This window comes from Paroedura picta, chromosome 9, assembly GCF_049243985.1.
Source record: "Paroedura picta isolate Pp20150507F chromosome 9, Ppicta_v3.0, whole genome shotgun sequence".
NCBI classification, from domain to species: Eukaryota; Metazoa; Chordata; class Lepidosauria; order Squamata; family Gekkonidae; genus Paroedura; species Paroedura picta.
In genome coordinates, this window is record NC_135377.1 from 20,270,072 (window position 1) to 20,382,294 (window position 112,223).

The 112,223-nt window shown below is 43.8% G+C and overlaps 3 protein-coding genes and 1 long non-coding RNA gene across 16 annotated transcripts; 3 read left to right on the plus strand and 1 right to left on the minus strand.

Moving 5' to 3' along the window:
* The first annotated feature begins 1,759 nt into the window (after window positions 1–1,759).
* Window positions 1,760–13,396, plus strand: FBXO43 (F-box protein 43). Of its 10 annotated transcripts, none has more exons than XM_077351804.1 (8): window positions 1,760–1,872; window positions 2,592–2,666; window positions 5,003–5,074; window positions 7,901–8,039; window positions 8,929–10,454; window positions 10,964–11,066; window positions 11,960–12,145; window positions 12,905–13,396. In XM_077351804.1, exons 5-8 carry the CDS (start codon window positions 8,953–8,955, stop codon window positions 13,151–13,153), a joined length of 2,040 nt encoding a protein of 679 aa, XP_077207919.1. In that variant the 5' UTR covers window positions 1,760–1,872; window positions 2,592–2,666; window positions 5,003–5,074; window positions 7,901–8,039; window positions 8,929–8,952; the 3' UTR covers window positions 13,154–13,396. The 10 variants fall into 10 exon arrangements, with proteins under 10 accessions (XP_077207919.1, XP_077207923.1, XP_077207916.1 ...); XM_077351799.1 differs by lacking the exon at window positions 1,760–1,872 and adding an exon at window positions 2,090–2,445; XM_077351800.1 differs by lacking the exon at window positions 1,760–1,872 and adding an exon at window positions 2,090–2,378.
* Window positions 13,397–19,177: 5,781 nt separating this feature from the next.
* RGS22 (regulator of G protein signaling 22) lies at window positions 19,178–95,360 on the plus strand. Its single transcript, XM_077351811.1, has 28 exons — window positions 19,178–20,022; window positions 22,933–22,961; window positions 24,663–24,725; window positions 27,741–27,962; window positions 29,078–29,163; window positions 30,070–30,235; window positions 32,071–32,212; window positions 33,246–33,326; window positions 33,866–34,505; window positions 36,137–36,298; window positions 38,893–39,067; window positions 43,618–43,781; window positions 45,951–46,059; window positions 46,827–46,952; window positions 50,474–50,575; window positions 60,261–60,455; window positions 62,095–62,187; window positions 65,147–65,313; window positions 67,480–67,642; window positions 71,673–71,831; window positions 73,248–73,316; window positions 77,817–77,978; window positions 81,131–81,310; window positions 84,949–85,101; window positions 87,384–87,494; window positions 89,107–89,218; window positions 90,906–91,016; window positions 95,084–95,360. The coding sequence occupies exons 1-27, from the start codon at window positions 19,998–20,000 to the stop codon at window positions 91,004–91,006; spliced, it is 3,957 nt and encodes a 1,318-aa protein (XP_077207926.1). The 5' UTR covers window positions 19,178–19,997; the 3' UTR covers window positions 91,007–91,016; window positions 95,084–95,360.
* On the minus strand, window positions 84,692–105,124 carry LOC143844544 (uncharacterized). Of its 2 annotated transcripts, XR_013234024.1 has the most exons (4): window positions 104,714–105,124; window positions 103,989–104,127; window positions 95,354–95,593; window positions 84,692–85,059 (listed from the first exon to the last, which is right to left on the minus strand). It is a non-coding gene; the product is annotated as an uncharacterized LOC143844544 (long non-coding RNA). The 2 variants fall into 2 exon arrangements; XR_013234025.1 differs by lacking the exon at window positions 103,989–104,127 and having other exon boundaries at window positions 104,714–105,120.
* COX6C (cytochrome c oxidase subunit 6C) lies at window positions 105,096–110,855 on the plus strand. Of its 3 annotated transcripts, none has more exons than XM_077351813.1 (4): window positions 105,096–105,302; window positions 108,405–108,533; window positions 109,576–109,719; window positions 110,756–110,855. In XM_077351813.1, the coding sequence occupies exons 2-3, from the start codon at window positions 108,420–108,422 to the stop codon at window positions 109,693–109,695; spliced, it is 234 nt and encodes a 77-aa protein (XP_077207928.1). In that variant the 5' UTR covers window positions 105,096–105,302; window positions 108,405–108,419; the 3' UTR covers window positions 109,696–109,719; window positions 110,756–110,855. The 3 variants fall into 3 exon arrangements, with proteins under 3 accessions (XP_077207928.1, XP_077207927.1, XP_077207929.1); XM_077351812.1 differs by having other exon boundaries at window positions 105,195–105,307; XM_077351814.1 differs by lacking the exon at window positions 105,096–105,302 and adding an exon at window positions 105,437–105,488.
* Window positions 110,856–112,223: the final 1,368 nt, after the last annotated feature.

Here is a 112,223-nt window from a genome sequence, read left to right on the forward strand (position 1 = left end):
TTACAGAGCCCTCTGGGGCTTTAAATTAGATAGGACCGTGAATTGACTTAACCATTTATAAACCGCAATTGTTTACAATTAAAGGGTATGAAACAGCATATATATAGAATTCACACATATATAATTTCTTAAAGCAGACTGTATTATTGGTTCACTGATTGAAAGGTATATTGTATTCCATCATAGCCCTGCAAAAGAAAAGTATCAGCTAAGGGAGCAATCGTCTTTTACTCAGTGGTCCCATATTATTTCAGGTTTATTGCTTGGAAGGTGTCATTAGGATTGCAGCGTGAAAGTGAGATTAGCAAGTTTTGAATGCTGGAGCTGTCATTTAAGGCACTGATATGCTGAGCAATTTATTCAGTTTAAAGTTGTGTTATTTCAATACATTGAACTTGTGAATTAGTGGGAAAAGGCAGGACCAGATGCAAGAGTGCAATTTGAACTGGAGGTCATTAAAATCTAGCACCAAGTTCCTAACTCAGGATAAATTTACACTTGTAGTGAAGAAAAGTGGGTTTGATGAGCAGTGTGCACCCCCCTCCCCAATTATACAGCCAGTCCCAACAACTCAAGGACAATGGAGTATATAGTTAGGAGATACAGCCTTCAGCCATGCTTCTTCTTTGTATTCTGACTCACATAAGATAACTTGAGGTTAAAGTGTGGTACTAGAACCTTGGATACTTGGGTTCAGGCCCCACCTTCGGCCAATTATACTCCCAGCCTAGCCTACCTCACAGGACTGTTGTGAGCATAAAATCCAAGCAGTCTACCTGAGCTTCATATGGGAAGGATGGGATAACAATGTACTAGGTTAAGTAGTAATTCTTGACAGTATCCATGCGCACACTTAACTGAGAATAAGTCCCATTGAACAAAGTGAACAGACATGCATAGACTTGGGTGGCATAAGTCTTTAATCATGCCATGTACTGATAGCAATACAACAGCCAAAAACTAATTGTGCAGTTCTAATGTGGGTTTATTCCAGTCATAAATGCTTTGAAATAACTGAAATGCCACATATGATAGGATCACAAGGCCTTTCTGTACCTAAATCCTTATTTGACAACAGTATTAAAGGATTAGTCAGTATTATGAGACCCAACTGAAGATACTAAACAACCTAAGTTACAGACAGGGCAAAAATCTTTAAGCAGGGGCATCCTGGTACTGACTCACCAGTTCTCTGTACTGGCAGAGTAGTTTCAGGCAGATAGCCCTGTGGGCCAGGGTTTTTGTCCAGTGGGGATCTTTAAGACCAGCAAAGTTTAATTCTGGATATAAGCTTTTGTGTGCAGGTACACCTCTTCAGGTGACATATATAATTCCCCCATCACTGGGTGGAGCAGGGATTCTAGCCCACTACAACATTATCAATTATAGAATCAGGGTGACAGCCTCACTTTCGGTGGAACTGACACACTGACAGATTGGGGCCATGTTGGTCTGAAGCAGAACAGAACAAATGTAGAGACCTGTGGCACCTTTAAGACCAACAAAGTTTTATTCAAGGCAGGAGCTTTTGTGTGCACACACACTCCCTCAGATACAAAATTGTACCTGAGGAAATGTGCATGCACATGAAAGCTCCTAACTTGAATAAAACCTTGTTGCTCTTAAAGGTGCCCCTGGACTCTACATTCATTCTGACACATACTGTAAACCGCCCTCCAAAAAAAGGAGGGAAGAAATGGAGTCCTCTCTGTCACCCGCCTTGGAAACAACCTGAGGAGATGACCAGAAAGCCGGGGGGGCGGGGGAGGGCGGTGGCCGGCTGAAGCGAAGCGGGGTCGCGAGGGGAAGCGTGCGCTCGGAAATGACCAGAAGAAAAGTTGGCCTTCGACTTCACACCCCAAATGACAAGAGGTTTGCTCGAGACGAGGAAGCCCCGCAGCAGAGAGCTCTACAAAGAGCTGCTTGAGCGGCTCCGCACCCGCCGCGTCTCCTCCTCCTCCTCCTCCCGGGCTCTGTTGGTGCGCGTGGCGTTGCCCCGGCCTCCTCTCCCAGGGAGCCGGGCCGAAGGGGGAGGAGGCGAAGCCGCAGCAGTTGGGAAAGGCGGGTAGTTCAAAACCGAGCGAGGGAAACCTCCCAGCCGGCGCACGCGGACAGCCGCGGCTTGGCCAGGGGGAGGCGGCTCTCCCTCCGCACTCGGGCAACGCTCTGGGGCTGAGGCGGCGGCCGCTGTTCTCCCCTTCGCCCAGAGCTCGCCTCAGCTCTCGTCAGTTTGGGGGGTGGGCTGACAGTCATTCCCCCACCCCACCCCCTTTTTTTTTTAATTTGCTTCTCTGACGCAAATTTACTCCCCGACTGGGGGCAATCTGTTTCCATCTCTCTGTCTCTCCCCTCCCTTGCAAGAGGATATTTCAAGCCAGGTGACTGACTGAACTCCTCAAGGGCTGGTTAAGTCCAGCCCCCTAAGAATGGGGTTTCGTTGAATAAGTAAGAGACGAGTTGATTGTATTGGAGCATTCTTTTGACGATGTTCTCCATGCTAGCTAAATGATACTCTAATGTAAGGTATGTTGCTGGGCTTCTTAAATCTTGGATGTCTCCTCCCCTCCCTGCATTTTATCCCGACCCTCTAGGTTAAAAGGGGCATTTTGACTTTAGCTGTATGGAAAGCTTCATGTGAAACATCTCCTGGCCTTCAATTTCAACAGGTAAGTAGGTAGGGTCACACCTCCCTTCCAGAGGGAAGAGAACTGTAGCCCAGCATTCTGTCTCTCACTAGCTCAGGCTATGCTAATTGGAGGGGAGTAATTGAGATATCTGCCTTGAAAAAAGTTGAGGGAGAACTATATTCTTAGCACAAAGCAAATCCAGCAAAGGGACTTTGTTTAAAAGGGAAAAGGGTTAAAGGGAAGGTTTTGGAGTAAGCAGTTTTAATAGGCACAGTTTAAATAGCCAATGCCTAAAGGTGTTCATCTCCTTAAAAAAAAATAGTAAAGCAATTTTACCATTTTTTAAAATACCCCATGACCTAGTATGTTTTCTCTTAGTATAATAAACTCTGGTGTACAAGTCTATTTAAACAAGACAGGAAGGCTGATGATTGTATTAAATACTGATTATTTTCCAAGGGATTCTGGGAAATGGAATTTGGCACAGTTACATCTATAGAAGTGATCATTTTCAATTTTGATTTTGAAATCTACTGTTTTGCAAAGAACTTATTTTTCTTGGTGCTCTTACTATATAATCCATGGCTATACAGTTCTTCTTTACTATAAAGTTAAAAAGATGCTCTATCTTTTATTCAGGATAGATAATTCAGTTATTTGCTGTACTCCAGGAAATTAGAATTTCAAGTGGATATCTGAATAGGAACACAATATAGATCTGAAGAAGTTTGCATGCACATGAAAATTTATACCCAGGATTAAACGTTGTTGGTATTAAGGGTACTACTGGACTCAAACTTTGTTCTATAGATTTATATAAATATGGTAAAGGTAAAGGTATCCCCTGTGCAAGCACCGAGTCATGTCTGACCCTTGGGGTGACGCCCTCTAGCGTTTTCATGGCAGACTCAATACGGGGTGGTTTGCCAGTGCCTTCCCCAGTCGTGACCGTTTACCCCCCAGCAAGCTGGGTACTCATTTTACCGACCTTGGAAGGATGGAAGGCTGAGTCAACCTTGAGCCGGCTGCTGGGATTGAACTCCCAACCTCATGGGCAAAGCTTTCAGACAGCTGCCTTACCACTCTGCGCCAAAAGAGGCTCATTAAATATGGTAAAGGCAAGTATAATTTTCCTTCCTTTTCAATCCCCTGTCCAATTCATATAAAATAGTCATATCTCTGTGCCCTCATTGGAAGATATAATGTACAGGGGGTTGCATAAACATGATGAACTCTTGCCATACAAAACATGATAGGGCAGAGAACATGATGCGGCAGAGGTGAGAGTGAACTCCCTTACTTTAATGAAATCTGCAGGGGCCATGGTGTCATGAAGTTCAATCCAGATGGCTGGAAGAGCCACTGCTTTTTCATTCTACTGCTGATGGTGTATAGCTTTCACTGACTGTGTTAAGTGTTTGGGCGTCTTGCTGGGTCCTGGTCTCCAATTGGAACAAAAGATGTCAATGACAGCAGAAAATGCTTTTTGTCAGTTACATGTAGGTGGGAAACTGGTTCCTTGTTTGTAGACATATAATCTAGCCACATTACTCCATAAATGGGACTAGATTGCTGTAACATATTCTATGTAGGGTTTCCTTTGAGGATGATCCAGAAGCTGCAGCCGGTGCAGTAAGTGGTAGCTGGTTTGTTATCTGAAGCTAGATGACAGGCTCATTACTCCTACTCTGAGGTTCCATCCCTTGTTGCAAATTAGTTCCCTGGTCCAATGCAATGTCTTGGTACTCACTTTTAAACTTCTTCAGGACTTGGGGCCCATATATTTGGCTATCACCCTTCATCTTCCCATGTGTTCACTCCATTCAACTCACCAATGTCTGTGAGTTCTTCCACTGTGTAAAACATGTTTTCACACAGTCCAGACTCAGGCTTTGTTATTAGCTGTCCCATGTGTCTGGAACAGTCTCCCCGAAGAGGAGGGCTTCTGCTGTCCTGATTTGCTGGTGATGATGTAAACTGAGTGGCTCCGGAGAGCTTTGGGGGCAGCTTGAGCCTATTAGTAGGGGTAGTTATTTTTAATTTTGTTTTTAATGTTTCTTTTATGAAGCTGTTTTGTGTTGTTTTTACATTTATTTATTTATATTTAGATTTATTTAGATTTATTTATTTAGATTTATATAGATTTACAGACTAATTGATGTAACCCTCTCTGAATGCCTGGGAGAAAGGCAGTATATAACTTCAAAATAAACATAGGAATGAATTTTTGCCAACTTGTCCTTTTTCTGTGGTTCTGTGCACCTGCAACCAGTCTGGAAGACGGTGCTCATCACTGAAGTATAATCTCAGGTTTCAAAGTAATAATGCAGCTTTACATGCTTAACTTTTGTATGTTGTATGTTTCTGTCCCTCAGCATCTTGGGCAATGTTCACGCAGTAGTGGAATGTTTCGTATTTAACTGCAGTCTTCTTGTAAATCCACCAAGGTAAATATAAAGTTAGGACTCATTAAAGATGCTGGCTAGGATTCAAAGAACAGTTTAACTAATTCTGTGGCATCATGTGACTATTTTCCCCTCTCTCCCAAAAAACTGTTGTTAGTAGTACTGCCACCCATCCACCAATATTGAATGGCAAACGATGAGTGGGAGTTTCAAAAACAAGGTGCAATGTGGAACTAGTCAATATCTTTTAAAGTAAAAATTTCCTTTGGATAACGAGCTTAAAGCAGGATTTATTTAAGTTACCCAGGAAAAAAAGATCATTTTGAAATACTATTTTAAAGCAAGTTTTCTGTTTTGAAATTCATACAGTGAAAGGGAAAGTGATGTTGTACATGTCTTTGGGTCCCCATTTAAAAGTGAGATATAAATATCTTAAGTATACTTTTGTTATGAAATAGAACCTTCAACCAATCTAGGAGCATAATCAAAAATCTTTAGTCATGCACCTCATGTGCTTTTTGTAGTGCCAGATTTTGCCTACTTGGAGAGAAAACATTGTTATGTATGATTACTAAGCAAGTTTGCTTAGTTAAAGGCTCAGGTTGCAATCTTATGCATGCTTATTTCAAAGTTAATCCTAAATAGGGCACATTTCTTGCCAACTATGCATACAATTAGTCTGTAAATATCCAGAGATTTGAATGTTGGTAGTTACAGAACCCTCCCAGAAAGTAAAGCTGTATTTAATAGAATCACAATTTGAAAACTATATTATGGATCTTAACTAGTTGGGAGCATAAAATAACTCAATGGATATTCCAGTTCTTCGTGAACTAGCACATACACCCTCTCCAGTGGGGTCCAGCTCTTCTACCTGACATGTAATTTACAGCTTGGTAGATCTCATGCCATTGGGAGGACAGTGAAAGATGGATCCTTAAACAGGTTTGGAAAAGTTTAAGATCACTGGTCTGAAGTAGGATATGGTTTCAGACAACAGTCTTGTTGAAGCTGAGCAGTTGTGGATCTGGTTGGCATATGCATGCAAAGGTGTAAACTGGCGGAGGCAGCAGGGCTCAAAGCCCTCTTCCTTGGACTGTCAGGTTGTCTGGGATTTCCCAGCAGGAGCAATGTTCTCCCTGCCTTGGTGTCAGGTAGCATCATTAAGTTAATTGGGCTGTCAGGTTCTCAAGTTCAGTCAGTCTTGTTTGTCTTTCTGGCAACTTAACAAGTGGATAGGAGGCAATAGGCTGGTTTTGTTTGGTTAGAGGAGGAGATGGAGGTGTCCTTCAGTGGATAATACTATCTGTAAAGAAACAATAGAAAGATAAACCATAGAAGAAGGAAGGGAAAGATCAATCCATCTAGCAATTAGGAGGCCTCAGTGGCTGGACTGAAGAATGTCGTTCCTGTAGCCTGCAACACAAACTCTGGTGTAAATACAGCTAGATTTGAGTCCATTAGCACCTTTAAAGACCAACAAGATTTTGGGGGTATTAGCTTTCATGAGTCAAAGTCTCCTTTGTTGATATCTGATGAAGGAATCATTGACTCTCAAAATCTTGCTCCCCAAAAATCTTGATGATCTGTAAGGTGCTACTGGACTGAAAACTAGGCAGTTCTACTGCAGGCTACCCTCTCTGACCCTATCTAAGTAATGTATCAAGAGAATGATGGTTTGCCTTCACAGATGGGATACTAATAATTGCATTATTCCTGTGTCCTGCTGGCCCTGCCTTAGAGAAAGAAATAGTCCCATCTCCATTTTATCTTTAGCTATGGGTATGCGGGAATGTTACCAAAGATCCCCTTCCTACCTTGGGATATGCTGTCTGCCCTGATTCCATTCTGGCTAAATTAGCCTTGGCAGCCATGTTAGGAGATAGCAATGCCTTGTATTGGAGAAGGTGAGGTCAGGATTGTCTTTTGGCTATGCTAATGAGTGGCCAAATCCTTGGGCGGGGAGAATGGACTGGTTCACTGATAGGACTGGTTCACTGACATTTGCATGCTTACATATTGCCACAGGGGCTTGCAAAGCCAAGCACCTACCTTGCTCTATCAAGGTAATTTCATCAGCAAACGCAAGTCTTTCTGGTGCAAAATCTAATTACTATCTATCAGCCAGATGACCTTCCCTGAATGTCTCCTTACCAGCCTGGTCCAGGCATGGGGGAAGCCTCCACCCTACCAGTCCTTTTGTCCACCCTACATGCATGCAATCTCCTTTGTATCTTTCTGGGAAACTCCTCCCTCCTTAACTCAGAGCCATGAAATCCATAGATTCTCATCCTGGACTCACCTTGAATTCCTAGACCTTAGGTCTTTAAAAGTCTTTTGTGCTGTTCTGCCAGTCAAAACTGCCGTCTCATCTGCTCCACTTGCACAAAGGTTTCCAATTCCACTTTTCATTCCTTGGGTCTTTGGGAAGTTCTGCTAAAAGCCCCTACTCTCAACCTGTGGATCATCCAAGTGGATAAGTCCTGGAGGTTAAGGTGATTTTGATATTGTGAGGCTTGCAGTTTTAGAGAAAATGGAGGAAATGGGAATATTTCTGTCTTTAGCAATGTGTGTTTGCAGGCGGGCAGAGGTCTGCAACTCAAATGGTGAAAGTTAACGTGATTTTGGTAGCCTAGGGCTTGCAGCATTAGAGAAAAAGAAATGAAAGAGACAGGCATATTTATCTTTAGCCATTTTTTTCCTATGGAAGGAGTGAGATAAAGCTGGTTCCTTAAATATGGAAAGGGAGGTGATTCTGCTGTTTTTGACTCTACTTTGACTGCAAAAAAAAAATGCTCCCATATATTCAGGCCAGCGTATGGCCTAATCAGCCTATTGTCAAAACCAGCCTGTTTATCTCCAATCCAGGCTAAAACTTGATCCGGACTTCAACTGGCAACCAAAGCAGCTGTTGGAGGGTTGGTCGTATATGGGCCCTCCAAGGTGTCCTAGTAAGGACCAGCTGCTGTTTACAAGTCAAGGCTAAGGCTAGGCTGCCTAGAGCGAGGTACAGTAATCTAATTTGGAGATGACCATTGCATGGATGACTGTGGCTAGTTTTTCTTGGGTCAGAAGGGGGGCTAGTAGCTTTGCCTGGCAAAGATGGAAAAACGCCTGGTGCACTAACTTTGTGATCTGAGCCTCCACTGCAGGCTTTCTCAACCAGGGTTTCATGACAGCCCTGGAAGGGTTTCCGGAATGGGTGGGAGTTAATTAATTTTTAATATATTTTAAAAATTTGTTAAACCTTTATCGAGTGATATGAACATATATGACCATGTTGACCTATCTCCCCCTCCCAAAATGGCCAAAGATGGGCCTGGATAAAGTTGAGAAATGCTGCTCCACTCTAAGGGAGGTGTTGAAGATGACCCCCAAACTCCTGATGAAGTTTGTGTTTTAAAATTGTATATTTAAAACCATATGATTAATTGTTGATGGCATATGTCTTTTGGAAATATAAATAATTTCATACTGAAATAATTTAATATAGACTTCTGAATATGGACCTGGACCAAGTTCAGCCCGTCCTCCCCCTCCCCCCCTGGAAACTGAGAAGTTCACTTCCCTGATGGTGAGGTGTAACCAGAGTGACATCTTGTTAGGAACATGGTTAAGTTTCTACCATGCACCTTTATGAAAAGTATATAACATTAGTTTAAGAACTGGTTAAACAGTGGTGAGTACAGGGGGTATTGGGGACTGGATTTTAAATGCCTTAAATTGTTATTTGTAAGCTCCTTGAGTCACAAGGGAAGGTAAGATAAGAATGCTAAATTCTGAAATAATCTTTATAAACTTGTATAGTAGTTTTGTTTATCAAAGGATACTGGGTTCCAAAAGTAAAAAAAAAAAGACATTCATTTCTAACATAAAATGCTGTCTTTATTTTACAGAACGTAACAGGCTCCACACACAAGATGTCAGAAAGTCACTCGGTTCTCTCTAATATTCTTAAAAGAGGCAGATTGATCTCTCCTGGCAACAGTACAAGATATTGCAGCTTTAAAGAGTCTTCCTCCCCTTCCATATTTCATGACAGTGGATACAATGAATCATTAAAAGACCCCAGCTTTAATTATTCCAGTGTAGAACATAAGGGAGAACAGAGTGAAAGAGGCCTACCTGAGCATTCAAAATACTCACATTCTAGTTCATGCACTTCAGTATTATCTCCTGCTGAACATGAAAATGTTATCTTTTTATCAGAAAGAAGGGATGCCGATGCACGTACAGACTTCGTTGAAACACCCAAAGTTGCTAAAAAAGACTTGTCACTCCGCAGAAGACTGCTTGTGTCTAAAGCCGCTTCTGTTGGTGCCGTGGGATGGTCTGAGAGACAAGCTTGTTTGGGGAGCAGCCAGAAAAAAATATCTGCACCTCACTTCCTTAGTTTTGATGAAAGAGTTTCAAAATGTGCCTTGGATTCACCAAGGCTGACAAACTACAAGCCCTTGGCAACCAGTACTTTAAAAATTGCGGATCCGTCTCCTAGTTGTCAGAAACTAAGGCATGTATTTTCACAGCAGAGGACTTCCACAATAGACGATTCAAACTCTCAGGGCAGCCCACTGTCAGAACCAGCCTGTTTATCTCCAATCCAGCCTAAATCTTCCACAAACTCTTTTGCTGCAAACACACCTAGTAGCTTTGCTGACAGTGCTCTTACCAGTTTTAACTTTCAAAGCTCTTACTCAGAGTTACTTAGGACTCCTAAATGTGCATTGTCTGAGATCAACGTGGATGGATTTGTCACACCCATTAATAGGCTTATAGAAGGCTTTCACTTTAATACATCTGAGATAAACACTTCCCCAGCTAAAGACTTGGGCCTCTTAACTTCTGATAGTAGCAGCTGTAGTTCACTTGGCTTAGATAAATCAGAAGATTCCATGACAGATCAGGAAGGATCTTTCCAAGAACTACTTCAAAAACATCACGAATCACCTGTTTTGAACTCTAGAAGAAAGGTAAGAATAAGAAAGCTGCAGCGTTCAAGAAGACTATCAACTCTTTCAGAATGTGGCTCACAATCGGAAAAAGAAGAGGACTATTCTATTGCTCTTGCTAATCCAAAATGCAAGCAGGAAACAGATGATTCTATCAATGAAGACAGTAAATTGTTTTTTAACGAGGAAGACAAACACATGGTTTTGAATCTGGGAGATCTAACAAGAACCCCTGCTTTGCAAATGATTCACGAGGTCTTTACGCAAAGTAGAAGTAAAAGTACAAAGAAAAATGACCTGTCTAGGAACATAGATGGAAATGACATTTCTGTTCTGAAGTGTATTGTTGCTAGGCTTATTGGCAAGAAAATGGGCCTCGAAAAACTAGATATATTAACAGAATTAAAAGAAAGAGACTTAAAACATGTTCTTGGTATGATTTTAGGTATCATGACTGCAGAAGGCCTATGCAGGTAAGAGAAAACTACATTATACATAGTCCTTAGATATCTCACCCCCCACCCCCCGTTGGTATAAACAAATTGAAACTTAATACATTGCTTTTCTCGACCTAATTTTTTTAAATTGATATTCTCCAAACTCATATAAGTAATGTTTGGGAATTTGGCCAGTAACTATGACAATAATATTGTTTCATTTGTTTGTCATATAAATTGAAAAAGGTGGTACGTCAACGTTTGTATGAGAAACTGCTAGAGCTGGCTCTTAAAACACTCATAAATATTGGTGTCTATCCTGGCAGATGGTAGGCATCATTCAAAATGGATGCTTTTAGTATGTTTAGACTCACATGCTTTGCTGCTTAGCAGCTCCAAAGCATGGGGTCTAATGTTACAGAAATATCAAGTCCAGGATTGCTGCTATTGGTGGTGTGGCCAGTACAGCTGGAGCCAAAGCAGTCCCATCCCTTGAACTTTGGTATTATGTCTAAATAGTGTCTGACAGTCGTTCTTTATTTCAGTATGTGGGAAGTAAGCAAAAACTGGCGAGAAATTGTTGTACAAGATAAGCATGCAAATCAGCGAAGGAAGCTATACATAAAGCAGTTGAGAACAGAAGCTAAGGTAACAAACCCTGCCTGGGCAATTAATTGAGTGCTGTTCTGAACAGCAGGAATAAAGCTCCAGATTTACAATGGAAAGCTTCCATCAAATAATAAATTTGTCTCTATATATGTCTACTGATTGAAACATACCATCTTGAGAGTCCACCCATATTCAAGTTCATGCTAAAATTGTTTTTGGTGCAATCTAACCATCTGGCAGGTCATGTCCCTTCAGTTTCTTTTACTTGCCACATGCCACACACATATTTGTCTCATTTTTTTCGCTGTAGAAGTCTTCCACATGTCTTCTTGAGGGTCCTTCTCACTGAGAACTCCCTCTATAATATCCTGAAAATCAATAACTTCAGGCAAACCTCCCTGAAATGACCTGCACTGAACTCCTGTAATATGCAGCCTTAAATGAATATTTGGTCAGCACATACTTGACAGAGTACTGTGAAGCACTCAAAGGCCCGGACACTGTTCTGGATCAGATTCAGGCTACGATGGCAGGAAATCCAAACACAGATCTGCAACTCTTAACATTTCTATTAATAGCAGCTATGGGGATGGGGGTTCATTAGGGCTAGCGTTTTTGTTGAAAAAAATATCCCCATATACTGTTTTTCTGAAGACTATTGCTCTCCTTCCTTGTGTTGCTATTTGCTCTAATAGGAAAAAAAACATATGGAATGCAAGGTAGAATCTCCTCAAAAATCTTCCACATTGTTTTGTGGTTCCATGGCAAATGGATGCATTCTTGTCACTGCTTATGTGATCTCACTATAGATTTTCTGGATGAGGGGAGGATTTAAGTAGAAAGTTTAAATAACATGGCTGACATAAAATAGGACACTGAACCTTAAGTAGATGTTTGAAATAAAGTAACTTCTGACATTGGCAACTTAACAGGGATGCATGCCAGATGCTGAAGATGCTGCCACAAGGCTTATGATGGCTAGATTTGCACTAAGACCAGTCCAGGCTCAAGCAAAGTCTGCAGTATTACAGATGGAGTCCACTTGGCTTGAGATTCTGACACCCATGGGATGCAGTCCTCTTCATCAATCTACTAGTAAGCAAGAAGCATATGTAAAGGTAGGAATCTACATCCAACAACTTACAACAGAGGAAGTTGTAAAGCACTGCGAACAAATATTGGGCAATTAATTTTATTGCAATATAAATAAGGATAGTAGTATGTCTTACGGGAGAGTGATAGACTCCCCCCACTGTCCAATAGTTGCCTCTTGCTTTTATTTCTTCTGCAAATACAAATGTTTTGATTATTCCTTCTTACTGGGCTGGACCCAGACTAAGTATTCCATTAATGGAAGGGCATTTTCTTGCCTCCCCTCTCCTACCGATAAAAATGATGCTCCTGGGTAACAAGGGACTTTGAGAAAGGGCATGAAGCAGAAGGAGAGAATGGGTGGAAATTGCCTATTGTCAAGATCCAACTCATTCATTTTTATTGTAAAAATGTATTATGTTAATTCCCTCACAAATCTCTAGAAAGTATAATATGAAATTGAGGAGGAAACCCTACAAAATGTTTGTGTAGCATAGTGGTTAAGAGTGGCAGCCTCTAATCTGGAGAGCCGGGATTGATTCTCCACTCCTCCGCATGTATCCACCTGGGTGACCTTGGGCTAGTCACAGTCCTGATAGTGCTGTTCTCACAGAGCAGTTCTGTCAGAGCTTTCTCAGTCCCACCTACCTCATGGAGTGTCTGTTGTGGGGAGAGGAAGGTGATTGTAAGCCGCTTTGAGACTCCTTTGGGTATTGAAAAGCTGGGTATAAAAACCAACTCTTCTTCTGTATGGCCAGATCCTATTGTCTGTTCTTCTGCTATAGGTTGCTAAGAGTCTTTTGAATGATGAAGCTTTAAAGCCCTGTCCTAGATGTCAGTGTCCAGCTAAATACCAACCATTAAAGAAACGTGGACTCTGTAGCCGAGAAGACTGTGCATTTGACTTCTGCATTTCATGTTTGTGCGCTTTCCATGGATCAAAAGATTGCTACAATTCATTTGCTAAATGGAAAAACAGAAAAGATGCTCTGCCAGGAAGTGCCAAAAGCAAAAGAAATTTAAAACGTCTCTAAACATATTGGAATCAATGGAACGTATTCTCCTATCCTTATTCCCAAAGCTGTATGATAGCATTTTAAAAATTATGCATTTTGAAAGTATTAAGTTATTGTGCCCATAAATCAAGCAGATAATTTCCCATATAAATATCCTAAATAACTTTTGATACATTTTTGAAAAAAGTGAAAAAATTTTAAACTTTGCCTTGTGTTTGTCACTTTGCTAGATGCACTCAGTGATATTTCAATAAAGTACTTTCAATACAGTTTTCTTTGTCTTCCAATCTTGTTTGGGACTTTTAATTACACTGGCAAAGATGTTGTGATACCTTGTAATACTTTAAAAATATTTAAACCTTATTTTAACAGTAATGCATATTGTGTCATTCAAATGACTGCTTCAGTAGATCAAATACAGGAATCTGAAAACTACCCTAAGATAAACAACACAGAATAAACACAATATAATTCTTCATTGCTTATCAAGTTGTCTAACAAATGATCTTAGTAACAAATAACTGGATTTGATTATGCAGTGAAGACTGCCTTGTGATGAGTGCTTTAGGATGCTTAGGGCTGATGCTTCGGGCTGATCCTGCGTTGAGCAGGGGGTTGGACTAGATGGCCTGTGTGGCCCCTTCCAACTCTATGAGTCAGATCACTAGATCATGTGTTTTTTCCTCTCTGTTTATGCACTGGGACCCTCACTGCCCCACCCCCCTGTCAGGAGCACAGAGCGGGGGTGGACGAGGTGCACCAGGCCAAATGCTCCCCCATGTGGGAGCAAGAAGCCACAACTAAAACTCCAGCCTGCAGCCCAGCATGAAACCTCCAGGGCATAAACGGTCTAACTGGCAATAGATCTCTGGGGTCTTGGGAAGAGATCCTACCAGAGAATCTTTAAGTGGAAATACCAAGGACGGAACCTGGGATGGTCTGCAAGCAAGGCTTGTCTTACCACTGAACCATAACTCCAAATCTGATAGGCTCTAACTCTTACTCATTCCGCACACATTGGATAGTGCACTTTCAATACACTAGAAGTAGATTTTCCTTAAGTGAATTATTTGCACGATAACCTTTTATCATAAAAAGAAGAGAATGTTATTTTCAGGCTTTAGTTTCCTTCAGTGTCACTAGGCTTGATCAGAGGGCCCCACCTTGACCATGTTGCTTTTCTACAGATGAAGATGTATTGATATGTCACAATCAAGCTTTATATTGGATGCTGCTGTACTATGGGAGTCTAATGTGCATTCCAGGAACTTGAATGGTTTTGTTTTCTTTTGATTGTCTGCACCTCTCCAAAAAAATACTACTTACCATTTGCACATTTTAATTTGTTGAGAAAAAGCAGCAAGTAGAATAGATCAGCACAACATTTTTAAAAGCTTTTATTTATATTCAACCTTTCTCAAGGCAGCATGCACAAGACTTTCAAAAGGTCTCCTGTCAAGGGCTTAAGCTGACCCCAAAATGCTTAGCTTCAGCCGTGTTGCTGTAGGATGTGCCTTCTAGTAGCGCCTGAGACTTCTCATTGAAAGGAAAAACTTCTAAAACATGTAAGGGGTTTTATCTCACGTTTTACTTAGAGTTTTCTTTTTGCTTCCTGCGAAGCTAAGAATTCTCCACAGAATGTAATTCTGGTATCCCAGCTGTGTGGAAAAATCCAGAATACTTCATACTTTTTTGTTGTTTTATTGAATTTGCCTTGTAGAGCAGCTGTCAACATCCTTGATCTGTTTAAGATGCAGGAAGCTGAAAGGGTTCAATACTTTCTAATCCCTTTTTAGCCTACAGGAACAGGAGAGCTCACAGAAGACTGTCCAAGTCATAAATTATATCTGCTTCTAGTATGGCACTCCTTCGGGATGGCTTGTAACTCTAAATGACAGAATGTGGCAACGCTATTGAAGAACTCCTTGTCAGGTTGGCTTTATTCCAGCAGTATGCTAGTCAGGCTTCTAGATACTAGATGTTCCAATGAATTTATTCAAGGTATTTTTGTGTAAGAGGGGGGAATTAAAGGAAATCAAATGTGAAAGAGCAATCATCAATTTCTTTTTCTAAAAAATGAAGCATATTAAGTTAAGCAAATTAAGCATATTATAGAATATGATGATAGAATAAACAGCAGAGCTGGAGGTAGTTTTGACGGGGAGGTGCTCTGAGCAGCTCCAAGACACCACCATAATTGTGGCCAGGCTGCAGGGGAGGGGGGGTGAAGCTGTTTATTATTAACAGTGCAGTAGGAGTATAATCACAGGACAGGACACAATGCAAAAAACTGAACTACCTGTTTAAGGCATAACATAGAAAACAGAATGTGGGTAACAAAGGGAGAAGACAGCATTCACAAGAAGGCTAACTACTAAAACATTGCAGATGGCCTCTCCCTCCTCCCAGGACCTGGAAAGGCTGGAGGTCCCCAGGCAGGGAACTCACGAGCAGGGTCAGCTCTCATGCAGGAGGGATCTGCAGCCTCTGAGCCTCGGAGGGAAGTGGAAGGAGGAGGGGGTGGTCAGGGGTGGTCAGGAGTGGGGGATGGAAAGCAATTGGCTGGTCGTTGGACAGACAGGCAAGGCAGTTGGAGGAGGAGGCAGTCAGGGGTGGGACAGCCGTCCTGAGTGGGTGTTGAGCGCTGAGTGGCACTTAAGCCATGAGACACGTTCCTCCTCCAAGGCCTTACCAGAAATATATAAGGTGGAACAGATTATCAGAAGCTTGAACACACTATTAAACAAAATTCTAAGGTTCTCAGTTTGTTAGTAAAACAGCCCATGATGAATTCTAGAAAACTACACATTTCAGTTGTCCTTTTTGCCGGAGGTTTGCTAGTTCTTTTGGTTTTATGCACTGTGACTCATCATTCCCTCTGAATATGTACTACTTAGTTTGGACTGCACCAAATACGTTTTCAAGCATGTGTTTTGTGGAGTATACATGTCACACCCCTACTCACATCGGGAAACACCATAGCTCCCAGTGGATTATGTTCTTGGAGGCATACTTGGGTTTTGCTGCCCTTTAATATGTGCAATGACCTTCAAGCCATCTCACAAGTCAATTTTAAAGACTAGTAACATTTATTCTAATATCAGCTTTCATGAGTCAGAACTCACCTCAGAAAAAATAAAGTGGATTACCATTTGAATGGAGAGCTTACTTCCCAGAAATGTCTTTTACACATTTTCCCCACATCAAGATTAAAGGTAAAGGTATCCCATGTGCAAGCACCGGGTCATGTCTGACCCTTGGGGTGACGCCCTCTAGCGTTTTCATGGCAGACTCAATACGGAGTGGTTTGCCAGTGCCTTCCCCAGTCATTACCGTTTACCTCCCCAGCAAGCTGGATACTCATTTTACCGACCTCGGAAGGATGGAAGGCTGAGTCAACCTTGAGCTGGTTGCTGGGATTGAACTCCCAGTCTCATGGGCAGAGCTTCAGACTACATGTCGGCTGCCTTACCACTCTGTGCCACAAGAGGCTCAAGATTACAATCTCAGAAAACATCAAGATTACAAGCTTGTCACGTTCACTCAGCCTAAGCAGCCTCACAGGGTTGTTGTGAGGGTAAAATGGAAGAATGATGTAGGCTGCTTTGAGTCCCCATTAGGGGAAGTAACTAAAACAAGACTTGAAGTGGCAGGAGGCTGAAGAACGCTGTGCTTGTTGAACTCTGATTCTACCCTGGAAGGAGGTAGCTTCTCACTCTCGCCTTCCAGAGGCATTGATGTATTAAACCAGGCTTTCTCAACAGGGGTTTCACGGTACCCAGGGGCTTCTCGATGACCCCCAAAGGGTTTCCCTGATTTGGTGGGAGTTAATTAATTTTTAATATATTTTAAAATTAAATGTTATCGGGTGATATGACCATGCATGCTTATGTCAGCCCATCCCCCCTCCCAAAATGGCCAATGATGGGCCTGGAGGGGGAAGAAAGGGGAAGGGCTCTGGTCATAAAAATCCTTTTAACTGCATTTTGGGGTGGGAGTGGCAGGCGTGGTGGAGCAATAGATACCTGCCCTAGCCCTGTCCCCAGCCCAGCGGGGTAGGCAGCTGGACCATTTCTGGAGTTGGGCGTGGGGGTGTGTGTGACAGTGTGATGTCACATCTGGTGGCAGCTGACATCAGATCCGGGGTTTCTCGAAGCCTGAAGAATGTTTCAGGGGTTTCTCAATGGTGAAAAGGTTGCTTCAGCCAAGAGTCTCCCTACTCCTCCCCCTCACTGAACAGCTCTCTCCTGCTGCTTGGTCTATGGCAACTTTCCCAGAAGGCAGTTTTGGGGGGAAGATCTGGGTGGGGGAAGCTGGATTGCTTTACAGATTGTATTCTGCCTGCTTCTGATTTACTGTGAAAGTTGACATGGGAGTCAGCCTCAACCCTGTGTCTCCCACAAACAGAAAATCTGGAAGGGCATAGATGTTTATTCAGGATGACAGCATGTTTTACGCACGAAGTCCGTTCCAGTGATTACAAAATGCATACAAAAAGAAGACTGTTACCTTAACACTAGGTATGTTAAAATAGATTATGATAAAATTAATAGTGGATGCCAGAGCTTTGGGATGCAGAGGGAGCATGCCAGAGAAAATCCTCTCCAAAAACACTCCGTCACAGCATGGAAACCTCTTGGTTCCAATTGCTTGTGCTATTCCCTGACTAGAATGCAATTAACTACAAGAGAATCTATGCCATACAGACCAAAGTGATACAAACCAGACAACTCAACGCTCACTCTCTCCCCCTGAGTACTTTAAGCTGCTGCCAGACGATCTGGTGAGAAATTGAGGGCATTTGTTCACAGGGGAGCTCTATGCTGAGAAGCATGCATGAGGGTCTGGAGCAGAAGCACAACCATCTTTCCATTCCTGCAGTATTTGACATCCACGGCTTTGCTGTTGGCCTTGTTCATTGACGTATACTGGGTTTCACCACTAGGGGCCACTATGGCTTCATCTTCAAAATCTACTTGGCCTATCCTTGGACAAATGCATTTTTTTACTCTTAGGATCTGGAGCCAGCCTATGCAGAACATTTGGGACTTAACGTAAAACTCTTCATGCTTGTCTTCCCTGCCAGCTATATATTTAATATTGAAAACGTGTTTCATTTGACTAAGAACGGCAACAGAGAAATCTGGGTTTATTTCACTATATTTTTAAAGAGGAAAAACATTTAACCTGTCTTTCACCTCTCTAGGAAGAGATGCAAGATCTTAGGTGAACAATTCCTGGGCATAAGGATTCTGTTTCAGAATGTCTGCTCTGAATACAGAAAGACTTTAAATACCCTGAAGGAAAATCTGAAGACCCCAAGTGTTCTTGCTCTCTGCTGTTCTCAACAGGATTTCTGGAGTCTCAGCAGAAACCCAGGCTGTGACTCTCTCGTGTGAATTTAATTTCTGTCCAGAAAAGAGGTGTCTCAAAGCATAAGTGTGGCCGTTTTGTACATGTTTTTGTCACAGAACTCCTGAGGCACACCAACTCGCTCACATTTGGGTCAGCAAGGCTGGGGTAGTGACCGCTCGCTAGATTCATCCTCAGAGCAGAAAGAGCTTTGCCACACTGGTTAGATTTAATCTTGTTTTTAAAGAGGAGCAGCTGCTCCAACCCATAAAGTTAACTTCCCAGCCCAAACTCTTTGGAAACTATAAAATCAGAGGCCAGTAGCACCTTTAAGACTTTTATGTATTTATTTATTATATTTATATTTTGAATCTAGTTCAACTCTGCCCAAAGGCAGGACAAAGGTAGAGTCCAGCGGCCCCTTTCAGACCCGCAAGGGTTCATTCAAGGTAGGCGCTTTCCTGTGCACCCTTCCTCAGATGCATCATCATGGCGATTTCCACGACTTTGTCCTGCTGCTTCAAACCCACACGCCCACCCACTGGAATCTCTCTATCTGTCCATCGACACCGGGGAGGGGGCCACGTTGCTTCCAGATGAGCCTGGCCCCCACAGCCTGGTCGCCAAGGCCGCCTTAGCCGCCACTGTTACTTGGGGCGCATCACAATAGCGCCTGCCTGTAATTGAAGGGCTTGAACCGGCCCGCTCCCGGGGCAGACATAAAATCCAGCCCGCCCGGCCGCGGGGAGAGCAGCAAGAAGCGCGAACCAAGCCCCAGTGGGAACTCGCCGATGCCCCCCACGCCGATGCCCGCCGCCGCCGCCCCCCAGGACGGCTCAACCCAGGTCGTGAAGCGCGCCGAGCCGGTTCAGACGATCCCCGCCACGGGAAACCGCTCCGCCCGATAGAGGGCGCCGCCGCCTTGGCCAACCGAGGAGAGCCCTCTGGCGCCGCCTAGAGGCTGAAGGAGCCGCCAAGCCTCGCTCGCCGGGTTATCGGCGCCTATAGCGCTTTTCAAGGAGGGGGATTCTTCACCGGTTAACTCAGCTGTTGTTTTTGGGTCTTTGCGCGCCCAGCAATTTTCCAGCCAAGCCGAGAGACACCCCCCACCCCCCCACCCCGTCGGCGACGGCCGAGCCGAAGACAAATGCGCGTTCCTCCTGGAGTCAGGCGAGCCTGCACTCGCGCATCGTCTGCAGCGGCTCCCTAGCAACCCTGCTCTGCTGTGAGACCACACAAAACTGACCCGCGCCAAGTCCCCGGGCGTCCGTGCGCGCCAAAGCCCGCTCGCGGGCTTGGGGTTTGGCTCAAAAGAACATTGGCCGCCTCTCTGGCCGGGTCCCGAGGGAGGCAGCTGCCTTGCGCCGCGCAGCGGGAAATGCGCCTCTAACTCGGCGCTCGCGGGGGGACGCGCTGATTCGAAGCCCCGGGCAATCGCGGACGCCGCGGGACTCCAGCGCGCGCCCTCCTCCTCCTCCTCCTCCTCCTGCTCCTCCTCTTGCTCCTCGCCATGCGGGAAAAGAGGCTGACCACCGGTAGGTACGCGCCCGGCGGAGGGACCAGGAGGCTCGCCCGCCCCGCCCCCGCAGCCCCCCACCGCCCTCTCTCTCTCCGGGAGCGAGCCCTGTCCTCCAGGCGGGTAGGCTTGAGCCCAAATTGGAGTCCCATGGCACCTCGCAGACCAACCAAGATGCACGGGAAAGCTCACGCCTTGAATAAATCTTGGTTGGTCTGCAAGGTGCCATCGGACCCACGTTTTGTTTTCCTCCATTCTGGAACTCGGGGCGGGTGTACGTGGGAATGTTTCCCATCTGACACTAGCAGAGGACTGTGGCTTTTTACCCAGCCAGGGTTGCTGTCCACCTAGTCCAGGGGTAGTCAAACTGCGGCCCTCAAGATGTCCATGGACCACAATTCCCATGAGCCCCTGCCAGCGAATGCTGGCAGGGGCTCATGGGAATTGTAGTCCATGGACATCTGGAGGGCTGGTTTGACTACCTCTGACCTAGTCCTTAACTATTCCTGGCCAGTCTGCAGGGGGTCCCTGGCAATCTCCCAGGATTGCAACACATCTCCAAACTAGCCGGAGATCAAAAGTGACCGCTTTGGAGAATGGATTCCACCCTACTGTATCCCGCTGAGGTCAAACTCACATTGGTTAAAATAGACGTTTTGAGTTCAGGTGGGCTCTGTTCTCCTTTCAGTGCCTCATTAACAAGGTTTCCACCTGTGCACAAATAGTGCCAGAGACTAAAAGGTATTTGGGGTAAGGTCACATGTCCTAATGCTCATTAATTGGAAATATATTTTTGTGTATGCTTTTTTTTTCTTTTGCATTATAAATAAGAGGACATGTTTATATATAAATATTATATATATAGCTTGTAAACGTAGTACTTGTTGCATGCAGCATTTAAGTGGTGTTTCAAAATGTGTTTCACCTTTAGCAATTAAATACCAAGTGTGTGGATCAGTCTAGTAAGAAGAGGAGGCTGAGATGGCCTGATTCGCAGGCTGGGCCCAGGATGAACCAGACTTTGAAAATGTGAAATAATAATAAAAGAGAGTTTGGACAGAATGTTCAGCTCATCAAGTAACCACAAGCAACTCCCACATTTTTTGGGAGTGGGCCTGAATTCTAGGTACGCTTCAGGCCAACCATGTCTCTCTTTGGTGATTAAGCACAAACTGTTGAGTCAGTGCAGAACCCCCAGAAGTTACTTGAAAGATGAATCATGGAGAGTGTATCTGTGTATTGGATGTTGGAAGGGAGCAGCCTGTTTCCTTCTTAGAAATGGCAACTTGGAGCAGACCTGATTGCACATATTATCACATTAAGAGGATCACTTGTAAATGGGTGTGAGGTTCCATAGGGAAAACACCATGTTTTAAATTCATGGATCACACTATTGCCTGTTCTGGCAGGCTGAGGTCTTTCACCTCGTACCTAAACCTTTTGATTGGAGATCCTCGGATCGTCTACCTGGAATCCCCTGCATGCAAAGCAGACATTCAGCCACTCCCTCTTCCTAGATCATTGAAAGAAGTGGAGTTATATGTCACAATCCACTCCACATTTCAGTGCCCTTTATTTTGTGCCGAATCATGAAAAGAATCTTTAGCAGTTGAATCACCCCTACCCGTTTTGCAGCTTCATTAAGTATCATAAGGGAAGGCATCTAAAAAGTATCTAAAAGCGAATTGTCGTGGTTGTTCAACCCTTGAAGAGTCGTTTCCTTTTATGCCATTTGTTGCTTTCTCCTCGTTTTGCCTTGGCCCAGCCCTCGTTTCTTCTCATGGATCATATACACTAGGGGTAGTCAACCTGTGGTCCTCCAGATGTTCATGGACTACAATTCCCATGAGCCCCTGCCAGCATTTGCTGGCAGGGGCTCATGGGAATTGTAGTCCACGAACATCTGGAGGACCACAGGTTGACTACCCCTGATATACATGACATTTGCTCCTGTTTACCACTGAGCAAAACGCTTATTTTGTTCTGCTTTGCAACAGACTTTAGTTATGTCGCTTCTGACTTCACAAATGGAAAACTAAGTCTGAAAGATAGAGGCTTGCATCACATGACACCATGGCTTAATGCTACTCGTTATGTTTAGTGTCATTGTTTGAATCCAGGAGCCCACATTAACTACAGTCAGTCAGGGTACTCCAAACCGGGATCTGTGGCTTGAAGTTTATTGATCTACTGTCGTTTTATGTTAGATATATAAATAAATAAATAGAAATATGGCTTCCTGGCCTGCATTGTGAGAAGGACAGCAATAGAGATTGTACCAAGGCAGAATGAAGCCAAGATACCTGTATTTATATTATCTTGGCTTCATTCTGCCTTGTTACAGCATGTCCAATGCTGTCCTCCTCACAATGCAAGCCAGAAAGCCAGTCAGGTCTCCTGAGGAGTAGGACAAAAGTGATCAAACCATTTGTCAAGGCAAACCAGGATGTGAATGATTGTCTGTGACCTGAATCTTGGTATCCTAAACTAACATGATTCCGTGTTACGCCTGAACTGAATTACTGGCATTATACTCAAAGCCAGACATTCATTCAATGTAGGTGACATTAAAACAGCTTTTTAAAATTATATACTATAAACCAATTCATAAATAGGATTAATAAACAGTTGTATTTGGTCCTAATATGCCATAGTAGGGAGCCGACATAGGAAACAAAACATCTTAGGAAGAGCTTTAACGGTGGCACTTTTACCTTGGAATGTCTTTCTCAATGAAATTCTGCTCATTCTCTAATTTAGCATAAATAAAACAGGAATTCTGGGGTGGGGCGGGGTGTATGTGTGTGTAACGTTTTTGCATTTTTGTAACTATGCATTATTTTGAAATATGTAATGTTGCTGGTAAAATATATAATGGCTGGGAAATAGCTGAATAATTGTTCATGTTTTTTGTGTGTGTCTGTTCCAGTGCCTCCCTGTATCAGAGAAAACGAGTTTGTAAGTAACCTGTTTCCCCCCTTGTGTTCAGAAGAAGTAGGCAATCACTGAACACTTTCTTTAATCAGTATAACTGGTAATCATGTGACTGCCATCTAATTTCTTCTTCATTAAAAAAACCTACTGTTTTTAATTTTTCACTTTTAAAATAAAGGCTTATTTCACAAAGAGGATATGAACTAGACAGGCCCCAAAATTGAAAGGGATTGTTTGTATCTTTGCATTGTTTAATCGTGATAAGAACTCACTAGCTTCTGCATCTTTGCAAGGCATTGGTGGTCTCACGAGGGACCAAGTGTGAACAAATACCACACAAAAACTGTGTTGCCCCCTCCTTTGCCCCACTAGCAGAGAACAATAGCGCAGATCACTTTCAAAAAACATTGCTTTCTCAGACACAGTTCAGGGCTCAGAAAAGAATACACTGAATGATTTATGAAACTGCGGTTCACCCGCTTTGTTGATGAACTACCTCAGCTGCAAAGAGCTGAGCTGAGCTCCCTGTAGGCACTGCCAGTGCTGATCCAGAATATACTGGATGGTATATCAACAAAAGGGCCAGATCAATTAATCATAAAACTTTGGGGGCATTCCTCTCAAGGAGAGGAAAGAAACATAGATAAGTTTGAAGCAATAGGAAAGAGAAGTGGAGCGTGAGATTTCAGCTGCTGCCAAGGTAACATATATCCTAAACTGAGATTCCAAGAACTGTCTCCTTCCCTGCAATTCAAGAACTGTCTCCTTCCCTGCAATTCAAGATTTCCTCCTCTGACTTATGTTTATTGCCTCAGTAGCTTGCCTTCCAGCTGGTAATGTTCTGCATCCTTTAATTTCCAAAGAAACCCATGATTTTCAGATATATAAATGCAAAAGAACTGAAAGCTAAATTGTCTTCTCTAACTGGGCAATTTAGTTATTCCAGGTTGATTACTGATGAAAAGGTGAATTTTTTTTGCCTCCCCTTCACCACATTATTATTATTATTTCTAGGGGCCAAGCCCGTTGCATTCAGGAAAACAATGGGCACTAGATTAGGGGGGTGGAGTGGAAGAACTCTGCAGACAGCCTCCCCCTCCCCCCAGGGCCTGGAAAGGTTGCAGGCAGTTTTTAGGGAATTCACCGGCAGGGGCAGCTCTCACATGACAGGGATCTGCAGCCTCCAAGCCTCAGAGGGAAGGAGGAAGGGGTGGTCAGGGGTGGGGGATGAAAGGTGATTGGCTGGCCGCTGGACAGACAGGCAAGCTGGTTGGAGGACGAGGCACTCACGGGCGGGACAGCCACCCTGAGTGGGTATTAAGCGCTGAGTGGCACTTAAGCCATGAGACACGCTTTGCATAAGCAATTCCACCAAGTTCATCTTTAGCAACAAACATATTTCACAGCATGGTGACATTTAATTGCCAAATCAGGCAAACCAGCAAAAGATGCCATTTTGTGGACCATGTTTTGGAACTCTATTTTTTGGCGGGTATAATTGACAGCTTACAATAGAGGAATGCGTCAGTTTGGCAACCCTTATTCTGAAAAATGCAAACTTAAATGGACTCCGGGAAATGGTAGAGGACAGGAAGGCCTGGAGGATCATTGTCCATGGGGTCGCGATAGGTCGGACACGACTTCGCACATAACAACAACAACAATTCTGAAAAAGCAGTATTCTTATTCAACCTCATGACATGGCTTTGTGTGTTTTTTAACCAGGAGGAGTACCTAGCAACCGATGACATCCTTGTAGACTTCTTTAACGAATTCTTGAGCCTCCCAGTGAGTATTTTGATTCAAACTCTTTCTCCAATGCTTATTCTGAAGTTTAAGAAAATAAACTCGATTTGCAAGATTGTATGGGTTAAGATGATAACAACTGTAACCTTTAACAAAGCAGAATAGATTGTTTGTACAGCCGCTTCAGTTTGCCTCCATGTCACTGTGGATACAAAGCCACAAATCTCAGGCATTTGCCCTTGAAACGCGCACAAAACAAAAATCCAGTGTTGATTGTGTGAGGAGAATTATCTCATACGGAAGCCCCCGATGATTTTTAGGCTGAGAGAATAATGCGGAACTCCACGCCAAAGCCCCAAAATGAAGTGTCTGTTGAGAAATCCTGATCTCATCATAATTTGATTTTCTCAGGAGAATTTTCTCTCCCCAGCACCACTGCAGTCATGCGAACATTTTCTCTTTCCAGTTTGTGGCCACTTGTACAAGTTATTCAGTAAGAATGTGACACCTCTGTTAAAAACACTATTACAATTTTGGCCTTTTATTTTTTGTTTGTCCTTGTGCTGCTGTTGCCTAGGAACAGGACCCAGGTGTATGCATCGGTATGTGGGCAAGAGGTTAAATTAAAGAGTAGCCTGTGACTGGAGGTTACCGACTGCAGGAAACATGAAGGAAAGACTGTTTCTCTTTTGATTTATAGAACTCAATTTAGCTTGCGTACACTGAGGCGTTATGGAAGCCTCCGGAATGCCACCGAAAGCAGCAGCACCGGGGTCTTCCCCTCTTCTCTTCCCAGTGATGTTCAGTTAGTACCAGACATTTAACATTATAACGAATTTTAAGTCCAGTAGCACCTTTAAGTTGCTACTGGCTGCAAAATTTGTTCTGCTGCTTCGGACCAACACGGCTACCCTTTATCCTTTAGTATTAGAATACCTGCTTTCCCTACTCTGTAGGGGATTGGCTGTGTTTACCTAGCAGCCATTTTGGTATATCATGAGGCTGTAAGGGGTTCTTTCTTTATTTGCCCATAAGCTGTTCCAGTGTTTTCTTAAGGGCCTGCTCAGTGTGTTTCCCACTCTTCCTCACATTGTTCCACAGTGGTCTCTCTCGTTCATGCTGGCTCAGTTAATACACACCTCATCTGAGCTTTGTGCCCCCTGGCCTTGCTCTCCAGAAAAGTGATTTTTGTGGGAACAGGTACCTCGGCCAGGAGAATGCGTGAATTAGCAGAGGTAAAGGTAGACCCTCCCCTGCACCCCAGAAGATTTTTAATGAGAAGGTTGTATTTCACCCCAGTTTAGAGTTCCTTCCACAGGTGGTTACTTTCACCTAGCACAGGTTCTAAGGTCATGAAGGCCCATCATACTCTGGATGTCAAGCGAAAACAGAGTTACACAGTTGTTCATCAATGTCTTCTGTGCAGACACACATTCTCTCCCTCCTACACTGCTGTGACATCTCACATGGTCATCCTGTAGCAGTGCATTTTGTTCTTGGCGGCCTGGCAGGAACTGTGGGAAACGGGGGCAGCACATGATGGTTTGGGTGGGAAACGTCATTGTGTATCAGCTCCAGAATCTTGTCCATGGCTGGCCTGCACAGGCGCAGTCCCAGTATGTGTCTGCACAGAATACGCGGTTGAACAGAAGTTACAGATAAGTTTTTCTTGGAGTTGTTTCAAGTCGATAGCTTTGTCCATCTGCAGTAGAAGAGAAAGATTCACAAAAAGATTTTCAGGGTGTAAGCGTTCGAGTATCAAAGCTTCCTTTGTCAGATACAACTTGTTGGTCTCAAGTTTGCTATTGGACTCAACTCTTGCATTTCTTGGGATTGTCCTGTTGAGTAAGATCCTGAACAGACTTATTTGGGATTGCTCTTTTTGATTCATTTCCCTGCCCCAGGTCTCAAATTTGGAATCAGATCAGTTGCTCCAATCATTTGTTCATCAGCCTATGTGTGCTGCTGTGGGATGCTGGATGTGACCTTTCCTCTACTGCCCCACCATGCCTTGTTTTTTATGTCTGGAGCCCAATTTAGAAGGGTGACCTACACACAGAAGCCAGTTGGCCTGCAGCATGTGCCTTTCATTAATGTGACTAATCACTCTGGACTATTGTCATTGGTTTCCATTCCATGCCTGTATATACCTTGTAAATGACTGGTGGTCAAGCATTCAAAATGACAATACAATTTATATTTAAAACATTGTTATTGGCATCTGTTTTACTGCTTCAAAGGAGCCAGATGTTTTCAATTTAGCTAATTGGAATGCCTATTGGAAAATGGGTCCTAGAGCTCCATGGCTAGGGCTGAATTAAAAATAGATACCAGTGATTAATTAATGTTATCCTTGGTTACTTTTCTGTGTAAATATCATAGAGCTGAGCTTTTCTGGTGTCTGTCCAAATAGTTCCAGATTTTGGAATTTACGTGCTTCATTTGCATGTTCATATAAGCTAGCAAGGGTTCAGTGATTTGGAATTAGAAGTTCATTCCATACTTGTTTAAATTTGAACATGTTGCTAAAGCCGCGGTGATTTTTTTTTTCCAAATCAAGGAAAACATCAGTATTAAGAGTATGTGAACCATGCATGTATTAAGTTAAAAGGAGTACTCTGTCAGCATGTGTTACACTCAAATATCCTGCCTTAGTGAAGCATGATATGTTAGGAATGGATCAGAACATGCTGCAAGTCTTATTGGCAGAAATCATACAATTAGTCACCATTCAGTGTTTCATTAAGTAGGGTTATTGTCATTGCTGAAAAGGAATACGCATGTATTGAAGATCTGGCAAGTTTAGAAAGAAAGCACTGAATTTTGGAAAAATTAGAAAAAATACAGCCTTATGCTCTAGATGCAAAAGGTATAATTAGGGACGCCTCTCCCCAGTGATGGGAGCGTTCGTTCTCAAACGTTTACACTCCCAAAATCTTGTTGGTCTCTGCTACTTGACTAGTCTAGCCCTCCCTCATTATGAGCCAATCCCCAGAATAGATGAATCTACGACAACAAAGCAGTGTTGTAATAGTTGTTGCTCTTACTTTTTAATAGACCTTTTCAGAGCGAATTAAATTTAATCCTGATTACGGGATTTTTGAAGTTGTTAATGATGATCCTCAGCACTTGGAAGGACAGCTGAAAAGGATTCTAGTGCAGCAGAAACCTCGGAATCCCATTTACGATGTTACAAGACCAAAGTCAGAAACCCCAGTATTTAAAGACACAAGCCCTCCACCTCCTGACTTAAGTTTTGACCCAAATTACGTAGTGAAGGTAAGAGTAAATTTTCTAAGTATGTTATTTTAGTTATTCCATATTTAAGTAACATTTAAATTAATCCATATTTAAGTAGATCATCATGTGAGGTATTTTACATCAGCAGGGCCAAAACTAGATCTAATGTTAAGTATAGTTGCTGTGTTTATTTGATTAATTGGTTGCAAATTTCTAGTGAAGGCTAAAGATGACTCCAGTTAATTGGGCAGCAGATTAATACCCACTCACAAACCACTGTCACAAAAGAGACATTAATCCTTCAGTCCCACACAGTCTCACACACATATACACACAAAAATATTTTTCAGTCAGAATGATCTTATTTACTTTTTTATTGTTCCAGGAAACAGGAATTGGTTTTGTCCCTAGGCTAAACCAGTAGTTCCAATTTTCAAAAGGCTGTTTTCACAATGGTTCATGTGAAGAATCCCTTGCCTGTCTCCCAGAGAGTTACAGTGGATTTTGGGACAAATTTTAGGGGATACCCTTGGTTCATGCAGGACACAGATCAGGCCCACTGGTCATCAATATTACCCATGTGAATTTATTGCAGGATAATATATTTCAACTGTTCCAAAAGATATTCAGAGTGATATATGGCAGAACTGTGAAAATTCACAGCATTAAGAAATGTATGTAGTAAAATGTGTACACATCAAGCATAAAACACTACTAGCATTGAAAAAGCAAAACACATCATTCTAAAGCAGAGAAGGTCTGTGGTTAGATGGTAGAAGATCCCTGGTTTAGTCCCCATTAAAGGCCAGGCAATGGAAGCATGTGAAAGACCTCCGCTTGAGATTCAGGAGAGCTGCCGACCGTCTGAGTAAATAATATTGATCTCGATGGACCAGTAGTATAAGGCAACTTCATGTATGTTCAATATAGGAAGATGGCAAAAGAGAATATAACACTAGAATATCCACAAAGCTTCGTTTGCTACATAGGAGATTGGAATGAGAAGCAGTCATGACTTCTTTGCCATTACTGTTTCCTTAAAAAAACCATGGATCTTGGAAACACAAATCGAAGACCTCTGGCTCATACTTCTTTGTTAATTCATGGGCTAAATAGAAATTAAGAAGGATTAATTTGAGATTTTCTTTTCATAGTGTCTAGACCGAGAGCAGGCCATTAACTGGATTAAGAAGGAAAGATTCCCAGCTTTTCTAGAAAGTGATTGTTATTTTGAATACAGGTAACTACAGAATGTAGGTCTTAAATTTTTGAATGCTAAAAATAAATCGATTTCAGGATTCTTTTTTGCCTTTACACCATTTAAATGACTTCTGTGAATAATTACAATGAAGCTGTGCTGTTTTTATAGCCTCTCTGTAATTTTTAAAGGCAATAATAATTTATTGCCAGTACATGATGTTCCATGCTTAACCATTACTGAATTTTACTGGTATGTGCGTGTTTAATCAATTAATTTCCCCTACAGCGTTCCCATGATAGATTATTTTAGGAAAGCTAAACTTTATGCCTATATGTCTTTCTTAAAAGCAAGACTGCAATGTTTACTTTATTGATCACCATATTTGGATCCATTAAAAAGGTAACCCCAGTTAGTCAGGTAGTAGATTAGAGTTTTGGGAAAAATCAAATAATCTTTAATATTAGTTGTAACAAATCCCTGAGTGGCATCTTCCATTTTAGAAGAGGTATTTCTCCCTTCTAAGGAGAGCCTCTTGGATAGTAGTGCCTGCTGAAACACATCAGTGCATCTAAAAACAAATAAATAATTAGTTTATTCCGAAACTATTGCTTTCTTTCTATGCAGATTTAATCAGTGGGCTGTACCCTGCCAGCTTTTTAGCTTATGAAAAAAGAATGAAGGGTCCTGATCCAAGAGAATGTGGTTTTCCCTTCTCAGACCTTAGTTAAGAGGTTTGGGAGTGTTACTTCTGCACCAGTTCCAAGAGGTCCCAATGAGACTTAAATTGAACTTGGTTTAAATCAAGTGGTTATCACTACTGTAAAACCTATATTGGCTGTCATGCAGATTTGAGTTCGGCTTTCCTTTCTATCATACATTAATAGCTTTAAAGTATTTTTTTTATTTTAAGGTCACTTTATTTAATTTTTTGTCACCCAACTGTAGGTTAGCTAAAGTTATGTCGCAAGTGGAGTGGAGCAAAACTGGCGTCAATTTTATTATAGATACAGCATATTATCCTTGGTTCCGAAAAAGCCCACCACCATCTGAGGGTCATGAAGAAGATGAAGATGACTTAATCATGAAAGCGTTCTACGTCTCTCTTGGTCAGGTAAAATAAGCTTAGGTGTTTGAGAGAGCAGAAGTATACTCATATGGAATGGGATCTCCTCCTTTTCTTCTGCTTTGAAACAGTTGCAGACCAGGCGAAAACATTCGGAATAGCTTATCCTCCGTGGCAGGATACAATTATGGGGGAAAGCTTCACCTGTAGGATGGAATATGTGTGAGCAGCAATCTGCTCGCCCGGTTTATGCAAACGTCAAATGCAGCAAGTTCTTACAGTGAAATACTGTGCACAATTAATTGGCTTGAACTTAAGCCATTTCATTAATTAAATAATACTAATTACTTGTGACTTAAACATTATATCTCAGAGACAAAGAAAGGCCAGATTGGAAGAGGCCAGGCTGCTGCAGAAAACAGGAGTCCTGTATCTTATTCACTTCCTGGTGACATCTATTAACATTAAACATGTGGTAAGATGTCAGGTCCTGGGTTTCTCTTTCCCCAGAACAAGCAGCCAATGAAGCGGAACCCTAGACTACCATGATGCCACATTTCATACTTTATTACAGTGGTCCCCAACCCCCGGAACGGGGACCGGTGCTGGTCCGTGGATCAGTCGGTACCGGGCCGCGGCTCCTCCTTGTCCTCCCTGGCTGCTGCCTCAGGGGCTGCTTTGCCACTCTGCCGCTGGCTCACCATTGGTGCTCTCCAGTGGCTGCCATGGCTGGGGCTCCCCCTTGGCGCAGCACTGCACAGCTACTGCTGGCAGCGCCCCCAGCGGGCAATGGGAAGTCAGGGGCGCCAGCGGGAAAGCAAGCAGAGCAGGGGCTCAGGCAGTGGTGACGTCCCTCAGCAAAAGACTACCCCCCCACCGGGTCTCAGTAAAATTGTCAAGCATTGACCGGTCCCCGGTGATAAAAAGGTTGGGGACCACTGCTTTATTAGACATTTCTGTAGAGAGAGGAGAAGGAAGAGGCACGGGGCTGCTGCTTTGTTGCTGAAGAGTACACACGTTCCGTAGCATTTTTGTTGTAGCCATGTTCTTCTGTCATACAGGGAATACCTTTGTGGGATATTTATTTACTTATTAGGTGACTTTCATGCTGCCTTTGCAGACTTCTGCTTGAGACTGCAGCTAATTTGTTGTCAACATCAGGGTCCCTTCCAGGTTTTGGGAGCCCCTGGGCATGGAGTTCCCAGGATTCCCCCCCCCCATTGGGCCTAGGGCTTCCTCTCACCCCTCCTCCTTTTCCACCCATCTACGTTCCTCCCACTCGCTTGGTTGTCCTTCTCACTAGTGAGTCTTTCCAATGGCAATACTCATAGCTACATGCACTGGCTGTAGTCCCCTCCTCAGTGACCCTAGTCATGAAAGCATCTGGGAACATGGGGGAGGTGGAGTGATAGCAAGTTAAAAGGAGGGGGGGTGACTATAATAGGTCCTGGAAGCTGCCCCCGCTACAGGATATGCTGGCTCTGGCCCTGATCAATATAAAAACAAACAAGCCATTAGAATAAGACAAATAATGGAAAATCAATGCAACATACTGCTTTTCTACTAAGTGCCTAGATTCAGATTAATTCTGTCTGATATAAGTAGCAGTGATGGCATCAATAACTGATTATTTTTTGTATAGCTTAGGAGAAATGTAGTTTATTTACATGACTTCCCACATTTATAACTCCCATAGTGTATTGTGCTGCTGGACTCTACATTGTGGGCTCTCAGTTCTACATGTTCTCTGTTAGGATCTTCTACAACATTCCAAAGGAAAGAAGAGGGAAGACCAATCCTCTTGTAACCCAGAGCCTCAGTAAGAACATGAGCAAAAGCTTAAACCGTAAGAAACGTAAACAGCTGGATGTTTCTTTTAATAGGCTACCGTCACCCAGACAAAGGACTGGTTTACACTAGCCAAGCAAAGTCAACATATGATTACTACGGATTCCTTTACTCATCCTATATCGTCTTCCCATGTTCATTTTTCTCCGGGGCCTCCAAAGTCTTTTTCATATCTAGGTAATCTCAACAACACAGTCTTAGTATCAAGCGACACATACTGTCATACTGCTGCTAACTGTTTCTCCCGCCGTTCTCCCAGATCCTGGGGAACAGCAGGGGAGATATACAGGAGCATTGCTGTAATCTAGTGTACCTGTGGTGAGAACCAGATGTACCTGGCATAGGCAGTTAGAAGGGCCACTGGTCCAGTTTAATATCCAAAATGCACTGCAGGGGAAATTACATGTGACTGGGAGCAAATTGGAGCAAATTAAGTAAGATCCGAGATGGGAGAAAATTAAGTAAGATCTGAGATGTCTGCAAATTGGGGTTCAGTTATTCTCTGTAAGTGAAGAGAGGTTATATGCTTCTTAGTATGTACCTTTGGATATGAAAACATACAATGCCTCCCATTTCATACTTGGCCGTGATGTCAGGAGGTAACCAGCATGGGCTGTTTCCATTCCTTTTGATTGTTTTAATATTTATGATGTTCTGTGTAGGGTGGTGCTCCAATTAAAAGACTGAACACCAAACTACGCGTGACACTCTGTGAGGTCCTGATCATATCTCTAGATGTGTGGCTTAACTTTAAAAAGCAGCTGTGGGTCTCCCCCAATGTGGAATGGGGCCATGGCACTGGGGAAAGGAGGTTAGTACTTGTGCTATTGCCCTGATTGGAATGGCCCTCTGGGCTATATTTAGCTCTGGCATGGAAAAAAAGAGATAAGGATGGTATGGATCCTTGCATTTATTTTCTTTTCCTGCAATATCATGGTTTAAGGCAGCCTAGGAAAGCAATTTCTAATCATGGAAAGGCATGCAAAACCATTAACACCGTTTCTTCTCCAATGCCAAGGCCCTGATCTAGATTCCACCCCCTTCTCCTGAGCCTTTTGTGGCTCAGTTTTGAAGTTAAATTATATGTCTGAGCAATCTGACATGGCTCATCTATGTACTTTGGCACAGGTCAGGGGGAGGCACTGGATGGATGCTAATAGTTTAAGCCTTTATTTCCCAAATCTTTAACATTAAGTTTGATTAAATCCAGATTTCAAGCCTCATCCAGGACTACAAAGTCGTTCATCCATTCTTAGTGGACATCTTCATGCCATTTATGGTGGTCATCTACGTAAGTGACATTTATAGCAGAGGTGATTTCGTTGACATTTGGCATATGGGGGTGCCTAGATTTCATGCACTTTACTTCTCAAGTGGCTGGGAGTTCCACAGGCAGGCTATTACAGCATCAGCGCCCTCTTTCTTTGTAAATATACAAGATGAGATGAGGGGGGAGAGGTGAGTATGCCAGATGCATTCCTAGTGGGCTGAAGAGAACTACATCCAGCACTGTTTTGATTAGCTGTTTCAGACTGCCAGAAACATCTTAGCAATTTTCTTACAAACTAGTGCCAATGGAGTCTGTTCTCTTCTTTCTCTTTTGTCATACACATACTGCTAAAACTGTTTCTTTCAGCCCTTACCTGGACAGGTGGGATGGTGGCCGAATTCCCCTGGCTTGGAGTAAACACCAGCCATTAAAGGCTGTTAATAAACACTCTGCAAAAGTCATATATGCCCTGTCGGAAACGTTTTGTAGAGCTAGGGAGCACATTTATGCCAGTATCTTGCAGGGCTTTGGGTCACTGGTCTTGTTTGGTTTTTATGCAGAACTGCATCCTAAGTTTAAACAACATTATTCTTCTTTGGCGATTCTTGAGAAGGCCGAAACCTGGAACAGCGTAGATGAAGGCAATTCAGTGTCGCTTCCGGAGACTCCTTCACGCACGGTGCTAAGAGCATACTTGGGGCAAGACTGGAACACTGCTTCTCAGGAGGGAGACGATGCAGTCTTGCCACGTTGTGAAGAGCTTGTTGCCTTTGAGACTGTGGATGACTTTTCACTAGCCTACGTTAATTATATAGTGCGAAACGCTGTCGCGGCACTCAGAGGGGAGCTGCCTGATGCCAGGCCATCACATATAGACTTCCGGAGAATGAACAGAGTGTTTATACGGGAGATAGCAGAGAGCGAGCCTTACATTGAACAACCTCTGGAGAAACCTGCCCTCCTCGGGGATGATTTAGAACCTAAGGAAAGTGATATGAGCATCAGTCGAAAATCTGAAAAAGATAGCTCGGAAACCAGGGCCTCCTGGTGCCTCAGCCACAAAACCTACGACATTGGCAGCAGACATGAATTTGAACGGTTCAAGAAGTTCATCAAAGGAAGTGTGGGAGAAAGGTATTGGTTGCTCTGGATTGACATTGAAAGGCTGAAAGTTCTGAAGGATCCCTGGAGGCAGAAAAGGTATTCTTGCTTCTGTTACTTATCAACAAGCAGATCGGTTAGCAAATGAAGCTGTAAGATCGGTTTAAGCGGTGAGTTCTAATTTTAATGCAGCATTTATCAAGGATTTACCTTTCAGCTCAAGGCAGTTTATAGTTTTTAAAAAGCAATAAGTAGGACAGATCTGTAAAAATCACATTTTACCAGGTTATTTCAGGGAATAAAGGCAATCTTAGTATGCAGCATAGGTGAATATTTTTGCCGTTACCTTCTGAACAGTCTTATAATTCTACTAGGGGCAAAGCCCGTTCCATTCAGGAATACCACAGGTGCTAGGCTGTTGGTGTGGGAGAGTGGAGTGGAATGGAGTGGTGTTTTTTGCGGGACTTTAGATGTTAGCAGGGGCATTTTGTGGTGATTGTGGTGGCCTGGGTGTGATTTAAGGTGTGTGGGTGGACAGATGGACATCCTGCATGCACAGAGTACTGTCTTTTGTGAGGTTGGAAGGGCACACACGTTATGAATTGCTTCATGGCCACCTGTCTCCTCATTGGCTGCCACTTGGCACCACTATGACAGGGCTGTCTTAACAACATTATAGGCTCTTGGGCAAAGGAGTGTATGGGGCCCTCCCTACACAACCACTCACAGGAATAAAAATGTAAATTGCTGATAAAATTAAATATATCAGTATCTCCAACAAAATCAGTGTTTAAACATTACAAAACATACTATATAGCAAAGATTAGTCAACACGAATGTTTGGACAATATAGCATGAGCTTTGAATTTGAAAAACGAAAATGTCAACATATGAATGGTACTCATTTGGTAAATCATACAGGCAGAGATGGCACAGTGTGAAATTACGATGAATTATTTGTTATTTATCAAGTGTTCAACACAAACATCTATGAAGTTTCTTTGCAGGTAATTGCTTCATAAGATAATCTTACATTAATAGCTTGTCCACATATCATAAACTATCACTACATTCATAGATTAGCATAGGGCCTCTATGCTCATGGGGCCCCTGGGCAGCTGCCTAATGTGCCTGTGCATTAAGACCCCTCCCGGCCCCCTGTCCACCCGCCTTTCCATTGGGCGGCTGCCACCACTCAAGACCAGGGCTGCCAGAGGCCTCCAGGCCCCCAGGCCACTTGCCTTCCCATTGGCCTCTGCTGCTGCGAGGCTGGGGCAGGCCAGAAGGGAAGGGGGGATGAGTAAGAGCAGCTGTTTGAGGCTTCGGAACCTTTGTCAGGGGCAGGACAGCTTACCTGCTTGGCCGTTTGTTGGACAGCCAGCCAATCAGGTAGGAGGTGAGTCAAAAACTCCTCCCACAACCTCAACTGTGTTTTATATATGCTACTGATATTATGAGATGATATAGATAAAGTCAGGAGGTCTCCCATTCTCCTGGCATTGCTCAAACTACACAAGATTGAATTGTTCAGGAGTGCATTCTTAGAAAGCTGTGCATACTTTGTGCTACCCATTACTGTATGCATTATTCTGTTATATAATAGTGCCACAGGAGACATTATTACTTAGGCTGCAATAATGACCATTACCTGATTTGTCAGAGGAATCGTTCTGAATGATTAACCTATGTGTGTACATGCATGTTGTGTGTGTCTGTTTCCTTCATTCAAGACAGCTTGACAGAATGAAAAAAATCTACCTGGTGAGCAATGGAGATCATTATCTTACCTCGGAGGTTTTGTTTAAGCTAAACCTGCTGGACGGAGATCAGTGGCAAGTGTTTAACTTAAGACGCATCCAAGCTGAAGTACTGAAGCCCTTGCTTCTCTACTGGTGAGAGGATGAAGTAGGGATTTGTTTGATGAAGTCTGTTTCCCCCCCAACCCCTCTTTGCAATAGAGACTGCAGGGAGGGGGGAGAAAAGAGAGATTGTTGGTACTTGCTAAATAATTTTTTCAATTACTGACTAAATATTTAAGATGGAAGTCTTACAACTCAAGTGTGACATTTTATATGGATCTGTCTGTTTGTGTCTCTATCTCTATCTTTATCTGCCTGCCTGCCTACCTACCCACCTACCTACTTCAATTACCCTAGCATTCCCCCCCCCCCATATGGGTTCAAAGAGGTTTATGTAATTTTCTTCACCTCCATTTTTCTCCTCACAACTGTCCTGTGAGGTTGGTTAGACTGGGAGTCTATGACTGCCCAAGGTCACCCAGCAAGCTTCCATAGTAGAGTGGGGATTCAAACTCAAGTCTCCCATATACTAGTCTGACACTCTAACCCAGGGGTAGTCAAACTGCGGCCCTCCAGCGAATGCTGGCAGGGGCTCCTGGGAATTGTAGTCCATGGACATCTGGAGGGCCGCAGTTTGACTACTGCTGCTCTAACCACTAGGCAATGCTGGTGATCTGTGCTTTTCGTTACCTTGTGTAAAAGGATCCCGAGATTTTGAAGGTGTTGCAAATGTTATCGAAGGTGTTGCAGATCCAAGCACTCATGTTTACAATTGCTTTCTGTCTTCTTTGTGTGTGATGTTAGAAGTGGAAGCAAATGAAATAAAGTACGTAAATGCAACAATGTTTTATCTAATACTGTATTTACCCAAAAGGAAATCTAGCTCTCTCCCCCCCAGATGTGTCATCAAGAAAAAGTGGGGGGCATCTTACGTCCACAGGCAGGTTACAAGTATGTACAGTAATAAACACCTTTTTTGTGTAACACTTTTATTTATTTTATTTATTACTTGATTTATATCCCGCCCGTCACCTGCATCCCAGGGTTTTGTCTTCCTTTTGGATAAGTATGGTAAATCAGTTTCTTTCAATTTGTTAAGCACAAACACTGATGAATGATAGCTTTGTTAAGCCAGTGGCACCACCATTGGGTTGGAGGCAGTGACTGTCTTATGCTAAATTTGAGTCTGGTAGCACTTAGAAGTGCAAACAAGATTTTGAGGTATAAGATATGAGTCCCAAAAGCTTATATCCCCAAAATCTTATTGGTCTCTAAGGTGCTGCTGGACTCAAATATAGCTTTTCTTCTGCAAACCAACATGGCTATCCTCCTCAAACTGTCCTTTGCTAAGTTTCCACCTGGTGGAGAAGGACTCTGTGGAAGAGAATCCCTGGATCCAATCCTTTGTCCTAACAGCAAAGAAAAGGAAAAAATAACCTCATTGTAGAAAGGAGAAACTCCAATAGAAAACGCCATTAGTAATTGCTTTATGTGTTAATGTTAAATCACTTTGTAGACTGGTAAACCTAAAGGAAGAACACATATGTGTATAGTGTATAGTCAATCAATTACAAATAAAATTACAATTAGTGAATACTATCCAGTTGTCCTCTGTAAAAGTAACTCAGGCTTTGGAATTCTGGCTTACACAAGACTTACTTTTAATGGACCTTATGATGGATTTGAACCTGGGTCTTCCACTCTGCTCCCAGTACTCCTGCCGCTCTGAACACAAACAATGCTTTTGTCTGAGACGGTAAATGCCACTGCATAGGAATGACCTTGCCACAAGATCATGTGACATTCCTCTTCAGGTGGCAAATCCCAGCACATTCCATTTCCCTGCCTTAACCTCCATCTATTTGTCATTTCTTTTAAAAGTTGCCAACTAGAAAATCAAAGGCCTGTTTTGTTTTTTGTTTTCAGTCAGTAGCCAGAACAACAGATTAAAGTTGGGTGTGTATTACCCACCGCTGTTGCAGCCTTTCAAAACAAACAAACAAAAAAAAGATGCTCATCTTAATTCTACATCTGGCCCTGCTTGAAAACCTCTTCTGATCCACCACTGGACCTGTCTGAATCTGCTGGGCTTCCTCCCTTGATCCACCAAATTCTGCTTCTGGCTATATTATATCAGCTCTGAACACTCACACAAGTCCTGCCTGGATAGCAGAACCTCACTCTGTCCCCCCCCCTCCCAGAATTGGCAATCCTGTGTAAAAGGGGCCTCATTTGATATATCGTTTTTTTTCCTAAGTGAGGGTACTGATCACTCGAAAGCCAAAATGTTCTGGGCAGGTCTATCTTCTGATTACTGCTAGCTCTTCTGATGCCTTGCAACAGGCAGAACCTCTATATTGGTTTATTGCTGTTCTTTCCCCCTGACAGAGCAATGTATAGAAGTGGCCCACTGTGACCGTTTATGCACTGAGAATTTCATTGCCCCACCTCCCATGCAGGAGCACAGATTGGGGGCGAATGAGGTGCACTGGGCCAAATACTCCCCCATGTGGGTACAGGAAGAGGTGGAGCAACCTGCCACGACTAAAACTCCAGTCTGCAGCCCTGCATGAAACCTCCAGTGCATAAACGGTCTGTCAGAGGCACAAAAGAGACTGTATTTTTACATTACTAAGCTGCAAAGTCTGTTTCTAACCCTCCTTCCTTGCCTGTCCTGCTCTCTCCAGGGGCCCCAGGTTTTGCGTCACTCATACAACTGCCCTAGAGGCTGCCACTGCCAAGCTGAAGATCTGGCATTCCCGACAGCAAAAGCCACGGCTGGACGTCGATCCTTTCCCACAGATGGTCTCCCTGTTGCCCCTGCGAGCTAAATCGTGCATGCCGAGAATGTCCCATCAACAGGTATTGCTGTTGCCACTGTTGTTATGGTTTCTTGCCGTGCCATCGACGGAGGTGGTGATTTACAGAGTAAGAGGCAGTGCTCGGCTGTGTCAACTGAGCCCTGAGAAACACTGACAGCAGAAAGGGCAGGTCAAGTGAGCGCATGGGGAGCGCAAGATTTAGAAGCTGGCGAGGGAGCTAGCCAAGAGCAGGACGAAATATTGAGGTAAGGATAGCAAAATCACCTCAGCAACCATTTTTAAATGTACGGCAATGGTCCTCTACAGCAGGGCAAGTAAACCTGTGGTCCTCCAGATGTCCATGGACTACAATTTCCATGAGCCCCTGCCAGCAAATGCTGGCAGGGGCTCATAGGAATTGTAGTCCATGGACATCTGGAGGACCACAGGTTGACTACTCTTGCTCTACAGGCCTGTCCAGTCAGCCAGTGTGGGACAGATTGCAATAGTGAAGTACAAAGTCTTCTTTCCCACTTTATAGGCCTTTATCTAGGCTATTCGCTCCCAGCAGTTTTTCAACTTAATTATCAGGCATACTGATTTGGGACAGTGGCACAAAGGAGTGGGGCTTTTAAGCCCCTGCCTGCCATTGTTTTGTTGACCTTACATAGCACTGGGAAGCTACAATTTGCCCACTGGGTAAAATTACATTTTCTGATAGGGCTGCACTTAAGTTTCCCCAACAGGGAAAATATCTTCTGGTTTTGAGATATTCTTCCTTAATTGATTAAAATCTGTTCTTGTTAATAGTAGTAGTTCTGTATTTATTATCTGTCTTTTTTCTGGTGACGCAGGGTGGGTTACAAGGTCAACTATTACATAGAGAAAGTAAAATCCAATATAAGCATTAATTATATTACTTAATAAAAACCATTAAAACTTTTACCAAATGTTGCCTGATTTCCACTATCCTATCGGAAGGGGCAAGGAAAGGGACAAAAGATCCAGAGTAAATTTGGTGGATTTCTGGCAGGAATCTGAACTTTCTTAGCTCAGTACCTTTGTTTATATTAATGTCTGACAGAACTAATTTACAGATCTTTGGCTTAGTTGCACCTTCATGGTTAGCTATTCTGAATTTAATAAAACACGTGGAAATAGTAGGTGAAAATATCGGGGATGCCACATTTGGTGTTTACATATCTCAGATTCATATTTATTGCCATACAGCTCCAAACCACAAACTCTTTATATGGCTTTTCAGCCAGCTAAAGTGGTATGCAGTCCTTTAAAACAATGACTTGTTAACTTCAATTGATGGCACTCCTTTTGCCTGCAGCGAGGAGGTAAGCGTGATATCCAGGAGGCCCAAAGGAGCCCCAGAGAGAACCACAGAATGTGATGTAGTCATTAGAGTGTTGGGCTGGGATCTGAGAGACCCAGATCCAGAATCTCCACTCCCATGTGGAAATTTGCTGAGTGGCCTTTGGCCAGTCACTATTCTACCTTATAGGTTTGTTGTGAGTATTACATAGAGGACAGCAATGTAAGCCACTTTGGGTCTTCTCTGGGGAGAAAGGCAGGGTATAAATCCGTTTATTTGTCCATTTATTCATTCATTTATTCATTTATTCATTCATTCATTCATTCATTCATTCATTCATTCATTCATTTATTTATTTACTGCCCCCCCTTTTCGCTCAGGGTGGTTTACATTGAAAATAGAGAAATCGCAATACACGTTTTGGGCATGATGCATAAACCTTCATGAACCCACAACATATAACTTGCAACTTATAACTGTTTTGACATTAAAAGGCATAACTTTACAGATTCTGCATCTGTGTAACAATTTAACTGTGGTAACTGAAGTTTACCAGGCTTTGGGAGTGTTTTTCAAATTACACTGAGTGCAGGCTGGTGGTGGAAGGGGCCCCTAGTTTGTTTTCTTTGTTTGTTTTCTTTGGCCGCGACCAAAGGCTTCAGTTCTGGCAGGACCCTGATCTCTTCTGGGAACTCATTTCACCAAGTGGGGGCCAGGACCGAAAAAGTCCTTGCTCTGGTTGAGGCCAGATGTGCTTCTCTGGGGCCAGGGGTCACCAGTTTGCTGGTGTTAGTGGAGTGAAGCACTCTTGGAGGGGAGGGGTAGGCAGAGATGTGGTCCCTCAGGTACTCAGGGCCCACACTGCGTATGGCCTTAAAGGTGATTACCCGACCCTTAAGCCTGAATGAAAGAAATAAAATTAATTTCTCAGGGATGGGGCTTTTTCTCATTTGGGAGCAATGGAGCACACTACACAATGTTTCTCAGGCGCAAAGGAGATGACAGGGTGCTGGAGAGACACATCCTTAAACACCCCCCCCAATTCTTTGATGCTACCACTGTTGCTGTCCTTATGAGACCCTATCCCCCCTCCTCCAAAGTGCCCTGCCAAGCAGCAATGTATATAAGTAACTGTGAATATGGGCTTGGCCTTACTACAGCAAGCTCACTGCATATTTGAATATTTCCCTGAACCAAGGAGGAACCGCTTTGCCTTGTTTCCACCCTGTTTGGTACCTTTCCAATATACCTAGTTATTTAATAGGAATGGGAGAGTGGGAGTATTCCAACATGCAACCGGCATCTGAAATCATGCAGTCCAGAGAGGACTGTTACACGTGCCTTTTCTCTATATTTGAATTGGTCATTAGATGGAGCTCCAGTTCTTGCGATTAATCTCTTTGGCAGAGCTGCAGTGTTTTGGCAGGTGCCCTCCTTGTCAAATGCAACAAAGCCATGTTGCTCGAAGCTGTTGCATGACACAAAATTATGGACACAGATGTTATGGCTGTGCTCGGCAGTGACTCATTTATGCACCACCTACTGGCTTGTGGTCTCCCACAAAGTTTGCTAAGTTGGCACAAGCCTACCGTCCTAATAATTGGTAAATTGCCTCTTTATAAATGGATTGCATTAGGAAGGAAGCATAACATCTGCACATTTATACTTCTCCGAATACACTAGCACAGTTTGTTTTAAAGTATGAGTTCACTTGGGTGTGCTCATCAAGCGGTGCTTTGCATACGTAAAACAGCCATTGCTAGTCAGATGTTTTATAGAAAGGGGTCTCATATCAAATCAGAATTTCAATCCTTTTCAGCTGAGACAGTTCCAGATGACAAACGTTGAGCCTTGCAATGGTGAATCTTTGAGTGATAAGTTACTATCAATAATGTATGTTGTAGTGTTGATTATTGTCTGAATGAAGAACAACCTCTGAAGATGCCTCAAGAGCAGTCCATACAGAATTCCCAGGGCCATTCCGCACCGGGATCCATGTAGCAAATTGTTTGCTGAACAAAAAATCGCCATTTTAAATAGTGGAATTCGGCGTAACGCATACCTGCTTTTGTAGTGGAATCCAGTTGCGTTTCTATCGTTTCCCACAGGGTTCCGGTCTCTGCAAAAATCGCTAGCCAGGAAGTGCTATTGCTAAGCTGTGTTCCGCCCCTGGCCGTCAAGCAGCCAATGGGCGGCCATTATCATGCTCCCAAACAGCCCCTTTCCCTTTAAGGAAGTTAAAAAAAAAAAAACACCCATTGCAACGAATATGCATTGATTCGTTGCAACGGAGAGACCCATCCAGCTAGCAGGTGGTGTTTGAGCTGCCGTTTCATCATTGCCACGCTCCCCCCGAGTGAAAAAAAAAATCCCCCCCCCTCACGGGCGCGATTTTCGGCCGAAAACAGTGTGAAAATAAAGTGAAAATAAACCAGTAAACAGGCTTGTGCTTGGTGACTTTAAACAGAGGGGCTGCAGCCAGGGAAGCCTCGCTGGGTAAACGAAGGCTCGCTGGTGCGTTGATCTCCGCTCACTCGGAGAAAAAAAAATGGTGATCGCTTCGCCGGAAGATCAAAGAAGAGAGCCAGGGGGAGGGACTTTGTAGAAACCGCAACAATGGTAACGCACAGAACTTTCCCGCTAGTGTTGCAGATTGGTTGCAGGAGTGTAGCGCTTTCCGGAGGGTGAATCCACTTTTTGGGATTTCCCTGAAAGCGCTACAACGAAGCGCTTTTTGCAGATCGGTTTCAGGAGTGTTGCAGATTGTCAACGACGTTGTGCATAATGGCAAAACTGTAGCAATTTCAATTAGTAACCATTGTGCTATTTTGGACGAATGCGGAAAGCCCCCCAAACAGAACTTTTAAATTCTTGAGTCTGATACAATCATCCCTGAATGTCTCTTGCTTTGAAAGCCCTACTGCAGGGATGGCCAAACTGTGACTCTCCAGATATCCATGGACTACAATTCCTATGAACATCTGGAGAGCCACAGTTTGGCCACCCCTGCCCTACGGGGTCTCTATAATTCAGCTGTAACTTGATGTTACTTTTCACCACTGCCACAATGCTGAAATGGTCTTTCATTTTGGATAGATACAAAGGAAAAATATTGACTATTTGATGTATTTTATTGTCTCTCTCTCTCTCTCTCTCTCTCTCTCTCTCTCTCTCTCTCTCTCTCTCTCTCTCTCTCTCTCTCTCTCTCTCTATCTATCTATCTATCTATCTATCTATCTAACAAAAATTGTTTATGAGATGTTCTCTGCTCCCATTATTTTTATTAGAAAGGAGAATTCAGTTCACCATCACCATTGCCAAAAGCTGTGATGCCTGGTAGATTTTACGAAAGCCCTAACAGGCTGTTATCGGCAGTCTTGCCATGGAGTCAAAATACCATCAGAGGGAGTCCTGATGCCTGGTTCTCTTTAGGAGATCCTAGCATAAAGAGGTAAGCACTAAAATGTTTACGTAAGTAGTATTTTCTGTCCATTAAGGGAGATGGGCCTTCTTTCCAGGTATAAATACCACTGAGGAAGAAGAATGCTAATGTGTTCGTTAATGGGTTCGTTAATATGGAAATCAAAGCTAATTGTTATATTAAGAGATTAATCTCATTACTGAAGTCATTTCTGTTGTTTTCAATGTGAAACATTCCTGAGTGTAAATGGGGTAGAGTTAGCTGCTTTAGTTCATTATGCATTTCCAAGTCTTTTCTTGACTTCTAGTTTTGTAAACTGACTGTTCTTGTTAATCAGATAAATACCTCATACCCTTGTGGACCAGTTCACATGTCCAGTTAGGGGACTTTCTTAATAGCTACAGTGGAGTTCTGTTACCTAATACACAGAGACCATTTTTCAGAGTCTCCCCTCGATCCACTGACCTTGCTCAGCCAGAGGTACAGAGAGTCCATCTTTTCAGATCAAACCAGAAAATCATGATCTGCTACCAGAGCCTCCTTTCTCACTTGCCCCACCACCTTTCTCTGCTCCTGGGTGGTAGTTACCTTGGCCTAGTCATATGGGGGGAACACGTTACTTCCAGTTAAAAATAATGCTAACTGGACATTAGGATTATACGAAGTGAAATAAATGATTGTATTGGATTGAATGGCTAGTTATTGAATTCACTAAGATTGCCACCTTGTTTGTTAAAGTTGTAGTAATGCTTTTTCATTCTGTATTTTGGTTAGGCCAATAGAGTTATCGCCAATTTAAGCATCTGTCCTTCTTCTTCTTCTTCTTCTTCTTCTTCTTCTTCTTCTTCTTCTTCTTCTTCTTCTTCTTCTTCTTCTTCTTCTTCTTTTGGAAGCTTTATCAGGCCTTGACATGTCTGTGTTTACAATTACCTAAAAGATACCACAAAGCCCAGTGTTTGAATCTCCCCTTTTGTGAAGATTTATGTGTGTACTTTCACAAAGATCTATTTGCCAGATAGGTGATAATGGTTGTGATAAAATTGTATGTATATTACTGGGGGGAAATGAAAATGTACTTATAAAAGCTTGGTTTGTTAAGTTCTTAGAATTGGCTGAAATCTTTAAGCTTATTATTTTGGTTAGAGAAAATTTAACATCTACTTCTGTGATATGCTGGAAATTTTTTTCTTTTGATTGTTTAGGGGGAAAATGGTTTGATAATCTGTAGATTTGAAGAGCATAGATTTCTAAAAATGTATATTATAATGAAAAGGGTCTAACAATTAGAGAGTTGATGAGATTTAAAATGGTTACAGGTGGAGTAAAATAATAATGTAACAATATTCCGAGTAATGTAATTGTAAGTTAAAAGATATATGATGTCTGTTCTTCACTTTTTTCTTTTATCCTTTTTTCGTTAATTCGTTTCTTTTGTAAAAGGTAAACGTAGCCCCTGGTCAGAGCTTGAGACAGCATGTTGGCTGCTTTACCACCCTGCACCACAAGAGGCTCTTTTTTCTTTTGTATCCTATCCTATAACTAAAAAATAAAATAAATTTGCACTTTAAAAAATATCAGCCTTGGAGAACTATGACAGCGTGAATCTTGCATCCTTTGGTCCAGATCCCCTTGTAGTGCATCTCCACAAATGGATTGCATTCAAAGCAGTAGTTACTTTCTGTTTTTATATTTCTGTTTTTTCATAATATATTCTATAGCCTTTTAGTCCCATCTGTTGACTACCACCTCTTCTCTTTGTGCCTTCTTTATTTGTTATTTTGTTAATATGCATCTGTCACGTGTGCATAAAGAAAGTTTAAAGTCTTTATGCCTTTCAAAGCATAAAGAAAGTTGCCAGGTCCTACCCCCATGTTTTTAGTGCTTGTCAAGGCACCAAGGGAGCATACTGCCGACTTGTTCCACCAAACCCCATTTCCTCCTCTTCTCTGTCTTCTGCTGCTGCTAGCAGGACAATAATTGTGACCATGGCGGGTAAGTGGAATTTGTTGGCGGTAAATCGACTTTACTTGGTGTCTTGAGTAACGACACCACTTCTGAGTGCAAGTGTAGCATTCCTAGTCATGTGACATTTATTAGGGTTAAGACAGTAACATTGACATCTGTGTACCTCTGTAGTATTTGCATAGTTTCTAGCTATTGTCCAGCCACTTTTGAATAAATTTATTCTTTGTGCTGCAGACCAGCAACAGCATGTAGCAATGTGTCTCGTTTGACAATGATTCCTGACAAAACTGACTACCTGAAGCCACAGTTGGATAGAAAATACACGTATGCAGAAGTGATCCCTGTGAGTACTAATTTGACTCCTTAAATCTGCTGAAAATGGTCTTATGGCCCAAGTATCTGTGGCCCCGTGCTACAAGATGGGCTTCTATCTTTCACAGTCTTGGCTTGGGTGGCCATAATTGTGTCCATGATGATTAGAAATTAAATCTGGCCATGCTAGGGGTAGGACAGCCAACGTCAATATTCTTGGTGGCCAAATAGTAGTTTGGGGACTGGAAGTATAATGTACTGTCCCTTTCTCAGAGTGGCAAGACGTTTTCAGGAGCAACATATCCTGGAATTTGCTTCTGACGGGTGAGGGAGACTTATGGTGTTTTTTCTTTACAAATATGCTGGTAGAGCACGGATGAAAGCCACGAGGCAGTATTACAGGGTAACCTCATACTAGATTGCCCAAGGAAGGTGGGAATCCTGTACTCTAAGGCAGGGGTAGTCAACCTGTGGTCCTCCAGCAAATTCTGGCAGGGGCTCATGGGAATTGTAATCCATGGATATCTGGAGAACCACAGGTTGACTACCCCTGCTCTAAGGTGCTTCTACCAACTCACAGGATTGCAGAACCCAACCAAATAGCTTCCTATGATGAAGGCAGGTTTATGAATGGGTGCTCCCTGTAGACATAAAGGTGATTGCTCATTGGGTATAAAAGTTGGGTATATAAACCAACTCTTCTATTTGTGGTTAGAAAAGTAAGCCATTTTAAAGCAGTTTAAATCTAAGATCCAGTATAACATGAAGCTTTGAAGAACTGTGCTTTTCATTATCCAGGGCAAAATGTACCGGGATATTTGTGAGCTGGGGAGTTCTAAAATGGAAAGAATGCTGCAGTCCCTTAACACAGAAAATCGAGCTGGCTATGTCTTCACTGAATTCTGTGAGAAATCTAGTAATAAGGTATGAGGCTTTTCTTACCAACTGATGTACTGTTTCCTTTTGTTATAGAAGTCTGGTACATTGTTTTAACCTCACTAAGTTAGACCATGCTGCTACCAACTTGGCACTCATGTGCACCAAGGTTCCCTGCCACTGCTTGCCCAGTGCCCCTGAATTTCCCAGAAAGTGGGTGTGGCCATTGCTATTGGCTGCCCTCAATCAAATGAAAGCATCTTCCACAGTTTGTCCGTCCGTCCGTCCGTCCGTCCGTCCGTCCGTCCGTCCGTCCGTCCGTCCGTCCGTCCGTCCATTCATTCATTCATTCATTCATTCATTCATTCATTCATTCATTCATTCATTCATTCATTATACCTCTATCCTGCCACTCCCAGCACAGCTGGCTCACGGTAGTTCACACATCAAGATCCATAAAAAACATCCCATAAAACATCCGCTACTCTTAGCAACCCCATAAAACCTCAACAATAAAATTAGTATTAGCAACAAGTGGTGATACAATATATAAGCTATATTACCAACAACTCCTGCCCAACATTTCAAGTCATTGGTGATGGTCTAAAATACTGATGACTAAAAGATGGGTAAAACAGGGGCAGATTGCCTTATGGTTCTGGACAAGACTAATACTCAATCCTGAGCCAGGACGGAGGGAGAGACCCATTCTTTTAGCCCTGGGAACCCATTTGCAGTAGCAGCTATATTAAATTTGCCTTTGCCTCCTGTGGTAACTGTTCATCTCAGCATCCCAAAGGCCCCCACAGGCGCGAAACTGAGAAGCACCACAGGGACTGGATTCAGACTGGGACCATGTTTGGGCCACAAAAAAAGGTAGAGAGGGGGGAGAAGAGTCCATTCTCTTCACCACCGTCCCAGCTAGACTTAGGCCCCCGTGGTGCTGCTAAAGTGCCCTGGGGAACTCACAACTGGCATTTTTCTTTTGAGTCATGTGTTACCATGTTGTTTGGCCACTGAGCAAGTGCCAGTGCAGATGCCAGTTAGCTCTTGCACCATCAATGGTCATAAGAAAGGGGCATAAGCACCTTTCATTCTACTTCTGTAAGCAATTACTTGGGTAGTTTGGCTGAAAAACTGAACCTGAATGTTGCTTAAAAGGAATTGATTGGAAAAGGAAGGTTTAACAACTAGACAAATGCTCCTGAGAATTTGATCCATGTATCTTGGAAAAAAATAAGCCTAAAAATTACCCCTCCGTTGCAAGAATCAAAGTGCCCTTCTAGTTTGTAATCCATCAGATGTCTTATTGTTTGCCACTCATTGTTTCTATAAATTCTAGCTGTATTCCATCACTGAAGGCTTCTATTTTGGATTTCCCTGACATTCAGTCAGCCATTTTTAGAAGAATAGTCTTCCACCATTTGATGGCAGAAGGGTCATTTGCATCTATTGGCTAGTGCCTGTGATGTCACTGGTGATGGTGCCAGGATTTCACATTCCCTATATGTGCCATACCTTGACACTGGTATCAGTGTCAATTTGAAACTCACTAGCCTCTTGTGGCGCAGAGTGCTAAGGTAGCAACATGCAGTCTGAAGCTCTGCCCATGAGGCTGGGAGTTCTATCCCAGCAGCCGGCTCAAGGTTGACTCAGCCTTCCATCCTTCTGAGGTGGGTAAAATGAGTACCCAGCTTGCTGGGGGGTAAACGGTAATGACTGGGGAAGGCACTGGCAAACCACCCCATATTGAGTCTGCCATGAAAACGCTGGAGGGCGTCACCCCAAGGGTCAGACATGACTTGGTGTTTGCACAGGGGATACCCTTACCTTTAGTCTTTTAGTGGTGTGTAGAATTCCTTATAAATTCCTCCCCCTCCCCCACAAGTTTCAGTTGTGAAAACTTCCTGCCAAATATACTTTTGTGTGAAGATGGGATATAATAATTTTCAGAGGCAATGAACAAACTTGGACCTTGTCCACTAGCTTTTAATTTATTTTTTCAAAGGGATCTCTATGGAGTCTTGGGAAACACAAACATTCCTTCTTTGAAATGAACCAGGATGAGTTTCACAGTGGAATGCATACGGCAAAAACAGGATGAAGTGATTAATCACTTGGAGGCTTTGTTCAGGACTATTGCAGAAGATTCTGTTTTTGGGATGGGCGGAATGTTAAAAAAGAGATGACATGCCTTGTTGGTATTTCAGTCACTAAATTGGAAGTGTGTCTCATTGATTTCAATGGATCTCCCTTCCAAGTAAGAGAGGGTACAGCTGGTTCACCAACTAAACCACAGCTTGGAGTGTACATGGGGAAAGGTGATAGTCATGGCTTGTTTCCTCCCAGACCTATGCTACTGCCACCAGGGCTACAATGGGTTGCAGGGTGCCTCTGCCGCCCTCTTGGGGGCCAGTGGGGTTACTACGAAAGGAAGGCTCCTTGGGCAGCCATATGTTGCTCCAGGCAGGCCATGCTAATCATGACTTGGGAAATCCCTGCACAGGATTCTGCCTCTTCTGTTTCGACTTCAAAGCATCCATATGGATCTAATTTTGGAATTAGCTAATTTGACTGTAGACTCATCAGTGGGTTTAACTCTTTGCTGCCTTGCTGTTTTCTGATGTAGAGCACATCCATCCATTCTGAAGATACTGTTAGTTCCACTGTGGACAAAAGACAGATACGTTTTTTTTTGTCTCCTGTGGAGCTGAATGGGCCAGGATAGGCTGATCTCATTACATCTCAGAATCTGAATGTCTTTTCCCTTGAATATCCCATGAGGGGCTGGCATGTTGGTGGCAACTTGACAGAAGTCTAAACACACATACACACCTGTGGATCTCAAAGCAGCTTCAGAACAAAATTAATTTTGTTCAATTAATTTCTCTGAATTACATCTAGTTATGATAGGATCTTGCCAAAATGCAGAAGTGCTAAAGAACCTCCCCAGAATTTCATGTGTCCTAATGGCGAAAATGATCATTTGCCTCACCTTTGAGGGGCTGACATGTTCTGCCTTGAGCACCAAAACCTCAGACCCTGGCCCTTGTTTAAAATTTCAAAATAAAATCTCTTGATTTTTGTGGCGAGCTTCTGAACTAATGGGGTTCAGGAAGAGCTGTATGCCTCTGGAAGTATTTAGTAACTGTAGTGAGGGGTGGTTGAGAGATGTATAATAAAAAAGTAACGATAAGTCAGGATGAAAACATTTAATGATCTCAGCAATTGCTGAAATATAAAAAGCGCTGTCCCAACACAGCGTAAATTTAAGTTGTGCATTATGAACGACTGGCTTAATTCCATCCAATTGTGGTTAATCTTCACATGTTAACCATTTTAATAGCCAATTATGTGCAAAAGGGATACCATAAACGATACAGAATGTATTACAGTGGCAGCGTCTTTGCACATGCTGTCTCCCTGCCAGTACAGAACACATGAGTCAAGCTCTTTTAAATGAAGTGTGATTTACAGTGACCCCCAAGGAGCTGAGCAATTGCTCACAGTGGAAATTCAAAACTGAAAACTGGATAGCTTTAACTTTTCTTCTCCCTCCCCAATTGTAGCTGTGGAAGAACAGCACGTACTTTTGGTTTGACCTACAGGATTATCATCACCTTTTCTACCAAGAAACCCTTCATCCTTACAAATTATGCAAGCAAGCTCAAGTAAGTCTTAAATAAGTCCTGTTACAAGATTCTCTAACCCAAAGGCAAATTGCTTTGGGGAACATGTTCAGCAAAAGAAACTTTCAGTGATTTCCATGGTGTAAGAGAGATGATTTAAGCATTCGCTAGGCATGTTTTCCCCTGGGATCTCCTTTCGAATTTCAGTCATTTGCTTCCTCCTCCCCATTTTATATAGCACGTACATGGTTGCTTTTTTGCCTCTGTTATTTGGAACAAACCTATTTTTCATATCAATAATGTTTTATTTAAATAGAGTGGTGGAATTGTCACTAGGTCTTCTAAGTTATATTTTCCCATACTGTAACAAAAATCCCATACAGTCAGTAAGAAGTATGAAGCACTGCGTGCCTTTTGTCCCACTCGAGAGGTCTATTCAGCTCAGAAACAGGAACTAAATATATTGACGCTTCTGAGGTGGAATTTGACCTTGCTTGTGCTACGTCACAGGGCCAGGACCAGGCGAAAGCCCAAGTAAAATATCAGGCAAAAGCCCAAGTAAAATACCAGCCCATAGACTGAAAGACGGAAAGAGTATTTCCTTTTGTATGAGATAATTTGCACAAAACATTTGAAGTTATGAATTAAAATGTTGAATTGTTTGCTAATACCTGTGCACAAACCATTTGAGAATTTCTTAGGACTGATTTACACATTGCAAGGCCTCCACGGGTCTGCCCTGGTCCTTTCAATCATACATGAGCTGGGAAATCCATGCTATGAACTTCTCTGTGGTACGGAGGCCTCATTCGTATTGGGACCACTGCGTGCTTTGAGATGGGCCTAAGCGTTTTCTTTCCACCATGTTTTCCTGACTGCAATGGCCCTAAGGGTCTTCTTTATTTCCCCATTAGAGAAATTTATGTGTAGCCAATATAACTTTCCTTAACAGGCTGTTTTGGATCTGGAAAACGGTATATGTGTATGCATTGCAGGGGAGATGAAATGTGGATTCGTTCCAATCCAAACTGGGCTTGTGCACATCTAGGAATTTTAGTTATTGAGCATGGAACTTCCAGCACACATTTGACTGACAGGAATGGAGCAGACATGAGGGGGATGTGAGGACTTTGTTATGCGCAAATCTTGTGCAGGCAATAGATACAGTTCCTTTGCAGATTGTTTTTACCCATCCTGGAAAAACGACCAATTGCATCGCACCAGATGCCTATGCAAAAGAAACAAATAGAAAGCATAATTAAAAACATGAGACAAAGCACCATGACAGGGCACTAACCAGATAATATATGTTGATTCAGCTTCTGAGGGCCAGATTTGAGATGGTGTCACCTGGCCAATCCACTTCTGCAAGGAACCGTCTATCGAATGTCCCTATTATGATTCTGATAGATCCTGAAACCAACCCTGTTATGGTCGATTGCCTTTCCCTCATCTAGAGATCAGTGCCGCTCTTCCTGCAGCTCTGGGACTATACTCTTGGAGGTGTCATTGTTCAGCTTCATACTGGTTGAGGTCCTTCCATTCCCAGATTTTCCGAAATGAACATCACTTGCTATCTCAAGAATATGACTCCTATTGTGGTTGGCTGTCAGCTTGCTCAGTGTAACCTCCCACGTTGTTCCACAGCTACACCTCAGAAAAACATGCTTGCTCTTCAAAGATCTCTCCCTTTGGGACTGACTACAACTGTCTCATGCCCGCCAGGGATTTTCCCATTAATTTTTCCAGTATATTACAAACTGTCCTGTGGTTTTTAAGTGCTGCTGCTGTTTTGAGTGTATGCTGCTGTTTTTTTAAATGCATCATTTTAAATTTGTTTTTAATTATGAGCTACCTTATTGACTCATTTTCATTTACAGTCCACTGTTCTCATTGAAACTAGAGGCAGATTGCAAATGCAGTAGAACTATCAGTCAGTCAATAAGTGGAATACGAAATATGATAACATTAGAAGGATAACTTTTAAATTTAAGAGCAAAGTTTCCTAGTAAAACAACATAACACAATGGGGCTGGGGCAGAATAGCTGGAAGAACTGAATGCCCAGTGGGGCAAAATGGCTACCAGTGGGGTGGGGTAGGAGCTGGATGAGGGGTGGTTGGGTTTCCCACAGTAAAGGATTTTGGAATGAAACAGCACCCTTTGTTTATCTGCCATGAGATGCACACAAATTTCTGATACAAAACAAGGCCAAAAATATACAATGGTTATTGTATATTGAGAAAACCACATTTCTGATGTTCCATATTTTATTTATTAGGGCATTTGTGCGCTGCTTTTCTTTCCCAGGGTACACTTTCTTTTGTGGATTATTGCAGTTCAGATATTTTGCACATACCTAGGGCTATCCAGGATAAATATTTTTTAAAGAAGAGTTGGATTTTATACCCCACTTTTCACTGCCCAAAGGAGTCTCCAAGTGGTTTACAATCACTTTCCCTTCCTCCCCAACAGATGGTGCAATCCTGAGCAGAGTTACATTCTTCTAAATCCATTGAAGTCAATGTACTAAGAAGAGTGTAACTCTTCTTAGGACTGGGCTGTAGGTATATGATATACAGAAAAACTAAAAATGACCCCTAAAAACAGGAAAGGTGGGAACAGGTTTGTTGTTTTCTACCAGTGAACCAATGTCCAGTTGATACTAAGCTATTAATGTACAATGTCAAGTGTAGAAAGCAAGAATTTCCTTTGAGGGGCAGTGATTATGAAAACTAGTCAGACAAGGATATAGGTGCTGCCCTTCTTTGTAATCTGCTAAATACCAATGGGGGAGAAGTGGTCAAGAAATCTACTACTACTACTACTACTACTACTACTACTACTACTACTACTACTACTACCACCACCACCACCACCACCAATTTCCTTGTTTGTCTTATAATGCAACTCTTAGATTTGCTTCCTGCTTCTTCTCACTCTTCCCTTCCTGGCAGCTGTGTAATTCTGTAATCTATTCCTATTGCATTGTTTATTTGTTAGATATTTTATGCTGACTGAGTAAATTGTTTTCCGTATTTTGTAATCCACCTTGAGTTTTCATGAGAAAGGCAGTCTATATATGATAAATGAACTGAATAAATAAATCGCTAGCAGCTGAGCTACACCTTTGTGTTTTCCCTGTCTCTCTTGGTCTCTCTCTTTCTCTGTGTCTTTCTCTGACTCTCATTCATTTATTCACACACACAATTTATCCTTTAAAATAAATACTTCGGTTTCTTTAACTGGCCATTCCTCCCAGCACGTTGTTTTATGAACAAAAACACATTGTGCCAAAACTACCCTATTACAAAATGCTGGGTTGAATTAATTTTTAGGTGTACTTCTTAAGTACTTAAGCAAAATACATGGAGGCTCTATTTCGCCATGAGCCGTATTGAGAGACCTGTCCTTCATATGTTTGTGTAGATCTTTTTTTTAAAAAGTCCTATAAACTACATAAGTCTCATGCAATTTCAGTGCTAATTGAAATTTACAATCACTTCCCCATGTTCCAGGGAGTGGGTGGGGAAGGCTTGCCATGACTTTCAGTGGGCCCATGGGGAAGTGATTTGCCCGCCGTTACTATGGAGAAGTCCTACCAAGATCACTGTGACCCTGTAAGTATATGCCGGCTATGACTTTTCTCCAGACTTGTCTCCCTTTTTAATCTTATTTCCAGGCTGAGCCCGGTGGTGACAGCAGAGCATTGCCCAAGGAGTATAAGTAGGAAATTGCAAAAAGTGATATCTGCACAATCATTAAAAGCAAATACGTCAAAATGCAATATGCGAAACTGTTCCATTAGCATAACTAACAGCCAAAAATGTGACATAACAAATCAACACATGTGCAGTAAATTTTGAGATCACGCTTGAAGTTCTTTTTAAAAAATATATATAACCACACAGGTTTTTTTTTTTTTAATTCATTGGAACAGGGATAAGACTCAAGTTGCATCTGATAAAGGGAGGGTGTCTTGTTATGTCCGTTGAGCCTTTCCAAATTCTGTATTCACATTTGGCACAAGAGAGGAGGAGGAGCATATACTGATTGCAGAGCAGACAAGGAGATTCTTGCAGCATATTGTTGTCTCTCCATGTTCATTATTTATATGCAACTCTGATTATTGCAGCTTTCTGATTCCATCACTGAACAAAGGATATTGGACATGAAATCCAGTAATCTGGGGTGCTCTAGTTTCATTTTTTTTTAAAAAAGCAAATTACTAGTCTCTGTTGGTGAAGGTAAAATTGAAGGTGTTTGGACAAGTTCTGGGTCAAATTTCAGCAGCCAGAAGATAGGAAAGCCAATCCCCAGGTGGACCTGGGGATCCCTCGAAGTTACAGGTCATCTCCAGATTAAAGAGAACAGTTCCCTGGGAGTCAATGGCTTCTTTGGAGGGTGGACTCCATAGCATTATACTTTAGTAAGGTCCTTTCCTGCCCCAAGTCCTGCCTATTCTTGGCTCCACCCTCCAAAGTCTGTGGATATTTCTCAGCCCATAGCTGGCAACCCTAGGAGTAGATTAGTACAATTTTCAGAAGTGAAGAGATGCAGCCTCATAGTATGCATAGCCTCATAGCGTCCTCCTATCTTTCCCTGTAACTATAAAAAACTGAATTAATTATACGTAGCAAGGACACCTAAGTAAATCAGCTGAAAGAATCTCAACTATGCGAGTTACAGAATTCAGCTATTTTTTATGCAGACTTTCGGCTACTTCAGGGCTCAATTTTTTAATTGGAAAGTACTGGGAACTTTAATGTCAGTTGCTCCCCTGTTCTCTAAGTCAGTAGTCCCTAACCCCCGGTCCGGGGACTAGTACTGGTTCGTGGATCAGTTGGTACCGGGCTGCGGCTCCCCCTTATCCTCCTCCTCGGCTACTGCCTCGGGGGCTGCCCTGCCACTCTGCTGCCAGATTGCCTTTGGTGCTCTCCAGCGGCCGCCATGGCTGGGGCTCCCCCTCGGCGTGGCACTGCGCAGCTGCTGCTGGCAGCGCTCCCCAGCTGGCTGTGGGAAGTCAGGGGTGCCAGCGGGAAAGCAAGTGGAGCAGGGGCTCAGGCGGCGGTAGCGATGTCCCTCGGCAAAAGACTACCAACCCCCCCCCCCCGGGCCTCAGTAGAATTGTCAAGCGTTGACCGGTCCCCAGTGATAAAAAGGTTGGGGACCACTGCTCTAAGCGATTAATCATAAGGGAGCACTTCTGTGTTTCGTTTCCTTTGAGTGTGTGAATGTACTACCTTTGTAATAGTGCTTTATTTACAAATATACAAGCAGCACACGAGTGGAAGCAAACAGGTACTCCCTCAACGTGGCAGATCCCTAATCTAGAAACAAAGGAATGGTTAGGTCATGGTAACAATATTCTACTATTGATGTTGGGACCCTTAAACTAGAAATGTTGAGACCAGGACCTCAAAGACTGTCCCCTCCTATTTTCTCTTTAAAGCAGGACTGCTTCATCAGAGCCTTGTACAATCAGTGTAATGGTTGTGTGAATAGGGCATGCACATGCTTTGTTTATTTTTATTATCTAGATTTATAGGCCACCCCTCTTGAACCCATTGTCTCAGGGCGGTGTACAGCACTAGAGATAAAACCAATAAAACATATAAGTACAGTAAAAATACAGTAAAAACTACTAAAGCAGGGGCAGTTCACACGATGGCTGTTGACTGCAAGCCATAGGCTCATACCAAAAGGCTCACGCCTCTAGCTCTGCCCACATTTTTATATCCACAGACAGGAAGCTCACCTAGACGTTATGCAACGGGCATGGTGTTTCTCAAATCTCCCTCCCTCTTCCTGTTACTTTATGCAAATACAATAGACGCAAAGAAGTCCCATGTGAGCTCCCATGGGGGCTAGCACAGGAGAACGTCATGGTGGGCTTGTACCCAGCATCTTTTTTTTTTCAACCTGCCTTTGCTCCTTGCACCACTGAAAAAGAATTCAATGTAATTACATTTCTCATTCCGTAGGTATTTCTGCTATAGCTTGTTGATATGCTGAAGAGACAACACATTCCAGGAAGTGTGTCGCTGTATGCATTGTGAAAGGAATGCATGTGGTTATTTTGTTCTGAGTCCATATGCAGAAGTGTAAAATGAATTGGAAAAGGAAAACAACAACCACATGTGGCAGCTGGCAATGGGGGGAGCCCTAGCTATGGGGAGGGGGCAGGAATGGAAGAATGTTATAAGAAAAATACTGCTGTTATAACAGAGATGGAGGATTAGATAGAAAGAGCTACCTTATTTCGGCATACGAATAATCAAAGTATTGTGTATATGAATTTAACCTCCTGATGGCCAAACACATGTTTTTACTCTGTCTCACTGAATTCTGTAACATTTAATGCTCAGCATTGCTTACTGCTATTTTGGAGTTAGACAATACAGACCTGAGGACCATTTCTGGCTTTACTGAGCAAGACAATGTCAATTTATCCAACTAGAATCAGGATTTAATGCCTACATATTAAACTGGTTTTGGGATTGGGGGGGAGGAATTGGATTTACTATCTCCAGATTTTGCCTTTTATAATATATATATATATATATATATATATATATATATATATATATATATATATATATATATATATATATATATATATATATATATATATATATATATATATATATATATATATATATATATATATATATATATATATATATATATATATATATATATATAAAGATGCAGACCCTGAGCAGAGTTAACATCTGGAGTTTGCTTTAGGCCTATCTCTAACTTTAATACATTTTATATTATACTGAAATATATAGAGGTAATATAGAGAAATGCATTTTTCTTTTTACTGAAAGAAAGAAAATTGCTGAATAAATGAAAGTGGTATACTTGAGCTATAACATGTATGGTGACTTTTGATTGAACTTTCCAGCAATTTATAGACACCCAGTTGAAAGTTTCTTTTTCATGTAATGGACAGGATTATACTCTAATTCTGGGGAGCACTGTCATATACAAGGAGTTTCACTACTCCATCAGACATCTGGAATGTACCAATAGGGCCGGAAGCAACCTTTAATACAGAAAGTGGATAATGTTCTTCCCCATGAAAAACTGCCCTGGAAATTTCTGTCATCTTGTGTTTTAAACTCATCTTTGTGGCTGTGAAGATAACGAGGCCTTTTTAGAGATTTGAAAGTGGCATGACTGATGTCCTCATATACTTCATACCACTTTCCTCTCTCTGTTAATGGATTTTGCAGCTTCTTGCAGAGTTGCAAAGCACTGTGGCCCAGAAGTGACAGGGAAATAAAAGAAACAGTGGTGCACATTATGCTTGTATCATTCCACTTCCATCTTCCATTTTCCATCTTCGCCAAGCTAAGCTACTAGCGCCCTATCTGGCCCCAGAGCCCTTGGCTATGGTGATCCATGTGATGGTCACCTCTAGACTGGATTATTGTAAGTCATTCTATGTGAGCCTGCTACAACTAATCCAAAATGCTGCTGCACATATCCTCACTAGGACACCATGGAGGACACATATAAGACCAATCCTGCAGCAGCTACGTTGGCTCTTGGTCAAGTTCTGGATTTGGTTCAAGGTTCTAGTGTTAATTTTTAAGGCCATTCGCTGTCTGGGACCTGTGTATCTTAGGGGCCACCTATCTGAATATGTCCCCTGCTACACTAGCTTGATCTCATCAGAAGCTAAGCAAGATCAGCTTAGATGCAAGTCTACTAAAGAAGTCCAGGGTTGCCACACAGAGGTAATCTCTTGGATGGATTCCTGTGAATTGGCTGCAACTTGATGTCACTTTCCTCCATCAGGGATCTAACTGAGCCAAGAACATGGCCAAGCTCTTTGGAGAAGTAGTTTGGCCCTGCAGCACCCAACGAATCTGTTCAGTGTAGCAATCTCAAAAAGCAGCCCCTGGCGAGATTGTGCCATTCATCATACTCACCAACCTGGATACCCCCGAAGTTTCCTCTTATAATTCAAATGTACGTTCCAAAGGCCATGGCACTGTATGAGGAGCCTGTCCAGTTGCATCATTGTATCCCCAGCTGTTCTTTAGTTGTGGTCTAAAAGGCCACTCATGATTTACGGTGTACTCTCAGATGGTTTCCAAATCCACATTAAAGGGAAGTTATAAATGCCCTCTTCTAGATCTGACAAAATCCAACTCTTTTGGAACTCCGATTCACTTGTCCTGCACGAGCACGAGTGGGTAGGCATGGCTATGCATGTGTGCGTCTTCTGCTACTGGGGCCTAGCTGCATAGGAAGAATAAAGACGGAAGTGTTTGAATTCAGTAGCCTTTCCCGCAGCTCCCGTACGTCTGTTGCAGTGCAAGCGAACACAGTGGCCTGCTGAGAGCCTTCAAGCCAGACATAGTTCTATAGAAGGCCTAGGTTTAATGGACATGCAAGTGCCTGTTGCTTTCCCAGCGTGTAAAACAAGAAGATGGTAACTGAGCCATTAAAAACACAATTCGGTGAGAGAACATTTCCAGCAAGGAAAACTATACACCCCCCTTCCTTTCATCCTTTCCTATTCTCAGTGCTTATATGTTGGTTATGAGTCACTGGAGGGCACTGAAGCTGCCTTTCTCAGCCTGAATAAAATGGCTAATCCTTTCCTAAGAGAAGCAGGGCTTTTTTATTTATTTATTTATTTTTTTAGGGATGCTGTATTGATTCATATCTGGCCTGTTTTTTGCTAGCCTCGTTTCTCGCATGCAAAAGGCACGGAGCCCATTAAAAGGTGATGTAAGCATAGCTTTATTAGCATTTAGGATCCTTCCATATAAATTCTTAGGTTGGGTATCATTCTGTGCCTAATTAGAAGTGTGTCTGCTCACTTTCAGTTTACTTTACAAGGCAAGTAGGAGATGTTGTGCATTCGATCCAGTGTGGTTCCTTTTTAGCTCTGTATCGATTTAATTCGCTGTCACTTCTGTACAAAGTTTGTGCACGTGCAAGTTGCATGCTTGTAGGCTTTATCAAAAGATCAGATCAGATGAATGTGTAGAGGCCAGGACAGTGAGTGTGATCTCACTGATAAGAACCAGCTTGGTGTAGGGGTTAAGAGATGTGGTCTTTACTCTGGAGAATCAGGTTTGACTCCACATTCCTCCACACTCAACCAGAGTGGCCACAGTCCTCTCACAGCTCTCAGCCTCACGTGGAGTCTGCGGTGGGGAGAGGAAGGGTAGGCGACTGTAAGCTGCTTTGAGACTCCTTTGGGTAGTCATAAGTGGGGTGCAAAAACTTGTCTCTTCTTAGTCCCTTAACAAGCTATTTTGATCATCATTTGAAACCAACTTGGTTCCCATGCACTTAATAACTATAGTGAAGGTCTCCACCTTCCATTTAGTGCCTGGAAGTCTCCTGATATTACAACCAATCTCTAGACTACAGATCTCAGTTAGTAGCTTAGTATCAACTCAGTTCCCTTGGAGAAAATGGCTGTTTCAGAGAATGGGTTCGGTGGCATTATACTCTGATGACATTCTTCCCGGCCACAAACCTGTATCCATCTTCCCAAATCTCCAGGAATTTTCCAAATGTACTAGAATTATATGGCAAATGTAGTAGAATTATGTAGTAGAATTATATGGCAAACTGAGGTTGTAGATTAGATTGTATATTGTAGGTTAATGCAGACAAGGAGAAAACACAAGGCAGGATTCTTAACGGTGGGACAGATTGTTAACCCACTTTTTGCTTTTCCACTTAACCAGTTCCTTTACGCCACTTATATTGCGCCTTCTGCCAGTATGGATATTGGACTACATCAGATTAAGAAAGATGAGATTTATCAGAAAATTGAGCCCCCATTTGAGGACCTTTTTGATCCAGCTGAAGAGTATATCCTCAGCCTTCTTTTGGAGCCATGGATGAAGATGTTAGAAGAAGACAGAATTACATATGGAAAGGTAATAAAAGAGTAGAGGATGCCAGGTAAGAAGGGTAGAAGCTGCATTGGTGTGAATCCTTCATTAGTTCTCTTGATGTGCCAATTATTGCATTTGAAGTCCTAAGGAGACTTGCACCAGTTTTATCTATTGAATGAGCCTGGATGGGTATACCTTTCTTGAGTTTTGCACTTGCAGTGTTGAACCAAGCAAGGAGAATGTGTGAGAATATCAGTCCTCTGCTTTTCACCAAATTCTCAACAAAAATTTAAAGTCTGTGTTTAGCTATTTTCAATTCAGAGTGTATTGTGTTAAGCCTGTAAGTAAGCCATAACTATTTAACAAAAACAACCACAACCACAATTGTAACCATTCCATAAAAATAAGAATGTCATTAATTTCCATTATAAGACTCAACTATATAAAGTCACTACAAAACTGGCCAACCCCATGGAGCAGGAAATATATTTTATTACTCTGTGGTCTGTAGATATTTTCCAAAACTGGTCTTTTGAGAGCCAGCTTGGTGTAGTGGTTTAGAGCAGTGGCCTTCCATCTGGAGAACTGGGGTTGGTTCATTACTCCTCCACATGCAGCCAGCTGGGTGACCTTGGGACAGTCACAGCTTTCTCAGAGCTGTCTCAACCCCACCTACCTCACAGGGTGTCTGTTGTGGAGAGAGCAATTTTTTAGTCCAATGGGACCTTTAAGACCAACAAAGTTTTATTCAAGGTATGAGCTTTTGTGTGCACTCACATTCCTTCAGATAGAATGTCCCATTCTCAACTATTAGATTTTTACGGTCTGGCTGCTGGGCATGAAGTTCCATCCACTGCTCCAATTATGATGAGGTGAATCTTCTCAGCACAGTGTAGAAGAGCAGTATATTTATTGTCAGCGTCTGCTCGCGGTTGGATGTTGCCTTCATTCAAGTATTTTCAAGCATACTAGGTATTCATTGAGCATACATCATAGAAAGAGAGATGAAGGGGGTAATTTGAAAGGAGGGTTTCATCCATAGTGCCATGTTTGCAATACCTTAGTTCATGGTAGGAAGGTGCATGAAACAGCAATTAAGGGAAGATTCTTGGGATCCTAACGTATGTTGCCTGGTGCTTAGTGGAAGGAAGGCATGACATTAATATGATAAAAATAAATATTTTACCCCCATTGCGTATTAATTGGACAGGCTGTGCAAAATTAAACTTGACCCATGTTCTTTTCACTGACTTTAGAATCTGGAGAATCCCCCCCCCCACTTCCTTTCCTTTAACTTCAAATGTAAAACAAACCCTTGCCTTAAGTTTGTATTAAATTATTAGAGGTTCCTTCTGAACACAAGTCTTCTATCTGTTCTTCAGTTTGCGCAAGCCTCAGTCTCTTTGCAACGTTTCCTTTTCGTACTGAAAAATCCCCATCCCCTTGAAATGAAGAGTCTGTTCCACTTTGAGGGGAAATTTTGGTTCAGCAAATCTTCTGCTTGAATCATCTACTCCAGGGATGCAACTTCCAGAGATAGGCCTCCTAAACATCTGTCTTGTTATTGGCAAACGCCTCCCTTTTCTACCCACTGTCACTGGCAGTCTGCCGCTCCTGCCCCCTCCATCTCTCCTCCTATAATGTATGCTGTGTGGATGACATAAGATATTATTTTTATTAGGTGGGGCTGGTGGAAGAAACTCGGCAGCTGGACTCAGTGTACTTTAGAAAGCTGCAGGCTTTGCAGGAGGAGAGCATTTCCAAGAAAGATGAGGTAAGACAAGCACCTATTAACAAAAACAAACTCTTTTCTTTCTCTCCCTCTTGCCGAACACACCAGGAGGTTAACACTTCTGTGTCTTAATGCCCGAATTCGGAGGGACTTGTAGAACTTGATAGAGCACTGGTCAGCATCACTGGCTTTTAAGGGACAGTCAGAAAGATCCAGTTCATACAAACTCTGGCATAACAGCGGCTTGAAGGCTTTTTAATGCAGCAGTGGAGGTGGGGGACACATAATCTGGCCAGTATAAAAGAAATTCACTGGCTACCAAGAAGATTCTTGCTGGATCAGACTGAATATACCACCTATAATCATGTATCCTGTTTCCCTCAATGCCCAACCAGATTCAACTGTAAAGCTTTAGAAGTTAGGACAGGGGTTCGCACTGACCATTTACGTACTGGAGGTTTCATGCCAGGCTGCAGGCTGGAGTTTTGGTCCTGGCAGGTTGCCCAACCTCTTCCTGCACCCACATGGGGGAGCATTTGGCCTGGTGCATCTCATCCGCCCCTGATTTGTGCTCCTGCACGGGAGCCGGGGCAGTGAAGTTCCCAGTGCATAAACGGACACTGTGGTACCCATGGGCACCATGATGCTGTGGACACCTTTCTGGGTCCCCACCAAGCTTTTTTGAAAAGCGGGCAGGGCTACCTGGGGCTTCTGCCCAGCAGGACTTGGGCACCAGAGACCTGCTTGGCTGTGCAATTTTTTTGTGCACTTGAAGATGTATGCAAGAAAATATTTTTGAACAATGTGTTCATTTTTAAAGGCATCCTATGAAACAGAGCTTTTGTGTGAAATGTTGAAGAAGGTACTGTTAGAATTATCCATGACTGCATGGCATTACGTTTTGTGGTTGGCTCCATCCATTGTAGCAGCCGTGTCGTGGTTATTCCCATCACCTTGTGCTAAATGTCTGAAAAGACTGAAAAAGGTTGGGGACCCCAGAGTTAGGGCATAGAAGTCTCTCTCAGTTGTTGCCTCATGGAAGTAACTGGTATTTTGAATTATGTTGTCTCTGTTTAGTCCACATAGCTAATAGCAGTGCCGGTGGCTCAGTCTTCCATGGATCTGTCTAATCCCCTTTTCAACATCTTCTGTACCAGTGGCCACTGATAGATCTTGTGGCACTGACTTCCATAAGTCAACTAGATGTTCTATGCAGAAGCTCTTTCTTTGCTTGTCTTGAATCTTCTACCCACCCAAGTTCCAAGAATACTATCGGAGAGAAAGTAAAATAAATGTTAGACACAATGTTGTCCCCATTAAGTTATTTTCTAAAAACACCGAATTCTGAAAGAACATAAGAAGTGCTTTGCAGGATCAGGCCAGTGGTTCATCTAGTCTGGCCATGACCAGTCTAGTCCATCTAGACCAGGGGCTCATGGGAATTGTAGTCCATGGACATCTGGAGGACCACAGGTTGATTACCCCTGATCTAGACCAACCAGGTGCCTTGGAGAGTCAACAAACAGGGCATAGAGGCCAAAGCCCTCCCCTGTCTTTCATCCTAGGGAATGTGGTTATGCTTCATTGGTTGTGCTTTTTCCCAGTTTTACATTATTCCTTTTGAGATGGGGTAAGCAGAATTGTACAAAGCTCTGCAAAGAAGCAAATTTAAAAGTCCTAAACAGATGATCTGAACTTAGGATACTTGAAGGGCTGCATGCTCCCATACGGCCCTGCCTGGCCTTTAATATCTGCGTTAGAGACCTAAATCTGCTATCTTCTGCTATATTTTGTTCATCATGTACAGCAGGTATCTAATAGAGCCCCTGCTTTAGTCTGCACTCTGAGCAGCAGTATCCAATCTCAGAACAGCGATTGAAGCAGACCTGCCCATAACACACAGGCAGTTTTGCAGCTCACTGTTTTGAAATTCCTTCAGGTGTTTGTCTGAAGCAGCTGAACAAAGTTTGAGTCCCATGGCACCTTTAAGACTCACAAAGTTTTATTCAAGGTCTAAGCTTTTGTGTGCCGTGCACTTCCTGAAATACCTGAGGAATAAAACCCTGTTGGTCTTAAAAGTGCCAGGGGACTCAAACTTTGATTTGAAATTCCTTGTTTTCTTTGTACTCAATTATTTTATTCATTTGTTATATTTAAATCCTGCCTTTCAGGCAATTGTCTGCTGATATGGCTTATATTCCAGTGGGTAACTGAACTAAGTCTGAGTCCAGTGTCACCTTTAAGACCCACAAAGTTGAATTCTGGGTATAAGCTTCCATTTTTGGTCTTAAAGGTGCCACTGGACCCAGACTTTGATATGACTTAGTTATGTCTTTCATTAGCAGTCAATGGCTGGCAGCTAGTGGGAGATGGAAGCGGAGGGATGTGGGGGATGCTGGCATTGCACACGACATGATGTCACTTCCAGAGGAAACTGGAAGTGACGTTGTGCCATGTGCAACACCAGCAAATAAAAAAAATCATAGCTGGATACCTGGCAATCTGTATGAATGGACGTATATTGGTGTCCTTCAGATGGGCATATACATGCTTTGAGAAAAACAATTGATTTATATGTTGTTGACTGATTCAAAGTGATGGTGACATAAATAAATACCTGATTTGGTTGATTCTCCTTCCTTCTAGGTCTCTAAAGAAGGGGGCTAGGCCTAAAGACCTTTTTGTAGTCATATTATGACCCATCTTGGGGAACCAGAATGCTTTGAATTTCAACATATTTTCTCTCCTGTTCGTTAGTTGTTTGAGTCCCGCAAGCCATCTCGAATTGTCAGGGAGTTGTGTAGCAGCCATTCATGGCTGAGCGTTCCCTGTCCTGGATCCTCGTTCTTGTGAGTGGCCTCTCCTTTAAGTTTGGCCCTGAAAGACAGTTCTGTAAAAGCACAGAAGGTGCCAGCAATCTGTGGAAAGAAGAGGTATCAGCAGGGATTACGAAAAGGGTTACTCATTTTATCTAGATTGTCTCACACCATTCTTTCATTAGGAACTGGCTGTTGAAAAGAGGGTCTCGATGCATGTTGATTCTGCTAAAAGCCCAGAGCCTCCAAGCGAAGCCCCTGAAGAAGTTGGGTCATACAACCTTGCTGACTTGACACGCAACAGGCTAGATTTGGAAGAGTTCCGATTCTTCCTCAAACAACACTCTGCAAGGTATTTCCTCTGCACTAGCCTGGGTCTTGTTTTGCTGAGATAAGTTTGTGTTACTGATATTTCTATCTCACTGTATATTTCTTCTTTCAGAATGAGATAGGTGCAGAGAAGCAGGGATTCCCCCCCCCGCCTTTTATCAGCAAAGGTCTCCCAGCTGTTTTGTGAAGCTCTGTGTTTGCTAATGGCTCTCAGCAGTGTGGAAGGAATGTCACACTGAGACAGATGTGTGTACTCCATTCCAGAGTTCCACTTACCCAGAGCAAACATGGATCATCTTCCCTTCCTTTCTGGCCTGTTCGCTAGACATATTCCATTCCCATCAATGGAAGAGGCATGAGATATTCCATACTTCAGGCTGGAAATGTAAGAATGGTTCTGGCCCAAGACATTCTGCTGTCCCAAACAGCTCCATCATTCAGTCCCAAAAGAAGAAGAAGAAGAGTTGGTTCTTATATGCCGCTTTTCTCTATCTGGAGGAGTCTCAAAGCAGCTTACAATCTCCTTCCCTTTCCTCTCCCCACAACAGACACCCTGTGAGGTGGGTGAGGCTGAGAGACCCCTGATATTACTGCACCATCAGTACAGCTTTATCAAGGTCACCCAGCTGGCTGCATGTGGGGGAGAGGGGAATCGAACCCGGCTCACCAGATTAGAAGTCCACACTCCTAACGACTACACTAAGCCCTTCCTTCCTTTTCTGCTTCCCATGGCAGGTTCTGGAATGCATCTCTTGTTCACTATGGCTGCTGCCCAGTCCACAGTGGACGGTTGGCTGTACGTGGGAGCTTGGGGAGCATCTTGTGGGTCATGTGCAGCTTCTGTTTCCTCAACCCATCTTGTACTGTCAAGTGAATGTCACTCTCCACAACTCACTTATGGTGACCCCATGGGGTTTTCAAGACAAGAGATATTCAGTGGTTTGCTGTTGCCTTCCTCTGTTTAACAGCTCTGGTATTCCTAGGTGGTCTATCCAAGTATTAACCAGGGTCAACACTGATTGGTTTCTGAGGCCCGATGAGATTGGGTTAGCCTGTGCTCTCTAGGACCCATTCCGCACACATAGGATAACGCACTTTCAATGTGCTTTCGCAGCTGGGTTTTCCTGTGTAGGGCCCATTATGTACGGAGTGGAAAGTCCGCATTCGGGGTGGAATGGCAGCGGCTAAAATCACCAATTATGCACGCTGCAGGCGGCAACTGGGTGCAGAGTCAATGTATGCCGCCGAAAAAGCCACATTAGCGAGATGTCGAAGAAAGTGGAGCTTCCCGGGACCAGGGTGCAACCAGAAGCGGCTCCAAAGTATCCGCGTGCATAATCAGATACTCTGGGTTTTGCCGCCGTTGCGTTCCATCCAGTGTGTAATCGGTTTGCTTTGCTTCTTCCTCCTCCTCGTTCTCCATGCCGCCGTTTCAGCGGCCGTGCATAATAGGCCTAGAACAGGAAAATCTACTTCTAAAGTGCATTGAAAGTGCATTATCTATTGTGTGCAGAAGGGCTGTAGGTCAGAGGTATAGGGTACTGAATATTTTAAAATAAATATTTTAATGGGACAGTATTGTAATTTATTGTTTTTATACATGTTGGTCCCTGCTCTGGGGATGGGCGGGTGAAAATTAATGGGAAATTCATGGGAAATTCATGGGAAATAACAAGGGATCTTTGCCCCAAGGAGCTTACAATATCAGTTCAGACGGGAGGGGTGCTTGTGAGCTGAGGTGACGGCTGTGGAATTGGACCAAAGGATTTATGAAATCTGGGCAGCTCCGGCTGCCATGGAAGGGCCTCCTCCTCGGCCTCAGCATTCATTCCAGAAATATAACGGGACGTGAGTTTCTCCTTATAGGCAGTTAAAGGCCACTGGACATTTTACAGCTGTGGAGGCCTCTTTAGTTCATTCCAGGTGGTATCCGTTTCCATGCGGTGAACAGTCAATGTGGATCTGCTTGACGCGCGGATCAGGTTACTTTCACCACACAAGATCGCATGCGGCCGCCTCTCAGACTGCAGCAAGGGTGTGGTAAAAAAACCACCGCCCGGCCTTTGTGGCGAATTGCTCGCGGCGCACTAACAACTCCCCTGGCGACCATGGCTGTTGGTTTGGGTTAAAACCTTAATCTGTTCAAAATGGCAGCCCCAAAGTTTTTTCTTTCTTTCTTTCTTGGCAGCATTGACCTCACGTGTTGGATTGACATCGAGCAGTTCAGGAGGATGCTCCACAAGGACAGAAAGCAACGGGAGGCAATATCTAAGGATATTAAAAATAAATATCTAAACAAAAAGTATTTCTTCGGACCCGACAGCCCAGCTACAAAAGAGGAACAAGAACAGGTCAGTGGTTACTTTTAAAGCCCCCACAGATTCATACCCAAAAGCCTTTATTGGCGTAAAAAAAGTAAATCCTTAATGAATAAAGTTCACAGACAAGGGCATCTAAGAGAGCAGCAATAGTTCCCAACAGTCTCCATCAATGGGAGATTTATTCTTAAAATGGGCAACAAAATTTTGGATATCTCAAAAATAGCTGATGGGTCTGTCTCCTTCAGTATCATTTTAATAAAGCCTTCAAATATGGCCATGGTGGGTCGGCTCACTCCAACTTAACAGGGGCTCGCCTTGGTCTCAGGCAGAGAAAAAAAATCTTTCCCAACATCTGTTCTAATGTCCCAATTCACATGTTACAAAGAACTCTGTGGCACACAAAGGCTTGATTCAGATTGTGGCACGCAGAAAGAGGGTGCTAAATCTCCCCTGCCCCTGATAAGCCTTCCCAACCTTATTATTATTATTTCATTTATAAAACCTTAAAAAGGCCAGGGGAGCCACTGTTTGCCCTACCGGGGAAATGTGCATATGCTGGTAGATACACATCATTTCAGGTCAGGAAGATGGCCCGAATGAGGTTTAAACACCCTCTCCCCTCAGACTGTGGTTCAGATTACAAAATTCAATACTGTGGTTCCTGGACGCTTTAGGCTGATCCTGAACTGAGCAGGGGGTTGGATTAGGTGGCCTGGGTGGCTCCTTCCAACTCTAGGGGCCATTTCGCACGGCTTCAAAATAGCACAATGGTTGCTAATTGGAAACGCTACTAATTTGCCATAACCCACGACGTCGTAGACAATCTGCAACAATCCTGAAACCGACCCGCAAAAAGCGCTTCGTTGTAGCGCTTTCGGGGGAATCCAGAAAAGTGGATTCACCCTCCGGATAGCGATACACTCCTGCAACCAATCTGCAACAGTAGCGCTAAAGACCTGTGCGTTACCATTGTTGCTGGTTCTTCAAAGTCCCTCCCCCTGGCTCTCTCCTCCAAACTTCCGGCGAAGCGATCGCCATTTTTTTTTCTCCGAGCGAGCGGGGATAAACGCACCAGCGAGCCTCTTTCTGTTTAGAGGCTTCCCTGGCTTCAGTCCTTCACCTTTAGTCACTAAGCACAAACCACGTAAAAGCCCGTTTGCTGAAATAAAGTCCCTTTATTTTTTACACATAAATTCAGCCGAAAATCGGGACCGTGAGAGGGGGGGGGGATTTTTTTTTTATCACTCGAGGCAGCGTGCAAACGATCATACAATCAAACGACAGCTCACGTTAGGCAGCTGGATGGGTCTCTCCATAGCAATGAATCTACCTAGATTCGTTGCTATGGGTCGGTTTTTTTTTTAAAAAACCTTTCTTAAAGGGAAAGGGGCTGTTTGGGAGCATGCTAACGGCTGCCCATTGGCTGCTTGACGGCCAGGGGCGGGACGAGCTTGGCAATAGCGCTTCCTTTCTAGCGATTTCTGCCGAGACCGGAAGCCTGTGGGAAACGCTAAAAAACGCAACTGATTCCACTACAAAGGCAGGTATGCATAACGACGAATTCCACTATTTTAAATGGCGATTTTTCATTCCGCAAACAATTTGCAACAAAGATCCTCGTGCGAAAAGGCCCTAGGATTCTTTGAGTCTATGAAATTAGAATCAGGTCCAAGTCCCACAGAGAGGTACAGAACGCTGGAACCTTTCTTTGTAGCATGTGAATTAACCAGGGACCGAGGTTTTCTGTACACAAGGCATGCACTCTGCCTCTGCATCATATTTCCTTCCTCTTTAGGCAAACTTTTCTATGATGTAATGCCAAGGCCAGCATCAGCATATCCTAGGGTGGGGCAGTTGCCAGGGCCCACCACCAGACACACTCCACCCGTGCACTTCCCTGCCACCAGCCTTCATGCCCTTCCCCGTTTGATTGCTTGGACTGCTCCACCACCCATGGTCCCAGCTACCCAGGGAAAGGCATATGGGTGAAGCCTATGGGTGGCAGTCTTGATGGGCTGGGCAGCAGTGTTCCCAACTGCATGTACTGGCCAGTACTGTCAGGACAGGGTGTGTAGATGTCGTAGGCAACTGAGTATGGGCAGTAGGAGGGTTTCCTGACTGCACACACACAACAGGAAGGCAGAGGTAATCCCCTTCCAAAGTCCAGATACTAGTTAAAGCACACTCACAGATTCATGTCCAAAGAAAAGTCAAAAGGCAGAGTTCTATAGCACAGGCCAGGGTCAGAGACAAGGCAATCAATCGGGAGTGCTGTTGCCAAGGTCAAGCTCTACTAGACACTAGACCGGGCTTTCTCAACCATTGAAGACCCCCTGAAATATTATTCAGGCTTCAAGAAACCCCAGAAGTAGTGTAATTGTGCAGAATATGGTTGGGAAGCAGAGCTGTGGACACGCCCTCCCCGGGGCCCCTCCCCTTCCTGCCCCCTCCAGGCTCATCATTGGCCATATGGGGGAGGGCTGGGTGACATGACCATATATAGTCATATCACCCGACCAACGCTTAACAAATTTAAAAAAATTAAACATTAATTAATTCCCACCCATTTGGGAAACCCTTCTCGGGTTGCCAAGAAACCCCCGGGTTGTCTCCTGGTTGCCTAGAATCCCTGGTTGAGAAAGCCTGGGCTAGACACATTGCTTCCACACAGTCACTCCCTGCAATTGCTGGTGATACATTGGAACAGTGAGGCCTACAAGGTCCCATATGTGAGCTGAAAATGAACCTGAACAGAACATGCACAGGGATTCCGCAATGCATAGGGATTCTGTGGCAGACAGGCAGAGGTTCCTTAGCTGATACGTAGATTAGGAAAAGGCCAGGACATTTGAAAATAGCTGTGTTGAACTATGTAAAGGGTAGACATGTTGAGGAGGGGGCCACCTTGTTCACTGCTACTTTAGAGACAAGGACTGGGACCAAAGGATTAAAATTACAGGAAAGGAGGTGCCACTTAAATATTAGAAAGCATTTTCTGATGATGAGGCCTGTCCTTAAGTGGAATGTGCTGCCTTGGAGGGTGGTGGAGCCTCCTTCATGGGAAGTTTTTAGGAGGAGATTGGATGAGCACCTGTCAGGAGTGTGATTGTTAAGTCCCTACGAAGGTGGGGGGCTAGACTGGACGACCCACTGTGGTCTCTTCCAGCTCTATGTGATTCTGATTCTGAAAACTACTGCCTTAAACTTTTGTTAGCCTGTCATCTGAGGTCTTAGCTTAGTGTTTTTTTTCTCCAAAGCTGGTTAGATAGATCTTTCAGTTGGAGAGATCTGTTCTCTTGCAGCTAAACCAACATTTCACACTTGGTAAATGGGGAGGATTGGCTGTGTGTCCCCTGCCCCTGGGGTTCTGTAAAGTTTCTTGACGTATAACTGGCCTCATCTGGTGACTGATGATATTTAAAATGCCAGTGGGGGGGCTTATTTCTCAAGGGGTTCTCTCTGATGTGGTTACTATCACCTGCCACTTTACAGGGAGACCTTGGTAAGAAATATCCACACAGCGAAATTGCAGTGGTGAAATAATTATACAATGACTTTAACCACATCCAAAATAAATGAGGAAATTCATGTTTATGGCCTTGAGACGGGGGACCCTAAGAAACTCTGTGCCAAAATATTGTGTGAAAACTGCCAAAACTTTCCCTGTTGCCTGATGAGTTTATATCTCTCAGCCAAGATGTACAATCAGATTTTTTAAAAGAAATCATATAAAGAACAGCCCATGAAGAAACCAAGACTTATGTTCAGCTCTTTCTGTTATGCATAACATTGGGGGAAAAACCACTGATGACCAACAAACGTGTTCCTCCATTATATATCTTTACTACTGTGACATTAATTAAGACCAGGGTGAGCTATTACTGAGGAAATGAACTATTTCCAGATAAGGTGAATCCAGCTTCATTTTTCGCAGAGGGCCTGCATAAGATCAGGAGCTCAAGGAAACCGAGATTACTTGTAATCTTTCTAGGTTGTTTTACTTAATTATTTATTGGGCATAAAGTTTCTACAGTCTACTGGTGTGTTTGCAATCCTTTAGATAATGAAATTAGGTGGAGGCTGGGGAAGCATCCTTCATGACCAGGTTCCTCCCTTGATCCTGCTGGAGATTCAAAAGTATGTTCAGAAGAGACTCGAGAAAAAGTGGTTGCCACTCTTTATGAGACGTGAAGAATCTGGGGCACAGGCTAAAATGAAGGTAAAATATTAACACAACTACTTAAAATGTTGTTGTTGTTGTTCAATTCATTAACTTGCCCCCTTCTGCATCCAGGCTCAGGGCAGTGCATTTTGGGGGGTTTTGTGCTGAATTTTTGGGGACCAGAAATTCCCATGATAGAATGGTCGGACAGCTCATACATGAAAAGCGTCATAGAGAAGTGGTGACTTTGGCATTTGGGGGGTCTAATTGACCCCCACCCGCCTCCCATCTCGCTGGCATTCCTGTTAGCAACTGAAGACTTAAGAGGCAGCAGAAGTCTGATTGCACATCTGGCTTGTTCCCTGGAGTGGGAGGCTGAGGGTGCAGAGAGCTTAATCTTAGCTGCAGAATTCCACTTTCCGCACACAGCCGCTCCCTCTACGGAGCACACAAATGAAATCCAGCCCCGCATAGAAGCTGGGAGTTGCTGAGTAGCAGAGAAGAAAATGAGCCCAAAGAAAATGAGCTGGGTTCCCCCAACACTCTGCCTCGTCTGTTTCTCACACGGCCCACTCCACAATTCCTCCCATCTGGGGCTGCCTGTTCTGTTAGGAATGGTTCTGAGTTCTTCTTCATCCGCACAATAGCTAAGCAGGCAGAAGTCAGCGACTGGCGATCAGCCAGGCCCTTGCCTGACTATGTGAAAGAATTATTATTTGCTAGGCTGCGCAATGAGTCTTCTGGGTGGGAAGAGTGTTGAGCCCGGTGCCACATCAGAGAGGAAAAACTGGTGAGTTTGCAGAGTCTTCAGGCCATTGGTTTTTATGGCAGGGGAGCTGGGAGAAAATGGGCTGTTCACAGGCTGCCAAAGGAAGGAACAATAAAATCCTGTTTCTGGTTGGGTTTTTTTTTTTAAGACTTCTTTCAGCTTTTTTTGTATGTGCCTTTTACCCCCCCCCCTTCTTTTTGCCCCTGAAGGCACCTGTATGTTTTCCAAGCTCGAAAGGGCATGCAAATTAAGCATCAACACAAGAGGGAGGTTACCCTCCTCTGCTCTCAGCACTACTTCCCCCCCCCCAGACACCCCCCCCCTTTCAGTTCAATTTTTAAAAACCCATGAGAATTCCTGGCTATGGGTTTCCTGTGTATTCTCTAGTTTGATTATGGAAGTGACCCGATTCAGATATTTCAGGAAGCAAGCCCATGTATTTCCACCACATGCCCTTGTTTTAAGGCCGCTGGTGCCAGCAGTCTGGGCCAGCCTGACCTTCTGCTTCTTGGACTTTGGAGGAAATAGCAATATCCTTTCCTAGGGATAATGCAATCCATCCAAACTTTGTAGAGTGCATCTCTCTAAAGGGCAGAGTAGCTCACTGCTGTACGTAACAATGCTTTGCATTCAAGCACAGAGGTCTGGGGCTTGCCTTGAGCGTATTTAAAATAAGCATGCTCTTTTTCCTCCCCCTCATTCAGCCGCACCTGCAAGATGTCGCAGAAGATATCTTGATTCAGAAACGCGAGAAGAAAGTGGAAACGTGGAAGGCAAGCTGCATTTTGTTCTGTTTTTCTCTTGGTTCTATTCCGGGCTTGCACAACTCTAGACAATAGACAATCCAGCCCGTTTGCAAACATTTGGGTCCTTAGAGTTCTCTTCCTCATTGCCGGAGAAGCAAGGGCAGACGTTATGTGCATAATCCTATAAACCAGAGAACCAGGTTGTCGCAGAGAGTTAAAACAATTGAGTGCGTCCACAGTGGGTTCATCCAGACAGATATGTTCTTTTTGAGCCCTAAACACAGAGGCTAGGGCTCTGTGGATCTTGTTTGGGTTTGAAAACGAATCTCTGAGAATCTTTGCTTTCATTTTTAAGAACAAAGGTTTTTAGTCCTTAACAAGATAATGAAACTTAAAAAAAAAAAACACTCGTATCTACTGCTAAAAACATTCAAAAAAAACATTTCTGTCTATCCAGCTGGTCAGAGGTTTGGAAATCACAGGTAGTACAGGTAATATTTAAAAGAGAATTAAATAAGAGCTTAAATACGCACAGAGGGGCACAGCACCGAGCTGCTTCATAGAATAAAATAGTTTTATTGTGAGAGAAAGAACTCTGTATAGAAAGAGGAGAGAGGCCTACCTAACTGTAAAAACTGTTCTGTTCTGTAATCATTCTGTCTGTTCTGGCAGTGAGCAGGGAGGAACTATACTTAAAGGAGCAGGAAATCTCCAAGTGAGCTATTCAAAAATATCAGGAAGTTCCTATTCTAACTACGCTACATACACATCTCTGAAGCCCCCTGTTGGATATTCTTCACATGCTTTTTGATCATTTGCATATTCCAAAACACGAATAATCCCCAGAAGCTGGGCTATCTGGATTAATCAATGTGTGAATATACGTTAAGAGCGTAGAGAGGCCATAACGTTTCCATTCTTCAAAGCAATCATAGTTGCTAAATTAATTGTGCTGGGCTCGTTTTCGTTCATTACGCTACATATGGTTCCCATCATCCCGCGGCTGGTAAACCATGCCCCAGGCAGACAAGCAAAGAGGAAGAGACATTAGCAGTGGAATAGGCTGCCTAAGGAGGTGGTGAGCTCCCCCTCACGGGCAGTCTTCAAGCAAAGGTTGGATACACACTTTTCTTGGATGCTTTAGGATGCTTAGGGCTAATCCTGCGTTGAGCAGGGGGTTGGACTAGATGGCCTGTATGGCCCCTTCCAACTCTATGATTCTATGATTGCAGCTAGTGCTCCGACTCCCTTGCTTTTTGCTTGGCCAATCTCTGATCCATACATGCAATAGCAATCTCTTGCTGAGGTCTGCAAGTCACTGGCTTCACTCCAGTGCCTTCTAAGCTAGGGGTGGACAGGTAGCAGCCCAGGTCTGGAGCCAGGATGCCACTCTGTATATCCTGCAACTACCAACCAAGGGCCAGCGTTATGTATCTGAGAGTTCTTCCACGGGCAAGAAGGCATTGGCTCCAGCCCCACCACCAGCGTCATTACGGCTTCAGCCTTTCATGAAATTTAATTGCTCGCTGCTGCTGTAAGGTTAAGGCTGAATGCGATATTCGTATTGCACGTTTAGCTGTGCTTTGAATTGAGTAGGCTTAGTGGGACAAGCTGTTTGCTCCAGCATCTGGAAGATAATTTATTATGGAGTGCGGATTAAACTCAGTCACCCCAAAGGAATCTGTACTATGCAGCAAAATGGGCAGGCTTCTTCATATCTCACAGTATCTGTTTCATTTAGGGCTGCATTCTAATGTGAAGATCGTATCAACTGCTAAACATCTTTGTAGCATGACACTGCGGGAGGGTTTTTTTTGGTCTGCCTTGTTCCAGTCTCAAAGAACAGTACACCCTTTATGGGACACGTTGTATACATTCATGCCAGGGGTGGGGAATATTGGCAGGGGGGATTGAGTGTCTGGGCTCCATATTGCTGGTTCGTTCGTGCCAGAAGCCATCTGAAATGAGAGTGGTTTGTCAGATGAGGGCGGGAGACAGATAGGCAAGGGCAGGCAATGATACAACTTCCATGGGAGGGGGAAAGGGAAAGGTTACAAGGAAGCAGGGCTTGAAGACTGGACAGATTCAACAGGTCCAAGGCATAAAGTGGAGTCAGGATGCTTTGAGCAAGCCCTGCAAAAGTCAAATGGGGGGGGGTAGGACCCAGTGAAGGACCAGACGCAAGGCAAGTAATGGGGCACTGGGTTACCAGTATGGTGTCTCAAATATAACAATATAGAATCATAGAATCATAGAGTTGGGAGGGACCTCATGGGTCAGCTAGTCCGATCCCCTATACTATGCAGGACACTCACAACCCCATCGTTCATCCACTATAACCTGCCACCCCCTTAAGCCTTCACAGAATCAGCCATCAGATGGCTATCCAGCCTCTGTTTAAAAATTTCCAAAGATGGAGAACCCACCACCTCCCGAGGAAGCCTGAACAGACTTATAATGAACAGACCTCTGGGGAGTCTTCAGACTTCAGTGGTTTTTTAATGTCCAGAATATGAAACAAATCCCAACGCGTTTCATGGTGTAGCTTTTTCAAGGGACATCAGTTTCAGTGTTTTCAGCAGGAACTTCAATTTAGAGAAATAATCTCTTAACAGAGGTTAAGAGATGAAGAGCTAGGGGTAGCAGTTGTTAGACTAGTCTTCCTCTCTGTTAAGAGATTATGTTTCTGAATTGTTATACTTGATAAACCATACTGGCATCCAAGTGCTCCATTACTTGCCTTGAGCAAGCCCTGGCCTATCCACAGCAGCTCTGCTTCCTCATGCAGAGGCTGAGGTGAGGAGTAATTTCTTGACCTCTAAGGGCTTCACCCACAAGGTAACAGACCCTTCCTTTCATGCACACTCAGTCAGTTCCAGGTGGGTTGCCTCGTTGGTCGGAAGAAATTGGACACAGTTTGAGCCCAGCGGCGCCTTTAAGACCAACGAAGTTTTATTCCGGGTATAAGCTTTTGTGTGAGCAACAACAAGCAAATCAAAAGATCTCTGATGGAAATCTCCCCTGTGATGGTAATGAGACCTTCCTAGTCCAAAGTCTTGACCTACCGCCAGTGATGTCCCAAATGTGGAGGGGGTAGGAGATCCAGGGCTGAGGTTCCTTTATTGAGTCAATCCAACTCCCATTGGAATTTCCTCTTTTCCTGCTGACTTCAGCTTTTCCTAGCATTATTGTCTGTTCCAGTCACTTGTCTTCTCATAATGTGACCAAAGGACAATAACCACAGTTTAGTCATTTTAGCTTCTAAGGAGAGTTCAGGTTTGATTTGATCTAGAACCTACTTATTTGTCTTTTTGGGTGCTCCATGGTATCCATAAAACGTGCCTCCAACACCACATTTACAATGAATCAACTTTCTTCCTGACAACCTACTTCATTGCCCAATTTTCACTCCTATACCTCGTAGTGGGGAATACTGTAGGATAACCAATCTCTGAGTTTCAGCATGCAAAGCATGGCTGATGGTCTGGCTGCCCTGTTGCCCTTGGCTCTTGGGATATGCTTCCACTTAGTTAGGCCCTTGATCAGAAATAAGACACACTCAGAAGCTTCATTGGTGGGGATTAAATGGTTTATTAAAGCACAGTGCTGTGAAGAATACACAGCTGGGGGATGAAATCTATCTTGTTAAGGAGAGCATGCAAAACTCAAAGTCCTTTTGCCTTCTCATAGCAGGGGTGGCAGGGGTGGCCAAACTGTGGTTCTCCAGGTGTCCATGAACTACAATTCCCATGAGCCCTTGCCAAGCTCATGGGAATTGTAGTCCATGGACATCCCGAGAGCCACAGTTTGGACACCCCTACCATTAATGGAATGCACTCCCCCCCCCAATCTGCTGCCTTGTCATTCATTTCTTTTACTTTCCTTCCTGCTACTCATTCACACCTGCCTTCCATGCTTCAGTTTTCTCAGCATGAAGATCTCTTCCATGCCCCGTGAAGATCTCTTATATCTCTTAAATCACTTTTTATTATTGGTAAAAATTTGTTCCAGAAAAAACAAACTTTTCAGCTTCTGTTGATGGTCGTGGAAATGGGTTTCAAAGGGCCTCTTGTTAGCAAGGCTGCCGACAAGGGGAGTTTTTGCTTTCTACGTTTGCTCATCTCTTCTTTTCTGTTGTTTGTTTCTACGAAGTATCAAGCTGATCTTCTCCCTCTGCTGTTCCGATCACACACACCCCACGCACACCCCAAGAACTCTCTTGCCCTAATCAACAGTAATGGATGTTTCCATACTGTTTCTAAAGAGTCATATGTTCTAAATCATTGTTAGTCATTTCCTTCTCCCCTTTGTCCCCTCCAAAGGAATGTTGCCCAAATCAAACAGGAGAGTGGGAGAGAGAAAATGGTTGCCAAGTTCTATTGTGTCCACGTAATAAACTACTGAAAGTTGGGGTCAATGCAAAGATAAGCATCAGGCACTTCAGCCTAACGAATGCTTTTGTTATTGCTTTTGGAAATGCAGTTGACTCAACGTGCTTTCTTCTTCCTCCCCTCTTTTTTTTGACAGCATGTGGACAATAAGTGGGTTTCTTCATCGAGGGAAGTAATTATTTTCCGCAAAGCCTTGTTGAATCCAATCACGGCCTTTCAGTTCCGACGCTTTGTGTCTTTGAAAGGAGATTTACTGGAGAACGGAGTGCTCTTCTGGCAGGAGGTGCAGAAATACAAGGTATAGCAACTAGCCAAGTCCAGAAATGATATGGCTTCTCACAGACTGTGACACTTTCATCTAGAATAATTGCAAACCTTTGGGATCCCTTAGGAAGGAGAAGAGGAGGAATGATGGGGTGACTCTCCTCATCTTTGGAGCTTATTGGAGTAAGTGGATGGCCATCATAACTAGGGTATGAGTACAATTCAAGACAATTCAAGACAATTCAAACTCTAGTTATGAGGACTATCCTGGTTAACATTAACCTATGTAGGTGCAATGGCACGCAATGGTTAAACCCAACTAGGAGAGCTAGAGGGTTATACAAAAGAGGGGAGGGGCTGCAAATCTTTGCCATGCTTATAGCCATGGGCAAGATGTGGAGCCCATTACCCCTGTTTTTGACCAGGGGTAGTCAACCTGTGGTCCTCCAGATGTCCATGGACTGCAATTTCCATGAGCCCCTGCCAGCACGCTGGCAGGGGCTCATGGGAATTGCAGTCCATGGACATCTGGAGGACCACAGGTTGACTACCCCTGCTTTTGACCACTGAAATGAATAACCCCACCCATCACATTTGTGGATCTGTCTCAGGCAGTTTATCTGAAATGTGATGTACATCTCAGTCAGATAGCTCACTCTGCATGTTCTGAGCCTAGTCCACAGCAAAGATGAATAGGAGAACAGGAGTTCTCTATTTTATTTTGAAAAAGGGTAGCTAACTAGCACTGAACGTGTTTTGTTACTTCTCTGAACATGTAGAAGAGCTATCATGCCAGGTTAGAGTGTCAGCCTCCACTGTGCTGTGAAAACTCACTGGGTGACCTTGACCCAGTCACACACTCTTTGGTGTGCTTTGCTCAGCTTGTGTTTTCCACACACAGCCTGTGTCCTCCACTGTGATGCTGTCATTCTCACAGGTGCCGTTGTTCACCCATATGTTGAACTGCTAGGCTCTTTCGTTTGAGATGTTTGATAGGTCCACTGGAGCCAGAACTTGCAAATGGCTACTGATCATCCAGTGGTTGAATTTAAGCTGAGATTGATGGTTAGAAGCACCAACTTCAAATTTGATTCCCCGCTCCTCCCCCACATGCAGCCAGCTAGGTGACCTTGGGCTCGCCACAGCACTGATAAAGCTGTTCTAACTGAGCAATAATTTGAGGGCTCTCTCAGCCTCACCTACTTCACAGGAGGGAAGACGAAAGGGAAGGAGATTGTGCTTTCATATTCCTTCTGGTAGAGAAAATCGGCATATAAGAACCGACTTTTCTTCTTCCTCTTCATTAATGTAAACACAGTCTGCTAGGAAGGTTCATCCCCTTTTCTCCGGGAAGATTGTGCTTCAAGCAGTGCTCAGGAAGTGGGTCTGTGCTAGCCAGAAGCCTGCAGCGAATGTTCGCAACCCATGCACAGAAATGTTCTTACATCCATAAGACTCGCACAACTGTGCCAAAGACCTTGTATTCTTCTGTGATGATAAAGCTGTGTGGTTCCTGATGAGGGCCGGCCGGCCAGCTGCACTGAACTAGCAGCCCAACTGCGGCTGACCACAAATATTTATCGTTAAGAGATTGCTGCTCAGCATCAGTTCATGAGCAAGCCATGGAATTCTGAGGCTCGAAATGATATTAAGTTTGATGTCCTTGAATGGAACTCAAGAATCCTCCTTGCCACTAAGAATCAATGGACACACATGGAGTTGGCTTTGTGGCCATGATCCAAAACTATACAAACTTCTGGTGAGCACTTGAAATAGGTGTCCATGCTTCCCTTACTGCTGGATAGTGCTCCATGCATGGGATTTGTATAGAGAATATTGGTCACTATTGAAATGAATGCTCAATGATTCTCACTGATTCTCCTTGTTTGTGTTCCAGTGCCACTGCACTAGGTTGGGTAACTGTTATGTGCTTTGCAAGAATGAGAGAGCATAGAAAGAGGAGATAATACTGCTCCTTACGTCATTAAGTCCTGTGCTCAGTCAGCTGAATAGTCATAGACGAAAGTGTCCCTACCTGAAGCAGCCAAAATATCAGCTGAGGTCCACCCGATATTGATGCACTTTATGTGCCCCTCTCTCTAGAGAGGAGGTGGTCTTTCTGAAATAGCTGGATTTTAGTTTTTAGTTAATTAAATTAGGATTGTACATGCTATTTATTGTACTATGTTATATTTATTATTGTTGTGAGCCAGCCAGAGCCCCTAGGGGAAGGGCAGCATACAAATGGAAAAAAAATTAAATTAAATAGATGGGCACAGTGAGAAAGGAAAATTCACCTGCTGCTACCTCACTTTGGCTTGGATCCATTGAAGATTTCTGTGGATGTAAAAGATTTTAGTTCACAAAGCATGACTCCCCCACCTCCCCTCTCTTGTTGTAGTCCAAAATATCCCCCCAAGGAGGAAAAAGGAACCCTACTAGGAATAGCTGGAGGAGGGGCAGTCAGAGGTCAGTGATGGGGTAAAGGTAAAGGTAAAGGTATCCCCTGTGCAAACACAGGGTTATGTCTGACCCTTGGGGTGACGCCCTCTAGCGTTTTCATGGCAGACTCAATACGGGGTGGTTTGCCAGTGCCTTCCCCAGTCATTACCGTTTACCCCCCAGCAAGATGGGTACTCATTTTACCGACCTCGGAAGGATGGAAGGCTGAGTCAACCTTGAGCCGGCTGCTGGAATTGAACTCCCAGCCTCATGGGCAGACAGCTTCAGACTGCATGTCTGCTGCCTTACCACTCTGCACCACAAGAGGCGGAACTGAAAAAAATTGCCCTCTCTTCCATCCACGAAAGTCCTCCATGGAATCCAAAGCATTACTTACCCTTACTTATTTGCTCCATTGATGTCCTTCCTTTCTTCCATCATGAGACTCAAGGATTTCCAAAAAGTCTTTCTTTTAACACTGCTTCATTAAGTTGCTTTATCACATGATCTTAAATCTGTGACAGTTTATTATCTTCTGTTAGATGTGATGCTTGAGATAGTCAGCATTAAGGCACAAAACACCAAGTGATACAACATGGCTTAAGCCATATATCTGGTCAAATCCTAAGTGTTCGAAGGGTAAACACTGGTTCTGCCATAAAGTCTAATTCAGAGCTTTCTTCTCTGCATGTTGGTTATGATTTTTGCATACATTTCCTTTGTTTTGTACTTTCCCCTTTTCAGGACATGTGCCACTCCCATTGCGATGACGCCTTTCTCCAAAATAAGATCACAGCCATCATTAACTGCTTCATTCAGTCCTCCATTCCACCGACTCTGCAGATTGACATTCCTAGAGAACAGGCTCAGAAGATTGTTGAGCAAAGGAAAGAGCTGGGTCCTTATGTGTTCAGAGAAGCACAGGTACGAGAATTCACGTGCCCTGGTTGAGAAAGTCTAGTCTAACCAGTTGGTTCCTGTGATTTGGTTTATATCCTGCCACTCCCATATAGTGGCTCATGGTGGGTCACAGTCACGATCCCTGACTTGAAAGACACATAGAGTTCCCATATAGTGAATCAGTCCATTAGACCACCACGGTCAGTATTGTCTACTTAGACCAACCTTTTCCAACCTTTTGACCATGGAGGTCAAAATTTTTCAGGCTTTGAGGAGCCCCGAAAGTGATGTCAGCTGGCTATACACCCGGAAGTGATGACATGTTACTGGAAGTGACATCACCACCTGTGTTAACAGGCAGGCTCAAGGAGGACTGGCGGGGGGGGGGGGAAGACAGGAAGTGGTTTAAGCTAGGAGTCGTGTGCAGGCTCCACCCACCTCCCAGGCACAGAAACCATGAGAGAACTCACACTAGGGAAGGGGAGCAATGGAAGTGGCCAGTTCCGTAGCTTGTAACTGAGTCCATTAAGGCAGGGGAGGAAAGGCTGCTGACCCCCTCTGGAGTTCCCACAGACCTCTGGGGGTCCACAGATCCCTAGTGGGGAATCCCTGACTTAATAAAGGCGTGCATTTGGATATACTGAGCTGAAACCCAATACTAACAGTTTTGTGTCAGCTCAGGACTATCCCAAACTTTGCAAAGCACTCCAGAAATCACTGGGGTAACAATAATTTATCCCCCAGAATTTCTGGAGTATTTCAGGTTTTGGAATGCACAGGAGTAGGGAGGGAAAGAGAAATGGTGCCCTGGCAAGCTGGGTAGCCCCATAATTTATAGTCTAGCTCTGTAGACACAGGTAATTGAATACTGATCTGGCTCCATTTGCCTCATAATAGTTATCGGAATGGTAGAATGGAGATTGGCTCTAAACACTTCTTTAGAGATTTGCATCATAGGGGATTTATGGCCCAACTGGAGAGCCATCATGACCATCTTTTGAATCTCTGCCACTGCTTTAGAAATGGTCGTTCTTCTTCTAGTTCAAAGCAGACTCCAAAAAGTGATGGTATCACTTAAAATTTACCCTCACCCAACTGTAATGTTGTTTAGAAGCTCGTTCAGAGGGGAATATCCCACAAGTTTCAAAACAAATCCCATTGTCTTTGGACTGAATTATGATGATGAAAGAAGGAACAATCACTTGAGCATGGCTTGTACTGAATCAGAAAGAAGGAAAGGACCACGCCAAGTACAATGGAGAAAATAGAACAAAACGATTGGTGCTTGTAAGGAAGAAATCTTTAATATTTAGTATATTTATTAATAAATGCATTATCTTTAATGCATTTTGCCTCAAGCTTCTTCAGGGGGATATCAATTCAGATTCTCAGTAGAAGGGAAAGTAACATTCTGTTGAGAATCTGACGTGATATCCAGAGGACTGAAAGTTCACCTCCAATTATTTGAAACTCTTAACTTGTTCTATGTAGGGTTGAGTGCTCTGGCGCTCTTTGGCCGCTTCGGCGAGCCCCAATGCCCGAGGCGGCCAGCACCGAGGCGCGGAGGGGAGGGGTGGCACCGGTAGCAGCACACTAGCTGGCACCCACAGGCAGGCACAGAGCTCTGCTCCTACATGTGGGCACTGGCTGGTGCACCACTGCTGCCCCATCCCTCCCCGCTGCGCCATGGCACTGGCCACCTTGGTCATTGGTGCGCTCCAAAGCGCACCAGAGCACTCAATCCTAGTTCTACGTTTCCCCCTCCTATAGGACAGGCCTTGTTTCTGTAGTATTTACCCAAAGCCATTACTTTTGTTTTCTCATAGTCGATTTGTAATTATTCTTTCTTCCAGTATTCCACAAGTCTACTCAATGCCCTTTTGAAACCAGCTGGTATTCTGGCTAGCAGTACTAAGTTGTCTGCATAAAGAAGGGCTGGGATATTTTGAGAGACCAGTCTTGGGGGGGGGGGGTGCGTGTCTGTCAAGCTCAGATAACTTACCATATCATTGATGTAGTATATAAACAGCATTGGGGCCAACAAGCAACCCTGTCTTACCCCTTGCTTTGCTTGAGGGGGTGCTATAAAAAAACTCCAAAAGCAGAGAGAGAATCTGTATATGAGGAGGTGGTGAATTGGAGATCATAGCACATGTCCTTTCCAGATGCTCACTTTATGTGGGATTATGAAATAAAATCATCGCCCCCATCTTGCCCCGGATTCCCAGTGGCTCTGAGGAAAGGAAAATTAAAAACTGAGGTCACCAAATAGCCAAATACTGTGCCATAGCATGCAAATTATGACAAAGTTGTGCTTTTGGAAATTTGCCTACAGTAATCTTTATGTGTTTTTGTAGTTTCATAATGTTTTAAATGTTTAATTTTGTTTTGATTGTTGGACATTTGTACACTACCATGAATTGTTGGATTATGGGTTTGTAAAGGGTGTGTATAGGGTTGCACGCTTTGGTGCGATTTGTCCGCTTTAGCGATCACCGAAGCTCAAGGTGGCTAGCAGCATGGTGCAGAGGGGAGGGGTGGCACCAGCAGCAGTGCACCAGAGCTCTGTGCCTGCAAGCGGGCGCTGGTTGGTGTGCCGCCGCCAGTGCCCCTCCCCTCTGCGCCATGGCACTAGCCGCCGAACCGCACAACCCTAGGTGTGAGTTTTGCAGCTGGCTTAGAGCAGTATTTTAATAAACATCATCAACTGAAGTGATATCCCTCTTGAAGGAGCTTGACGCGCAACATGTTGGGGTTTCACTAATATTAAAGATTCTTTTCCTGCAAGCACCAATATTTTTTCACTATCATTGGTCAGTACGGTCTGCTCAGAGTGGCAGCTGCTTTCCAGGGTCTGAGGCAGAGGTCTTCCATGTTGCCTTCTCCCTGGTCCTTTTCACTGGAGATGTTAAGGGCAGGCTTTTCCAACTAGGGTTTCGTGAAACCTTGGGGTTTCTTGATGGCTATGGAAGGGTTTCCTGAACGGGTGGGTGTTAATTAGTTTTTAATATATTTTTAAAATTTGTTAAACATTTATCGGGCGATATGAGCAAATATGGTCATGTTGGCCAGCCCCTTACCCTCCAGTGATGGGTCTGGAGGGAGTGGGAAAGGAAGGGGGCCCAGGTGGGTGTGTACAGGGTTATGCTTCCCAACCATATTCTGCATAATCAAGCCACTTCTGGGGTTTCTTGAAGCCTGAAGAATGTTTCAGGTACAAAAATTGAGAAATGCTGTGTTAGGGATTTGTCCTGGGACCTTCAGCACACAAAGTAGATGTTCTACTACTGGACCACAGCCTCTTCCCAAAATCCTGACTTGTATTTCACTTATGGGGAAAAAAGGTTTTTAAAAGACCCATCTTTTTATTAATGCAAGACATTAATTAGGAATATATTGGTTTATTTTCTTAATGCAGAAAGGGATTTGAAAATGTGGCTTGGCCAGATTTCTCATCAGCAGTAAACACATAGTTATGAGAGGCATGTGTGGTTCTGGACTAAACTGTAAGAAGACAATGCAGGGGATGACTGATGCTATGCATGAGAAAGGAAACACTTACAGCATTATTAAGGCAAAAATACCCTGATTGTCACCAGTCCTGTTTTGTTTCCATGCAGCATTGCTACGTGAGACTTCCTTTCTTCTTCCTTCTGTTCCAGATGACTATTTTCGCTCTCCTGTTTAAGTTTTGGCCAACATTTTGCGAGTTCCGAAGAAATCTGGCGGATGAAGACATTTTGGCTCTTCTGGAAAGCCAAAGAGGAAAGAAACTAGAGAAGCAGAAGAAAGCAAAAGAAGAGGACAAAGACAAGGTGAGCAAAGGACGGTAGCCACACAACCCACGTTAGGCAAACTGGACAAGCAGAGGAATCTCTGGTAGGGACTTGATCTGAATTCTGCCAGGGCCACTGAAAACAGGCCTTAAAATTGTTGTTGTTGTTGTTGTTGTTGTTCCCACCACTCCCAGAACCGACTCGTGGCAGATTACAATAGTACTCCATGAACACTAAAACCCCAATAAAACATTAATACAGAACATAAAAATACAAAAAACATAAGAAATAAAACATGGTGATGTTACTTGTCTACCCTTCCCCCTAACACAATACCCAACAGGGGAGGTAAGAGGGAGCCATAGCCGGACACCATAGATGTTCAGTGGGCATAACTGCTTCTTAGCAATTGCTTGTTTTCATCAATCCTGTTCATTTATTTCGCTAGCAAGAAAGCCCATTGCAAGCAGGAATACAATGGGCGCTAGGACCTAGGGGACACTGGGAGGTGCAGATCTCTCTCTGTGTGTCTCTCTCTCCCTCTCCCTTTCCCTGTCTTGGTGTGCCTCGCAGCAGGAGCCAGAGCAGGTAATTAGGGCTTGTCCTTAGGAGGGAGCAGGGCTGGTCTTGGGGCAGCTCTTTCTGTGTCTCTCTCTGCCCCCCTCGTAGCAGGAGTGACAGGAGGGAATATGTTCGGTCTGGCAGGGCTGTGTGTGTCTCTCTCTGTCTCTGGCGCATCTGAGAAGAACATGGCTAGCATCCAGGGAGGGAGGGTGGGAGATGTAAGGGCAAGGCCAATCAGGGTGCAGCCGGCTGCACCCTGATTGGCCCTATTCCAGCTTGGAAAGCCGGACATGTTCCACCCCCAGGCTGTTTCACAAATATATCGAGTAACCATGGATTGATATGGATTTGGGATAGGGATATGGATATGGATTTGAGGTGGGGCCTCAAAAGGATATATTGCCTCCACAGCCACCTAACCAGCCACATAGTGCCCCCGGCCTATTTCAGGTCAAGAAAATTTTGCAGAGAGGAGTTAAGGTTGCAAGATAGGTTCATGTTCTGGAATTCCGAACTTATTAGGTGTGCATGAACCTGACTTGGGTTAGGACTGTGGTGCACAGAGAGACCTCCTCTTAGGGTTGGCAGCTTCCAAGTGAGGCACTAAACCCACATCAAACCATGAGCTAGCGCCTGTTGCATTACAGCACACAACGGGCTTTACAACTAGTTTTAACATAAAACACACATAGAAATGTTGCTGAAATCTGACATGCAGACTAAAGCCTACGCATGGAAGCCTGAAAATGCTCAAATCAATGCTGATTAAAGTGCCTCCAGAGCCTGCAAACAGCTGATCCCTGGAGAAGCTTCTCTCCACAGCAGGATCAGCTGCCTGGCGACTGTTTCGGCAGAATGGGTTCAAACTTCCTATCATTCAAACTTGAACTGATATACTGAATCAGTGATTCGGTTGACTTGAGGTCAAATCCAAAAGGATAGATTTTTTGCCCCGCAATACACATCCCTAGCTGGGAGCTCAACTTGGGAAGGGGAGAGGGCAGAATAGAGCTGATGTGTAGTGGTTGGAGAGCCAGATTATCGTAACTAACTGTTGGGATCTGATAATTCCCTGGCAATATTAATACCCGAAGTACTCTCCATTCTTGCCTTCCACTCCCACCTTCCCTCTGGGGTGGCAAGCCTTCAGGTGGTGGCACCCTACTTCCCCCCCCCCCAACTTGCTCTACCACTGGGCAGCAGATGAGCATTCGGCCTCAGAGGAATATCACTGGAGGATACGGCAGTTGCTAAGTGACACAGGATGGGGAAAGTAATTGTGTCCACTGAGGGATGGCACACCACACTATCTTCATTCTGAGCAGCAAATCCCTCTCCCCACCCCAACCCCCAAGGTACTTTCAAGGTCAAAAGAAGGAAGACTTGCACCTCTTTTTCTTTCTTAAGCAGCTACTGGGCAGAGTGAAACAGCCTCTGGAGATGCACCTTTGTTACCCATGAGACCTGTTCACCTCATCTCAGTGTCATTTTTGTAGCTTTTTAGAAAAACAAAGCCTGTCCTTTAGATTCTCAGGGCTATGAATTTCGCAGCGGAGGAACAGTGGCCTCTGCATCTACTCTAGCTGCCCCCCAAGTGCCTCAGATGGTATTGCTGAGGCATTGCCCTTGACTTTGATTATAATAGCAGAATGAAGTGACAGAGCAAAGATCTGCAGAAACATCTGCCATCCCATTTTCTTTCTCTTTAAGCAATCTTGAGCAGCGAATAATCAAACTTTTATTTTGTTTACATTTAGGTGCAAAGGAAGAAATCTATTATATCTCTAAAGTCACCTTCTACTCCTGAGGGTAAAACAACCCACAGTGACCAGTCATCTGTAATGAGCTTCACAGGATATGGCCGACAGGTGAATAATCAAACACTGACCATATAAAAATGATTGTTTCTATAACAAGCAAGAGACCTTCTCCCCTGGTGCTGCTGTGCCACTGTTGCCCAAGCCAACACTGGTACATACCAGGTCACTGTGTGTAGCATGCACGCATGCATAGTTAATTCCTCTCTTTGTTGTTATTAATGAAGTGATACAATGGCCTAGGCTAGATGGTGCACCCCGTTGAATATAATACATTTCAATCCTGCAACAGAGGTGATTGAAGTGAAGCCTAACACCGCAATCGTGAGCAGTATTGTGTTAGGTGTGTGTTAAGTGCCATCAAGTTGCTTCCGACTAATTGTGACCCTATGAATTAATTGCCTCCCAAACATCCTATCATTAAAAGCCTTGCCCAGGGCTTGCAAACTGAAGACCGTGGCTTCCTTGATTCAGTCAACCTGCACTGTGCAGGAGGTTGGACTAGATGACCCTGGAGGTCCCTTCCAACTCTATGAATCTATGGTCATGTTGGGTCTTCTTCTTTTCCTGCTGCCTTCAGCTCTTCCTGGCATTATTGTCTTTTCCAGTAACTCTTTTATGATGTGACTAAAATATGATTGCCTCAATTTAGGCATCTTAGCTTCTAAGGAGAATTCAGGCTTGATTTGATCTAGAAACTTATTTGTCTTTTTGATGATTCCAGCATCATATGTCAGAATGTTTTCTAACTCCTTTATGGCTACCCTATCTAGTCTCATTCTCGTTCAGATTTTCTTGGTTGCATTCTCAGTTGGGTTTATTATGGAGCCAAGAAATAGAAAATGGCTAACCATTTCCATTTCTAGATCCACTGAAGTCAATGCAATCGCACTTGCACATTCATGCACTTCCTAGCTTTTCTCAAACCCGCATTACTGCAAAGTTTTGGGGGAAATTGCAATAAATCCTGGATGGCTGCTATGTTGGCGGGAAAGTCTGGATTTTCCTGGCAGCCATTTTCTCTGACCTTCTCCCTACAGTGACCGTTTCCTTTCCCCACAGCAGGGAAGGCGGGACTTTTTTGTTTGTTCTAAAATCAACAAAATACTATTATAACAATATGTGTAATATGTTTTTGACTTTCCAGCTTTCAGGTTTTGACAAAGCAAGTCTCTATCTGCTTCTGTTGTAGAGATACAAGGGAGGAAGTGTGGAAGAGGCTAGAAACTTACAGTTTTTAAAAATTAAAGAGAACTGGTTACAAACTTTGATAATAATATATTGACAGATAAAGATATTCTGCTGCCAATTTTTAAAACAATTGAAAAAGCCCCAGTGTCTAGGGGAAGGGGGATGGCCACTGCTGTGGGACTGGAGTAGGGAAATTGTGGGAAAGTAGGGAATAGCCGGAAACTATGTGGAAGTCCTGTTGCTGCTGCACTAGACCAGCGACAGGTACAGGAAAACCACAAAAGCCTCCCCCTATGTGCAAGCCATCATCATAATCTTCTTCCCTTTGGCAGCTTCAGAAGTAAATGCTTTTCTTTTAAAGAACTGCTTCCAATGAGAAAAAGTTGATATTATTAGGGGAATCTCTTGTGGGCTCTTTCTCATCAGAAAACCTGAACACAGTTGACTAACTTCTTTGCTATTTAATTTTTAGCAAGTTTCCTGGTCATATTCAAAGTACGTGGAAGCTCTCCATCAAGAAAGAGTACTCCTGAAGATTCAGGAAGACCTAGAGAAAAGATCATTAGCATCTTCACTTTATACAGGCAAGATTTACATCAGATTTTGTGGCTGGAGGGATACGGTTAGTTACAGGTCTTTTTTTGGGGGAGGGGGCAAATACACAAAGCACCATTCCCCCCCCCACACACACACACACACTTTTATCCAGTTTCTGTTACTTAGGATATATACAGACGTGAGTCATTTCAGCAGTATGTTCCCTGTTAAAGAACATTCACTATATATATGAGACACAGATGAAACCTGCCTCTGAGGATTAAGTTTGGGAGAACATGTTCTTCTAGCATAAAAGACAGGATGAGTTGCCTGTCCCCTTCCTTTCCAGACCTAATAAGAAGTTGGGAGTGGTTATGATCAGCAATGCTACATGTGATAATGTAGAATTAAAGAATAAGAATGGGGGATCCACAGTAAGTTCACAAACATAAGAGTGCTCAAATAATTTCTTGCATTTTTTGGTTTATTTTTTAAACTTAGCTTTGGCCTATGCATACTATCTGTGGGTCACTGGGTTACTGATTGGTCACTGTGTGAAGTAACATGCTAGATGACATCAACCACTGTTCTGATCCAACTGGGGTCTTGTGTTCATGTTTAGGGTTCCTCCTAAGCCATGTCCCCAGCTCTGCTATCTGCTGTCGAACCTGTCTCAAAAGGATGGCAGCACTTTCCCTCTTAAAGCTTTGGATTGTGGCTACTTGTCTGTTCATATTGGAAGATTGATTGGGTCTTTCTCATGTCTTTCATAAGCTGGCTACAAGTCAGCTCACAGTTTGGCTATGACTGTAACAGCCGTGAGTTGGGCTGGCTGGCTGGATTTAACAGGATATTTATTTGTTTTAAACATTTTTATACTGCCTTTCCGGCCAATCAGAGTCCACAAGGTGGCAAGCATTAAAAAAAACTAAAACATTAAAACAAAAATGCAGTGAAAATGATAAAATTCAACTGAAAACATAAACAAGAAACACCGGAGGGAGAGCCAATAATAGTTATTGAGGGTATGCAAAAGGACAAAGCCTTCACCCACTGGGAGGGATATGCAAGTGTTTGCCTCCTTGTAGTGGCCCTTGCAGAAATCAGAGCTCCTGGTGTTTACTCTGTTTTGTCTTAGGACTGTTTCCCTCGGTACCCAAAATAAATGGAGATGCATTCTAAATGCAACAGGACACTGGCTTCAGGGACCCTCTAGCTCAGGGGTAGTCAACCTGTGGTCCTCCAGATGTCCATGGACTACAATTCCCATGAGCCCCTGCCAGCAAACGCTGGCAGAGGCTCATGGGAATTGTAGTCTATGGACATCTGGAGGACCACAGGTTGACTGTCCCTGCTCTAGATGACTTGGGCCCCAGAAATTTTGCCTCCCCCACTCGCCCCCTCTCAGCGGCCCTGAGTTTGAACCCAAATCTACACCAAAGTAGCTTGGTGACCTAATTTACTGCCATAATATGTATGTGTGCAAGAAGTCAGTTCTGACACCAAGTTGGAGAGTGGGGTGGGGTGGGGTGGAAACAAAATGAAAGCTGCTGTGTTACAAGGCCTCCCCAGTCCCAGTCAATGCTGCTGCTTTAGGTCACTGTGATACTGCTTCCCAGATCTTACCAGCAGTTATAAGCCATATATTGTTGGGCTGACCATGACAGTTTGCACCCTGCAAAGCTTTGGGCTTTTCTGTAGTTCTCAGATTTGTGTGTTTGTTTTGAAATCCAGGTATCTCGTCTGTATTCACTCTGAAGCCATGGGGAGCAGAAAAGCCAAGTGGCTCATCCACCTTCACCTCTGCTTTTGTGAAACAACGCAGTTTTCACTGAGAGCCTTGAAGTATGTCACAAAGAGATCCATTGCGTTTCAGTTTGGTATTTTTAGCATTATGTGGTCAGTTTCTTATTAGTCTGTGTTCTCCTGTTGCAACAAATCTCCTTGGATCGCTGTTGATATTGTTATTCAGTATTCAACCCAGAACTGGAATGTGACTGGTGCTGCTTCCCCTTGAATGCGTTGCGTATTTACCACAGCATTGTTTTTTGGTGCATCTATAAGATGTTGTCCTCTAGTCATTCTTCCCCCTGTATTTCCCTCCACTTTGCTGCAATCTTTCTTAAAGTTGGTTTCCGAATTGCTTTGGAAAGATCACAGTCAAAGAGCCTTGGGATGCAAATGGTGTGCATTTTTATATGTCCCACCCACATTGGTACTATTTTCATTGCCTCAGCCTCTGGGGTACGTATTGCCCCCCCTTGAAAGGATTGGATGGGGCTTTTTTTCAGTAACTGACAGATTGCTATAGTGTTATAACAATATGTCCATCTATTGTCACAATCTGCTAGTTCCCTGCTTTCCTTTTTGTGGTTGTTGTTTATTGTGGAGGTGAAAGGTGCAGGTAGTGCATTTCCTCTTATAACTTTGCAATAAAAATGCTAGAGAATTACCTTAAAAATGAAAAAAAAGTGAACTAATATATCAAGGCAATAGATCATTGTAATGCTATAACTACCTATTAAGTCCCAGATTGTTTTAAAAAACAAAACAAAACTGTTTGGGGGCGAGAAAGGGTGGCTGCAGGGGCCTGAGGCAGGGGCAAGCATCGGGGAAACAGCTTTGTTGCTCTTGCTAGAGCAACATGTGGAAGCAGCCTGGATCCAAAATAAATGTCTAAATACCTTAATTATACATTTTCTGGTGGCTTGATGCTTTGATAAGTTCTGATGCTTTAGTCACGTCCTTCTCTTCTTGTGAGTATAAATCTGTCCAGGTGTGTTTGCTGACTGGCAACAGCAGGCCTGTCAACTGAACAGCTCTGTGTTCCCCTCTGTGCATCTCTGACATCACTCTCCTGAGATCCTGCCTGCAGTGTGGAAACGCTGCTCCTGCTGGGCTTGCTTCCTTTCTCTCTCTCTCTCTCTCGCATTGCCAAAGTCTGCTTTCCTGAGAATAATTGGTATTGCCCTTGTGTTGCTGTTTTATTTTTTCTGGTCTCCCCATCTGCGCAATGATGGCACACCACCAGCTTCTTGGTCCAGTATTAATATTGCTCCTGCTCTCATCCAGAATGAAGCACACCTCTAAGCCATGTGGGATTCTGTTAAGCTCGTTCCTGATGTTTTACATTTTTGGTTCTTAGGCTTGCAATAGTGTCCATATTTGTTGTGTGTAAAGTTGCAGCCAGGTTATGGTGACCCCAAAGGGACATTTAAAGGTAGATTGCTGTTGCCTGCCCCTCCTGGACATCCTTGGTCGTCTCCCGTCCAGGTACTAGCCAGGGCCAACCCTGCTTAGCTTCAAAGCCTGATGAGATTGAGCTAGCGTGGGCCCTCTTGGGCTCCTTCCATACATGTTGGATAATGCATCTTCAATGTGCTTTTGCAACTGGATTTTCCTGTGCAAGACCGTTTATGCACTGGAGGTTTCATGCTGGGCTGCAGGCTGGAGTTTTAGTTGTCGCAGGTTGCCCCACTTCTTCCTGCACCCACACGGGGGAGCATTTGGCCTGGTGCACGTCATCCACCCCTGATTTGTGCTGCTGCACAGGAGCTGGGGCAGTGAAGTTCCCAGTGCATAAACGGTCCAAAACAGGAAAATCTACTTCTAAAGTGTACTGAAATTGCATTAGGCAATGAGTACGGAATGGTCTGGGTAAACACATTTGCTCATGAGTAAACATATATAGCCTCTCACTATTTTCATTGTTAAAAAGTGTTTGCTTTTTAAAGCTTCCCCAAACCACCTTGGTTCAACGAAGGCAGAAATCTGATGTCTATTTACATCCCATTGAATAATGTGGATTTTTTGGGGGGTTATAATACGTAGACAAGCTATTCTGCCGCTCAGTCTTGAGGCCAGGAAATGCCATTTTTTCTATAATAAACCCAGCAGTCAGTGCCCCTGACCACCTTGTGTCTGTCGGCAAGAAAAATACAATGTGGGTCTCTCCAGCTTGAATAAAACCTTTATGAGGATTATACTTCAAATTAAATGCCTGTTCATACTCCTGAATGTGTGTTGTTAAATTACATCCCTGAAATTCCAAAGAAATTACAACTAATACTATTGAATTTTATTATGGCTGCACATTTAACATTTGCACAGCCTTGGGAATGAAAGGAGATTTTGGAAATCAGCAGGTGGATTGTTAAAATAAAAAGAGGTTTATGGGTCAGTGATTAAATTCACAGCTTGTCAAAGGAATGAGAATGTTCATGAGATGCAGCCCAAATGCTGTAGTAGAGTTAATCGTATTTAGTTAAAATTTGATAAACTGCGAAAATGTACTTCTGTTTACAGTTTTGTTTAATCTTGCGGGGATAAAGTTGTACATTTGATATTCGCAGAAAGTGCTAAAATAATTTTAAAATAATAAATAATGTGTACAAAAATGAAATACCAGTTCAATAGTTTGTGTGTTCTATGCAGTACTGTGAAACATGCATGCTTTAACATTTCAAGACTAATATATAGCATTATAAGAGCCTCTTGTGGCGCAGAGTGGTAAGGCAGCAGACATGCAGTCTGAAGCTCTGCCCATGAGGTTGGGAGTTCGATCCCAGCAGCCGGCTCAAGCCTTCCATCTTTCCGAGGTCGGTAAAATGAGTACCCAGCTGCTTGCTGGGGGGTAAACGGTAATGACTGGGGAAGGCACTGGCAAACCACCCCGTATTGAGTCTGCCATGAAAACGCTAGAGGGCGTCACCCCAAGGGTCAGACATGACTCGGTGCTTGCACAGGGGATACCGTTACCTTTATATAGCATTATGGTTAGGATGATGTCTTGGAAAACCAAGCCTGCTGACAAACAAGAACATACTTATAGGGATAAGAGAGGAGAGCTAGTTTTTTGTACCCTGCTTTTCACTTCCTGAAGGAGTCTCAAAGCAGCTTACAATCATTTACCTTTCCTCTCCCCACAACAGATACCCTGTGAGGGAGGTTGGGCTGAGAGAGCTCTGAGAAAACTATGACCAGCGATTAAGAGCCTCTGTGCAGAAGGGTGGCAAGTACAGGGCTTTCTCAGTGGTGACACCCTGCTTTTGGAATGCCCTTTCCCAGTTTAGACTGACCTGGCACCTACCTTAGTATCCTTCAGGCACTAGCCTGTTTCTTTTTACGCAGGCTTTTAACTGAAGAGTTCCATTTTCTTTGAGCTGCTTTATGCTGAGCTTCTAGTCTAAGGATTGTTACATGGATTATTTTAGGCTTTATCCTGTTTTTATGCCCCTGGCTTGTTTTTATAGCTTGGTTTATTATTGATCATCCTTTTTCAAAACTGATTTTATTGTATTTTTTTTCACTTTGAGCAGGGCTATAGAGAGGTGGCAGATACATTTTCTAAACAAATAAACCAAATAAACTTAGGCATTTGTTTCCCATACAGCAGCCTTCAGTTTTGATACGTGGCAACCAATTTGACTTTCACAGTGCTGGACTTCCCAGGACCTTTTCATTAATTCCTTCAAACCTGGCCAAAACATTTATATTGAATTCAACCACTCATAACTTTAAAAAGGATATTTCTGCTATTACATGCCTCATTAGCCATTGGGCAGGAAACATCAGATATTTAAAAGGGTGTTTTGCATGAAAGGGACAAAAATGTAATTGCTTTCATCACAGCTTGAGAAAGTCTTTCTTTCCAGTTTGTCACATTAAATTATGTTAGTTATTTTGTCTATCTAGGAATCCTTGTTGTTAGATTTAAATGTTATCATATCTTGTAATCTTATTAGTGATTGACTGATGTTGTCATGCGTTACTGGACAGTGTAATCCACAACTGATTGAAAATTTTGGTTAAACTTTACTTTTCATCTGTTTTGACTCCCAATGAGAAAGGTGGAACATGCATGAAAATAAGAATAACAATAATAACGACAATTGTCATTTCCCGCCCCCCAGGTCTTAAGAAAGGAATTGGATGAAGGAACGACGGATTTGCAGCCGCTCATGGGAGCTGTCTACAGTAGAAATAAACAAATGTAGGCAACAGACCCTTCTGTTTTTCACAGTACATCAAGAGACATCTTCTAACAGAACGAGCAGTGGAGACGCCACCTGCTCTTCATTCAGTGGTAGCTGGAGTGGTCTTATTTAGCTGAAGTTTGCAAATTCAAACACGTATCATCCCTCTGGGAACTGGAGTTGTGCATCATCAGCATGCATACATACCTTCTGTGAAGTACAGATCTTATAATGTGGAGTGAAGTGGTGGTGGTGGTCCAGATGGCCAGGGTGCCAGTGTGACGGAGCAGTTGGAATCTCCCACTCGTAGGGAATGGCGTTGCCAAAGGATCCCTGGACAACAGTCTGTTCTCACTTTCCAAGATACAAAACGCCACCTCTTGCTCTCTGGCCTGTTGAAGCATCAGCAGGTGGAGGATAGGCAGAGGCCATCCTGAGGTAGTAGCTCTGTAGAAGAGTTTTTAAAGGATCTTGAGTTCAAGGCTGGGAAAGATTCTTGTTTAAGACCTTTGGGCATCAGTCTAACCATACTAGGTCACATGAACCTAGGTCACAATCCGTCTGCTGATTGTGGACTGAGAGTCAACCTTGTGCCGGCTGCTGGGATCGAACTCCCAGCCTCATGGGCAGAGCAGACTGCATGCCTGCTGCCTTACCACTCTGCGCCACAAGAGGATCTAACACACAATAGTGCACCATTAATGCTGGGGATTAAACTTGTGTTCTTTCCTGTTGACTTCAACCATGGAGAATAAGTCTGCTTCTATATAGATTCTGGCCTTGGGGTGTGGTTGGTCACAGTTGTGTGTGACAACATGTTAAGGAAATGAATACACAAATCTACCTTATACTGAATCAGACTATTGATCCTTTAAGGGCAAGATTGTCTACCCAAGCTGGCAGCAAATCTCCCTGGGTCTCAGGCAGACTTCTTTAACATCTCCTGGTCCTTTTAACTGAAGATGCTGGGGGTTGAATCCAGGACTTTCTGCATGTCAAGGAGGTGCTTTGCCACTGAGCCCCAGTCCCTCACAACTGGCTTTTACATAGAGAGCAAAGCAAAAGAAACAACAAATCATGTGGCCAACTATATCTAAGAGTGCAGTGATCTAGAGTAGAGGTAGTCAACCTGTGGTCCTCCAGATGTCCATGGACTACAATTCCCATGAACTCCTGCCAGCAAATGCTGGCAGGGGCTCATGGGAATTGTAGTCCATGGACATCTGGAGGACCACAGGTTGACTACCCCTGCACCACAGGCTGCAGTGCCTCTATCTGCTCAAGCAAGACAAGCTAAAACAGCCACGTTGAGATTGGTTCCTTCTTAGAGCTGTTTTCTATGCTTTTACTGCTGCTGCTGAAAAACAATCGAAACAAGCATACACCGGAACCTTGTTCAACTCAGCTTTCAGCATCAACTCTCATCATTGTTTAAAGGAAACCCAATAAAGAGATTTGATTTTTCACCCTTTATTCATTGCGCTCCTAAATATAGCTGGCCGCGCGATTCGTTCTCTCTTTTGCCTTGCTATATTGTTTTCGTGTTCTCCTATAGTGCTTCTGTTTTACACAAGAGAGAAAATGTTATTTATTTGGTTCTGTGGGCTTAGGTTCTGCTGCACTAGACCATGCAAGCTCATTATAAAATTATTTAAAGGGAAGGGTGTAAACAGCAACAGCAACTATTGATGGCTCTTCGCGGATTGCCATGGGAGCATTGCACTTTTGTTCATGGGAAAGGGAACGCAGGAAGCATGAGCATGCCTGCATCTACTGCACAGAAAGGCCCTTAGTCTCTGCCCATGGACACCTGCCCCTAAGAGCTCTGGGACCGAGATCTTTTCTTGCTGCTGACTATTGGCATGGTGGGAGACCAAGGCCTAGTCTGCACACATAGGATAATGCACATTATCCTGTGCAGAACAGGAAAATCTACTTCTAAAGTGCATTGAAAGTGCATTATCTATTGTGTGCAGACTAGGCCCAGGAATGCTGCAGGATTAAAACACCTTAAATCTTCCTTCCCTTTCACACCATACCAATTAAGTGATAACTTGAGGACTAGAAATAAGAGTTTCTTGTGGCGCAGGGTGGTAATGCAGCCGACATGCTGTCTGAAGCTCTGACCATGAGGCTGGGAGTTCGATCCCAGCACCCGGCTCAAGGTTGACTCAGCCTTCCATCCTTCCGAGGTCGGTAAAATGAGTACCCAGCTTGCTGGGGGGTAAACGATAATGACTGGGGAAGGCACTGGCAAACCACCCCGTATTGAGTCTGCCATGAAAACGCTGGAGGGCGTCACCCCAAGGGTCAGACATGACCCGGTGCTTGCACAGGGGATACCTTTACCTTTGGGGACTAGAAATTGGTTCCAAGTATGCTTGCAGGCATATTCTTTTCCTTGGCCTTATGACAAAAATTTGCAGTCTGAATAGTTCTCCGGCTTCTTTATTAGCAGAAGTGATTCGGGTGGGCAGATGGGTTGGTCCGAAGCAGAACAAAGTCTGAGTCCAGCAACACCCATAAGACCAACAGAGTTTAATTCGGAGTGTAAGCTTACATGTCAGGTCCCATGGCAAACTCTCCAAACAAGGCTAACTCATCAGATAAATGTGCACGCTCACAAAAGCTTATACCCAGAATTAAACTTTGTTGGCCTTAAAGGTGCCCCTGGACTCAAACTTTGTTTTATGAGCAGAAGTTAGCCTTGGAGTGGATCAGCAACATCTACAGGGGCAGTTTCCTTCCCCCACTGTCAAATGTAACGAGGAAGTACAACGTATGCCCATTTTTTACAACTGGGTTCCCCCCCATAGCCATCAGGCATGTCAGGGTGTTCTTCCTTGGTCCCTTGCTATATTCTCGAGCAGCTAATAACTAACATCTCTGTTTATCTTCTTTGGTGTCTCTGCTTTGTGTCACGCTTGTTGTACTTGTTTCTTGGAAAGATATTGTCCAGATCTCTGTCAGAGAGGATAAAACTTTACATGAATGCTCTCCAGTCTTATGGAGTTATATCTGCAGTAAAACTACTGTTTCCCTCGTGGCCCTGATAGAGGTGGTGTAAGTGAATGTCTTATTTGCCTGTCATAAAATTGCCTTTGGTATATTGGCTTGGGTGTATGGTCAAATTTTGCATGACTGGCCATAATTCATTCATTGCCTTAAAAAAAACAACACAGGAATGAGAATTTTAGAGTTCAACTGAATGTTGATGTTACTAAGGATGCCCAGTTTGCTGGCTAACGGGGTCTGCATTAAGTTCAAAAGGAGCTAATGGTGCCATATTGCTGGGGAAGTATGCAGGGGATTGTGACCTGAGGGTAGATCCCATTGAGCTCTATGGGACTTATTTATGAATTCCTGAAGAGGTGTACTTAGGCCTGGGCTACAGATTTAGCTCAAAAATCTGTATATTACTGCTCTGTCCAGACTGGCCTGATCTTGTCAGGCCTCAAAAACTAAGGAAGCAAAGGCGGCTAGCTGATTTCATGATCCAGTGCAGTAGGAAAAAAATCACCGTGTGGCTTTTCAATAAAGAGTCTTTACTCAAACGTCTCTGGTTTCCCTTATTGTACAGATATCTAGTTATGCGAAAACTCAAATATGACTCTTACAAAATGAATACAGAAAAACTGTGTTTTACACCAGTAAAATATTAATTTGAAAATGGGTCTAGAAGTGTGTGATTTGATCCTGATTTAAAGACAATACAATGATACTCTGTGTATTGGAGTGAGTTATGAGAATTAATTTTTGCTCCACATTCCTATAAAATAATGGGATGGTAATAATAAGTAGCTTTTAAAATCCTTCATCAGCTCCTCACTCCCTCTGAATTTCATCGTGGTAAGACTTCTGTGCTGTGTTGGCAATACTGGGGAACATAGAGCTCCTTCTGTCCCATGAGTGGACCTGTGAGATAATCTGTAATTCTGCTATCAGACATACCAGGGAATCTACAAAAGGAGCAGCCAAACCATTAGCCCAGATCCTGGAGCCATCTCTGCTGGGCATCTTCCCAGAGGAGTTAAAAGTCCCCTCTTCTCTGGGAACATTATTCAGCCTTGCTGTGGGCATGGATGGCCAGCCTGACTCCCCCCCCCCCCCGGAAACATTTGCCAGTTGTTTGGAAGCAGTGATGGTCTGGCTCAAACAGTCACCTGAATCTGAACCCTTCTAAGATGGTGGTCCTGTGGCTGGGTCAGAAAGGATCTGATCAGGAAGTGGGTCTCCCCTGCCTGGACAGGGTGCAATTAGAGATCTCTCCCTCTGCCAGGAACTTGGGGGTGATCTTTGATGCCTCCCTGTCAATGGACGCACAGGTCACTTGAATAGCCTAATTGAAATTTTTGCACAGCTGATGGGGGGAACCCATCTCACTATTAGGTTGAAATAGCTGCGAGTTACGTTGTCCAGGACTTGTCCAGGACTGAACAGTGACTTCCCTTGAAAGGGTAAGTCTTTGAAGTGTTGTCTTGTGTCTGGGGAGAGAGCTGAAGCCCAGACGCAAGAATGGTGTCTAATGAGAACGCTCATGTAGAGAAGACGGCCTGCGTTTCTTCTTGGGTTGGCTCCAACCAGCTTGTCCACCGGAGAAAAAGGGAAGAGAAAGTCCTCTTTGCCACCAGAAATCTGTATTGAGGATGCTGGGGTTAATATGGGCAAAAGGTATGTGTGATGGGGCCTGGAGTAAAAAGGGGAATCTGGTGAGAGTGAAGAAGCTGCATCCAAACTTTTATTTGCAAAAGTTGATGAAGGCGGTACAATCGCAATCAGTCAAACTAACAGGGCCTAAACTGATGCTGCTGTAACAGACATCCTGGATTAGAATATACGAGTGTTTAAATCCCCTATATGAATGCTGAATAGAATTATACTTTGCCATTATGGAGTGGAGTCCGCAGGTGGGACCTAGGAATACCCTGATTTTACAGCTCAACTCCGGGTGAAAGAGATCAGTTCCCCTGGAGAAAATGGCTGACTTGGAGGGTGGAGCCCATAGCATTATACGCCATGGAGGTCCCTCCCCACCTCAAATCCTGTGCACTCCCAGCTTCACCCCCAAAGTCTCCCAAGTATTTCCCAACCCACAGCTGGCAACCCTAAATAGGTTAGATTAATTAAAATACAACTCCATGCCAGCTACAAAAGCCACACAACTAACAAAGTGGAGATAGGAATCTAGGCAAGGTCAGTTTGTGGAGCCTCTATCCTGGCTCTAGGTTGATTATATGTGAAGAGATAATTCGCAGGAGTTACAGCAAGCAAGTTTGTCTTCCATGTTGCACTCACCATTAATCTGCTGGCATGGTAACAAAAGCGCCAAATTCTGCGCAACCCAAACTGAACTCATCAAGGTGAAATCACTAGGTATATGAAAATCACGTTCATTATTGTTTTCCAAATTATTAAGGCCAACTGGTTTATTTGGGATTTTACAAATCGTACTGCTTAAACCCCATACAAAGTACTGGCATGGGGAACTTGCATTCCCTCCAAGCTCACAAATCTTGATCAAGCTGATGATTTAAAATCTCACTTAATAACAACTAATGCATTCAATGGCTGTGGTAATCATTGGTAACCACCACCAAGTTGATTCATCTCCAGTTGGTCCAAAAATTACAAAAGCTGTTCCTACATTTCTTGTTTCTATCTATCATCATAAGATTACCCCCAAATTAAACCATGCAGTACTTGAAACAACTTCAAAGGCCGAGCTTGCACTACTCCCCGTTCAGCCTTTTTATTGGTTCATGTTTTCCATTTGGCTTCAACATTGTGCCCTTGCTGGTGGCTTTCTTGGGTTTCATTTATATATATTGCAGCTCTGGTTGGTGAGACAAGCTAATTAATACCGGGATGGAGGCCACGGATGTCATGCCTCATGCTGAGGATGGGGGCGGGGAGGGGGAGAGTGCTACATTTTTTTTTGTTCTGTATACATCTCATACTCTTCTGAGCGTGCCCAAGTGTGCCTTGCAAAAAATGCACACCAAATTTCATTTAATCAAAATACATTTCATAGGGATTGTTTACACTGTTATCTATTGCCAGCTCTGTTAATCACAAAGCTTAAACATGTCAACACAGAGGAAACATGAGAGCCACTATTTCTTAATTAGATTCTTTTCTAACAAAACAATAAAGTAGAAACAGGCCATTTTACAATGCAAAAAAAAATGATGCCAAATGTAGTCTAAGCTTTAACAAGCTTGATATCCCAAAGGTTTGTAAATGGTGTAGATTGGGACCCCTGGATTCTAGGCCCAAGATCACTGGGGTAATGATCCTATTAGTTTCCAAAATACCACCCAACCCAGCTTCTCCCAGTTGTTTAAAATCAAGAATCAGACAAGATGACAGTATAAACAGTTGACTATACTGAAAAAGGAAAGCGAAGAATGCAAACCAAGTCCCCAAGGATGATGTTACAAATGAGAAACCCCAGAGGAGGGGCAAAACCTTCTGTCAGCCTGACCTCAATCAAAGGCCTGGTGGAAGAGCTCCATCTTACAGGCCCAGGGGGACTAAATTAGCTCCAGCAGGGTCCTCAAGACATGACAATGAAGTTGTACTCTAGACTCTGCATTTGTTGTAAAGGTTAACATTTTATTGCCTATTAGAAGAAGAGTTGGTTCTTATATGCTGCTTTTCTCTACCCAAAGGAGTCTCAAAGCGGCTTACATTCTCCTTCCCTTTCCTCTCCCCACACCCTGTGAGGTGGGTGAGGCTGAGAGAGCCCTGATATTACTGCTCGGTCAGAACAGTGTTATCAGTGCTGTGGTGAGCCCAAGGTCACCCAGCTGGTTGCACGTGGGGGAGTGTAGAATCAAACCAGACTCGTCAGATTCGCAGACCGCTCTCCTAACCACTATAACAAGCTGGCTCTATTAACAGGAAAATGGGGAGTAAGGGACGGAATCTCTCTGCATAATGAGAATCTATGTCCAATACATAAGACCTTGATTGACATTTACCACAGAATAATATAGAATTATTTTAACTTGGAAGGACCATTAAGAATGTGAATTCCAATCTCTAATTCTTTAGTTTCCCTAAGGTAAAGGTAAAGGTATCCCCTGTGCAAGCACCGAGTCATGTCTGACCCTTGGGGTGACGCCCTCTAGCGTTTTCATGGCAGACTCAATACGGGGTGGTTTGCCAGTGCCTTCCCCAGTTTCCCTACATGGTAACAAATTTGGTTAAATGTTTCTTTACTAAAGGTTAGGCCTGTTGAAGATGTGGGAAATGTTAAATGTTTATGTATATGCCAAGGCTACAGGCATGGATAAAGGCTTGGAAGTAAGACCTATTGGATACATTGCAGCTTATTTCTGAGTAAACATGCGTAGGATTGTAATAATTAAAAAAAAATCTTTGAACACAATAATGAGTTTGTTTAGACTAGTTTTTGCTTGTTGACAGTCTCTCAAATATTAAGTTGCTCCGTGTTCCTGCCAGATTGAGAGCCTTTTACAAATTCTCAAAGTGGTCCCACTGTAGTTTGTGTTGCATCATTGGAAAGCTTATCTTTTTTCTTTATTGACAAAACTATGCCTTGTACCCTACCACTGTGATCAGCTAGCAGTGATAACTTCATCCAGAATAAAACATCTTTTTCTGATGCAAGTTGTTTGAAAGAGCTTCATGCCCCGGAGAAAAGCTCCTTGTTCTGAAGGAATGGATTGAGAGAAATGGTAGAATACAACCCAGATGCCTAAAAGCCACAGATGTCACCCAGAATATGGCAGTGGACATACCATGAAAGTTAATCATAGCAACAATGAACTTATGATTTAACTGGGAGAGAGGAGTAATTTCACAGGTGTATACCTCACAGGTACATTCTAACTATAATTCTACTTTTGTAGTTTGGTATTTAATAACTTTCTAATACATGTGTATGGCCTTAGTGAGCAAAATAGTGGCACACATAATGCAATACAACTTATAGAACTAAATCTTAGTAGATACTGTGATGTAAATTTCTTCTATAACCAGTGATCCTCCACTGTTTTCCCTGAATAACATGAGAAATAATCACTGTTTTTCCCCCCGCAATGTTTGGGGGATGATTTTAATATTATGTTCCATCATCAGTTTTGTATAATTTGTCTGTTAGAATCACCTATTCACTCTGCTTCTTGTTATTTCTGATTTGTAAGGCTGAGATGAACATGGCTGTTTTATGGAGCTGCCACCTTTCTATGGTAACAATTTGGGCTTGGTATTAGCTCTAAGGCGATCGTTTTTTTTATAAACAGGAAAAGGAGCTAATCTATTTTTGCAAAGCTAGCAAATATATATTTTTGTAGTAAGCACAGAGTAACACATAATGAAACTGCTGGTAGAGTGACTAGGGCACGGCCTTCTGAAGCAACCCAGTTTCAAACTTCTAAGATGCTGTTCACATTGCATTATTGTGATAGCACCGAAGTACACTGGTTATCTGCAGTATTCTCATATGACATCAATACTTCGGTTATCTAAATATTGGGTGAATCAACAGTATATTCCATGGCACATGTACCCCACAAGATAGCCTAATCCAGGTGGTGCTAGCATCAGCAGCACTAGTTCCCTATCAATAAACAGAATGTATGTAAACAGAAACTATCATATTGTCTTTGTTACAATAGCTTGAAAAACAAGTGGGCTCAGGGCGGTTTACAGGAGACAGGAAAAAGATACAGATTATATATGGTAACAGGTGATAACAGCAATAACATTATAACAGCAATAACCTTAATATGATAACAATAATAATATTAGAGAATAATGGTAGAGCCTGTACTGTAAGTTAGAGACTGTAAAAGAGCCACAGCTCAACTCTTACTGGGCCCAGTGGCTTAGGCAGATTAGTAGCAGTCGTCGTGTGTGTGCGGGGGCAATTGGAAGCGATGATTTGTGTCGACCTCAACCAAATGCCTGGCGGAGGAGCTCCTTTTTGTAAGCCCTGCGGAACCGTTTCACTTCTGTCATTAAAAGAAATAGGAGTTATGAATGTTTGATTTCAAAATTCAGGATTTGGCCTCAGTGGCCGCACTAAAAACACCACCCTTTGCAGAGATGTATTTTTATACCTCAGATTCTCCCAGACAAGAACATTAGAAGGTCATGATTAGGCTAAGCAAAACATTTCCCCCTTTCAACGGTATTTGGGTCTATAGTTGAGGCCAGGCAGTGAGGAATATCATGCTCCTCTCGCCCCCAGTGGAGTTGCGGTAGCGAATACCATCAGCACCCTCTTTGCACCTTTCCCCTCTGGAATTAGTTGGGAGATCTGGGTCTGCATCTTTTGTAGGGGGTGGATGATTTATTGTGTATTTTTATTGGTTTTAAGTGTTTTTTTAGGTTTTATATATGCTGTAAACCGCCTCGAGCCTTTGGGGGGAGGCGGTTAAGAAATTTACTAATAATAACAACAACAACAGCTAGAGAAGGCCATGCCTTTCAGGCTACGAGAAAACATGGGGGGTGGAGGTGGTGCCCTCACTCCACTGCAGGGAAGAGGTGGGTGTGGATCTTGTCCACGTTAAGCAGTGAAAACTTAGCCCTTACCCAGGGCAACTTAGTCATGCCAAGATTAATGGAAGAAGCGAACTGGAATGAATGGGAGAGTCTCGTGTCTTTCCCGGGGACTGCAGTCCTGGCTAACTTCCACTGCAGGGCGGTATCCAGGGCCTCATTTTATGAAGATTTCCTCAAACGATACGGTGCCCAGGCCACAGCTCTGGATTCCTCTCCCACCGGACGCGGCTACGATCCCCGGGCTCCTCGCCGGGTTCCCTCCGCGCTGCCTCAGACAGAGGCGCAGGAGGGAGCGTCTCCGGGGGGCACCGGCCTCTCTCGAGCCACGAGCATGGGGAACCGTCGAGAAACCCGCGCCGGCTTCCTCCGCCTGCTCACAACGCGGATCGCGCCCCGCGGCTTCCCTCGCAGGACGACGATGGCGCCCGCGCACGCGCCGACGCTCTCTAGCGCTTGACACCTAGCGCCGCTCTTGGCCCTGTTTTGAACCAAGCGCCCTGCCGTATCCGAATGGAAGCCCTGCCGCGCAACCGAGCATGCGCAGACCGCCGCTGCGCCCTGGAAGGTGAACGAGGAGGAAGGACTTCTCGGGGTTGTTTCTGCAAACGGCCGTTGGCGGGTGAGGTCAGGCGCCGCGCGCTTGCCGCGTTCTAAGCAGGGTGCGCGCGCTGCCTTGCGCCCTTGCCGGCCGTTATTGCCCCCTGCGAGCGGGGGTGGGGGGAGGGGCGACTTGGCGGGCAGAGAACAGCGCGTAGGGGGGGGGGGGCTGCGGGCTGCCTGTGTCCGGCCGTGATTGAAAGCCAAGGTCACCTGAGGGGGGGGGTTGCATATTGGGGGGGGGGCGTTATTCCCTGTGGGCCACTTGAGTGGCTGTGGCCGCTCTTTCTGCGGCGGCTCTATGGTGAAAGTTATTCACGCCTTGCCCAGTTAACGGCTCTTGAAGGCCGGAAGTTGAGGAGCGGCTTGAAGAGAAATGTTGACTCCCGTGCTTGCATTCCGGAAGTGAGCTGCCTTACGAAAGCTCCTTCTGGAATGCTTCATCTCATCAAGCCAAACTACTAGTGCCCCACCTGGACCCAGAACAGCTAGCCACAGTGATCCATGCGACGGTCACCTCTAGAGCAGGGGTAGTCAACCTGGGGTCCTCCAGATGTCCATGGACTACAATTCCCATGAGCCCCTGCCAGCAAATGCTGGCAGAGGCTCATGGGAATTGTAGTCCATGGACATCTGGAGGACCACAGGTTGACTACCCCTGCTCTAGACTGGACTTTTGCAACTCGCTCTACGCGGGCCTACCCTTATTCTTGATCCGGAAACTACAACTGGTGCAGAACACCGTAGCCAGGGTTCTCACTAAGAGATCTCACATCCAGCCGGTTCTCCAAGAACTTGGCTGGCTCCCAGTTCAATTCCGGATTAAGTTTAAGGTTTTGGTAATCACCTTTAAGGCCATACGCGGTCTGGGCCCACTGTATCTGAGAGACCGCTTCCCTGCCTATGCCCACAGAAGAGCTCTACTCTCTGCCACTTCCGCCACTGGCTGCGGATTCCTGGCCTTAAAGAGGCACATCGGACCTCAACAAGGGCCAGAGCTTTCTTGGTCCTGGCCCCCACCTGGTGGAATGAGCTCCCCAAAGAGATCAGGGCCCTGCCGGAACTTCCCCTATTCCGCAGGGCCTGCAAGAAGGAGCTCTGGCATTTACTTGAGGCCAACTGACTCATAACATCTGCAACTTCCTCCCCCCCCCTCCCCGACTGAGAGGTCGAACCTACCAAGGGAGTGTCAAAGTTATTGTTGTTGAAATACTGTTCTAGTTGGTATGTTATATTGTTATATTGATACTGATACTGTTCCATGTAAATGTTCCAAAATGTTTTCTCTAAACTGTCCAGAGCCGTAGGGAAGGGCAGTATAAAAATCGAAATAAATAGTTACCTCCCCTTTCTGTTTGGACTCAGGGCGGGGTACATCATAAACCAGTGTGATGTAGTGGTTAAGAGCTGCGGTTTCTAATCTGGAGAGCCGGGTTTGATTCTCCACTCCTCTGCATGCAGCCAGCTTAGTGACCCTGGGCCAGTCAGAGTCCTGTTAGAGCTGTTCTCACAGAGCTGTCTTACCCTACTTCACAGGACGTCTGTTGTGGGGAGAAGAAGGGAAGCCATTTTGAGACTTTCAAAAGCAGGGTACAAAGCCCAACTCTTCTATTATTATTATTATTATTATTATTATTATTATTATTATTATTATTATTATTATTATTATTATTATTATTATTATTATTATTATTCGATTTATTGCCCGCCACTCCCTTGCGGGAGTTACAACATTCTAAAACCCCATAAATTCCATTAAAATCCAATTAACACAACTACAATCCAACAATTATTAGTTAGCAAGCTAACCTGGCAAGATCGGCTAGTCAACTTCCCTTTCCCCCTACTAGCAGGTGGAGAGGGGATATTGATGGTACCCATCTCCAATCCCAATCCCAGGTCCTGGGGGGGGCATAGATGTTAGCCTTGGCCTCAACCGTAAACCTGGCGGAAGAGCTCCGTCTTGCAGGCCCTGCGGAACAATGGAAGATCCCGCAGGGCTCGCAGCTCTCCCGGGAGCTCATTCCACCAGGCGGGGGCCAGGACTGAAAAGGCCCTGGCCCTGGTCGAGGCCAGGCGTGCTTCTCTAGGGCCGGGAACAGCATTCCTGTTTATTCAAATTCTGTATAATAAAATATACAGAAATATACAGTAAAGTATGTATAAATGTAGCTTAATAAATAATTAAAAATCTCAAGCAGTTCAAAAAGGTGCTTGCCTTAGTTCAGCATTACAAGGTTCCTGTGCAACCTCTTTGATGGTAGGACCAGCTTGCCTTTTTTGCAGAGGGGTTTGTGGGCTCCGTAGTACAAGTCTGTAGATTTTTTTTGTAGTAGTAGACATCAGTTCCCCATGTTAACGTGCTTGGGAAGAGGCATGCAAACAGTTTACAGAAGACGTTTGCTTGTCTGGGAGTGCTCGGGAGATGATATCTGCTTTCCAGTTATTTGACTTTTAAACTAATTGCACTCTTACACTAGGTATTGTAGCTTTCTTTCAAACCTTATTGTGTTTAGCAAACTGTTTTAAGCTGGCTGTTTAGCACAGCATTGTGACTTGAAGTCTCTCTTCAGAGCTTGAGCCAGAGTTTTCTCAATACCTGCTACCTGAATTCTTTAACTCAGTGGTCCCTACCGGTCCGTAGATCAGTCAGTGCCGGGCCACGGCTCCTCCTTGTCCTCCTCCCCGGCTGCTGCTTTGGGGGCTGCCCTGCTACTCTGCTGCTGGTTCACCTTTGGTGCTCTCCAGCGGCCGCCATGGCTGGGGCTCCCCCTCGACGTGGCACTGCACAACTGCTGCTGGCAGTGCCCCCAGCGGGCAGTGGGAAGTCAGGGGCACCGGCGGGAAAGCAAGCGGAGCAGGGGCCCAGGCGGTGGCAGCGATGTCCCTTGGCAAAAGACTATCCCCCCGCTGGGCATCAGTAAAATTGTCAAGCATTGACCTGATAAAAAGGTTGGGGACCACTGTTTTAACTGGCACAGTGTGTTGTTCGGTTGTTTGGAAAAAAGAAAAAAAAAACTACATCAGTAAGGAAACGATTACATATGTTGAAGAGATGCATATTTATACCTAATATTGGGTAAGTAGATGTGCTTCAAGTGTAGTGTTTGTTTTTCTTTTCTAGGGAAAGTTCTCAATCATGACATCTGCTTTGCTGACCAAACCGAGGATGAGAGGCCTGTTGGCCAGCCGTCTAAAGAAATACCTTGCAGTGGCGGGTATTGGTGCTATGGGGATTTTTCTGACATTCAAGGTCAGATTTCAGTTTTTTACAGATCTGTCTACTAAGTTTGTTTCCAACAATATAGTATTCTGTAAACTGGTTAATATCCTGTAACCAAAGTTCTCCGAGGGCAATCCTCTGGAGCAGCAGTCCGCAACCTTTCGGCTGCCACGGACCACTGCTCCGGAGAGTGGGGAGAGGGCGGCCCAGGGGCCCGTGCACACGCGGCAGCCCCAGCGCAAACACGCGTGCGCGGAGTGCTGTGCACGCGCTTTTGCACCCGGTAGGGGTGCAAATGCGTGTGCGGCAGTCCACGCATGCGTGTTTGCGCGGCCGCCGGCACGGCGGCTGCGGCTTCACCTCCCGGCCCCTCCGGGTCGCCAGCAAATCGGCCGCCAAAGCGGCCGATTAGCTTGCGGCTTGGCAAGCTTCTCTTCCCTCCCCCGCCCGAAGCAAGAAGCTTGCCGGGCCGCAAGCTAATCGGCCGCTTCGACGGCCGATTTGCTCGCAGCCTGGCGAGCTTCTTGCTTCGGGCGGGGGAGGGAAGAAGAAGCCGCGGCCCGGCGCCAAGGCCGCCGCGGCCCGGCACTGGGCTGCGGACCGCAGGTTGGGGAACACTGCTCTGGAGGACCACAGGTTGACTACCCCTTGTCTAGCTCATCCTTTCTCAACTCTTATTGTTGAGAAACCCCTGAAACATTCTTCAGTCATCGAGAAAACCAAGAAATGGTGCAATTGAGCAGAATATGGCTGGAAAGCATAGCTGTGTACATGGCCACCCAGGGGCCCTCCCCTTCCTATCCCCTCCAGGCCCATCATTGGGCATTTTGGGAGACGGGAGGTTGACATATATAATATATAATATATATAAATTTATTCCCCCCACCTGGGCTATCAAGAAACCCCATGGCTTCATGAAACCCTGGTTGAGAAAACCTGCTCTAGCTAGTTTACATTGCACACATTTATGTAATGTTTAGAGAAATTAGACTAAAGAATCTTCCAAAAAAAGTACTTTACTTTGCCAGTTTAAATTTAGTTTTGGGGCCTTCAATCTTCTTTTTCATTTCAGTTTGGTTTGATGATACCAAGGAGGCGAGCGTATGACGAATTCTATAAGAACTATGATATTGAAAAAGAGTTTGAGGCTATGAGAAAAACAGGCGTATTTCAAAGTGCACCACTCAAATGATTATAAGGCAGCCAGTATCTCCAGGTAACTTTTAAAAACCTTGCATTGCCAAACTTGGGATGGGGAGGGGGTACTGTTTCCCTTTGGCCAGCTGGTTTGCTCCATAGTTTCAAGGACACATACTGGAGAGCAACAATTTTTAAAATGTTGTCTTTTGTCTGGCAGAACCATAAATTTCTGGGAATGGTTGAGGATGCAACAATATATTGTGAACTGTGGTTCCAAAGCCATAATGTGTTGCTGTTCCATAGATTCCTGCAGTTGCTTGGGAGAACTGTGTAAGGAAATAGTTAAAGTAATAGATATAGTTGGTGTGTTCCACTGAAGTAAGGGGGACAGAAAGTACTACAGCTCCAGAAGTTGCCATGACATATTGAAACAGATGGAAGATCTGCCTCTACAGGAAAGAACCACCCCCCCAGCCCATTTTACTGAATGGAGCTGATGTAAATAAATAGATGTTTTAATATTTATAAGTGATTTTTAAGAAGTTGATTGTTTTAACTTAGGCTGTTACCTGCCCTATTTAGAAAGGGTGGGGTACAAAAATAAAAATGTTAATATTATTATTAAATGTGAACAGTACCATTCTGAAAACACTGCTTTTGCACTAATAGGGCTTCTCACTTTTGCTAGGCATTACATCCGCATAGGAGAGACTTGCTGTCAAACTGTCTTATGGCTTTCATCTTGCTAAAGGCTTTTCTTTCTGTAGGCCGTCTCTCTTCTCTTCCTGATCACTTACTTACCTTGACTTATTTGCCTTGGCTGCTTTAATAGAACACCTGTGCTGCACGTGTCTTTCCTGATCCTTTTCAAAAGTCCAAAGCATGCCTTTAGTTCTTCCTTAGACCCTCCTGACACTGCATTCGTTGTGCATGTACATTGCTAGTTCATCTCTTCTGTTTGCCTGGTTGTAGTCTGTAGGTTCCTAGGACAAGGTCTTCTATACATTGTATGAATTACTCGCTTGTCTTGTAGAAAGCATTTTGTTGCTTGGTTTAAATATATGAAGGAACATATTTTCTTTTCTTTTATAACTCTTTTTTTTCCTTTTCAGATCCTCTTCTTTAGCAACCTGAAGTTAAACACTGCTGTTTCTGTCAACTTCAGTGCTGGTTATACTACCATGTTGCTCATTAAATGAAGTACTTACATCAGATGATGCTTTGACTCTTTCTGTTGGTGGCAAAGCAGTCTTTCAAGACCACAGGAGGGACAGAGTAGTATTTATGCAACAATGCTCTTGTACCAGACCTTGCAGATACTAGAGAGGGAGGCTGTTCTACTGCCCATCCCTTCCAAGCTTTATGAAAGAAAGTCTTGGTGGAAAGGGAGCAATTAAAACTTGGGCAAGAGAGAGAAGTAATTATCTGAGTACCATACATTCAGTATATCTGAGCCGAAAAATACCTTATTGGTATTCTCCAGATATATTTTCAGCTGATTATAAATTGGGGTGTTTATTTGGTTATCCAAAGTGCCCAAGTCTGAAAAATAAAAAATAAATAAATAAATTGGAATTTTCTAGGGCCACGGGAAAGCTGATGTTAAAAAGTGTTTAAACAGAGTGCAGATTGATATGCCTTCCTGGTGAACTTGCAGCTTGGATAAGTCATATAAATGGACTGAGTTCTCTTAAAATGTCTTTTTCTACTTCTGTTGAAAGTAATGGAGGATGGAGGCATCTTTGGGGTCCCATAGAGTTGGACCTCTGATTCAATCTTTGAACCTGGGATTTTTTTTAGGAGAGGCAGCAGCAGCTAGGCTGCAAATTTGGTGCCTCTACATCAAAAAACAACCCTCATAGAGCCCTAGATACCCCTGGCTCGATTCTCCACTGTATCTTAAGGGTCCCTATAGGGTATAATAGAAACAAAAAATAATTGGGAATCCTAAATAATTACCAAATCCAAATGCTATACTGGAATTGGGATTTTAGGAATATCAGGAAATGCTGGTATTTTTCAGGCTCAATATATCCAAACCCCCAAAATACTGTTTTGTTTAGTACTAAACACACATTTAGTACCATCTCATCTTAAAACAACTGTGTTTTCTTCCACTGTGTTGGGACCAGAGTCAAGGTTCTGCTTCATAGAAGAATTAAAGCTGGTGACCTTTATCACTTACTGCTGCATCCATTCAGCTTTTTTAGCGCCTTTGGTACCCTGCTTTAGGTGCTGCTTCAAAACTGAAGCCTGTAAAGTGTTGGTTTCCCCAATTAGTTCTTAGAGATTGGGGAGGGGACCCAATCTAGAAACAGAAAGTGGTAATCCTGTCAGAAATTACTGGGTTCTTGGGGGGGAAAAATAACACTGCTCTTTATTGTTAGAGTGAATTCATCAGTTTAGTGTGTACAAGTGGGGGAATACGTCAATTAGTTTTGGCACAGCAATACGCCATGCGCGGGCAAAATCGCACATGCGCGACACTTTCGTGCATGCGCGAAAAGTGCAGCACATGCGCGAAAGTGCAGCGCATGTGCGATTTCGGCCACACATGGCGCATTTGCGCATGCACGGCAT

Coding starts and splice junctions, on each gene's coding strand:
- FBXO43 (XM_077351804.1), top strand. CDS start 8,953: ATGTCAGAAAGTCACTCGGTTCTCTCTAATATTCTTAAAAGAGGCAGA. Junction 11,067..11,959: donor AGTTGAGAACAGAAGCTAAG/GTAACAAACCCT, acceptor GCAACTTAACAG/GGATGCATGCCAGATGCTGA. Junction 12,146..12,904: donor AGCAAGAAGCATATGTAAAG/GTAGGAATCTAC, acceptor CTTCTGCTATAG/GTTGCTAAGAGTCTTTTGAA.
- RGS22 (XM_077351811.1), top strand. CDS start 19,998: ATGCGGGAAAAGAGGCTGACCACCG. Junction 46,060..46,826: donor CGTATGCAGAAGTGATCCCT/GTGAGTACTAAT, acceptor TTCATTATCCAG/GGCAAAATGTACCGGGATAT. Junction 89,219..90,905: donor AGCATCTTCACTTTATACAG/GCAAGATTTACA, acceptor TTTGAAATCCAG/GTATCTCGTCTGTATTCACT.
- COX6C (XM_077351813.1), top strand. CDS start 108,420: ATGACATCTGCTTTGCTGACCAAACCGAGGATGAGAGGCCTGTTGGCC. Junction 108,534..109,575: donor GGATTTTTCTGACATTCAAG/GTCAGATTTCAG, acceptor TTTTCATTTCAG/TTTGGTTTGATGATACCAAG.